Raw genomic sequence first — 144,179 nt, forward strand, 5'->3', positions numbered from 1 at the left:
GCACTGGGGACAGTAATATCTGCTCTTCTGCCGCTTTCCATGCTTCGAGCACACTTTAAAGCGATTACATGGGTGATCCTTTTTGGGTGTTTTAAGAATGCAATCAGCAAAGTGTACCTCCTGCAGCCTTGCCACATCCTTCAGAACATATGAGGTGGAGGCTGCTGCTACTTCTGCTTCTGTAACAGCAGTGAGGCTTGCAATTGCAGACAACTGGAAGTCAAGGAAAGCCATGAGTCTTCCTGTGGTTGTCTGGCAATAAACAACACACACATTGTATGTTGCCATCTGGATCAGGTGAGTAAATAGTTTCTTGTACCAAGTGCGACTTTTACGACATTCATTGTATGATTGAAGAACCTGGTTGTTCTTGTCCACTCCACTCATGTACCTATTGTAATCAAGTATACAGATGGGCTTGTGGCTTTGGCCATCCAACCCCAAACTGTGATGGGGGAAGTGCTCTCATCAAGAATTGTAGTGAGCACGCATACATCACGTCTATCCAAGAACTTAACTGCGAGCAGTTCACTAGAATACAATGCAGTACAGTGGGAGTTCTGAAGCTTCTTGCAAACAAGCTCCTGCGGGAATCCTTTGCGGTTACAACGAACTGTACCACAGGCCACAGTGCCAGCTTTGTAGAGCTCACTCAACAGCTCTACTCCTGTATATAAATTGTCCATATAAAGGTTATAACCTTTGTGAAGGAGTGGTTGGACAAGTTCCCATACAACCCTACATGTGACCCCTAACTCAGGAGGGCACCTACAGGGTTTAGGGTAGAGTCTTTCTCTGTATACACTCTCAAGCTGTACACATAGCCAGAAGAGCTCTCATACAGCATGTACAGCTTTATGCCATAGCGAGCTCTTCTGCTCGCAATGTACTGTCTGAACAGCAGCTGTCATTTGTACAGGATCAAGGACTCATCAACTGCTATATTCTTTCCAAGAGTATAGATCTCTGGAAACCTGGCAGACAACTGTTCCATGGCAGACCAAATTTTGAACAACATGTCATGGTCTGGATGGTCCCAGGGCAATGCAGCAGATTTTTTATTGCAGTGCAGCATGCCCTGCAGTAGCAAAAAACGATCTCTGCTCATGTATGGTACGAAGATGGGGGTTACCCAAACCATGCAAGTTGTCCAGTAGGACTGCATGGTTGGTTTCTGCACTAACCCCATTTTGAGCGTGAGGCACAAAAATATTGTCAACTCCACCAGCGAAGAGGGAGTCCACTGGCGTGCCCTAGAACGGGCCGTACAGTGCCTCCATGCTCCCTCAGAAATTGGTCTGCAAGCAAATTTGTTTGCTGCACAATTTCCTGAAGAAAGACAACATCCAAAAATAGATGGATGTAGTCGATTGGCAAAAAGTTGGCCGTATGTACTTTACATCCAGCGTCACCAGTAAAAGGAGGAATTTGGGGCTGAACTAAATCAGGGGGCTGCCAAGAGAGCACTCCCTCTATGCTTGCCACCACACGCACCTGCTTTCTGGGCTGGGCTAACCTGCTGTTGTCCCTGTTGTGAAGGCACAGCACGACTCTTGTCATTGTCTCCCTCAGTATCACTGGAAGAGGTGTCATCGGATGGGACTCCGCCGACTGAAAAATCACTAGCAGGTTCTGCCCCATTGTCCTCTCCCCAGACGCTGTCTCGGTCTCTGATTCTGCCTCAGAGCTATCCTCCATAACCTGATTTAGGGCTTGGGCAGCAGTCATTTAATGAGATGCCATCTCTGCTACTGGCTAAACTATCCCTCTAAAATTGCTTGTGGGTGTGTGTGATATGTCCAATAGTAAATGTTGTCACCTTACCTTTGCTTCTTCTCTGATTCAGCAGATTCTCTGAATACAATAAAAAAACAAAAAAGTCATACTATTACTTCACCTTACCACATACCCATCATCACAGCCTTTAGGGTTGGTGGCACCCAATGTGTCAGTCATTTTTGGTACTCTGCCTCCCATGACCTCCTCTTCTAATTCCCTCAGTACCACCCAGCAAAAGAGGGCCTGATATCTCCATAGCCCCTGTCCACATACATTTCATTTGTTTTAAAGCTAAGGTAATGCCTGGCTGTAGGAAAGTACCATCTTTCTTGGCATGTTAACCCCATTTTTACATGTATGTCAGTATGTTTTTGCCTGTCTCACTGGGAACCTGCTGGTCAGGACCCCAGTGATCATAGTATATGGCCTAACAAGTGTGTCGGTATAGTGCTTAACTGTGTCACCGAGGCTCTGCTAATCAGAACCTCAGTGCTTATGCTATCTCTGCTTTTAAATTTGTCACTATAGGCTAGTGACTTCATTTACCAATTTCAATTGGCACACAGAACCCCCCAATATAAGTCCCTAGTGTATGGTACTTAGGTGCCCAGGGCATTGGGGTTCCAGGAGATCCTTATGAGCTACAGCATTTCTTTTGCCACCCATCAGGAGCTCAGACAAACCCTTTCACAGGACTGCCACTGCACCCTGCATGAAATAGTGTACACATTATTTCACAGCCTTTTTCACTGCACTTAAGTAACTTACAAGTCACCTCTCTGTCTAAGCTTCATTTAATGAAGGCTAGTTGCAAATTTACTAAGTGTGAGGGCACCCTTGCACTAGCACCGGTGCCCCCATATAGTGCAGGGCCAATTCCCGGAAATTGTGAGTGTGGGGACGCCATTACACGCGTGCACTAAATGTAGGTCAATACCTATATGTAGCTTCACAATGGTAACCCTGAATATGGCCATGTAAGGTGTCTAAGATCATGGAATTGTCCCCCCATTCCAAATCTGGTATTGGGGAGCCAATTCCATGCATCCTGGGGGCTACACCATGGACCCCCAGTACTTCCAAACCAGCTCTCTGAGGCTTGCAATACAGCTGCAGCTGCTGCCACCTCACAGACAGGGTTTTGAGCAGCTCAGTCCCAGGAAGGCAGAACAAAGCATTTCCTTTGGGATCAGCGTGTTACACCCCCTCCCTTTGGAAATAAGTGTTACAGGCTGGGGAGTGGTATCCTCCCCCAGCCTCTGGAAATGTTGTGAAGGGGACAGATGGTGCCCTCCTTCCTTAACACAAGAGGATGAGGGACGGAGTGCTGAACAATGCAAACACTCACCCCCAGTCACAGATTTGGGTTTAATCCATTGTTCTTTTGCTCACCATGCCACCCCAGTTTGGACCCCAAGCCACTGGAGTCAAGCTAGCCTGACTGATGAAGGGTGGTACCCTGAAACCGGTCCTAGGATGCTTGTTTCCAGTCCAGGGAGGACCTGGCTTGGCAGTTCGGGCTGGACTGTTCCCATGGGGAACAGGGTCAATACTGAGTTGCATATGGCTGCGTCCAAAGTGGAATGGCATGGGTGGCAAAAAAACAATGGATTTAGGCCCAGATCTCTGTACTGGGGGTGAATGTTTGACATTGTTCAGCATTCCATCCATCACTTGTTCTTTTTGCATTTGTTGCCCCAAGTGGGAAGGGTATGCCCAGACGTAGGTCCCTTGCTCCCCATGCCACTGGAGTCAAGCTAGCCTGGCTGATGAAGGGTGATACCCTGAAACCGGTCCTAGGATGCTTGTTTCCAGTCAAGGGAGGTCTTGGCTTGGCAGTTCATGCTGGACTGTTCCCATGGGGAACAGGGTCAAGACTGATTTGCATATGTCTGGGTCCAGACTGGAATAGCATTGGTGGCAAAAAAAACTATGGATTTGGGCCCAGATCTCTGTACTGGGGATGAATGTTTGACATTGTTCAGCATTCCGTCCATCACTTGTTCTTTTTGCCCTCCTTGAATAAGCCAGTCTACACTGGTTCAGGGACCCCTTGTCCATGCTGTGGTGCGAAACTAGACAAAGGAAAGGGCAGTGACCACTCCCTGTCCATCACCACCCCAGGGGTGGTGCCCAGAGCTCCTCCAGTGTGTGCCAGACTTCAGCCATCTTGCTTTGCAAGGTGTGGGGGCACTCTGGAGGGCACTGAGTGGCCAGTGCCAGCAGGTGACATCAGAGACCCCTCCTGATAGGTCCATACCTGATAAGGTAACCAATCCCCCTCTCAAGGCTATTTAGGGTCTCTCCTGTGGGTTCTCTTCAGATTCTACTTGCAAGTGTCTAGCAGGAATCCTCTGCAACTACTACTTCATCCTCTGACCTCGGATCAACCACAGCCTGGTCCAGGAACCGCTGTAATAGCAACAAAGCATCCAGAAGAGATACTTTTCCTCTGCAACTTCAGCTCCAGCCAGCAATGCAACAGTTTCCATGGTGTGCACGCTCTGAGGACTCCCTGTCTTCGCCCTGCACCAGAAGGACCGTAGAAATCTGCCGTGGGCTGACGGAGTCACTCCCCTGCTGAATCAGGCACCTTCTAAATCGATGACCGGTTCTCTTGGACTCCTCTCCTGGCGACGAGCGTGCTCCTTGGAACACAGAGGGTGGACCCTATCAACACAGACTATCCTGAGGTCCTGCTGCCCCAAATTGGAGGAGGTAAGACCTTGCCCTCCCACGGAAGGACAGTACCCCTGCACACTGTGTCTTCTTCACCTCCTGAGGCCTCTGTGCACTATTTGCAAAATTCCTTCATGCAGAGCCTGGCCCTTGTCCCCAGCACTCTATCCTTTGATGCTCAACCCGCTGAGTTGTTCTCCGGCAGAGTGGGACCTTCCTTTGTGGTGCTGCACCAACCGCATTTTGACCCTCCTTTGTCCACATGTCCTAGGACTCCCATAGGTGCTATCTGGTGCTTTGAGGGCTCTCTGAAGTGCTGAGAGCACCCTCTTTCCCCTCACAAAGAGTTGAGGCCCCCAGGTCCTTCCGGGGTCCAGATAGCACCTACTTGACACAAAACGCGACTTTGCCAGAACCTAGGCTTGTTGGAGGAATCCTGTGCCAGAACTCACCTCCATCGAACTTCATGACATGGGATATCCAGTGCATCATGCAGGAACCCGCTGACATCTTCCTAGGACAAATGGGCTTGTTTGGCTAATGCAATTGGGGGATCCTCCTCAAACTTCCAACCATAGTGCATGGTCATGGTCATCAGCTGCTAGTATACAAATAATACATACACAATATTGGAGGGTACAAACAATTGCATGACCATGCTCAAAAACACATTTTTTTCCCTTTCTTTATGATTGAGCTGGAGCAAGAAAAAGAAAGCCTTCTCACGAAACGTGTAGAATACCTTACATGGGCACGCAATCTTCAGTACATGTGTTCTCTGAGCCTTATTATCACTCCACAAGATAAGATACATAAGAGGAGAGGGAAAGCTCACTGACAAAGCTGAAGAAAGGTGCTACAGACAGACTAGAGTAGCCGGGGAGCCAGAGAGTTCAAAGTACAAAACACTTTAAGTTTAGAAAATAAGTAAATAGAATAACACAGCATAAAAAGAATTTACTAAACAGATAAATCGAAGTGCATTTGGAAAACAAGTTAGAAGCCAGGCACAGTAAAAAGGTAGAAAATAATTCTAAGTGTGAAGGGGTAAAAGTTAGGGAAATAAATAATAATATTAACAACAACAGGAGGAATTACTGCCCTGACACTTGTGGAGGGGCCACCTTCAGTTGCCTCGCCCGCCTCAACAACAGCCCTCCTCCTGCCCCCAGATGCTGGATGATTTAAGAAAAAAAATTGAAAAGATTGGTGGTACTGTTAATAAATAATCTCTCCAAGAATATTCATTTTTTTAAAGGAAAAGGCAAATGCAGTAACATTCCTACATCAGAGGTTCAGGGGCCCTGTATAATAATGATATTAGTTTCAAGGGCCATCCTATTTCGAATTTCCTAACACTATTGCTAATTTCCTAAACTGCATTTTGGAATTACTAATAAATTGCAATGAATGATTTCTGAAGTTCTCATCTCATCTCTCAATGCATAGATTGGATGCATACACAACTACTACACAGCCCTGGGAAACTGCTTGGCAATTGGCACTGTACGAGCTACAAAAAAGAAAGGGACAGAGAAGTGAGTGAACATGCAAAATCACATATTAATTTATTAACAATGACTATCTTAGACAGGACACAGGAGTCTCTGCATTACTTCTTATTCATCCCAAGCAAGCGCCAAAAAGAAGTACAATTGGGTAAAGCTGAGCACTTGTCTAGAAGAGGATCACATAATATTATGGCCCTCATTACAACCCTTGCGGTAAATGCGCTTACTGCCGTGCTGACGGCCGCCAACATACCATGTCCACGGCAGTATATCGCTATGGGTATTATGACCCACACTGAGAAATCCGCCACTATACAGATACCCACACAAGTCCGCCACACCAAAGGTCAGTGATAAACTGGCGGTACCAAAACCCACACCGTTACGCCAACAGAAATACGCCCACAGTATCACAATCCACGAATCACCGCCAGGGTCTTTCAACAACGGTAAATCATTGGCGATACACACCGCTGCATTCAAAATACACACACATTTACAAAACAACACCACATTGGACAATTCAAAATACACACAACTGACACGCATACACACACCACACCCACACACCCCATACACACCCACAATACCCGCAACCCCTTACAACCATAAAAAGAGACCAAGCACAGAGAGACAAGCAAAGAGCACACACTCACTCAGAGGCACAGAACACCATCATAACATACAACATCCACTCACATCACACTATACATTGCAACACATCACCCCACACATTACCTCACACATATCACTCACAGCACATCCATGGCACCTCAAAGACACCCCAGGTTTTCTGAGGAGGATATATGGGTCATGGTGGTGCGGAGGAAATCATCAGGGTAGAGCCACAACTATTCGGATCACAGGTGCAGCAGACGTCCATTGCTAGGAAGATGGAGCTATGGCAGAGAATCATCGACAGGGTCAACGCCGTGGAACAGCATCCAAGAACCAGGGATGACAACAGGAAGAGGTGGAACGACCTACAGGGGAAGGTGCGTTCCGTGGTTTCAAGACACCAGATTGCTGTACAGAAGACTGGCGGTGGACCCCCACCGCCTACACCACAACTAACAACATGGGAGGGGCAAGTCTTGGCAATCATGCATCCTGAGGGCCTCGCAGGAGTAGCAGGAGGACTGGACTCTGGTAAGGCAAATTTTTTACTACTTTATCCCCCCTACCTGCATGTCCCCACCCCTACCCTCACTCCCATCACTCCATCACCTCACATCTATCCCACCATCACAACCCACCCATCCCAATACCAAGCCCTGCATGCAACCACAATGCATGGACACCCATCACCACAGCATGCCCAGTAGAGCGACTCACCAAGCCCACACAATCAGCAATCACACAAGGCCAATGCAACAGGGAAACCACAATTGCACAAGATGGCACACACAGATACAATAACAATGCATTTGCATCCCAACAGGACCCCTACCCAATGTCACCGGACAGGAGGTGCCAGCTATACCGAGTCCCCCACAGAAGAGGCCCTCAGTGATGACAGCAGCTTTGCACGCCTGGATGACGATGACCAGCCTGGCCCATCTGGACAGTCGGTTCCCCTTCCACAGTCCCAAACCACCACAGAACCTCCCCCCTCAGGAAACACCACCACAGCACCCACCCAGCTGGCCCATGTAACTGTCCCCAGGAAACGTCAGTCAGCAGTGTGTCCACCACTACAGGGACCCCAGGCAACCCCACTAGCACAGGACGAACAGGGCCCTGGGGTCAGTGGCAGTGGGCACACGGTTCAGGGGACAGAGGCACAGGACAACAGGGAAGCTGGGAGGACTGCTGTGTGACAGGGGTAGGACATGCCCAACTCTCCATGAGGCACTCTCCAGCATCATGGGAGCGTACCACCATTCCCAGGAGACCATGGGCACGTTACTGGCTAAGTTGCAGGAGACCCAGCGGCTGCAGGAGGGACAGTACATGGAGATCAGGGTGGACCTCACCAAAATCTGCACAATCCTGGTCATCATAGCAGGGGTGCTGGCTGATATGGGCAAGACAATGAGGGAGGCAGTGGCTCAACAAAGGGCCCCTGTCACTAGCCAAACCGAGGAACAGCCTTCCACCTCCGCCGGCGCTATTGGACAGGAGGCCCCACCACAGGAACAACAGGCCACCAGCACCCCACCCCCGGCAGAAGGAGAACCACCCCGCACACGGTCCCTGCGATCCAGGCAGAAGACAGGGAACATTGCCAAGACCCACACCAGGAATTAGGACACTCCTGAATGTCACCCTTCTGTCCCACTGTGTCACCCTGTCCACCTTGAACTGCCATTGCTCCACTTCCTATGTCCCCTTGGACAATGCACCTGTGATACCAAGAGACTGGACTCTAACTGGACATTCCTCCACCATCAACCCAGCCCCTTGCACATATCCCTATACCCATGAGCACCTAAATAAACACCCTTTAATCATAAACCAATCTGGAGTCAGACTGATCTTTCTCGAATGTATTATCACAACATCAGCAACAAATTGCAATGTAAGTGTCCATTTACTCATACCATTGTATTACAGTTGTTGGGCAGCAGTACACATAGCAGAAGGCAGAATGGGGTACGCAGATCTGCAAAAAGGAAATCCAAAGGGAACAAACAGTCAGTGTCCATAGACAGAGGTGAAGAGGCTGCCATGTACAATGTCCTAAAGTATACTAAAATGTGAAGAATAGTTACCGTCTCTTACCTGTGTGTCACTGGGAGTACTGCATGATGATGTTCGTTTTGTTGTCAATATCTTCTTCCTCTGCCTCCTCTACCTCACTGTCCACAGACTCCACCGCTGCCACAGAACCATCACCAGGCTCATCCTCCTGCAGATAAGGCACCTGGCGTCTCAATGCCAGGTTGTGCAACATACAGCATGCCACGATGATCTGGCACACCTTCTCCGGTGAGTAGTACAGGGACCCACCTGTTAGATGGAGGCAACGGAATCTGGCATTCAGGAGGCTGAACGTCCTCTCAATAATACGCCTAGTTCACCCATGTGCCTCATTGTAGGGTTCCTCTGCCCTTGTCCTGCCATTCCTCACTGGGGTCAGTAGCCATTACAGGTTGGGGTAACCAGAGTCACCTGGAAATTTTGAGGGATACCTGTTAGACACACACTAACCCTTAGGAACTACCCCTTGCCCAGACACCTACTCACACTGTATGGGGACCTTGGGCTCACCTATTAGCCACACCCGGTGCCTCTGGAGTTGGCCCACCACATAAGGGATGCTGCTATTCCTTAAGATATAGGCGTCATGCACAGAGTCAGGATATTTGGCATTCACATGGGAGATGTACTGGTCCGCCAAACACACCATGTGCACATTCATCGAATGGTAGCTTTTCCGATTTCAGGACACTTGTTCATTTTTGCGGGGGGTCCAATGCCACATGTGTCCCATCAATGGCACCAATGATGTTGGGGATATGTCCCAGGGCATAGAAGTCAGCTTTCACTGTGGCCAAATCATCCACCTGGGAGAACACGATGTAGCTGCGAATGTGTTTTATCAGGGCAGACACCAAGCTTGTCAGCATTATTGAAAACATTGGCTGTGACATTCCTGCTGCCAAGCCCACTGTCACTTGGAAAGAACCAGTTGCCATGAAATGGAGCACTGATAGAACTTGCACAAGAGGGTGGATCCTAGTGAGGTAACAGATATCAGATATCAGGTCAGGCTCCAATTGGGCACACAGCTCTGTGATTGTGGCCCTGTCAAGTCTATAGGTGAGGATAATGTGCCTGTCCTCCAGTGTTGCCAAGTCCACCAGGGGTCTGGTCACGGGGGAATGTCTCCATCTACTATACATCCACAGCGATAAGAATCTAAGGGACAAAAAAGTGAGGAGCCAGTCACAAACTGAACAATGGAGCTACAACATAAGTTTGCTTCCTGTAAACTTGTAATGGGTCAATGTGATTTTCCCAGTATGTCCTAATATCACCAGTGACGCAGCAATTTTCCAGGGCCTGCCACGGGAAAATGGCATCCGTCTGTCCTGTGTGGAGGGACAGGTGGAAGTGAGGTAATTCCGCAGACGTTGTGCGCCGTTGCGGGAGGCGGTTGGGAACCACTGTGCAACTCCTCATTGGTTACAATTGGGCCCTGTGGGGTACAGTGGCCAATGGTGATCTACGCCTGTGGTGACGGTATGCACCGCCGTGGACGTGACCGCCATTTTCTATCTGATTCCTCACTTGTTACCTGACCTTCCACAGGAGGGGACCTACACTGCATGTGCTGCTGTGAGCTGTGTCTGGAACCTACTATGGCTCGTGTGACCGGGGAAAGGGCCCCAGCTTTCACTTCAGAGGAGTTGGAGAGACTGGTGGATGGGGTCCTACCCCAGTACAGACTGCTGTATGGCCCTCCAGACCAAATGGTGAGTACACTATGGGCATGATGCATGTGGCATGAATGCATAGAGTGGTGTGTGTGAAGGCCTTGTGTAAGGCGGGGTGGGTGGATGTCCTCTGGGGGCGTATAGGTTGTGTGCTGGGCCATGTGTGTGCAAATGGTGATGGAAACGGGTATGGTGGGCCATATGTGTAACAGGCTGGACTGTTTGTCTAATGGTATTTTTCTATGTATATTTCCTCTGCAGGTCAGCGCCCATCAAAAGAAGGGTATATGGCGTGCCATCACCAAGGAGGTGCGGACCCTGGGGGTCTATGGCAGGTGGAGCACCCACTGTCGGAAAAGGTGGGAGGACCTGAGACACTGGGCACGGAAGATGGCAGAGGCCCATCTGGGGATGGCCCATCAACAAGGAAGGGGTACCCGTTGAACCCTGACCCCCCTGATGGCCTGCATACTGGCGGTGGCCTATCCAGCACTGGATGGGTGCTTGAGTGCATCACAGCAGCCACAAGGGGGTGAGTACAGTGCCCATCATTACAAATTACCCATGGTAGGGTGGTATCCGGGTGGAGGATATGTGTCAGTGTAGGTCCCCTGCTGGCTAGGGTTCAGAAGGGAAAATCTTGCTACCTAGCTCGTAGGCATCCACTACTGGTCAGAGCTGCGTGGGTCCCAGGTGTGCTGCATTTGGTATTGTGTGTCCCTCCCCATGCCTTGGCTACTAACTGTTTCTCTGGTAGTGCTATGGCATATTGCGTAGGCCTGTTCCCTGTGTGTGAGGGTGCTGTGTTCGCCAAAGGTGGTGTTGGTGCAACAACTGACCAAGTGTATCCTTTGTCTTTCCCCCCTTTTTGTTTTGTCACCCTGTCCTTATGTGCATTAGCATCATCTGGTAGAGGAGGAGAGGCACCAGTGACAGAGGGAGCTACATCCCACAGGACCCAGGATGCAGAGTCCACCGACGGTGAGGGCACCAGTGGGACAGAGGGCAAGGGGAGCACCACGGTTGAGACTGGAGGGGACAGTTCTGACACAGATACCTCTTCCAATGGAAGCTCCCTGGTGGTGGCGGACACCTCTGTGACCACCCCAGCAACAGGTACATCCGCCACCCCCGTACCAGCACCACCCTCCCACCAGCCCCTCATCGAGTTTCCTGTGCCCGCTCACCCAGGACGGTGGACATCTCCTTCGTCCCAGGCACCTCAGGCCCTGCCCCAGTTAGCCCTGCTGCCCTGAGTGAGGAGGATATTGACCTCTTGAGATCCATCTCTGAAGGGCAGTCAACCATTGTGAATGTCATCAAGGGGCTGGCAGCCCAGATGCAACAATCTAATGCATTCCTGGAGGGCATTCACACTGGATTGGCAGCCTAATAGAGATCGATTCAGGCTCTGGCCTCCTCTCTGAAGGAAGCCATTGTCCCTGTTTCAACCCTCCTTCCTCCAACTTCCACTGCCCAGTCCCCAACCCATCCCAAGCACACAGGCAGACGAGCATGCACACAAGACGGCAGCCAAGAGTGTCACGGGCAAACAAAAGCACCACACTTCATCCCGGAGGCACTCACACAAACACCATCCAGTTGCAGACACACCAACATCCACTATTTCCACTGTCTTCCCCTCCCCCTCCTCCACCACCTCCCACACAGTTCCATCCACACTCACACCTGCCTGCACTACATCATCATCCACTACCAGCATCACCACACCTCACAAGCAGAACACACACCTCACTGGCAGACATCTCCCCACCAGCCATGCACAGATCCCCTCTGTCCTCTCCCACTGTGTCTGTCCACCCCCTCCCAAAGTACACAAACACAAGCACTCAGACACTCAACAGCATACAGGCCATGCACTTGCACCCAAAAGCAGCAGACAGACACATCCAACCACCACTCCCTCATCCTCCACTCCCATTCCCTCTCCCTCTTCCCGCCCTAATGTCCCTAAAAACTGTTCCTATCCACCATCGACCTCTTCCCTACCCCTCCCCCCCTGTCCTGAGCGTATGGGCAGGGTAGGAAGAACCTAGCCAAGCACCTCAGGCACACAGTCCATGGGCCCCGTCATCACCAAACCCACTTGTGGTGGAAAAGGATCCAGGCCACATGTCCTGAAGGTGAAGCAGGCTGCACCAAGCAGCCTCAAGGGAAAGGAGCCTGCCCCAGCTGCCAGGAAGACCTTGGAGCCTGCCCAATAGGCAAGAAGGGAAAGGAGCCTGCCCCAGCTGCCAAGAAGGCCAAGGAAACTGCCACAGCAGGCAAGAAGGGAAAGGAGCCTGCCTCAGCTCCCAGGAAGACAAAGGAGCATGCACCAGCAGGCAAGAATGGAGAGGAGGCTGTCCCAGCTGCCAGGAAGACGAAGGAGCCTGAACCAGCAGGCAGGAAGACCAAGGGGTCTGGGGCAGGAACTGTGACAGAGCCGCTACCACCAACCATGTTGTGCAACCGTCCGAGGTTGCAGGGATGGGCAGTAGCCTCCCTCCACCAGCTGCATCACCACCACTCTGCAGCCATCTGAGGTTGCAGGGGATGGGCAGGGGCCTCCCCCCACCAGCAGCACCACCACTGTGCAGCCATTACTGCCAGCGGACGGTATGTAATCCTGCCTCCGTTGGCTCTTGTGCAGTCTGCCCCCTCCAAAGCCAGTGGGAATGACACCCACTCGAGAGGCTGTGACCTTGAACTCCCCAGGACCAAGAGCACACAGCATGTTGCCCCCCCAGAACAACGGGGGAAGACACCCACTCAAGAGACTGTGGCCCATCACTCCCCAGGACCAAGAGCACAGGGCATGTTGCCCCCTCCAAAACCAGAGGGCAAGTCACCCACATGACCATCACTCCGCAGGACCAACAGCACAGGGCATGTTGCCCCCTCCAGAACCAGTGGGCAAGACAGCCACTTGACAGACTGTGGCCTATCACTCCCCAGGACCAAGAGCACTTGGCATGTTGCCCTTCCAGAACCAGTGGGGAAGACACCCACTCAACAGACTGTGGCCCATCATTCCCCAGGACCAAGAGCACAGGGCATGTTGCCCCCTCCAGAACCAGTGGGGAAGACACCCACTTCAGAGACTCTGGCCTTGCACTGCCCAGGACCAAGCACAGGGCATGTTGCCCCCTCCAGAACCAGTGGTCTTGTAACATCTCCCGGCTGAGGTGCCCCCAGTCCCCGTCCCCCTGAGGTGCCTGCCTATTTACCAACTGATTCCCCTGCAGAGTTCTCTCCATGTTGAAGCAGGTGACATGTGTGGCCTCGGACTTTGGCCTGTGGCCATGTGGCCTACGAACATTGTGGACTGGGCAGTGTCCCTTTTTCTGTACATATGTATATATATATTATCTTGCCTAACTTATTTTTCATACTTTGTTGATCTCATTACATTCACTTTTTCGAAATCGTTTTTTCCTTGCATTATTCAGCCGAGTTATGTGGTAAAATTGTTTTTATAATGCATGTGGTTGTGTGTATGGTGCGTGTGTGTGTGGGATGTGTGTTGTGCGTGTGTGTGTCACTGTCATTTTCCTCCCCCCCTCCCTTGTGTGCTAGGCGGCTGTACTCACCGTCGTCGTTGTCGACAGCGTTGGTGTTCATGGTGGAGCAGAACGGAGAAGATCATCGGGAAGACATGCAGTTCAGGTTCCATGGCGCTGTGGTTGTTCTCTGTGTCTCCAATGGTGAGTCCTTTCCCTTCTGAGCTCAATTTCCACCAGGCTTTTGATGTCGTTGGTACCGCCTCAGAAAAGGTGGCAGTTTGCAGGGTCATAATGTGGTGGGCGGAACATTGACTTCTGCCTGGCTGTAGGCAGTTACCGCCGTGGTGGCTGTTGTTTCTGCCCTGGCGGTCGGTGTGGTACATTGGCTGTCTTTCAGAGATCTTCCCGCCAGGGTCATAATTTGGCGGTAGATACCGCCAGCCAGTTGTCGGTATTACCGCCACTTTATCACTGACTGCCAGGGTCATAATGAGGGCCTAAGATTTTATCTCTCTCGAATGACATTAAAAAAGGATTTGCAGTCTCAGAGGCAAATCAAGGGGAGATAAGGGAGGCTTGTGAGGTTTTGGAGAAGAAATTTGACTTCTTGACAATTAGAACTCAGGCTCTTGAAGAGTCAATTGGTATCCTGAAGGAGGAATTAAGGATGAATAAAGATGAAATTCAATTAGTAAAAGTGAGTAAGCAGGACTTGCAGAATAAATTGGAACAATTGGAAAACAGCCTCAGAAGGAACAACTTGAGAGTTTTAAATGTACCTGAAAGGGTGGAAGGGGGATAACTGAAAACATATATAGTCTCTCTTATCATAATAGCACTCTCTTTGGAGGAGACTAAGGAAGAGAGTGCAAAACAAATCCAGAGGATTAATTAAGATCCGTTTAGGAGAAATCCCAACAGTAAAAAAAAAAAAAAAAACACGTTTTACTTAGTTTCCAAACGTACGTCTTAAAAGAGAAGATCCTGATGAAGGAAATGAAAACACTTAGGCCCGTATTTATACTTTTTTTTAGCGCTGCATTTGCACCGCTTTTTGACGCAAAACGGCGCAAACCTACAAAATACCATGGTATTTTGCAAGTTTGCGCCGTTTTTGCGTCAAAAAACGACGCAAATGCGGCGCTAAAAAAGTATAAATACGGGCCTTAGAGGACAAGACTTTTTTCCAAGATCAGGGCAGATCTGTCCAGGGTAACCATAAACAAACAATAGGAGTTGGGGAGACATTTGGAAGAATTAAAAAAACTAGGGCCCATATTTATACTTTTTGACGCAAATCAGCGTTAGCGCAGATTTGCGTCAAAAAGTTTAATTTTAATGCCGGCTAATGCAATTCGCACGTGCCAGCCGGACGCCTCATTTATGGAATGATGGTAGCCGGTGCTGCGGCGTGGTTAGCGTCAAAATAAATGACGGTAACCGGGTAGCGGAGGCGAAGGGAAGACTGGGGGTTGGGCACCAAAGAATGATGCAAGTCAGGTTGGAGTCAAAAATATTGGCTCTAACCTGACCAGCGCCGTTTTTTGCACCTATGGAAATTACTCCTGTCTTAGCAAAGACAGGAGTCATGCCCCCCTGCCCAATGGCCATGCCCAGGGGACTTCTGTCCACTGGGCATGGCCATTGGGCACAGTGGCATGTAGGGGGCCCAAGTTAGGCCCCCATATGCCACTTCTACATAAACAAAAATGCTTACCTCTACTTACCGTAGATGGGTCCCCCCATCCATGGGTGTCCTCCAGGGGTGGGCGAGGGTGGCAGGGGGTGTCCCTGGGGGCAGGGAATGGCACATGTGGACTGCTTCCATGGTCTCCCACCTTGTAAATGATCCCACAGGTCCCTTAACGCCTGCCCTGACATAGGCGTTAAAAAATGGCACTAAACCGGTTTAGTAATTTTTTAAGGCCCTCCCCCTCCAGTGTGTCATTTTTGCACAGGAGTATAAATAAGGCGAGAATGCCTTTGAGTCATTTTTTGCCCGGGAACACCTACCTTGCATGCCATTAACGCAAGGTAGGTTTCCACAGTAAAAAAATTACTCTCACTCCATTAATTTGGCGCTAGACGGGTCTAGCGCCAAAGTATAAATATGGAGTTAAGTTTGCACCGAATTTGCATTAAAAAATGACGCAAATTCGGGGCAAACAGAGTATAAATATGCCCCTTGGTGTGTTGTTCCAACTTAAATTTCGGGCCTTCTTTCGAGTAATGTATAACAACAGGATGTATAATGTTAGAGACCAGAGAGCAGCGAATGAGTTGCTGGAGGTTATCAAGAGTGGGGGTGTTGGTCAATGATGGGCAGGTTTATGTGAAAACAGATGGTCGGTAAACCCATAGGCGCTCTAAAATTGGACTAACATCAGTCTGCAAATGAAGTGGGGGTTCTCCAAAGCTTGGGGGGCACAGATGAAGGGAGGAGGGGGCACAGGGTGGGGAGCATGTGAGGAAACTAAAAAAAAACCTCAGACACCTCAGTTAATCGTTTGTCATATGCAATAAATGGATGATAGTGGTGTATGCCAGGGAGCCAGGAATAGAGTAATTCAAATTATGTCATGAAATGTTGAAGGTCTGTGAACTAAAGGGAGAAGGGTTAGGATCTTACAGTATTTGACGTACTCTCTGTCTCATTTACTAATCTTGCAAAAAAATCATTTGACAAGAGGGGAATGTACATAATTGCTTAAAACTCAAAAATAGTTTCAATCTTTTGTCTGTACGGAACATAACTTCAATATGAAAGGGGTTGGAATACTAATTAACAAACAGGTTAATGCCGTGGTGTTGGAAGTATGTGTTGGACAAATTAGGAAGGTGGATTATAGCAAAACTACAGCTATTTGATAGGAGATTCACACTGGTACTATTTTATGGCCTACATTGTGATAACATAGAGCCACTTAGAATGTTTTTTTCTCATCTATTGAATTTTTCTGACCCAGTCATTATGGCTGGTGATTTTAATGTTGTTTTGGACAATAAATTAGATAGGTCAACAAAATGTAGATCAATAGCTACGCCGAAATCATAGCAATATCTGAAGGGAATGATGAGGGAACTCGGGCTGTGGATCTGTGGTGACAGAGAGCCGGTGTGAAACAGGGGTTCTTTTTTGTAATCGAAAGTATGGGCATGTTTCCCGGATTGACTGTTTTGTAGTCAATTGGGTGCTGTGTGATTTAGTTGAAGATTTAACTTATTCAGTGGCTCAGCTATCGGACCATGCAGCTGTAGTGCTAAGAGTCAATCTTTTACAACAAGCAGAAATTAGGAGATGGACTCTAGATCGCTCTTTACTGGTGGTCAGTACAGTTATCTCCCAACTTCGTATAGAGACAGACGAGTTCTTCAAGGTTAACCTGGGACCTGCCCCTAATACTATGGTGTGGGACGCTTTCAAGGCTTACATCAGGGGAAGATAGTGAGTATCTCCAGCCATACGAACAGACTGTATAGGAATGAAATAAGCGCTTTAGAACAAGAACTGCTAAAATGTGAGGGCCAGGAGGATAGGATAAGTCAGGTTAGGCAGCACCTTGAAGAAATATTACAGGCTAGAGTTGCAAAGAGGTGGAAAACAAGCAAATTAGTTCATTTTGAGTACGGGGAGAGTGCAGGGAAACTGTTAGTTTGGAGGACTACGACGGACCAAGTGCTGAATCATATTAAAGAAATTGTGTCTGATTAATCAGTAGAAAGGGTCATTAGTGGTGAAGGTATAGAGGAAGTTTTTAAGAGTTTCTTTTCCTAACTGAGGAGTTTAAGGTGGGGGAGGGAGAAGTCAGAACCTGGTTGGGGATTGATACTCTGCTCAGTCTTCCATAGAAGGAACAGGCCTCTTTGAATAAACCTATTATTCAGGGTGAGATAAGAACAGCTCTGAAAGAAAGCATGGGAGGGAAAGCCACAGGACCAGATGGTATCCCTGTGGAACTTTCTGATATTCTAAGTGAGTCTATAGTACCTGTCCTCTCAGAGCTGTTCTCAGAGATCTTCAAGGAAGGAGAGCCTTTACCATCTTCCTGGAATGAGGCAACTATTTCACTCATTTTGAAGCCTGGAAAGAGTCCGACTCAGTGTGAATCATATAGGCCAATATCATTGCTAAACAGCGATTATAAACTGTTTGGTAGAATATTGGTGGACAGGTTAAGTGGAGTGGTAAATGAGTTGATACATCTAGACCAGAAAGGATTTATTGAAGGTAGATTCCTTCATGAGTTAACTTTCAATTTGATAGGTGCGATAAATTTGGCCACAACTTTTGATGCCCCTCTGGCTGTTATAACTTTGGACGCAATGAAGGCTTTAAACATAGTTAAGTGGGAATATTTAACTACAATTCCTCAATGGAATAATTTGGGTGAGAAATGTTGCAGGATTATTGGTTGGGTCTATCAGGTTCCCTCAGCTAAGGTTTTGGTGAATGGGAATCTACCACACCCGTTAGGATAACCAGAGATACCAGGCAGGGCTGTCCCTTATCTCCTTTACTATTTAATCTGTATATTGAACCTTTTGCCAGAAAGCTCAGGCAGAATTCTGTAATATCCCCTTTCTGCTGTAAGGGGTGGGAGATAAAGGTTGCCCTTCATGCAGACAATCTCCTGGTGTACACTTCTGATTTATCAACTGCTCTTCCGCAGTATCAGATATTGCAGAGAAAATTGGTAAAGTTTATGGATATTATGTGAGCGTTGGGAAATTAGAGATAATGGAATGAAATTAGATGACGGAGTACTGGCAGAGAAAAAGTGAAATTAGATATTTAGGTATAATGATTGGGCAGGAAATTGAACAGATCTCTGTGGTGAATTTAAAGGGACTTTTGGGAGAATGCAGTAACTTAATGCAAGGGAGGGTACACCTTCCCCTGACAATATTGGGAAGAGTAAGTCTGGTAAAAATGATAATCCTGCCCAAGCTGAATTTTATATATAATTCAATCCCATTGCAAATTAAAACAAAGGTGTACCTAGATATGCTCCAACAACCATAAACTCTTTTCTATGGGCATATAAAGGGCCCATGATTTCATGGAAAAAGATGCGCAGAAGGAGAGAGAAGGGGGGCCTGGACGTCCCAGATTTACAATGTGATACATGGGCATCCCAACTTAAATATTCTAGGATGCTCTTTACCTCCCCAGATTCATAAGTGGTAGAAGGCATGCTTAAGGCTATGGTAGGTACTGTAAAAGGGGCAGGAAAGCATTTGTTATACAAATTTGGAGATCCAAATTTAAAAAAAAGGTAAATTTGAAAGTACTACAAGATTTGGCAAAGGTTTGCTATAATTTAAGATAGTCAGTGAAGAGAGATTATTATAGTCAATGCACTCCCATTTGGGAATCCCCAGGTACCCCCGATTGTCTTGTTGATGTATTAGCTGCATCGATTAGGAAGGCAGGCATAGAGTATTGGGGGGATCTTTTTATGGATGAATCCCTACTCTCCTGGGAAGAGCTAACAGAAGTAACGGGGGAATCTATCCAGACTGAAGAGCAACCAACTGAAAGGTTGGTCACAGGGTATTTGTGCAAAGTTGGTATCAACTAGAAGATACATTATTAAGAGCACCCTCTAGCTCTAGGAAGGTATCGGCATGGTATTGGGAAATTTTAGAAGCACTTGATGGGGATTTCAAGTTAGCAGAAGCTCTCTGAAGAGAAAGCATGTCTAGGGAGCTGCTACAAAAATGGTGGCAAGTGTCCGGCAGTCCAGCAGTCTATCTATTCTGGGAAGAAGTGTGCAAACGATTTCAAATATACTGAGATGAGATATTAAGGTAAGCCTTCCATTGATCACATTTGGGCTACACAAGGGATCTGTAGAGAGGATCAGAGATGTGATGACCTTCCTCTTCTACTCTATACTGCTGAGTAGATGGGAAACTTGTCAGCAATGGGTGGCAGAGACACCCCCACTGTACACTGATTGGCTTAATGCTCTTCTCCACACTTAAAAAATGGACATGACGGTGAGAGTTTCTAAAAGGAAGAAAGAAAAATTATGGTCACCATTGGTGGAGTGGAGGGGATGCAAGGGATGCCGGCAGTAAGGTTTGAGAATTACTTCCAGTCCAATGATTACGTACCTTTCTTCTCTGTAGCCGGGGTGGCTGTTTAGCCCCTATACCTTCAACCTCCAAGGGAGCTAAATGAGAGAGTCTGTGCCTCCCTGGCACCGGCCACCTCCTCAAAAGAGAGGGTGTGAATGGTTAAGGCCTGGAGGTGGCTTGGAGTCTGAGGGGAATGAGGACAAAAAAAAAAACAAGATGGTCGAGCCCATGCAAACCACGTGGTGTCATTTTGCACGAGAATCCTAACGCGAGGAACAACTTTTCATTGTCAGTGATGATAAACATCACATGAACGGGAGTGGAAAGAAACTCCGCCTGCTAATGGAACCCCGCGTACCGCAACTGAGTTTTTTCTTGACTCCGTGTAGCACTGCTACGTGAACTCTGCCCAGATGTAGAAATTAGAAGGCTGCTAATGTGGGCCAAACCACCTCCTGTAAACGAGTAGTAGTCTCTATGAGGAGAATGCTGCCCAAGGTCATTTGGCAAATATGGTCCGATCTACAAGGTGCCTATGTGGTGCTCTTGGAGACCTAGGAGGGGGGCATCTTAAACATACCTTCTGTAGATATCCCAATATGACTTTACAACTCGATACTACCAGTCCTGTCCACTCTGCTACACAGTCTTCCAGATAGGGAAGTGATCTTGTGAGGGGACCTCAATGCAACGCTGAGTGGTAGCATTCACTGAAATCCCCCTAGGGCCCTGGGCTTAGTCAGATGACCATTAGCAGACTACCTCACTGCCTAGGGACTGGCAGATGTATTGTTTACCCTTAACCAAGAAACGCAGCACTTCATCTGATTTTTTGGTTGGGGTGCATGATATTCGCTCCTGAAATGATAATTGCTTCATGCCCACTCTCCAGCTGTTAAAAGTCAGTGAGCCCACAAATTTAACCATGGGTAAATCAGACTATTCTTCCCTGTGACTGGTGTATGGTCTGTCAAGACTTCAGTCATGCGTGGGCGTAATGCGCGCAATGTACACAAGATGTCCTATAAAACTGCCAATGTTTCCTTAGCATCATACATGTGGTGTGGTAAAAGCCATTTACCCAAAAGATCAGGCCATTGGTGGTATCATTGCAATAAACATTCCTATAGCATATATAAAAGAGTCTAAAAAGAATCAGGAAATCAGAAGAACTACAATTCCCAGCATTCTCTAGAAACTAATTAGTCTTGGGTGTGGCCATAATTAGTCTTGGGTGTGGCCATACTATAAATACCTGCCACACCCTCGCTACAAACGCCTTCTATTCAGAGCATTTTGCATGGAGTTCGTTTCGGGGCTTGCTGTTTAGATTCCAAGACTTCTTCGTTTGGTCAAAAGCGAGCGGATGGCTCGCGGTGGTGAGCTTTTCATTTTATGTCAGTTTCATGAAACTCCTTCTTGGAGTTTATTTGTAAAGCAATTAAGTTGCTGTGAAACCTTGCTTTCTTTGTTCATTGTGGAAACGATTTAAACCTTGGGTTTGAATTATTGATTTTCTGTCAGTTTCAAGAAACTCCTCTCTTGGAGTTTATTTACAAAGCAATTATCTTAAGTGTTTCTGGTAAAACCTTGCATTCTTTAGTTTATAGTGGAATCGCTATAAACCTTGTAGTCCTGAGTTATTGATTTTGTTTAAAGGAATAGCTAGTGGAAATAATTGAAACTTTTGTCAATGAACAGCCAAATTGTTCTTTCCAGGAACTGTGATAAATAGATGTTCTGTTTTCTGAGTGTTACTAGAGATTAAATCTGTGTGTTTCTTTAAAAGGAAAGTGTTTTAAGATAAATCCTGTTTATTCATGAAAGATAATGATTCTTTTAATATTTAAGAAAAAGACTACTACATTATATTTTATCTTTTAATAACAAAGGAATTCAAAGGATTTATGTTGTTTTAGTGGTTCAGGATAATGAGACAATTTTCTTGTGAAATATTTTTTGTGTAGAATTTAACTGGAGAAATCAACCGTAGGAGAATCCCGTCATTCCAATAAGGAAAAAGATATTAGTGAGATTGTTTTTTGAGCAATGTGGTATTTGTGTAAAAGTTATTATTGGATTAGATATTAACTTTTTCCTTTTCAGATCTCCTTCCTGGCAGTCCCTTTCCATAAACCCCTTCCCCCGGCTGGGCCCCTCCTTAGTTCAGCGCTATAACAGCATCTGACTTTGGTGTTGCCTGGAAGTGGGATCCTTACTCAGCATCGTGCAGATCCCGAGAATTTGGACCTCCTGACAGATCTGACAGAATAGAAGGCCCACGAGTTTTCTTTTCTCTTGATCTGCACGATAGCTGACAAAATGACTACTCTAGACACTGTCATGCAAGCATTAACGCAATTGCAAAAAGAGTTACAAGAGTCTAGGAATGACACTGCAGCTTTAGCTAACAAAGTTACTCAGTTACAAGCTAAAATAGACAGTCCAGGAGGAACACCTTTACCACGATTACCTCCATCTCCCACCAATGTGTCTGTCAATGTTCCCACACAAATACCATTAGCTGCTCCTGAAAGGTTTTCAGGAGATGCTAACAAAGTTCAAATATTCCTTACCCAAGTAGAGTTACATTTCACTTGTCGTCCAGCGGCCTTCCCTGATCCACAGTCTAGGATTGCCTTTTTAATTTCCTATTTATCTGGAGATGCAGCAAATTGGGCAGTTCCCCTAGTGCGACAAGATAGTTCTCTACTATATAATTGGCGTCGATTTGTGGAGGAGTTTGAGAAAGTGTTTGATCGACGAGCAGTTACAATGTCGGCTGATAAAGAATTATTGGAACTACGACAAGGAAACAAGGACCTTATTTCTTATCTTTCCCAGTTTAATCGCTTAGTGGTAGAAACAGCTTGGCCCGAAGAAAAGAGAGCTGCACTCTTTTATCAAGGTCTTAAGGAAGAATTAAAGGATGTATTAGCGCAAATTGATCCTCAGCCCAAATCATGTACGGACCTGATCAACCTAACTTTAAGACTTGATCATAGACTTTCTGAGAGAAAGGGAGAAAGAAAGAGACCAGATCGTAATACATGGCGCCAAGACAGATATCGTCCTTCTCCTTCCTCCACTTTGTCAGATATGGTTAGTGAACCAATGGAAATTGGAACTCTCCGTCAACCTTTAACCAAAGAGGAGAAAGAACAACGACGTTGAAAAGGATTGTGCTTATATTGTGGAAAAAAAGGTCATTTTGTAAGGGATTGCTTAGTAAAACCAAAGAACAAAAGTGACACTTTTACTAATAACAAGAATCAAGTTGCTTCAGTAGGACATGTTGAGGAAAACTAGTGAACCCAAGAGATAGAGGAGGGAATCCCTTGGGAATTCTTGCAATCCCTTCTGTACATTCCTGTTCACATCCGCATAATAGACATTTCCGTATTCCAATACAAATTTTGATTTTAGATAAATGGCAAGAGGCCTTTGCACTAATAGATTCAGGGGCCACTGGGAATTTTGTGGACTCCCAAACAGTATCTCGATTACAACTCACTTGTCAAAAGAAAAAGATTCCAGAAAAGGTACAGGCTGTGGATGGTAGTGAACTTACTGGAGGCCCAATCTCTTCTCATACTTTCCCAATTCAAATGACATGTTGTAATTCCAATGGTCATCAACACCTAGAGCAAATACAATTTGATGTTATCAGAGCACCGCAATATGGTTTTATTCTGGGAATGCCTTGGCTAAGATCGCATAATCCACACATAGATTGGAAAAAAAATACCCTAACATTTTCATCCGCTCATTGTTTAAAACAGTGTCTTTTCACTACACCTATGATTCAACAGATAGCTACCGCAGCAGAAAAGGAGATAACATTACCTTCTCAATATGCCACATTTGCAGATGTATTTAGTGAACAAGCAGCTGGCACGTTACCACCTCATAGACCTTATGACTGTCAAATTGATTTGGTGCCAGGATCTGTGATCCCTAATTGTAGAATTTACGCTCTTTCTGAAAAAGAAAATCAGTACTTACGGGAATATCTGGACCAATGTTTAGCAAACAATTTGATTAGACCCTCACGATCACCAGCAGCTTCTTCTCTGTTCTTCGTTCCCAAAGCGAATGGAGATTTGAGACCCTGTATTGATTATAGAGCTCTAAACAAAATTACTGTAAAAAATAAATATCCTTTACCACTAATTCCAGTATTATTGGACCAAGTCAAGGATGCTGTCATTTACACAAAACTTGATCTCAGAGGAGCTTATCATTTAGTACGCATTCGAGAAGGAGACGAATGGAAGACAGCCTTCAAAACCCGATATGGTTTGTTTGAATATCTAGTAATGCCCTTCGGCCTCTGTAATGCTCCTGCAGCATTTCAATACTTCCTCAATGACGTTTTAAGAGAATACTTAGATTTATTTGTCGTTGTTTATATAGATGACATTTTAATATATTCTAGTACTCGAGAATGTCATGAAGAACATGTTGAGAAAGTACTTTTAACTCTACGAAAACATCATCTTTACTGTAAGCTAAGTAAATGTGAGTTTCATACGGAGGAAGTAGAATTTTTGGGAGTCACTTTGACACCTAAGGGAATGCAAATGACAGATAGAAAAATCCAAGCTGTCTTAAATTGGCCCACACCTAAATCCGTTCGAGATGTTCAATGTTTTTTGGGGTTTGCCAATTTTTATCGGCGTTTTATTGATCATTTTTTGCAAAAGGTGGCTCCCATTACAAGATTACTTCGTAAAAATACTCCGTTTCAATGGACACCACAAACTGAAGAAGCTTTCCAAACGTTGAAACAAGCTTTTACCACTGCTCCTATTTTAGCTCACCCTCGAAATTCAGATCCATTTATTGTAGAAGCAGATGCTTCTGATGTAGCCTTAGGAGCCATCCTTTCACAACGACATCCAGTTACAGGACAGTTACATCCAGTGGCTTATATGTCCAAAAAACTTAACTCAACAGAACAGAATTATACCATTGCGGAAAAAGAACTCTTAGCGATTCGTGAAGCATTCAAGGAATGGAGACATTACTTATCTGGAACTACTCATCGCATCACAGTCTATTCTGATCATAGAAACTTACAATTCATGAGTTCAGCTCGAGTATTAACTCCTAGACAATTGCGATGGATGTTGTTTTTTGCTGAATTTGACTTTGTCGTTACTTTCAGACCAGGCAGCGATAATAGAAAAGCAGATGCATTAACCAGACAAGATTCTACCTTAGTGCATGAAAAACCTCAACCAATGCCAATCATTGATCCCTCCAAAGTTATATGCCTAATAGCTGCTGACGAATTTCTAGATTCCATTCGTTCCCATTTTCACATTACAGAATGGTCAAAATGGCTTAAAAAAGGTGCTGATTACTCAATACAACAAGGCTTACCTTTTTTACGAACAAAAGTTTTTTTATCAACAAGAGAACTACAAGACACAGTTTTTCAATGGTTGCACGCACATCCAGTAGCGGGTCATCCAGGACCTCAGAAAACCTTAGAACTGGTGAGAAGATATTTTTGGTGGCCCACTCTAATTAAAGACGTCAAACAAATGGTAAAAGTATGTGAAACTTGTGCTCAATCCAAAAGTTCTCATGTTAAACCAAAGGGGTTATTAATACCTCTACCAACCCCTGAGTACCCATGGGAACATATTTCAATGGACTTCATTACAGGTCTCCCTGAAGTCAATCAGATAAACTCAATCTTAGTAGTCATTGATAGCCTTACTAAGTACGCGCATTTTATTGCTTGTAAAGGACTCCCCACATCAAGTGCTCTAGTTACTCTTCTTTTACAGAATGTGGTGCGTCTTCATGGCCTTCCCAAGGTTATTCTGTCAGACAGAGGGTCTCAGTTTTCAGCACATTTTTGGCAAAAATGGTGTCAGGCGTTACACATTGATGCTAATTTATCCACAAGCTACCACCCTCAAACTGATGGTCAGACTGAAAGATTAAATCAAACGTTAAAACAATATCTACGTTGTTACGCAGCAGAAGACCCTTCTTCCTGGCCTACATTACTATGGCTTGCTGAATTAGCCTATAATAATTCTTGTCATACTTCTACTAAGAATACTCCATTCTATGGTCTTTATGGTCAGCATCCTCGTGTTTTACCAGTCAATTTACCAAGGGTTACACAACATATGCCCGCAGTACAAGGAATGTTATCACACTTACAAAAGATTCACGTACAACTTCAACAAGATCTTCAACAAGCCAAACTAAAATACAAACAACAATATGATAAAAAACACCAACCTGGTCCAGAATACAAAGTGAAAGACAGGGTTTGGTTATCTACAAAAAATTTAACTTTCAAAGACAAGAATACATTTCATCCAAAATTCATAGGACCCTATGAAATCCTCCGACAGGTTAACCCTGTAACATACAAATTGAAACTTCCGCCATCTTTGAAGATTCATCCTGTCTTTCATACTTCATTACTAAAACCTGCCCATACAAAAAGCAAGACAAAACCATCACCAATCCTTGTTCAAGATCAATGGGAATATGAAGTAAGAGCAATTAAAGACTCTCGATTTCATGGAAATTCCTTATGGTATTTTGTAGCTTGGAAAGGTTATGGTATGGAGGAGGACTCTTGGGAACCTGCTTCACAAATTCATGCTTCACAATTGATACGTCAATTTCATGCTCGTTATCCCAACAAACCAGGTCCACGCCCACGTCTGGGGAGAGGGTGTACTGTCAAGACTTCAGTCATGCGTGGGCGTAATGCGCGCAATGTACACAAGATGTCCTATAAAACTGCCAATGTTTCCTTAGCATCATACATGTGGTGTGGTAAAAGCCATTTACCCAAAAGATCAGGCCATTGGTGGTATCATTGCAATAAACATTCCTATAGCATATATAAAAAAGAATCTAAAAAGAATCAGGAAATCAGAAGAACTACAATTCCCAGCATTCTCTAGAAACTAATTAGTCTTGGGTGTGGCCATAATTAGTCTTGGGTGTGGCCATACTATAAATACCTGCCACACCCTCGCTACAAACGCCTTCTATTCAGAGCATTTTGCATGGAGTTCGTTTCGGGGCTTGCTGTTGAGATTCCAAGACTTCTTCGTTTGGTCAAAAGCGAGCGGACGGCTCGCAGCGGTTAGCTTTTCATTTTATGTCAGTTTCATGAAACTCCGTTCTTGGAGTTTATTTGTAAAGCAATTAAGTTGCTGTGAAACCTTGCTTTCTTTGTTCATTGTGGAAATGATTTAAACCTTGCGATTGAATTATTGATTTTCTGTCAGTTTCATGAAACTCCTCTCTTGGAGTTTATTTACAAAGCAATTATCTTAAGTGTTTCTGGTAAAACCTTGCATTCTTTAGTTTATAGTGGAATCGCTATAAACCTTGTAGTCCTGAGTTATTGATTTTGTTTAAAAGAATAGCTAGTGGAAATAATTGAAACTTTTGTCAATGAACAGCCAAATTGTTCTTTCCAGGAACTGTGATAAATAGATGTTCTGTTTTCTGAGTGTTACTAGAGATTAAATCTGTGTGTTTCTTTAAAAGGAAAGTGTTTTAAGATAAATCCTGTTTATTCATGAAAGATAATGATTCTTTTAATATTTAAGAAAAAGACTACTACATTATATTTTATCTTTTAATAACAAAGGAATTCAAAGGATTTATGTTGTTTTAGTGGTTCAGGATAATGAGACAATTTTCTTGTGAAATATTTTTTGTGTAGAATTTAACTGGAGAAATCAACCGTAGGAGAATCCCGTCATTCCAATAAGGAAAAAGATATTAGTGAGATTGTTTTTTGAGCAATGTGGTATTTGTGTAAAAGTTATTATTGGATTAGATATTAACTTTTTCCTTTTCAGATCTCCTTCCTGGCAGTCCCTTTCCATAAACCCCTTCCCCCGGCTGGGCCCCTCCTTAGTTCAGCGCTATAACAGCATCTGACTTTGGTGTTGCCTGGAAGTGGGATCCTTACTCAGCATCGTGCAGATCCCGAGAATTTGGACCTCCTGACAGATCTGACATGGTCGGACTGAGAGGCCAAACACTACCCGCATCATATTGAACCCCTGCTAGCTTAAAGAGCCATACATTTGAGAATGAATGTTAGCAGCAAAAGACCATTATTTTCAGGGTGACAACACTTCAGTTGAGTATCCACTCAGGTTGTGGGCGGCCTATGAGACAGTAGTCAAGGGGGTTGGTCTCACCATGATGGCACAAGGGAAAAAACTCAGAAGGGCAAAATGGAAGGCTCTTGAACATGAGTGATTGTCCCTTGAGGCCAGCTTACATGATGAGGATGGATCTGAGGGAGCCCACAACCTAGCTCTGAAGCAAAATGTATACTGAGATGTGGCACAGGAAGCTGCGAATATGCACCACAGGGCAACTCAGCACCACATCAATGTAATGGGGGACAAGACAGGAAAAGTTATTGGCCTGGCTGGACAGGTATGAGGCAGTGGCTAGATGGGATCCTGGGATCCTGAAGGAGTAGGGGAAACTCCCTAATAGTGGACAAACCATAGCCCAGATGTTTGCCTACTACTATGGCAAATTAGATTATGCAAGGTATTTCACCACAAAATGCAAAGCAGGCGAGCTCCTGTGTGACATTCCAAAAACCAAGCCTCACTACAGATGATAGGAAAGCCTTAGAAGATGCACTTTCCCTGGAGGAAATAGTAAAATCCATCAGGGATGTGAAGCCCGGCAAAGCATCAGGGCTTAACGGGGTAACAATGGAACCCTTTGATAGGCAGCCACTTAGCTTGCCGCACATCAGAAGCAGATGTATGAGAAGGGTCAGAAGAGGTGAGTACTCCTGTTACTTCAGCACCAGGCTTCCATAGTGGTCCTCCACAAAGAAGGGAAGCCCAGGGAGGATCGGATCTGTACCCTGGGTATACAGACAAGACACAGTTCCACAAACTACCAATGACCTAACCAAGCGTACTAGAAACAACCACACAGATTCATGGCAAATCAAGTGTAACCATGGGAACTGAAGAGACATGTCCTACACAAACCAGCTGACAGTCCCCAGTATATGATGGGCAAGCCTGACATCAAGTACCACAAAGGTAACAACACATACTTGGCCATGGGATCACAAATGTGCAAGTGCATGTCTGCAGGGAACTGTGCATCACAGTGCTGATGATCCATCATGCGGATGACAGATCACCACCCAACCCCCCCTCAAACCCCTGATTAGGCTACAATGACCCTTGACACAGTCAGGGGCCTGCTGATTTTACACAGTGAACTGAGCTGAGGTGACCACAGTCAACTGGTATTCATACATGCAACAAAGGCCCTTAATGGTCATTCAAATTGCCACTGGAGCAATGATAACTATGGTGACATCACTGCATGAGAGCACCCCTGCCATACAGATTGTATTCAATTTCATCTATTTGCCAATAACATCAAGGTTTGCATAAATGAACAATGAAAATGTGTGTTGGCCCTCATTACAACATTGGCGGTAACTACCGCCTACCGCCAAGGAGACGGCCTCCAACATACCACCGCTGTGGCTATCAGCCATCTATGCGTATCATGACCGCCGACGGTATAACACCAGAATGCTGGTGGAACATGGCCGATGGTCATGACGGCGGATGGCGGTAAGGCGGCGCTGCTAACAGCAGCACCGCCACACCAGCAAAACACCGCCGACCGCATCATGACCAATGATTCGGCCTGGTGGTGTTTTGCTGGCGGACACTGCTGCTGGCAGCAGCGCAGCGGACCGTCTCCAGCCGGAGGACCCCTGCAAGCAGGTAAGTCGGGCTTTCCGACCAGAGAGAGAGGTGGGGGGTGTTGTGTGTATGGGGGGGTGTAAGTTTTGGTATGCATGCATGCAGGTGTGAGTTGGGTTGGATGCATGCATGAATGAGTGATTGTGAGTGTTGTGTGTTGTGAATGCATGTGTGTGACAAGGTGTGTTGGTGTGTGTTGCGATGTGTGGGTATGAATGTGTGCATGGGTGGGTGGTGGTGGGTATGCATGTGTGCATGTGTGTATATGGGTGCATGTGCGGGTGTATATATGTGCGGGGGCAGGAGAGGGAGGGGGATGGTGGGGGAGGACTCTGGGGAGGATGTTGGGGTGAGGGAGACCCCTATCAGTGCCATTGAAGCGATTCCCTGGCACTGATAGTGCCTACCGCCATGGTTTTCGTGGAGGTAAGTTTGGCATGAAAACCATGGCGGTAGGCCAGGTCATAATACCGAGGGTGGGATTGTGGCAGCCGCAGGGCTGGCGACTGAAGTATCCAGCCCAGCGGCCTTTACCACCCTGGCGGTTGGTGTGTTAAAGTGGCGGTCTTGGATGGGGGATACCGCCAGGGTCATATTCCCATTTTTTTAACCCCCAGCCTGTTGGCGGTATTAGCGCAGCTTTTACACCAACCGCCAGGGATGTAATGAGGGCCTTAATACCTAAAAGTATCCACAAATGTACCAGCTAGGTGGACCAGGCTTGGTGCTGTCAATTTGCAGATGGACAAATTAGTACAATTCACATGTGTATGTGTCACATGAAAACTGTACAAGTGTCCCACCATTGTAAAACATGTTCTACACAGATCTGAGTACACAGCTTGGAAACAATGGCCTACATGTAAGATAGCCTGAATAGAGATTTGGTATGTGTCCAATCCCTAAACATACCACTGTATTATGCAGCACTTTTCAGACATGATACATATACTTCCACTCAAGAAACATGTCACATAAATACTAACAATGACACATGTCAGCACACCATCTCCAATGTTTTGCATGCATGAGGAAACATACGTTACATGTGTTGCTCTGCATCATTAAGTCTGCTTCTCACAACACACCAGAGTGTGCACATACGTGCACTTACATAGAAATGGCCTACAGGATCTTATCCCAGCCTTAGTCAACAGCATCCTGTGCTAAAGATCTGTTGAGGGCATGATATGCCTGAACATGTATTGCACATGGCCCTTCCCATCTTATGTTGTGTATAGTGATGTACAGTCGGAAGTCAGACATGACAATGTGGTAGTCCCACAACATGAGTAGCACACATATATACACACATCACACGTGTGTAAACATGTAGGTGGCAAAAAGTCTTCATACACAGGCACATTTGCAAACAATATCAGTCCTCGGATGAATCACACACATATAAAAATGTGGTAACACATTCCTATGCTACTGGTACACAATTATATGCACATGCACACATATGTAGCCAACCCATACAAACTACATAGATGCATAGGCCCTGTAACAATGAATGTGAATGTGGGTGCACTGTCAGCCTTTCCACCATAATCCATGCATAGGCGTCAAATGTCAAAACATTTTGATTTTGGTACACCTCCATACATCGAAAATCAATAAAATGACGTCTGGCACCATGCGTGTCTTAACTGTCTTGTGGTATCAGCCTTCCTTCCAGAATCTATGCATCCCCGGTATGTGTCAAAATTTTCGATGCATAACATTGTCCTACAAACATCGCATATGCCAAAAATGATGCCTGGCCCGAGCACGTCATTTGCAAGTCGACAGGCCTTGTCAACCATGATGCATATGCACAGTAAGTGAGGTCAAAGGACCTCGTTGCTGCATACATGGCAAATTGAATTTACTTTCACTTTTACTTTACAGTTTTTTTGTCTGTGGTGGAGAGTGGTTGTGTGGAGCTGGTACTGGTTGAGGAGTGGTGGTTGCTGAGAGTTTTGTGCTGTGTCCTGTTGGTGTTCAGTCCTATTTGTTGTATTTGTAAGTTTTGTGTAGTGTTATTGTTTTGTCATTGTATTTCTATTGTCGGTTGTTTGTCTTGGGGTAGTGTAGTTTGTTGGGGTATTTGGGGTTAGGTGGGGTTAATATAGACTTTTTTGTGGGTTATTGGTTGCTGTGAAGGGGGAGACAGAAGAATGTCTGGCAAGGGAAGGGCACAGCACATGAGTCCTGATGAACTGGGGGTTCATCTGGTTAGTGTGCCACTACCTCCCCAATATGTTGAAAATGGGTGGCTGTGTCGACTACCTTACAGAGGCAAGGAAGCTAAGCTAGGGGAAGGTGCTATTCCAGCTGTGCAAGATCTGCAAGGTGGAGCGCACATATCCCCAGATCAAGCACCGCTGGGCAGACCTCATTGCCAGGGAAGGGGTCTCCTGGATAACCTGGTGGTTCGGGTTGGCAAACCTGATGGTAAGTGAACCTGTAGCATGTGCATGACAGTAGGGCATAAGGATAACTTTGCCATGTCATGAGAATGGTGAGGACATCAAGGGGCAGATTTAAGGAAAGTAGTGCTGCACACCTTAATACCACCTAACACTGCCCTATACAGCACACCATGGTGCAGGTTAGGGGCAATTGCATCATATATTTTGACGCTATTGATGTACATTCAGGGTTATTCCCATAAAGTTACCAAAATCCCTGACCAGTACATAGTGGGCCCTCAAAATATAATGGTGTGCCCCCTTATAAACATGCTTACAACAGGCATCAAAAGGTGCAGAACGAAATGACGCTAAATGTTACTTGGGCCCCTATGTACTGTTCCTATTCAGGCCAAAATCTTGGCACTAACCCTGAACAGTACATCAATAGCGTCACAAATTATGATGCCATTGCCACCTACCCTGCGCCATGGTGCCTCTCATCTTAGATACGGCGCACACAAGGTGGTGATAGGAGGGTGCTAAGGGGCACAAGGAAAGTAACGCTGAACTGGGTGTAGTCTCACTTCCCTATTACCTGCCCCTAAGCTTCAAACTATTAACAGTGTCCTGTTCCCCAGTAAGTGTAACATATGAATTAGAGACATGTATGTATATGTGAGCCAATTTGCCATATATGTTTTTGGGTGCTACCTATGTCTGACTGACATGTTGTAGATGGCAGTGAATCATTCCTAACACTAAGTTGACTAAAGTCACTCAGCTAAAAAAGAGCGATGTGAAACAGTTGTTCATGCTAATCTTTGTTCACAAATCACAAAGCTATGTTTTCCTGTCATGTCTTGCAGGCAGACCTCCACACTACACTATAGGTGAGTTTTCCACTTTTGAAGACCTTGATGCAACCAATAAATGTCACCTTGTATGTCACACTGGTTGGCAGTCAGTTTGCACTCTGTCCAGGCAGGGACCCACACTCTAGTCAGGGCAAAGGAGATACACACTTAAGATGACACCTACTCACCCCCTTGGTAGCTTGGCACAAGCAGTCAGGCTTATCTTAAAGGCAATGTATAAAGCATTTGTACCAACATACACAGTAAGACAGTGAACACACTACAAAATGGACACCACACCAGTTTAGAAAAATAAGCAATATTTATCTAAATCAAACAAGACCAAAACTACAAAAATCCAATATACACAAGTCAAATTATAATTTTTAAAGTAAAAAAAGTCTTATTTCAATATAAAACAATGGAAATGTTGTTGCTACACAAAGTTTGCGTAAAAAATAAAGCCGCAAGGGTGAGCGTGCATCGGAAAAGTCAGCGACGCGTTGATTCCTTACTCGTGAGTGAGGCCGTGCGTAGTTTCATCTCCGGTCGGGTAGGCAATGCATTGTTTTTCTCTCCCGGAGAGAGCAATGCCCCATTTTCCGGACGGGATACCTCTGATCTTTGCAGGTTCAGGCTGATTTTGACACCCAGCGACGATTCGTGAGGAATCCAGCCGCACAGTGATGGAAAATTGCACTGCGTGGGATTTTCATCTATTTTAACAGCGCAAGAGCGTGTTGCATTAAACTTTTCCTCGCACAGCTTTCTGTGCATGGACATCAGTCCTTGTTCTACTAGCTTCACCTTTCAAGATCCAGGGACTGGATAGGGCACCACTTGGGAGGGCAGGAGTCTCAGCAACGAGTCCAGATGCTGGCAGAGGAAGTCTTTGGTGGAACTGAGAGTTCAAAACAGGCGGAAAGCACAGTCCAAGCCCTTGGAGGCACTTCACAAGCAGGAATACATCACAAAGTCCAGCCTTTGTACTCTTTCAGGCAGAAGCAGCAACTGCAGGCCAACCGAGCAAAGCACATTCACAGGCAAAGGGGCAGTACTCCTCCTCCAGCACTTTAGCTCTTCTCCTTGGCAGAGGTTCCTCTTTGTTCCAGCAGTAATCTAAAAATATGGGGTTGTGGGTCCACTACTTATACCCCTTTCTGTCTTTGAAGTAGGCAAACTTCAAAGGAAAGTTTCTGTTGTTCACAAGATCCTGCCTTGACCAGGCCTGGCTCCAGACTCATACCAGGGCGTTGGAGAATGCATTGTGTAAGGGAAAGCACAGCCCATTAAGGGGTAAGTGAACCCTCCTCCCTCCACTCTAGCCCAAATGGCCCATCGGGATATGCAGGCTACACCCAGCTTCCTTTGTGTCACTTTCTAGTGGAGATTCACAAACAGCCCAGCTATCAGTCTGACCCAGACAGGGAATATATTAGCAGGCAGAATCACAGAACGGTTTAAGCAAGAAAATTGCCACTTTCTAAAAGTGGCATTTTCAAATAGACAATTTAAAAAACAACTTTACCAAAAGATGTATTTTTAAATTTTGAGTTTGGAGAACCCAAAACTCCACATCTCTGTCTGCTCTTAAAGGGACATTACACTGATCTGGCAAGTGGGTATACTTGCCAGATCAATTTGGCAGTGTAAAACTTTACACAAAGACACTGCATTGCAAGTAAGAGCCATGTTTATAGGGCTACTCATGTGGGTGGCACAGTCAGTGCTGCAGGCCCACTAGTAGCATTTGATTTACAGGCCCTGGGCACCTCTAGTGCACTTTACTAGGGACTTACTAGTAAACCTAATATGCCATTCATGGAAAAGCCAATTACACATACAATTTACACAGGGAACACTTGCACTTTCGCACTGGTCAGCAGTCGTAAAATGCCCAGAACACCTAAAACAAAGTCTAGCACAGAGTCAAGACATGGGATGCAGAGGCAAAAAAGACAGAGGAGAAAATGCCAAGGATTCCAGGTCTAACAGACATCATCCCTGATGGTATGCTGAGGATGTGGAATAATTTGAATGTGTGCTGTCATGGATGAGTGGGTCTAAGGAAATGATTTTTGACAGGGAATGATCTCACATCAATTGTCATTGCTAAGGTATGTCACAATCATTTTAGAAAAGTGTAGCACATTAAACTGCACCTTATTTGGGGTATGGATACTGGCACACTGGCATCTGCCTGCCACAGTCTTAAATATGCTCTTCAGTTCCTCACATATTTGTTGTCCTGGTACAATCATCAGAGAAAGTTCCTGACACTTGAGTTCTGAAACATTCAAGCAACATATTAACCTGCATGGATGTGTGTTCAATACATGCTTGGGAGTCTCAGTAAGTTGGTACCTTCAACATGTTTCATTCCCAGTGTGTGCCTTTGTGTATGGCAGTAATCCACACATGTCATTTGATTATTTTCTCATTGGCATTGCTTTACACAATGCAGACATTTATATGAGTTGATTTAACACTAAAAAAGTGCATGATATATGTGATTATGGTGATTTATTTACATGTGCACATTTAGTTTCCAATGCAGCACAATGTCCATTTCACTGACCCCATGAGAGATCCTGAGCCATTGCTGTACATGGAGAGTCCAAGGGTGAGGGAAATATCATGATACATGTGTAGGAGAAGTGCGCATTAGTGAGGAGGTCTCCAAATTGACAATAGGCAGGATTTGAGACAATGACAGTCCATAGAAGATAAGTCAACAATGCTAGAGTGAAGAGGGCACATTGCCAGCTGTCACTACACTGGCAGCATGATCTTACGCACAGAACTAAGGAGAAACTGTCAATGTGTGGGGTCAGTAGCCATGAGAGGTTGGGGTAACCAGAGTCACCTGCAAATAGCACACCATACACATACACCAACATCCTCTGGGTGGGAACCAGGGCTCACCCATTAGCCACACACAGTGCCTCTGGAGTTGGGCCATTATATTTGGGATGCTGCTATTCCTCAGGATAAAAGCATCATGCACCGAGCCTGGATACTTAGCATTGACATGGGAGATGTACTGGTCCGCCAAACACACCATCAGCACATTCATAAGCTCATAATTATACTTTTTTAGCGCCGCTTTGGCGTCATTTTTTTACACAAAAGTGGCGCAAACTTACAAATACAATTGTATTTTGGTAAGTTTGCGCCACTTTTGCATCAGAATATGATGCAAATGCGGTGCTAAAAAAGTATAAATATGGGCTGTAGAGTGATAACTTTAAAGGTTTCTGAAGACCTGTTCATTTTGCAAGGGGGGGGGGACAAATGCAATATGTGTCCCATCAATCGAACCAATGATATGTCCCATTGCATAGAAGTCAGCCTTCACTGTGGTCATATCCTCCACTTGGGGAAAACAATGCAGCCAACACTCTGGTTAGCACTATTGATAACATTGGCTGTGACATTCCTGCTGCCAAGCCCACTGTCACTTGGAAAGAACCTGTTGCCAGAAAATGGAGCACTGCTAGAACTTGCACAAGAGGGGGGATCCCAGTGGGATGACGGATAGTTGATATCAGGTCAGGCTCCAATTGGGCACACAGTTTGTGATTATGGCCCTGTCCAGCATATAGGTGAGGATGGTGTGCCTGTCCTCCATTGTTGCCAAGTCCACCATGGGTCTGTACACAGGGGGATGTCTCCATCTCCTATTGATCCGCAATGGCTGCAATCTATGGGGCAAAATAGTGAGCAGCTGGTCATTATCTGTACATTGTAACTACTTCAGTTCAATGCATATTGTGATTGTTACAATATTTTTGTGAAATATGTCCAGATTGTGAAATTGTGAACTGTGACGCAGTTAGGATCCATGGCCCACCACCCTAGAAATAGCGTCCACCTATACAGAATGGAGGGACAGGTGGAAATTAGGTCATTCCGCTGACGTTGTGAGCCGTTGCGGAAGGCAGTTCAGAACCGTCATGCAAATCCTCATTGGTTATCATTGGGCCCCATGGGGTACAGTGGCCAATAGTGATCTATGCCAGCGATGACTGTGCATGGACGTGACCGCCCCTTTCTATCTGTTCACTCACTTGCTACCTGACCTTCAACAGAAGAGGACCTACACTGCATGTGCTGCTGTGACCTGTGTCTGGAACCTACTATGGCGCGTGTGGATGGGGAAAGAGTTCCGGCCTACACATCAGCGGACTTGGAACGATTAGTGGATGGGGTCCTAGTCCAGTACCGACTGCTGTATGGCTCTCCAGACCAACAGGTGAGTACACAGTGAGTATGATGCATGAGGCATGAATGCAGGGAGTGGTGTGTGTGAAGGCCTGGTGAAGGTGGGGTTGGTGGATGGGCCCTGGGCAGCGTGCAGCATGTATGCTGGACCATGTCTGTGCTAATGGAGATGGGAAGAGGCATGATGGGCCATGAGTGTAACAGGCAGGACAGTCTGACTAATACCTTTCCCTGTGTGTATTTTCTCTGCAGGTCAGCGCCCATCATAGAAAGGTATATGGCATGCCATCACCAAGGAGGTGCGGACCCTGGGGGTCTACAGCAGGCAGAGCACCCACTGTCGCAATGGGTCGGAGGACCTGAGACGCTGAGCACACAAGACGGCGGAGGCCCAGCTGGGGATGGCCTCCCAATGAGGAAGGGGTGCCCGTCGAACCCTGACCCCCCTGATGGCCCGCATACTGGCGGTGGCCTATTCGGAGCTGGATGGGCACTTGGGGGCATCACAGCAGCAACAGGGGGTGAGTACAGTGCCCTACATTTCTACTTACATCTGATAGGGTGGTATCTGGGTGGGGGATGTGGGCCTGTGGGTTCCCCTAGGCCAGGCCTGACATTGCAGAGTAGGTCCCATGTTGGCCAGAGTTCTGATGTGAAATTCCTCCAACCTAGCTCGTAGGCATCCACTACTGGGCGGGGGTGTGTGGGTCTCAGGTATGCTGCAGTTGGCAGTATACGTCCCTACCTATGGCCTGGTGACTAGCATTGCAACTGGTAGTGCATTGCCAAGTGCGTAGGGCTGTTCCCTGTGTGTGAGTGTGTTGTGTATGCCAACAGAGGGGTTGGTGCCGCCATTGACCAAGTGTATCTTTTGTCTCTCCCCCCCTTTTTTGTTTTGTCACCCTGTCCTTATGTGTATTAGCATCATCTGGCTGAGGAGCAGAGGCACCAGCAACAGAGGAAGCTGCAAACCACAGGACCCAGGAGGCAGAGTCCACCGACGGTGAGGTCACCAGTGGGACAGAGGGAGAGGGGAGCACCACGGCGGAGACTGGAGGGGACAGTTCGGACACGGATACCTCCTCCGATGGAAGCTCCCTGGTGGTGGCTGACACCTCTGTGACCATCCCAGCTACAGGATATCCGCCACACCCCATAGCAGCACCGCCCTCCCAGCAGCCCCTCATTGAGTTTCCCATGCCAGTTCACCCAGGAGGGTGGGCATTTCCTTTGCCCCAGGCACCTCAGGACCTGCCCCAGTTAGCCCTGCTGCCCTGAGTGAGGAGGCTATTGACCTCCTGTTATCCATCTCTGTTGGGCAGTCAACCATAGTGAATGCCATCCAGGGGCTGGCAGACCAAATGCAACAGTCCAATGCATTTCTGGAGGGCATTCAAACTGGCTTGGAGGCCCAACAGAGATCAATCCAGGCTCTGGCCTCCTCTCTGATGGCAGCCATTGTCGCTGTTTCTACCCTCCACCCTCCAACTTCCTCTACCCAGTCGAATTCCCCTCGAACTCAACCTATTCCAAGCACACAGGCAGATGTGCATGCACACAGGACAACACACAAGAGTTGCACACGCAAACACAAGCACTACAGTTCATCCGACAGGCACTCAAACAAACACCATCCAGATGCAGAAATGCCAACATCGACTGCTTACACTGTGGCCCCCTCCTCCTCGTCCTCCACCTGCCTCCCAGTTGTGTCTACACTCACACCTCATGCACTACATCCTCATCCACTACCCCATCACCAGCACACATATCAGAACACACACCTCACTGCCAGTCACCACCCCCACATCCATGCACACGTCCCCTGTGTCCTCCCCACTGTGTATGTGCCCCCTCCTCCCAAAGTACACAAAGGCAAGCACTCAGACACCCAACAGCCATCCACCTCACAACAGCATCCAGCCCATGCACCCAAACACAGTAGACTGACACCTCTTACAACCACTCCCTCTTCCTCCACTCCAAAACCTTCTCCCTCTTCCCACCCGAATGTCCCTAAGAAGCTTTTCCTCTCCACCATTGACCTCTTCCCTGCCCCTTCCCCCTGTGATTCACATCAGGCCAGGGTGGTCAAAACCCAGGCAAGCACCTCAGCCACCCAGTCCACGGGCACAGTAGTGTCCCCAGCAACTCCAGATGGGAAAGGATCCCAGCCACCAGCAAGCCAGACGGAAAGGGTGCCTGCCCCAAGTGCTGCAGGAAGGAAGGCCAAGGAGCCAGGCCCAAGGAAGGGCAAGGTGCCAGCCCCAGGTTCTGCAGGAAGGAAGGGCAAGGAGCCAGCCCCAGCTGCAGGAAGGAAAGGCGAGGGGCCAGCACCAGCAGGCAGTAAGGACAAGGGGCCTGGTGCAGGGACTCAGTCGGAGACCCCATCACCAGTCATGGTGATGCAGCTGTCCGAGGCTGCAGGGAACGGAATAGAGCCTCCCCCCACCACCACCAGCAGCAGCTGCAGCAGCACCACTGCTACCACTGATCAGCAGTCACCGCTGGTGGACATTCTGTAGACCTGCATCCATGGGCTGTTGTGCAGCCTGCCCCCTCCAAATCCAGTGGGTGTGACACCCACCTTAGAGACTGTGACCTTGCACTCCCCAAGATCTGCATCACAGGGCACAATGTCCTCTCCAGAACCAGTGGAGATGCCATCCACTCACCCCATCCTCCCCAGGATGAAGATCACAGGGCATGATGCCCCCTCTTGAACCAGTGGAGATGCCATCCACTCATCCCATCCTCCCCAGGATGAAGATCACAGGGCACAATGCCCCCTCCAGCACCAGTGGAGATGCCATTCACTCACCCCATCCTCCCCAGGATGAAGATCACAGGGCACGATGCCCCCTCCAGAACCAGTGGAGATGCCATTCACACAATCCATCCTCCCCAGGATGAAGATCAAAGGGCACGATGCCCCCTCCAGAAACAGTGGAGATGCCATCCAGTCACCCCATCCTCCCCAGGATGAAGATCAAAGGGCACGATGCCCCATCCAGAACCAGTGGGCAGGTCACCCACTTGAGAGACTGTGGCCTTGCACTCCCCAGGACAGAGTAATGGGCATGTTTCTCCCTCCAGATCATGTGGGCAAGTCACCCACTTGAGAGACAGTGGCCTTGCACTCCCCAGGACAAAGCACAGGGCATACTGCCCCCTCTAGAGCCAGTGGGCAAGTCACCCACTTGAGAGACTGTGGTCTTGCACTCCCCAGGACAAAGCACAGGGCACAATGCCCCCTCCAGTGCCAGTGGGGAAGTCACCCACTTGAGAGACTGTGGTCTTGCACTCCCCAGGACAAAGCACAGGGCACAATGCCCCCTCAAGTGCCAGTGGGCAAGTCATCCACTTGAGAGACTGTGGTCTTGTACTCCCCAGGACAAAGCACAGGGCATGTTCCCCCTCCAGGACCAGTGGTGTTGTTCCATCTGCCGGCTGAGGTGCCCCCCCAATCCCCATCCCCCTGAGGTGGCTGCCTATTTTTGACCTAATGCCCCTGCAGTGTTCTCTCTGTGTTGTTGCAGGAGTGAAGTGGGGCCTTGGACTTTGTAATGTGGCCCTGTGGCCCACGAACATTAAGGACTGGGCAGTGTCCCTACATTTGTAAATATGTATATACTTTTTGATTTGGATGTACGTATTGCTACTATTTTATGTTATTACACTCTTTTTAATCTATAATAGTTGTCCTTGCATTATTCCTGAGGGGTACGGGTGTATATGCTATGTTACTGCATCTGCTTGTGTGTATGGTGTTGGGGAAGGGGTGTTGCATGTGTGTGTCACTCTCTTTTTCCTTTCCCCCTCCTCTGTGTGCTAAGCGGCTGTTCTCACCGTGGTCGTCTTCGCCATCATATGTGTTCATAGTGGAGCAGCACGTAGAAGAGCATGGGGAAGACATGCAGCAAAGGCTCCATGGAGGCGTGGTTCTTCGCAGAGTCTCCACAGGTGAGTCGTTTCCCTTCTATGCAGTGTTTTCCATTCGGCTTTTGATGCCGTTGGTACCGCTACGGAAAAGGTGGCGGATTGGACTCTCTTACTACAGTGGGCGGAACATTGTCTTCCGCCTGGCTGTAGACGGTTACCTCTGTGGTGCCTGTTGCTTCCATCATGGTGGTCGGTGTGTTAAAGTGGCTGTCTGTCAGAGCTGTTTCCGCCATGGTCATAATTTGGCGGTATTTACCACCAGCCTGTTGGCAGTATTACTGCCACTTTATTACCAACCACCAGGGTTGTAATGAGGGCCTAAGTGTCCTGATGCAACCCTTTTTCATGCATTCAGTGTGTCCTATGTGCCTCTGCCTTCTGCCATTTTAACATTTCCAGCAGTCCCCCTCTGCAACTTAATGTGCATTTGTGGTAGATCTTGTTGGTCAGCGCTGTCCTGTCCAACGATTTCAGTGACCAGCTCCTCTGGGATGACCGCTGCCACCGTCCCCTTTGGCTCATCAAAGGTTCTCCTGGGGTGTGGGACTTTCACCTCCAATCTGCAGTGCTGCCTTTCGGTTCCTGCCCATTTTCTCTTTAGTTCTGTGCTTGCAATCATGCCACTGCTTCTTACAATCAGTGGCAGTCCTCTTCACCTTTGCCACGTGTTGATTTAATCTACTATTGCCTGCCATATAGCCTCTCTCCTAGCTATTGGCAATTTGGAGGTGATGAAGAGCTGGTGTAGGTGCTCCGTCATCTCTCTGATTAAGATGTCACTCTCCTCCTCACTAAAGCAACACTTTCACTTCCTCTTCTCCTTAGCCTAGAACTTTGCTGGTCCCTCCTGGCTCGTACTGGGCTCATTGGAATCTCTCTGGGGTCTCTCTGTATTCTCCATCTTGTCTCCCTTACTGGTTTTTCTTGCTTGCGTGTTTTATTTTTTACACTAATGCTGTTAAATATGGAGCTAACACATTTACTGTAAAAAACGTGGTTCAAAATGTTCTAACACCACTTTTACAGCATGAGCATAATTTTCCTTTCTGGCATGTCGCAATGGTTAGTGTCACTTTTTTTGGCACTAACTTTTTCTTAGCACCATGGTGCGTCATTTTTTAAATACGGTGTTAAGGAATGGCGTTAGCCTGCAGTAATCTTTTTTGAAGAACAACTGTTCTAATGCAGTTGTGCGTCATTTGTCTTAGATCAGGGCCCTTGTATGTTATTTTATAGCTATATGAATATAAGATCATCTGTATATAGCCCTGGGTTCTCTGCTAATTCAGTCTTTATGATGGAAGAATGTAGAATCCTCTTTTGGTTAAATGGTTTATTGGTAAGGTTATTCTTCATGCTTTCAGATGAGAGATATGGGGTGAAAAAGTAAGAGCTCAACTATAATTTTCCGGTGAGGTAGGTGGGATGTATGACACCTCTTTTCCCCTCTGTACTCCAGTTCTGACCTTTCAAAGAAAGCATGACCTTCGACCTTAAATGCATATGACGGTAAAGCCTGCATAAAGTGCTAAAAGATTTGAATACTGAAGATTCCAAGACCAACATTGAACAATAGAATGCTAAACCATGTGGTGTAAGATTTTCAGTGGAAAAGACGCTTCAGTATAACCAATTTGATACTTTGTCACTCTTTTGGAGAATTTTCAGTGGGATTCCTCAGAAGTAGATTGAAATTGTATTTGCCTAGTTATTTTACAGGGAGGATAACTTGTTAAAGGCAAAACTGTCTCATTGTTTATTCATGAACATTTTATATGGCCTATAATAATTAAAATGTCAGAATGTTTGAAATGTTTTTAAGCATTCAGGGGATCAGCTTTAGACATAATGAAAGAGCTGGTTGTAGGTATGTGTTGGCTGGGTGACTAACCACACTAAATAACAATGTATTACTGTTTTTAGGCCGAGCGCACAAGCACTTAACCTGTTGTAAGTACTGTGGGCTTTTAACCATGCCCACCTCACGTGCATCACTTTCATTCAATCATGGGCGTGAATTTAAAAAATCACTTGATGTTATTGGTAAATGCTTTACATTTGTCCTGCCTTTAGGGGGTTTTGTTTCCACCTTTCAGACTGACCCTTTTACATGGATTATTGCACGATAGCCAATATACTTCAGAATGGGCAAACTGCTATTTTGTATGGTCTGCACTCCATGGCTGCCATGGCACCCACAGCGCTCAGAGCGCAAACTTGATCAGTGGTATTAGAGCACTGCTCACATTGATTACACTGTTACCTAATAAGAGTCATTTCATTTTTGCTTTTGGCTTTTATTCGCATGATCTCTAGGCTTACGGATCACCTTCTCGGGTAATGCATGATAAATATTTATGTATTTGTTTTGTATTAGCGCTAGCGCTACCAGGCACATCAGAAAGCAAAAGGTCACCAGGACACATAGCAGAGGCACAAGTGAGTTCATAGTCAAGATTTGACCCAGAGGCGGAACTACAAAGCTGTTCTCTCTCCCTTATCATAAGTCCAAGCTTCCACTAGACAAAAGTATGTTCTCTCTCCAGAAAGATCAGTAATAGCCAGAGTTATTTTGACATTTTTACATCACCTTCACTTTGTGATTTGTCTAGTACACTTTCTTTGCAACAGAAACATTAACCCTCTGTGGTCCCATATAATGACTCCAAGCCTCCACTTGAAAAAAGTATGTTCTCTCCCCAGGTAGAACATAGATCAAAAGAGTTATTTTGACATTTTTACATTACATTCTCTCTAAACAGAAAAACCTCACAAATGGAAAAAAAACAGCTGTAACAGTAAGCTGAAGGGTCCGGGGGTGGCTGGACATGGAATACATAGGCCTGATATAGCTTTAAATTTACGTTGCCTCAGTATTTAGTGCTTTATCATTTATATGTAGCAGCCGTGTTACTGCATAGCACTTTGAAGCTATTTTCGGCTTTGAAGATGTTTGTTTTTTTGGGCCTCCAGGAATAATGAGTTATTTGTTTGAGCACAATATTACAACCTACTGAACTCCTTATTAAATACCTTTGAAATTTTTCCACTGTGGCCGCTTCCAAACTCTGTGCAGGCAGCAAACCCCAGCTCATGAGCTGTAGCTGAAATCTGCGATGAAAACAGTCAGGTAAGGTGCTGCAATCCCGGCTTTGCAGTGTTTTACTATGATACACTACTATTCAAGAGGGCATTCCAACTGTAAAGTTGGATGCCAGCCCTTGAGTTAGTATTTGTGGAGTTGTCCAGCTCAAAATGTGATTCGCTTATTTAGTTTATGTTTCTTCTTTGCATTCTGGGCCTTGTAGTTTTATTATTCTAACGTGGTACAAGCTGAAAACCAGCCCTTGGAATAGTATTTGTAGAGTTATCCAGATCCCTAGTTCAATGCGTGATTTGCTCATTTAGTTTGTGTTTTGCATTCTGGGACTTGTAGTTTTATTTTTATAACGTGATACAAGCTTCAAATACAAAGAAGAAACCTAAACAACACACCTTTGAGTCTGTGAAACTTGAGCTCTGTTTGCGTGTATTTATGAAACTTATCTCAAGGAGAGAATACATTTGATCATGCTGTGCAATAGTTAATAGTTTATCACTAATATTTCAGTTGAAGACTAACTGAGGATCATTAATATCATGTAAGATGGCTCTCTACAAGCGTGTGAAAAATCATGGGTATTTTATTTTGACTCCCCAGAATGCAGTAGAGGAACACTGATCCAGTAAGCACGCATTCTTGAGATGCAATTATTTATTCATTGCCCCACGGGCAATTTCACATGTACCAACTGAAATAATGTTTTGTACCTCTGAGTAGTTTGTGTTTTAAAGGCCTTGTTTAAAAAATATTCCACTAGTCCCTACTAGGGCTTTAGTTGAATGGAGGCTCACTGGAATTATGTGGCAAAACGGACCAAAATATGTGGCAGGGTTGACCAATTAATGTGGCAAAAAAGTCCAATTATGCATTTACAATGCCAGTAGCTCTCTTTGAAAGACCTCATTCAAACCACACCCAAAGAAGGTCAGCTGGTCAGCTGGTTCTCCCCCGCAGTCCAGAACTCCAGGTACACCTGCAGACAGCTAGAGAAAAAGTAGAGAAACAGCAAGTCCTCGGAAGGCTTTGAGGCCTTCAAAGCTGCCACCAAATCCTACCAAATCCTACCACCACCTCATAAGAGTCACCAGGAAAACTGCCATGCAGGAACGTATCAGCGCCACCGCTCCCAACATGAAAGAACTCTTCACCATGGTCTAGGTGTTTGCCAAACCCAAATCAGAAACAGCACACATCCCTCCATCTCAAGACCTCTGCGACAGACTAGCCACCTTCTTCCACCAGAAAATCAAAGACATATATGACAGCATCAGACCCAAGACCTTCCGAGCCCTCCTACAACCCCCCAGCTTTGACACCCTGAACCATTGCAGATCCTGCACCGCTGGGACGCTACACCCCACAAAGGACGATCCTGCACCATTATGAGCAGCATCCACTCTGGAGCCCTACGGATTCCTGTCCTCACCACATTTTAAACAAACAAACATTTCCACCACACCTGAGCTCCATCACACCCTCAACTGCTTCATTGATACAGCCACCTTCCCAGAGGACTGGAAGCACGCCAAGACCCTCTGGACCACAAGAATCATCATCCCATCTCCCTGCTGCCTTTCCCAGCCAAGGTCATCGAAAAGGCCATCAACACTCAGCTCCACAAGCATATTGAGAACAACAACATCCTGGACATCTACCAATCAGGTTTCAGGAGCTACCACATCATGAAGAACACACTCCTTCCCTCCACAGATGACATCTGCTCACTCCTCAATCACAACAACACTGCCGCCCTCATCCTATTGTACCTATCGGGCACCTTCAACATGGTTTCACACCTCACCCTATGTACCAGACTCCACGCAGCCTGTGTCTGTAGAAAGACTCTACAATGGATACATTTCTTCCTTTCTGGCAGAAGCCAGAGAGTCAGACTCCCGCCTTACCTGTCAGAACCTACAGAGATCACTTGTGGAGTGCCACAGGGCTCTTCCCTGAGCCCCCACACTCTTCAACATTTACATGAACCCACTCACATCCATCGTAAGGAACCACAGGCTGAATATCATCTCCTACACCGATGACACCCAGCTGATCATCTCTCTGACCACAAACCCCACAACTACCAAGAAGAATTTCCACAACGGGATGGAAGCAATTGCCGCCTGGATGAAAGAGAGCTGCCTCAAGCTAAACTCTGACAAGACCGAGATCCTCATCCTGAGTCCCTCTACATCACCCTGGAACAATGCCTGGTGACCATCCACCCTCGGTTATCCCCCACCCCTACAGACCATGCATGGAACCTCGGCTTCATCCTGGGCTCATTGCTCACCATGACCCATCAAGTCTACTCAGTTGCATCCTCCTGTTTTTACACCCTCCAACTGTTCCAGAAGATCTACAATTGGATCCCAAAGGACTACTGCAAGACCGTGATCCATGTCCTGGTTACCAGCAGGCTCGACTATGGCAACGCGCTCTACGACATTACCACCCAGAAGAAACTGAAGAAACTTTGGCACATCCAAAACACCTCCACTAGACTCATTCTGGACATTCCCTGCTGCAAACACATTTCCATTCACCTAAGAAACCTCAATGACTTCCTATTGAGAATAGCATTAACTGCAAACTCCTTGTACACGTATACAAGACAATCCATGACTTAGGACCTGCCTTCCTCAAGCACAATATCACCTTCTACTCCCCCACAAGACCTCTCTGCGCTGCTCAACAAGCAACCACTACCCACTGTACCCCATATATAGAAGACCTTGGCTGGTGGAAGATCCTTTGCCTTCCACGCAGCAAAGACATGGAAGACCCTGCCCCTGCAGTCACCATCGGTGCATCAGTTCAGGAAGGGCCTCAAAACGTGGTTCTTCAACTGAAACTCAGAGGACAAACTACCCCACCAGCACCTTGAGACCTTACGGGTCAGTAGCTGCGCTTTTTAAACACAATTTAATTTGATTTGGTTTGATAGCTCAAACTCAAGTAAATGCAAGACCTATTGCAATGCAAATGCTTGTTTGTCTTTACAAAGCTAGGAACTCTACTTTCTACATGACTGCCAGGTATTTAGGGTATTTTATTTTTATGCCATTTATTTAAAAAAACAACGTGTCACTCTGTCAATCAATCAAACAAATTTCTTAAGCGCACTACTCACCCGGTAGGGTCTCAAGGCACAGGAGTGATAGGGGGTTACTGCTCAAAAAGCCATGTTTTGAGGTGCTTTATGAAGGTTAGGAGGTCCTGGGTCTTACGTAGGTTGGTGGGGAGGGAGTTCCAGGTTTTGGCAGCGAGGTGGGAAAAGGATCTGCCGCCGGAGGTGGTGCTTTGGATGCGGGGGACTGTAGCGAGGGCGAGGTCAGCAGAGTGGAGCTGTCGAGTTGCTGGAAGTTGATTTGTTCATTGAGGTAGGCCGGTCCGGTGTCATGGAGGGCTTTGTGAGCGTGGACAAGGATTTTGAAAATGATCCTTTTGTTGATGGGCAGCCAGTGTAGGGATCTGAGGTGGGCGGAGATGTGTTTGTGGCGAGGGAGGTTGAGGATGAGACGTGCGGCTGCGTTCTGGATTCGCTGGAGTTTTCTCTGAAGTTTGGCTGTGGTCACTGCGTAGAGAGTGTTGCCGTAGTCCAGTCTGTTGCTTATGATGGCGTGGGTGACCGTTCTTGTTTCTAAAGGAATCCAGTTGAAAGTCTTGCGTAGCATGTGAAGGGTGTTGAAGCAGGAGGATGATATGGCATTGATTTGCTGAGTCATGGAGAGAGATGAGTCCAGTATGATGCCGAGATTGCGTGCGTGGGTGGTCGGTGTTGGGGGTGGTCCAAGGGTGGTGGGCCACCAAGAGTTGTTCCATCCTGTCTTGTTGGGACCGAAGATGATGATCTCGTTTTTTTCTGAGTTCAATTTGAGGTGGCTTGCTGTCATCCAGTTAGCGATGGCAAGGAGTCCAGAGTGTAGGTTGTTCTTGGCGGTAGATGGGTTCCTCATGAGGGAGATAATGAGCTGGGTGTCATCAGCGTATGAAATGATGGTGAGGCCGTGGGAGCGGATGATGTTGGCGAGAGAAGCCATGTAGATATTGAAAAGGGTGGGGCTGAGGGAGGATCCTTGGGGGACCCCACAGATGATCTTGGTGGCTGTAGACCGTAAAGGAGGGAGACAAACTCTTTGGCTTCTTTCGGAGAGGAAGGAGGTGAGCCAGTCCAGGGCTTTCTGGTGACTTCCGGCATCGAAGAGGCACGTGCGGAGGGTTTGGTGGTATACAGTGTTGAAAGCTGCGGAGAGGTGTAGGAGGATGAGGGTGACGGTTTCGCCCTTGTCCAATCTGGTCCTGATGTCAACTATACAGGCGATAAGGGCGGTCTCGGTGCTGTGGTTTTTGCGGAATCCAGACTGGGAGACGATGAGTATGTTGTTGTCAAACAGTGAAAAAACTTTAGTATGGTGTCTCTTTTAGAACAAGTATTCAAGTCTTTATAGAGAAACCAAGAGGTTGCAAGAATTAAAAATAATCAATTTTTAGCTGTTAGTAATTAGTACAGTGCCGCACTATGTCCATATTCGCCCAACCTTCACACAGGAACTATCTGAGGTAAGATGAGGTCTCTATCTTATAAGTTCAAGACCTCTTCCCTTTGATCTGAAATATGTCCCAATCTTTATCTCCAAATGCTGGCAGTTATGCCTCCATTTTTGAGAAGACATGCAGGGACCTATTTATACTTTGTTTGCATTGAATTTGCATAATTTTGTTTACGCAGATTCAGCACAAACTTAACTCCATATTTAAATTTTGACACTAGACCCGTCTAGCATCAAACAATTGGGGTTAAAGTCATGTTTTGGATGCGTGAAACCACTGTGCGTCAATGAGATCCAAGGTAGGCATTCCCATCCAAAAAATGACTCAAAGTCCCTAGCGCCCTATTTATCCTCCCATGCAAAAATGGTGCACAGGGGGAGATGGGCCCAAATAATGGCACTAAGCCTGTTTAGCACCATTATTTAACGCCTGGGTCAGAGCAGGTGTTAGGGGACCTGTGGACCCATTTCCATAGTCAATCACAATCGAAAGGGCCCACAGGTGCCCACCCCAAGCCCCAGGAACACCCCCTACCCACACCAGAGGGACACCAGAGGATGGTGGGACCCCATCCCAGGTAAGTAGGCTAAGTAGAGGTAAGTATTTAAAAACTTTTTTAAAGTGCCATGGGTGCCCTGAAATGGCCCCCCTACATGGCACTGGGTGCAATGGCTATGCCCAGAGGAAACTTGTCCCCTGTGCTGGTCATTGGGGTGGTAAGCATGACTCCTGTCTTTTATAAGACAGGGGTCATGTGGTGTGGTTGGTTTCGCATCAGAAAATGATGCTAGGCTGGGTAAAGGCATTTTTTCTGCCTCTAACCAGCCTAGCGTAATTTTTTGAGGCAAAATCCCCTTCCCCCGTAACGCCACCCCTACCCGACTAACATCATTTTTTCTGACGCTAGCCCAACCAGTGAGCCAGCTTGCGGGATTCCATAAATCTGATGCCTCGCTGGCGCAAGCATGTTCTATACTTTTTGACGCAAAACTGCGCAAATGCAGTTTTGTATCAAAAAGTGTAAATATGGGCCGCAGTGTAATTTGCCCATATTTTATGAGTGTCAGCTCTTTTCGTTTTGAATTTCTCAATATTCTTTTTGGTATATAATTGAGTTGTAATTGTGTATTTTCTATCCACAATGTAAGACCATTCATTTTTGTCATGTTTTCACTATGCTTTATTTTACAAGGGGACTCCAGAGCTTGCAATTATTTTTACACTCGTTTTCCACCTTCAAATCAAGGTGGTAAATCCACCCCTTTAAAAGTGCAAGTCAATTTTCCTTCAGGGTTAATCCATGTAAAGGATCCGTAAACTTGGTTATACTGATATCAATAGAATATTTATTCATTCAATGCCATGCACGCAAATTCTATGCAAAGTGATTTTAGTTGTTTTGCAACTGGACAGATGAATTTGTCCTTTATATGGGACAGAAAAATAAAACAAAATCACAGAAAACGAGGAACTGGAAGACGATATTTATACCCTGCTTGCACTGAATTAACGTCATATTTTTACTCTAATTCAGCGCAAACCTAACTCCATAGTTATACTTTGGCACTAGACCCGTCTAGTGCCAAAGATATGGAGTCAATATCATTTTCTGGATGTGAAAACCTACCTTGCGTCAATGAGATGCAAGGTAGGCGTTCCCGTCCAGAAAATGATGATATGGCCTTAACGTCATATTCATCCCCCATGCTTAATTCAAGCACAGAGGGATTTGGGCCTTAAATAATGGGGCTAAGCTTGCTTAGTCCCATTATTTAATGCTTGGGTATGGGCAGGCGTTAGGGGACCTGAGGGACTTTTTCCATTGTCAGAGACGATGGAAAGAGCCCACAGGTGCCCTTCCCTGGCCCCAGGGACACCCCCCACCCAAACCAGAGGGACACCACAGCATGGGGGACCCATCCCAGATAAGTCCTGTTAAGTATAAATATATTTTTTCCCGCTCGGGGGTCCTGACTTGGGGCCCCCTGCATGGCGCTGGGCCCAATGGCCATGCCCAGGGGACATTTGTCCCCTGGGCTTGGCCTTTGGGGTGGTGGGAATGGCTCCTGTCTTTACTAAGACAGGAGCCATGTGCATGGGGGTGGTACGTCAGGAAATGGCGTTACACTGCGTAGAGGCATTTTTTTGCCTCCAAACAGTGTAGCGCCTTAATTCGGTGCACAAGCTCCGGTTTCCTCTAAGCCTCTCCCACCGGGTTAGTGTCTTTTACAATGACGCTAACAGGGCATTAGCGCCGGCTAGCACCATACCATAAAAATGGCAACCGGTCGGCATCCAGAAATGGCGCTAGCCGGTGCTATACTTTTACACACAAAACTGCGCTAATGCCCTAAGTGGGTTGTGGGCTGGTCTCCCTAGGTTATCTATGAAATTCAGTAGTGAGAACACTATCAAACCTAATTTAAGAATGAACAATTTCATCTCAAAACATGCTTCAGGAAGTTGTGTCAGTTGGTGAATAAATAATACAGCGCCTAATTACATATGTGTTTTACTAGGCTCTTGCATTTGGATGGATATTTCCTTCAGCAGAGGGACTGTTGGAGAGAGGAAACCTCAGTCATCTGGTGCAATATACAAGGCCAGTATTAGAAGCCAGTATTAGAAGCCAACAGCCATTCGGATTTAAATACAACTGTGTGTCAAGCTTTACAACCCATCAAGTAATCTTTGCTAAATCATGCCTGCGAAAATGTAAATCGCAAAATTGTTAGACGTCATCTATCTACCCAGAGGGACCCGAAGACATTTTGGGATGCATACAATATTTAATGCTTGTATTCTCAACTACTGATATGTCTAAACTCCTTATCACCCCACTCAAATATCAACTCACACTATAATGGTAATAGTACCAGCCAAGAACATGAGCCATGTCTTTGATTATACATCAAGTGGGAACAAAACAATGTCAGACTAGGGCCACTATTTGTAGAAAATATCCATTGCAATCTCCGCCGCTTAAGCCACTTCTACTTGGAATTTAGAGAAACCCATGAGCAAAGATTGAATTATCTAGTCAAAACACAAACTGAAAATCATTGGAGGTTTTTTTTTAAAGACATTAAAGGCTGGATTATGAGTTTGGCAGTCGGACCACTAGTCTGCCCAAGATCCCAAGAAGACCGCTGCACAGGCGGTCTCCTGCCTGTGGCATTACAATGTATGCAGGTTGAACCGCCTACCATGTCAACATCTTGCTGCCCTTCAGCAGCACTGCAGGCTGTAATGTTGGCAGTGTGCACTCCATCGCCATCCTTGCCACGTACAACCGCTGAGTCAATTACAAAAACACAGTTGACATGGCGGCCCCCTTACAGCGGTTAGCTGAAGGCAGTTTGCCTTCTTGGTATGCTCAGAAAAGTGCCCATTGGATGGATTCTAAAACAACACAGCTGCCATCAATTGGCCAAGTGTGCACACCAGCACATCACACTAGAAAACACTCGCTAACCCCACACCAAGACATTTTAGCTCTCCATGCAGCACAACAAACCAGAGACCACACATAATTTTTTCATTTTTGTGACGTAAGGCAGCCCTTTTTCCCCATCCCATTTAACACCTTTCACACACTTCTAATGTTTTTCCCCATTATCACTTGTCTTGTTTAGTTAGTCACTGTCACCCACTTTAATTTACAGTCATGTCAAGGCCCAAAAATCTACGTTTTTCTGAGGATGACTTGAGAGTCATGGTGGATGAAATCATACGAGAAGAGCCACAATTGTTTAGAGCCCAAGTCCAGCATACTCCTCTCAGTAGGAAAATAGAAATGTGGCAAAGGATAGTTGACAGAGTGAATGCTGTAGCACCCCCTTGCACACAATGGAGGATATTACAAAGAGGTGGAATGACCTGAGGGGGAAGGTGTGTTCCCTGGTCTCCTGGCAACAGATGGAGTCCCAGCAGACTGGTGGTGGTCCTCCCAGTGCCCTATTACAATTCTTTCCCTGGGAGGAAAATATTTTGGCCATTCTACATCCTGGGGGCTTGACAGTAATAACTGGGGAAGAGGAGTCTGGTAGGTGGCACCAAAAAAAATGTCATAAAACATCAGTGTCCTGTATGCTCATATCTCAGTTTTTTGCAATTTTGTTGTTCATCTACTTTCCTAAAATGCAATACCCAAATTATCAGAGGCAGTAGATTGTCAATATGTATTGTCCTACATCCCATCACATGTATCAATCTCCATTACATGCCATATGTTGGAATGGGGTTTGTAAGTGTTTTCATGTCAAAATGTCATGCCAGGGCCCATTGTAGATGTCAACATATAAATGCATGGTCCAACCTAACTGCAGTGTGGCAACAGGTATGTCAGACTAAACAATTGTCAAGTGTTGGAAAGTAGAGGGAAAGACATGACTAAAACTATTATGAAGGCCTGTTTCTGTATCTCAAAGCAAGAGGCCATTGAGCTCTTGCACAAAGACCCTTATTAACAATGTCACAAATGATGTTCACTCTCCATGGAGTTTACCATTTGTCTAGTGTTGAGAGTTAGAAAGTAGGCATGTCATACAACTACCATGAGGCACTGTTTCTGTGTGTCAAAACAAGAGGCCATTGTGCTCTTGCCCAAAGACACTAGTTAGCCATGTCACAACTGACGTTCACTCACCATGGAGTTTGCTATTTGTCTAGTGTTAGGAGTTAGAAATTGACTTGACTACAACTACCATGAGGCCCTGTTTCTGTAACTCAAAATAAGAGGCCATTGTGCGCCTGCACAAAGACGCTTGTTTGCCATGTCATAACTGATGTTAACTCATCATAGAGTTATTCATTTGTCTAGAGATGGGAGTTAGAAAGTGACAGGACTACAACTACCACGAGGCCCTGTTTCTGTAACTCAAAACAAGAGGCCATTGTGCTCTAGTCCAAAGACATAAGTTTGTCATGTCACAACTGATGTTCACCCATCATGGACTGAGCAATTTACATATCATGCTTAACACTGTGACATGTCTGCCTACCTAGCTTGATGTTGTCCTGGCAACCCCAAATTGCACTTTTGATGCCAAGAATGATACCTTATCAAATGTTTACATCAAGTAGTTGTAAGTCATTAAGCTCCTTCAGCCGATTGGAAGTGGCAGGTAACCCATTGGCTCTGCACTGCTCACATGATGTCTACTGCTACATATACAACCAAGTTGTGTGTTCGCCTATATCTTACACAACTAGGCCTCGGAATGGTCAAATACACATGATACTTCTCCACGGTGTTGGCTTAACTGTCTGTTAGATGTCATGTTCATTCCTTAATCCATAATGTAACTTATCAGCACATCTCATAAGCTTCTCCATTCTAATAGTTTTTGCAACATCCACAAATGACTTATCAACAGCTTCAATATCATGTGAATATATCACAATAGGAAACCCTACCTATTTTCCTAGGTCTGTACTTACTGTGACACAAAACATGGGGATTTAAATTCCACACTTCCACCAATAACAATGTACTCTATTACTCAACAGGTCGAACTGGCACTGCACCTGACAGACATTGTCCACCGAACAGACTCCCAACCCACCCCTGAATGCAGCTTTCAGGGTTGACAACACTCCTGGACATGTGGACGTGGACGACGAACCAGGCACATCTAGTCAGCCTGGTCAGACAGCAACAGTAAGTCTCACTGTGCACCCACACCAATACCTCCCACCCAGTAGCTATGCTGCTACAACATCTCATCCAACATCATACCCCTAACCCGTGTACCTAGCACAGTTAGTACAATCTTTTACCCCAGTCCTGGATCCTGAAGTGCAAATTACAACCTCTGACATAGAGGGACCAGGACTCAGTTAGAGAGAGGACACCGTGGGCAAAGGGAACAGGCTCCTGGGGCTAAGGTCTGTGTGAGGGATGCTGTGGGCCAGCCAAGTGAGGGTAATGGGGCCACTCACAACCAGGACACCCTCATCCTAGTCTAGGAGTTAGATCTGGAGTTCCAAGGCGTGATGGGCCAGGTAGTTACCGAACTCCTGGAAATCAATCAGCTGCAGAGGGACATGTACCAACAGATGGAGGTCCATAATTCCAACATGGGCACCCTAACAGGGGTGCTGATGGACAGCCATACAAACCTGAGCAGGACTTTTCCACCACCATCTACCTCTTCCTGTGGTGCAACTAAACTACATCAAGTCTAGCCACAAGAAGGGCGGCCCTGCCAGAGGAAGAAACACCGTCAGACACCCCTGCCTCTGCAGCAGCTGAACCCCTGATCTTGCAAGAGGGGACATCCAAATATGCAAATATCCTGGAAGTGCAGATGGCAAGACACCCACTACTGCCAACAAATAACCTCAACCTTAATGTCCCCCTATGCGTATCACGCATTCACTCTGTGGACTAGTTCTGGACATTATTCTAGGGAGGAGTGATCTGGACTTTTGAATTCAAATGATTTTGCATCCACATCTATGGTTTCATTCACCATGACTGACTACTTCACTTTTTATTTGTGTTTGGTTTTGCACCAAGTATGTCTTCACCTTTAACACTTTAATACATTCACAAGTCACAAACACATTGTCTGCTATAGTATATTTCACATTTAGCAATGTTGAAATGCAAGACCATGTGAACTATACAATGACAAAACAAGCTACTTGTGTAAGCATGGCAATGTTGCATGTACACAATGTTTAGCTCAGGAACAAGTGTTTTGTCTAAGAAGATTTGTATTATATTGTTCAAATCATAGGCTGTCAAGATGTCAGAAACAGAGAAAATCAAACATGATTGAATCATACCATGTAATTGATCAAAATTACAGGTACAGATCTCCCAAACATGAAAGGAAGGTATATATCAGATATTGTCCTGTAGAATAGGCAAAAATGAATTTGATTGATGTCATCAACTGGAGCCATATCGCTTACCTCACAAAAGGAATCCGTCATATTATAATGCAAGATTCAGATAAATGGCAGTAAAACAGTTTCTGATCACAGGGTCATTACAATCCAGTGCCTCTGCATCTTGTGGTGTGACACAAACACATTTCAGTGATGTCTCACAGGCACTTTGGGCAAAAAATGATGAAACACATCAACAGCTACATACAGTTTGTACAAAAAGAATGTTTAGCCAATGTGAAGGAAAACTAACATGAATTCAGCTTACAACTACCTATATTCTGACCACATGATGCATCATGGCTACCACACAACAAGGAACAAGTCCAATGGAGTCTTCATAACTTCCATCCTATCACCGTACAAGCTGTCTTGGAACTGTTCTTCTACATACAAAGTCTGTTACATACATTCCCAGGAACAATCCATGTCCACTTTGTGTGTCCCAACAGCATCATATATCTGCTAATGTCACAACTCTGAAATGTCTAAATGAAGATGCCATGGTGAACGTACCTAAACAAAGACAAAAACAAAGAATATAGTTATGAAACTATACATATGACACACTTCACATGGCAAACATCTGGAGAACGCAGTCCATGACAAAAATCTGAAATAAATAAATCAACATTTACTAAATGTGAATGCGTCAAGAGCTTCCTCACCAAACACCCGTTGCCAGACTTTGCCAGAGCTTCAGCATCCTAACAGGTTTAAAAAGATATACTTCTCACATCATCACAACAAAAGTTCATTGTATATTCATGACATCTCATGACATACTTACACTCATGAGAAGAAGCTGTCGATGAGACTTTGTCGCAAGTCAGCTCCTTTCTCTTCAGTACAATAATCATGATTTGGAATTTCAGGATTCTCACTGGTGGCACTGCAGGCTCTTCCTTCTCTGTGATGTAAGAAATGTTCCTTCGCTGGGCGATGTTATAGAGCATGCAGCAGGCCATGGTCATTTGATACACCTTCCCGGGTGAGTAGAGTAGGGCTCCCCAGTCTTGTCCAGACAGCAGAATCTGGCCTTCAGGAGCCCAAAAGCCCATTCAACTGGCTTCCCTGTTTTTCCATGTTTCTCATTGAAGCAGACTTCCCCTGGCGTAGTTGGATTCCTCAGCAGTGTTAACAAGTAAGGACGGTTGGGATATGCTGAGTCTTCTGTTTTGTAATGCAACATAAGTTCTGCAGTGAGTCACACACTTCCCGATTATAGCACCTAACAGTGCACACACAAAGTTAGGACAGATGTTACCTACCAACAATCCAGGCCCGCTCTGTTTGCAGTTTTGACATCAGCTGGGGTATGATGCTGTTCCGCATTACAAAGGAATCATAGGCTGAACCTAGGAACTGGGCACAGACGTTTGATATTTACAAATCTGGCAAGCAGATAGAAAAGTATGTTTTGCCCTATCAAAATACCGTCGCCGGCGGTTTACAGCACGCCACTAGAATGTGGCATTTATGACCAGTAACATACTACACTGATGATTGTGTAAAAGAAATTACATATCAATGAAGTATGGCATATGTTTACATGTTACAACACATTCATAGTGGTATTGGTGCATTTACCAATCAGCAATACTGTAGCTTTAACCGCTGAAATGGCAGATGCCTGCCCTCATATACTGGACTTTTGTAAGCTGCCACCGCCGGAAGAAGTCAATCGCACAGTGGATGATTTCATCCATGGCAGTCACAGCCATAGGCTAACGTTGTTGACTGTGATGGTTTCAGGCCAATGGCCGTGCCCGTCTATGCTGATGATCGTGTAGGTGGTGCACATGTACGGTGTGGTTTGAAAAAAGAACTCCTGACACTGCTACCATCAACACCACTGCCACTTTAGCTGCTGTCTGCTGCCTCTGTGAGCAAGCATACCTGGCCAAGCAGGTGAAAGGGCCCCTGCCTTCTCTCTGGAGGAGTTGGAGAAACTTGTTGAAGAGGTCCTTTCTCTGTATGGTGAGCTCTATGGCTCACCAGGGGAACAGGTAAATATCTCCTATACATATTTGACTGTGTTCAACACCCTCCTTTCCCTTCTCCCTGTGTCTCTGAGTTCCATATTATTTTTTTTGGATGACTGTAGTTACATTTTGTGTTTCATACATGCAGGTAACCACTTACCACTCATCCCACATTCAACCACTACACCCCACCATACCCCAAACACCATACCCACAGACCCATCTACCACCCCACCATACCCCCAGACACCACAGCCACACCCATAGACCAACCCACTACCCAACCATACCCCTGACACCATACCCACACCCACAGACTCAGGTACTGCTCCCACCATACCCCCAGACTACTAGCATACCCAACAAATCCACATCATATACTGCAAAGAAACACAAACTCCCCCACTCACCTACACAACAGACACCTTCCAAACACAAACATTATACTTCAGACACACAGACAGCAGCACCAACAACACACACATTCACACTTGACACTTTCACCACCTCAACCTCCCAACCCCTAATGCCTCCTGGACACCCTACTTAGTTCCCAAAAGAAAGTTTCATATTTGTCCTTGCCCTTACCCCTGTAAAAACCACCCCCCAAGCCAAAGGGACCACATCCACACACCAACCCATCCCTTACACATCCATGCTCTCCTCTGTGCCATCTGATTCCCCCCACTGAACCCAGCCATACCACAAAGAAACACCAAAAAGGGACACCCCTGCCAAAGTGGTGCCCTCTGCACTCAAAACCAAACCCACCCATCCCACAACTGGCCCTACCCCTCCCAAAGTACATAAGTGAGGTGCCTGGACTGGCCACTAGATGCCCCTGCATTAGGTGGTTCCCCTGAGTGTGTTTTGTGGGGCAGGTTTAGTGGCACAGCATTGTGCTGAACCGCATTTGGAGAATGGGACTATCTATTGGCCTTGACTACATGTATTCATTTTTTACTAACAAACATAAGTTGGTAGTGTTCATACACATTAGTCCTGCCATTACTTTTCTGCCATATTGATGTTCATGGTTAATTTGGGATATATGACTACATTTCTGCTTTTTCAACCTGACTGATGATCCATTTGATGTGGTTGGTATGATCTGACTTTGGAACCAGTGCTGGAGTCACCCAGAACAAGGGGAAATGTTCAATGGATGGATAAGTGGGATGTAATGTAATTGGGGCTGATAGTGCAATGGGCGGTGTTTCTTATGGTAAGTATTTATTCGGCTTGGCCATTGTCAACATCTTTTGGGTTACCTTTCTACCTATGATGTTGATTGGACATTTCTTTAATGTTTGCAAGTTAGAGATTTGTATGTCCACATATGTATTTTAATGGACTTGTGTCTATTTTAATGTGTGTTCCTTACACCTATTATAACTAAATGTGTTACCCATGCTGTTACTGCTGTATTCGCTTTTATGATTTCCCACATATGCATGGTACTTGGTTATTCTATTGGTTGTCCCTGATATACATCAACCACAGTTCCTGTGCAAATAGTGGTTCGGAGGCATGTGCAAAGAGGAATGTGGACCAGAGCACCAGGCGTCCATGGGTTCCCATAGTAGAGGCATATCTATGCTGCAGGAATTCTTTACATTGAGACCTTTGAATGTTTCTCACACTGATTATTTTGCGACCCATTTACCTTACATTATCTTGAAATGTGGGTGATATGTAGAAGTCCATTACAGAGATTTAGCAGAGAAGGTTGTTGTAAGTCAGTAGTGATTAGATTAAGCATTAGCAGAAGACATCTTGTATTTAGCAACTATTGTGAACATTTAGCAGAATCCATTTTGTATTTATGGCAGCCATTTTCTCTGCCATGTGCTCGCCATGTGCTCTGTCCTACCTTTCTGTTAACTACTCTCGAAAATCTGTCTAGTGACAAGTTATATTTCGAATCTCCCACTTTCGCATATGCCCCGTAAGATCTGCAGCTGTTAGTAATCAGTAACAGACAGTAATGTGTCAACTAGTCCTTGAAAACTGTTAGCCCCTCCTACCTGTCGACTGTGCATTTCCATATGACCTTATATGTATGTAAGTCTTGCTTCTATAATTGTACCACCTTCTTTTAGCCCCTGCGTGGGTATAAAAGGACCATGCTCTCTTAGTTCAGTGTGCTACTTCAAACATTACCGAAGGGTGCTGTTTGAACTGTAGTACCACCTCATGAGGTCTAATAAACTTTGTCTTTTATTTCAGTTTCTGTGCCAACTTCATCCTATATTGTCTGAGGACCTTATGCAGAGAAAGACGAACCCCTTGCACTAGTAGGCCTTGCTGAGGCTTACTTGGACAAGGTGTGTTTCAGTTCAGTGACACATCCATGCAGACGCAACTTTGATATCACAACAGGCCATGGCATGTGAGCAAAGTGAGGATGTCACTTAGATTTGCAGGTGGGATACTGATGAGGAGCTGTTGTTGTGTGACACAATGTTTAGGACACATCACTATCCCCAAATATTGGTTGTACACATATATACAATTTAGGAGTGTGCCTGTGCAGTGTCAGGGACCTAGCCAAAGAGGGCATCATAGAGGAGTGATTTGGTCATACATTGAGTACAACTCCGAATAGGGGCACACAAAATTTGTTTGGCCCATGGACCACATACCCCATGCCAGGTCCATGACAGGCCATCAATTTACTGTGGAGTTGATGGAAATGGGTAAGTGTTTGGCTTATTGTGGGTTGCATCTACAATAGCATCAGTTTTGGATGTCATCTAGCAGCACAAGCAGTGGAAGAATGTGTATGATTGGCTCCATGGTGGCACAGGATGTGTGGACCTGAGTACACGTGAGTTTCAGTATTATTAGTCTCCCTTTCTGCCAGCTCAGATGTGGTAGTTGGACCGCCACAGTCATGTCAGCGGAAAACCACCTCATAATTGGTCCAGCAGTTACACTTGCGGTTCTATATCCAAAAGATGCATTGGCCTATCAATGCAGCGGTCTAAATTTGCTGGCAGTGTCAGTTGGATCACAGTGGTCTTTCGTCTATGTAACCGTATATATCGTACTATGGCAGTTGGACCGCCAACTCTGTGGCAGGGTGACCGTCACCGCCACCATGGCAGTCCCAACACTGCCAAAATCAGGCCCTAAGTCAAAATTTACGGTCTTTGGTAGGATTGCCTCAGGAAAGCCAGTTAATTGTTAATAGGCCAAAATGCGTCAACATTAAGTAAGGAGGCATGCACCGGACATGTCAGCAAACAAAGTACTATAGACAGCACACAAGGTGGTAAAAAATGATTTAACCTTGTTTTTTTTTTTTTTTTGTAATTCTTCATTGATAAAGCAGAACATTGGTACAAAAATACATACGGGTCGAGTGTACTGGATAATAAGACATTGCAGCATCATATTTTGAACATGAGTAACTAAGGGTGGGGGAGGCTAGTGCACAGGGATGGCGGCGGGGGGAGTTGTGTGTGCACTATGACCGTTAATGAGGATTTGGGGTGTGTGAGGTCTTAATGGCTGATGTGGAGGAGTAGTTGCATCCCAATTGGTGGTAGGAGAGCAGCAAAATAGCATTGCAAGTAAGGAAGAATATGGTACAGTTTGGAAGAATATGGAGTAATAAGAAATGATATGGAATAGTGTGACAGGTCTAATATGTTATGGAGGGCCAGGGTGTACCAGGGTGGATCCAAAGGGGGGTGACAGAGAGGGGAGGCGGAGAGTGGAGCGGTAGAAAAAGGGGGGAGGGAGGAAAGGAGTATCAGAAGTCCACCAGCAGTGTCTAGTTGGCAGCTCCTGTGGCACTGAATGAAGCGTGGCTGGGGTCGTCCTGTAGGAAGAGCATCCATACCTGCAGGAATATTGCAGACTGATTCTGTAGGTTACAGATGACACATTCATGGACCTCTGATCATTGCCATCGTACAGTCATCTGGTGAGGGGGGTGGGGAGAGCCATTGGCGTAGAATGCAAAGTTTGGCTGTGGCTAGAGCTGTGTGCTAGTGGTGCTTTTGTGAGAAATCCAAGGAGACTCCTGTATCATGGAGGAGTATTAGGGTGCGTGAAAGGCGCATTGTCAATGGTAATGCGGTCTCGAGAATGGCACCCACTGCTCGCCAGAAGGGTTGTACCAAGGGGCACTCACAAAGATTGTGGGTTAGGTCACAGCACGTGGCTGTGCATCTCCGGCAGTTTGCATGCTATAGAAGACCTGCTCTATACAGTTTAGCTGGGATCCAGTGCCAGTCATGGAGCTTCTTAAAGAGACAGAATTTCAGTCGAGCTTCTCGTGTGCCCTTATCCAGAACTTCCATGATGTATGGCCAGATCTCCTCTATGTCAATTTGGATTCTGGTCCGCCATTTGGCACTGGGATTGGAGAGGAGGGGTTGTGAGTAAAGATGTTGTGTAAGGAGTTCATAAAAGCCTGACATTACGCCCTTAAAGGTACCCCATGTCCTAAAGTAGGACAGTAGCAGAGAGGCTTGCAGGGTCCACGGCCTTGGTCCCAGGCAAGGCCATAAGCAGTGTTGCAGCTGGAGATGTTGCCATTCCTGGTAGGGCAGTAGGCCAAAGTGTTCCTGCAATTGCCTAAATGGTTTGAGATCGCTGTTGGCCATGACTTGATTCAGACTAATGATCCCCACCGTGCACCACTGATCCCATTGAAGGGTCCTCCAATGCATAGGCTACTATTATCCCACAGTGGAGCGCGCTTATGCAGGGGTGGGGGTACACAAAAAAGTCAGTGTGCTGAGCTCCAGTCTTCATGCATGGCAAGGAGCTCAGGATTTTGGAGGTCTGAGCAGGACAGGTCTTTCTTATATAAAGGCCCAAGGCTGGGTCAGCAGGAAAGTATCAGTCATTCCATAATGACCCACTTGGGTGGATTTGGCGCTTCAGGTAGCATTAATGACAGTTGTGAGAGGTAAAGGGACTGGGCGTAGTGCTTCACCAAAGGGAGACCCAGGCCCCCATATGAATGGCACGCTAAAAGTTTGGAGAGGGCCAGGCATGGATCGTAGAAGCCCCATACAAGGTCAGTATTTGTGTATCAATTTGATGTAGCATCAACAGGGGAATCTGGAGGGAGATCATGCCCAACATGTATGTAAAACATGGAAAGGTGACCATTCTTGTTGCTTGTATCCTGTCTGACATAGAGAGCCCCAGGTGCGACCATCTGTCAAAGCCCATTGCCATGCATGTAATGAAGGGGTCTAGGTTGTCAGAGATCATGTGCTCTAAGCCTTGGATCACAAAGATCTCTAGGTATTTGAGATGGGATGGTGTTGTAGAGCCATTTTAGTGACATCTGTGGGCATGTTATTTTAGCAATTTGGGTGGGCATACTTATACCTGTTTTGCGCCAAATTTGGATCTTTTGTTTTTACGTAAATTCGGTGCAAAACGAACTCCATATTTATACTTTGGCTCCAGACCCGTCTAGCGCCAAAGTTATGGAGTGGATGCAAGGTAGGCCTTCCCGTGCAAAAAATGACTTTATGGCCTTCGCATCTTATTTATCCCCTGTGCTAAATTCACGCACGGCAGGGAGGATGGGTCAAATAATGGGGCAAAGCTTGCTTTGCAACATCATTTAACGCCTGGGTCAGGGCAGGCCTAAGGGGACCTGTGGGCATATTTCCATGGTGGAACACCATGGAATATGTCCACAGGTGTCCTCCCCAGGGACCTCCCCATCCACAACAGAGGGACAGCAGAGGATGGGGGTACCCGTACCAGGTAAGTATAGGTAAGTACAGGTAAGTATTCTACATGGCACTGGTTGCAATGGCAATGCCCAGGGGACCATGGTCCCCTCCGCTGGCCACTGTGGTGTTGGGCATGACTCCTGTCTTTTCTAAGACAGGAGTCAGGTGATATGGATGGTTTTGCATCAGAAAATTAAGTTAGGCTTGTTAAAGTCATTTTTTTACTGTAACCTTCTTAATGTCATTTTTTTGGTGCAAAACCCCCTTCTCCCATACCACCATTCCCACCCGGCTAATGTCTTTTTATTTTTTACGCTAGCCTACCCTTTGCACCGGCTTGCACTATTCCATAAATATGGTGCCTTGCTGGTGCTAAAGAATGGTGCAAGCCGGTGCAAAACTTTTTGATGAATAACTGCATTAGTGCAATTTTGCACCAAAAAGTATAAATATGCCCCTGAGCACATGAAACCGAGGAAGGAGTCACAATGCTTTGTCAGACTTTTCTGTTAAGAAAGAAGAGAAAGTTCCCCAACAAAAACCTCAATTTAGAAAGAAGAAGATGGCAATGATTTCTATACGAAATGCCACTCAGGATGAGAGCTTTACTGAAGAACAGGAAGTGGGCACTGGCCCTGCTAGACAGCGCGTCTGAGATCACAATAGTTCCCTGGAATATTTAAGAGCATCTGGAGGTGAAAGCAACTAATGACTTTTTACAAGTCCAGAACGCAGACATGCACGTCTCCACACCCGATAGGTTGTATAAACTGAGAATGCAAGTTGAAGGAGGCATTAAGCTCACAATTTATGCTATTTTTTTGGATCGTGTATCTTCCATTTATGATAGTTTATTGGCTGAAAAAGATTGCCCACCAGAATTTGTCTGTAATCTCCCATATGGGGAAGAGGTAATTGAGCTCAGGGAGGCTTGCACTACCAATTATGTTCCAACCACAACCTCAACCACAATATCCAATGAAACATGAAGCTAGAGCACCCGTGAGGGAAATCCTCACACAACTACAGCACCACGTTGTAACTGAACCTTGTGTCTCACCAATGAAGAACCCGCTGTTCCCCAAAGCTAAACCAGACAATTCATATAGAATTGTTTTATACTACAGACATTTTAATAGTCACACATGTACATTTGCCATTCAAAATGCACACAATACAGCACTAATTAATATATAGTGGGCAAAACAAATGATATTTCCAACTTTTGTTCCTACCAAATATGGTAAGTAGGAATTTGACAAGTTTTAGCACTTTAGGCCCACATAAAAAAAATTGCTGACTCCTCCAGGGGTAAAAAAAAAACAGTCCAGTATTGTTTTCAGCTCGTGTTACTCCCATTTTACACAACATTGACCTTGAGGCATTGTCCTATGTAGATGACATCTACCTTACAGATGATGATCTCGTTCAACACATAAGGCAGGTGAGTCACATTGTTGTGGGATTTGCCAAATTTGCCTACAAATTTAATTTCAGAAAAATGAAAATAGCCTTCTTTAGTGTCCTATTTTTGGGACACGAATTATCAGATGAAGGCAAGAGCCTAGTGCCCCAAGTTTAAGAAAAATGTGCACAATTTCAACCACCAAACACCATCAAAAAGCTCCAGTCATTGTTGGGCTTTTTAAACTTTTTAAATACTTATATTCAGACTATGCACAACACATTAAGCCATTGTATGACTTAGTACATTCTGACGTGTAAGTAAATATTGGACAGTCCAACACACATGCATTCCCAGAGCATTGCAACAAGACATGCTTGCAGCTAAACAAAAACAAGAGACAACACATTTGGTTATCAGAGTAATTGTGGTGCCATTGGTTTCACCTATGTAATGTTCAATGAGGTTGGTACTACCATCCTTATTGCATTGAAATCACATTTATATTCCATAGTTGAACAATGCTTTGCTCTGACAGAAAAAAGTATGACTGCTGTTCAGATGACTGTCATTAAAGAGAGACCTCTGGCCCAGGGGAAACATATTATTGCCATGTCTTCGAACCCAGCCCTTGAGGCTGTCACAAAAGCCAGCATTCCTAACGCCAGGGCACTACATCCTTTTTGGATTTAATGAGCAATGTCTCTGATAGCCACTGATGTCAATTATGTTTTTAATCCTAAATTATAAACTCAAGAATTTCTCAAATATGAACTAGAATACACAGTTCCAGCAAACACTTTGGTCCTATTGAACAATATCAGATAATTATGTACACTAATGGCTCAGCCCAACAAGCAGTAGGCACCAAACATCCTCTGCTTGTGCGGTTATGTGTGGCTACATGAAGGATGGTGAATTTCATTCACATCAAACCTTTATGCATACCAAAGCTCTGTTGATGACACTGGAACACATGGATCCAGGACAGTTCACATGAATTGTCTGTGATTCATACGACTGTGTCCAGTCCTTCACTGAATACCTGCCTTACTGGTGCCAGAATGAGTTCAGATATTCAAAATGTAACAACATCAAGCACAGACTACTGTGAGAGAAAGTAGCGGGTCTGAAAGAAAGGCTACCCAATATCCATGTAGTTCATACATTGGGACACCAACGCATTCAAATACACTTTACAGTCAATAACTTGGCTGCTGAAGCTGCCACGTCAGCAATAGCTATGGCTTCTGTTGCAACAAAAAGCGTTCATGGACGAGGTTGGATGATGAAACATTGGCTGCTGTGAAAGCTTCAGCTGAAAGCAAGCCCCATTCCAGAGGCATATCCTGCTAAGTATTCCTAGCGCATATCTAGCCTACATACTGCCCTAGTAACAATACCAGGGGTGGGTGATCGTGTGATCTTCAACCAAGATCAAAGACCTGAGTTAATTAAAGCAGTGCATGAGGGAGTTGCTTCTGCCCATGCTTGTGTGGCAGCTACTATTTCACTATTACAAGCATGTTATTGGTGGTCAGGCCTATACAAACAGAGCAGTATTTGATAGCCAGGTCTATACAAACAGACCTAGCAGTATGACCTTAGCTGTGAGATCTGTCAGCAAATATAAGGGTCCACCTTCAAATGCCCACTGCAGACACCGCTCCTAATTTCCAACAAATCTTTATAATGTGTGTACCTGGACCATTGTTGTCCCTTGACACTAATAACATCTACTGGCTGAATTCCAAAAGCTGCAGATCTAGTGGATGAAAATATGGCACCAGTTCAAGTCCTGGGAATACACGGTATCAGAACTGTTATTCTACCAATGCTGCCTGGTTCTAAAGAAAACCGCTTTGTCTCCATCGACAATGTCAAGCTACACCAGATGGCTGATCCTGCACAGCAGACCTATAGGACTCCTGGGTAGTACCTGACTCCATCTCACTACAGACCAGGATGTTCCTCTACAGGTTTTGAGCGGCAATGCTGACACCTCCCCGAGCTTGGGGAGGGTGGACAATTATCTTTCACTAGTCCTGCTAACTTTTTCTGCAACAAGCAATGTAAAAAATATTGAGTGATTTTACTCAAATTCAACTCAAAAGGATGGAATTGTCTGCTATGAATCACCAAGGGAGACTTTTGCCAGTTCTCCTCTTCCAAACACGGCTTCAGTTTTTGCACAAGCTTCTTCTGGATATTTTGTCAACATCAAAGACTCTTTCACCTACTTATCTGCCTCTTCTGCAACAAGACTGTTAAGAGCATGTAAGCTGATAAATTGGCTCAAAATTAACAATTTCCTTCGTCCATGGAACTATCTGTGGCTTTTATTAACTATACTTGCCTTCCTTCTTTCGATTGGGTTTTCATCGCCTTTTTCTTATTAATACATGGTTAGTACCTTCCTGAATGCTCTACAGTTGAACTGGTGGATGAGGTCCTAATACCACTTTTTCCTCCATCATAGGCTTGTCCCTAGTGAACATTTCAGCTATACCAATTCCTGATGGGATTGTTTGGGATAAAGTATCTTTTGATATGCATGGCCCAACCAAAGTTATTCAAATTCCATATGTATTCAAACTTTCAGTGGACAGTATAATAATACCTGGAGCTGTTTCTGATAATTGGGTTGTGAAAACAGTTGATTCTATGTTATCTGAACTACAGTATTTTACTGTATTTGAAAGTAAAATGTTTATCAATCAAAAGAAAATTATGGAGACATGGGCCCTCATTATGACTTTGGCAGTCTCAAAGCTAGACCACCAAGCCACGGGTGCCAGGAGACCGCCAGTGCTCGCTGACTCCTGCCCGCCAAATTATGGATACTACCAGATTTCCGTCACACTTTGAGCAGATATCCGGCAGTAGCCATGCTGGCGGTCAGAGGCACCTGGGCGGTGCTACCACCTGCACTGTCCTGCCAGAAAGATGCTGCCAGCCCTATTAAAACCAATAATATGGCCTGGCAGTGTCCTGCTGGCGGGGCACTGCCAGTGGTAGCAGCGCCTCTTCTCTGCAGGAAGACCTTCTCGCACCAAAAAGGTAAGTCAGGCGTCCGGCAGGGGAGGGGGGTGCGAGGGTGGGGGTGTTGTGTGTGAGTATGTGGTGTCTGCGTGTGTGCATGAATGTGTGTGTATGCGTCTGTGAGTGTTGTATGCGTGATTGTATGCATGTGAACAAATGTGTGTATGAATGTTACAGTGAGTGCATGCCTGCATGTCAGTGTGTATGCGTGCCTGAATGTGTGTGTGGATGCGTGCCTGAATATGTGTGAGTATGTGTGAGTGAATGCATGTGAGTATGTGTGAGTAAATGTGTGTATGGATGAGTGTGAGTGGATGCATGTATGGAAGTGGAGGTGAATGCGTGTATGCGTGGTGCATGTGGGTGTGTGTGTACATGTATGCGTGAAGGGGGTGTAGGGTGCTGTGACCTTAGGGAGGGTCCAAGGTGATTGCTCGGGGGATGGAGGAGCCATCTACCAGTGACAGGGAAGGAATTCCCTGTCACCTGTAGCCCTACCGCCATAGTTTTCATGGCGGCGTTACCACCGCAGAAACCCTGGCGGTAGGCTGGTTCATTATGCCGCCGGCGGTCTTCTGTGGACCGCCGGGTCAGAGATGAACATCTCCGGCTCAGCGGTTCATACCGCTATGGCGATATGAATGGAGATATGGACGGTTGGCAGCGGCCAACCCGCCACGCTCATAATGTGGCGGTATACTCCGCCAGCCTGTTGGTGGTGATAAAACCACATTAACCCTGGCGGTCAAAGGACCACCAGGGACATAATGAGGACCATCTTCTGTTACAATTACTATCGACATCATTACATTCATAGAGCAAGTACCCCAAAGACTACTTTTAAGTATACACAATGGGAACATTGTCCAACCCCGCCAATGAGGAGTTCTAAAATTCTGCATATTTTTCTGGGCACAATGTTAAAAATGCTGAATCGTATTATTTTAAATTGCCAATAATGGAAATGCACCATATTTTATTGACTGATACTAAATTGATTTATTCAGATTCCTTTGTTTTCTGGCTGGCTATAGAAGGCTGTGAATATTGGCTGACATTGATTGACTTAAAGAGTTTATGGGGAACTAAACATTGGCAAATAAGAGGAAAGGAGGCTTTCCTTATAGCAGGTCTGGTACCTGTAAAAATATATTTTTCAACGAAACTGTACAACAGACAAGTTGTTTAGGCTTGGCAAAAAAAATTAAAAAATGAATTGCTGTTGCTGAATTCTATAAATGGCAAAAATACATTAATGCAACTGAAGATCAGCTCGATGGGTGGGTCCAAATTGGAATGTTTAACACATCACTTTCACATCCTGGCGGGTGGTCATTGTGGCCAGTGGACACAAATGGGTGTTATGCCCTTTTTGTAAACTCCACAGGGGGTTTTAGAGTGAATAGACCAGACTCTCACTATGTGTCATCAGAACATTTGGGTATAGTAACAACATACAGTGTCAGGAAATTATGCTAGCAATGGTTAAACAGTTCCTCACTAGATGCTGTCAAAGAACACCTCAGTCTCCTAGCAACACCGACCTGCAGGATTTCGTGTTAGGCCCTAGAAGACAACGTAAAAAGATACTTCTTATATGCTGATGATAAGGAAATTTGGAAACTTTCCCAACAAGAAGCCACTGCCCAGTTAAGACAAAAAGATCAGAAAAATTAGATAGTAGATAGTCCGACCGCATATACACTTTAAAAACATTGTTTCATCTGCAATAGACATTGTGTAGAGTGACATGTCACTTTTACAACATGGAGAGAGCCAGCTCAGATCTATTATGCAGCTGAGTTGGACACTACAAACACTGAAATCTGGTCACGTTCCCTGGCAACCGGTCAGCAGGAGGGACATTTTTTTCATTTAACTTGACACAACAGCAACAAATAATAGTTACGAAGGAATCAACTTATGTTATGTTAAACATTGAGAAATTAGAAAAGTTGCCTCTTACTGTGGCTGAAATGCCATCTGTTGTATGGTTAATACATGAGGTTATCAATCTGCCTAGTTCAACACTGCAATTCACATGCTGCTTAAAACACATTCCAGTAGGCAGATATGAAAGGTAGCAGATAGTTACATTCATGAGATGTGGGAGCTTCCCTTTTTGCACATACGTCTCAATGGCATGAAAGAGGTCTTACTCAACGGCAGTGAATGCTAGACTACTGTGAGCCATTCGATAATTTGTAGGCAGCTGTTCTTGAAAGCTATGTTCTTTTTAACAGTGAGAGCTGTTCTGGAATGTGAGCCAGAATTGCTCATGCTGTTTCGGTCTCCCAAATCGGCAGCTGTTGCGATAATGTCCTTTTTCCCCCTACACAACAGAGGAAAGTAGCAGATATTTAACCCCACATTGCTACTTCAAATGTAAATTTTGACAAGTTAAGCAGACTACAGTCTTTATTGTTGCAAAAACACATGGTGCTGACAACTCCAAGTGGCAAGGTCATCTGCAGAAATACAGTCCCTTTTAAATTTATTGTGGGATGAATTGTTAACACATCTACAGGGATTGTACATTCCTTTAGGGCTGTTGGTTCTGGTTTCGTTAACACCTTCTCCTCTATATTTGGCATAATACCTTCAGCCATACACTCAATATTTTTGAGTATTTTCGGGAGATTTCCAATTACTTTGGCTATAATAGGTGGCATCTTGCTGTTGCTGTTTTTATTCGCAATGGCTGTCCCTCCGCAACAAAGAGGACTGATGGCTCGTTCACCAGCGCAACTGTGTCTTGAATGCATGATGCAGTTTTTCAGATCACTACTCCTGGAAGAACTGGAGTGCAACTGGTTTCTGTCATTCAGACTGGTTTTGGACTGTGTACAGCCTTTGTTTCGATGCCTCTGGTGCCTTTTCAAATGTGCACTAAATGTTTGTCTTTCTACACAGCACTTACTTTCATTGGGTGCTGATGGTTGATGTTCTTGCTTAGGGCTCCACCCAGACATGCGCGTTGAGGGTACATTTGCTGCAGGAAGCCATCTATGAGCTGTCCCTTGTGGATCAGGCAGCTCTTGCTTCAACATTGGGCACAACACAGAATGCTGCTGCCTCAGCTGGAGCTTGGGCTTTGGAACATGAGTGCTCTTTGGTTTTCCTTGACACTGATTTGGTCACATTGCCACCTGCGTAAGTGAAACATTTCCTTGCTTCAATTGTCCTGGCTGTAAATGGGGATTTTCAAATGGAAACTGACTTTTAAATTCGGCTTCATTGGAGCCACTGCTAAACTTCTAAATTGATCATTTCAGTTTTCTTTCTTAGATTCCCTTACTCAAGTGTGTTTTAACTTGTCTCAATTGATGTTTCTATATATCCTTTTTAAAGCATTGCATTTTAATTACTTTTAATTTAGGAACTAGGCTGCTTTACCACTTCTGAACCGACAAGTTGAGGGTGTTGTAGAGCCATTTTAGTGATGTCTGTGTGCATGTTGCTTGTGCCCTTTAGTCTGGTAACGTTTCATTTCATTTCATTATATTTCATTTTATTCTTTTAGAATCGGCCACATTCCTGTTTGTGTTTTATTTTCCTTTATCTTGTCCTTTCGCTTAGGAAAGTATTACATTTCTTAGCACAACATTCTTTCATTCTGTGCTTTCTTGAAGGGTGCAAGGAGAAAGGATTGTCTGCACAAGTGGTACACTGATTCTATAGCATTTACAGAAACACACACATTGTTTCATGGGGACACTTTCTCAGAACATCGGTTGTTTCATTTTAAAAACATTTCCCTGTCCCATGCATGTTAGAGGGAGGTTCTAGCCAGAAAACCACGACCTCATGCTGTCCAACTTTGTTACAGCTGCTAGCTCAGACCACCCTGGCTTACATAGAGATGGTATCTCTATAGATAACAGGCTTTTCCACTACTGTCACACTAAGGTATGGGGGATGATGTCTTCCCATGGGGAAATCCTGAAGGGCAGATTAGGGCTTATCCTGCGGAGCTCTAACATAATTTAGGTAGGAATTACACATATTGTGCCTAGTGACAGTGTGGTGGGACTTTTCTTGTGTTTCACTTTCCTTGTCACCATTTTGCTTCTTGTATGTATTATTGCATTTCATGTTATTTTATCTAAGATTAAGCTCATTAAATAAATCATATTGAACCATTTCCTGCCTCTGTTTGTCTTTGCATGTGTGAGACTAATGTAACTGAGAAAAAAGGATGAGATCTAATCCAGTGGTTCCTAACCTGTGGTCCAGGGACCCCTGGGGGTCCGTGAATCCTTCTCAGGGGGTCCGCAAGAGCCTAGAAAATGAAAAAATATTTAAACATATTGACAACTTAGGTACCCAGCTTCCAGTAATGACTCAGGCGGGGGTCCCCGGATTCCAATGATGATTCAGTGGGGGTCCCTGGGTTCCATTAATGTTAAAGTGGGGGTCCACAGAAATCAAAAGGTTGGGAACCACTGATCTAATCCACCATGATTTCCCTGAGAAGTCACAATGTCATGCGCCTGGTTGCCACAAATCGTCCCTGCTCTTAGGCAGGGATGAGGCACTGCTAGCTGGCTGGAAACTGATTAGGCTAACAGTTGTCACATGGTGTGGGAATGGACTCAGTTCTGCACAATTCAGGTGATGTTGCCGCCCAAATCCAGCAGCCTCATTGATACAATGAGAACAAATGTGACAATGGTACCCACTGGAAGAGGGAGTCCTTAATAGTAGCTCTAGTGGTAACATCAGAGAGGGGCAGAGCTTCATTCTTGCCCCAATTCACCTTGTAGCCGGACAGGACTGCAAAATTGTCAATGATCTCCATTAAAGCTGGGAGGGAGTGTATCAGGTCTGTTAAGAGGATATTGTCTGCATACAAATATATCTTGGACTCTCCTCCCTTAAGGGTTATCCCTGTAAGATTGGGTGATGGGCAAATTATTGCCACTAGGGATTCCAGCGCTAGTAGGAAAAGTACAGGCAAGCGTAGGCAACCATGTTGGGTCCCCCTTTGGATTGGAAAGGAATCAGATAGGAAGACTCCGCAGTTGATCCAAGCTGTGGGGTTGTCATACAACAGGCAGACCTTGGCAATAAACTGCTCTCCCAGTCTACATATGTGTAAGGCTGCGAAGAGATAACCCTTTTTGGCATCAAGGGACAGGGCCAAGGCTTCTTCCAGCATCTTCTTGGTTGTTCATAGAGCATGGGATAGGGTTCTGAGATGGTTTCTAGAGGTGCGCCCTGGTACAAACCGCACTTGAGTATTGTGTATCAGGGAGGGGATGACTTTGCGCAGGTGAGCTGCCAGTAAACTGGTGAGGATCTTAAAATCCACATTAAGGAGCAAGATGGGCCTGTAATTACCACACTGGAGGGGGTCTCTCCCCGGTATGGGGATAACCACAATCACCGCCCTGTTGGAGATTGAGTCTAAGGAGCCTGACCGCTCGGCCTCCTGAAATGCAGAATGAAGGGCATCCAATATCTCCTCCCCTGTCCATGTATACATCTCTGCAGGGAAGCCATCCTCCCCAGGTGTCTTTTGGTATGGGAGTCTAGAAATTGCCTGAGCTATTTTGGTCTCGCTAATGACACCCTCTCGGAGCTTCGTCCCTCATCCATCAGACGGGGGAGTCATACGCCATCCAGAAGGCTTCTACACTGACAGTGTCAGCTATCGCTTCTGGTGTGTATAATGTCCAATAGAAAGATGCAAATTAATTCACTATGTCTTGCGGCCTGGTCAGGACCTTGCTATCCGAGGAATAGATGGATGGGACCGTCCTTGCAGTTTAAAGCTGTTGTAGTTGCGCTGCCAAGAGATGCCTGGCCTTTTCACTTTGCTCATAGTGGCTTCAATGAGGCACTGCAATGCATATTCCGCTTTGGGTGTTTATAAATGTGCTGAGGGCCATATGTGCCCATTCTAGTCAGTATTGTGCCGGGGGATAGGTGTGTGCTGTATATTGCTGAGTAAGGGAGGCAATGATACTTTTTAATTCTTTATGGCAGGCTGCCCTCTGTTGCTGCACATTGCTGTGTCACACATCATTTGCCACGGGATGGTTGCTTTCGCAGGTGCCCACAGAACTCTTTGGGATGCCACTGAGCCCTTGTTGTCCTCCAAATATGTTGAGGCATGGGAGCACAGGAGTGATTTGCTCTGACGAGTATGATAGTGATGCTATGGTTTGTGGCCTGGGGAGACAGGGACCACCTTTGCAGTCAATAGGACAGGGGCATGGTTAGAGAGTGCAGCTTCCAGAATTTTAGAATCTTGAACCTGTGAGACTTCCCCCCTGAGAAACCAGGAAGTAATCTAATCATGACTGAGTGCCATGGGCCTGTGAGAGGAAGGTGTATTCTCTATCCGTGGGATGGGAGAGCCTCTAACTGTTCACTAGTCCATGGTCTTCTATCATGTTCCTGAGTATTGCCCTGTCTGAGTTGTTGCCTGTGTCTTGGGGTCCAATCCTATGTAAGATGCTATCTCGAGTGAGGTTCCAGTTGCCCCCTATCAAGTAGCATGAGGCCCCTATCTCCATCATGAGCCAGTTGAGACGAAGGAGGAAGGTGAGTTTAGAGCCCGTGGGAACATACAGTGAGCCCACACATAGTGGGCGATCTCTGAATTTCATTTTAGCAAATGCATACCTGCCATCTGCGTCTGACCATGTTTTAACTAAGGTGGCGGGTACCATGTAACATATCAGAATTGCTACTCCACACTTACTGGACGTCCCACTGCCAACCTTGGATTGGTCTGGGCAGCCACTGAGTAACACTTTTCCCACCCAGTCCCGAAGCAGCTTGTTGCATTCAGGCTCATCAAGGTGGGTCTCCTGCAATAAGGCCACATCTGCTCTTTTTGATTTCAGATAGGAGAGCATCTTCTTGAGCTTCACATAACGTGTCAGTTCACAAAAGAATGGGGAGGGGGTGGGGAGGTTAAGGATGATGGGTCAGTCGACATTATGTTGCGGTGATGTAACCGGGCGTGCTGCAAAGCCCCCTTGAGGGGGGGATTGAGAGTGGCAGTTGGGCGGATTCTAAAACATTGGGGGGATGATGAAAATAAAGGAAATGAGGGTATCAGTGAGATGGGAACATTTGGATCAAGTCTGGACTGAACTGTATGGCAGTCACTGAGAAAGCAAGAAGACAGGAAAGCAGAGAGACAAGGGAGGAAGGAAGAAGGGGGGTAAGAAGGGGAACAGAACAAAGTAAGATGAGGTAAGGTTCAAATAGGCAGAGAGTGAAGAAACTGGATGTGGAATGGACCAGGTTGGTGGGAAAATCAGTCTAGGCCAGAGCAGACCTCAAGGGTCTAGATCTGTGAACCATGGGTCTAAGCCTGTGGGTCCAGGGCTTTGGAAGGGCCTTTTCAGGGAGGCAGGGCAGGCGGTGAAAATGGTCAAATTGCGTGACTACTGAACACAAGCTGGGGGGAGAGGAGAATAGGGGGAGACAGAGCCCCGGGGATCAACAATGATCCAGATGGTGGTGCTGTTATTATAGGAGACCATGGAGAGGGGAGGAAATAAAGAAAGGCACCTCCTTTGGGACAGTACAGTTTGGTCAGACAGGTGTCCAGGCAGGCCATCTTAGGGGTGCGAAATTGCAAAGAAAAATCAAAGGGATAGTAATCATAATGACAATAAGAATAGTAAGGACAAGATGAACAATAGGAGCGGACTCCTAGCGGTCAGTAGAAGTAGAGTTGTGTGGGGGCAGGTTCCTCAGGAGGGGAAGTTCATGGTGGGTATAGGGGGAAGGAGCAGGGCAGCGCTTATAGTCCAAAGGGAATGGCCGCAAAGTGTTCTCCTTTATATTGCAAAGAAAACATAACAGAGGCAACCATTACAGTTAACATTTAGCACATAGCATAAAACGCAGCTAAGCATAACAGCACAATGCACAACATTAGTAAATTAGCTGTCTAGTAGCTGAAGGGGGGTAGGGAAGGGAGGGGTGCCACAAGAACACAGGAGAGGGGAGAGTATTCCATTCCTTAGTATTGTTTGAGAGTGTATCATTTCCATACGGGTCCATATGTTGGTTCAGTGAGTCGGGCCAGGGAAGAGGTCTCAGTTGCTGAGGCTGGAAAATCACGTCCCCCCTTGTTGTGGGCACAGCGGAAGTCCAACTCACACAGTTCTCATCTGGATTGGGGGGGCAGCAGCAATTTATGGTAAGCCATCAATGGGAGGAAGGTAGGTTGTGTTCTAACATATCCCTAGTGCTACTGTGAGGCGAGAGACCCTGGTCTGCCTATCATCACGGTGGCCTGACCCATTAAAGGCGAGCAGTAGCACTGATATTGCGGGCCCACACATTGGGGGGGACCAGAGTTTCCAGACTTTTTCCTGTTGTGAGTGGGGGAGAAGTTAGATGCAGACAAAGTGACTGTCAAGTTAAAGCAGGATTTATTCTGCAGGTCTGGACTGCTTGACTCTGGTCTGTTGCCTGTACACTTGTCAGAGCTGGCAGTGTTGGTGCACCAGTGATACATGACCTGCCTGCTTCAAATGAGCATGACACTTCTGGTCCTTGTACACTTACATCCCTATTGCATTGTATGTCCTCTCACGTGTCTGCACTGTGTGCCCAGTCAGCTGCTTGTATGAGGCATGCACAGAGTTTGCAGCGCTGTTTGTGCTGGTCTGGTTGGTGTGCCCATTCAAAAATCTGTTCTAATGGCAAGTGAGTAATCACCCCTGACTTAGCACTTAGGGAGTAAACACACACATGCAACAGAGTGACTCCCGTTTAAAATCTCACATGAGGAAAGAGTCCAATAGGCAGCATGTCCATGTTTGTGCCGGGGGCACGGTCTTCATGCTGGGGCAGGCCACAACATCATGGAGTCCCACACTAATGAACCGTCCGTGGACAGTACCACTTCGGTAGGCCTATATTTTGTGTGGCGCGTGTAGTGCTTGTGGCACTGAAGGGATGATAGGGGGCCCTCTGTCCATGGCTTCAGACAGTAGAGGACCTCCGGAGTGCTGATGGTGGTTTCTCTCCGTGTGCTGCACACCAGCATCGACCCGTCAGCGCCCCGGGTAAGGTCGATATGTGGCCCCCTCCCAGACTTTCTTAGACCTTTAGGCCCGTACCTGGGGGTCCTGGCGAGTATCAGACGAGTGCCGGTGTACAGCCTGTAGTGAGATCGAGGTGGGGAGTGGTCCGTTGTGCTGCCGCGGAGTCCTGTCTACAGTCTTGGCTCATGTCGTACATCGCAGTTCCGTGCGGCCTCTCCGATTCAGCACTGCCAAGCAGGACTGCGGGGAGAGCAGGGGGTTTGACGGGGCCATCGATAGGCGCGCTGGTGATATCCCCAGTCAAGAGGGAGCCCCTGATGCTACTATGGGAGTCCCCCACTGTGTGTGGAAGGCGTTGCCACCATTCAGGGCCCCTCGGTGAGCGGAGCTCGGACTCAGGTGGCCATCTTTATCCGTGGCCAGACAACGCCACCTATCCTTGTTTTTAAATATACTTTCGGTTGCCAGTTGATGAACACATCAAAGGGATGTGACCAAAAAACACTTATACAAAAACGATACCATTTTAATACAGAATTATTTGTAAAATACAATTAAGCAGATAAAAAGGTTTAACTGCATACAATTATCTCAGATTTGTATTGTTTTTTTATATATTTGATACAGTTTGGTCCTACTTATGTTATTTCTTTCTCAAAGTAAGTGGTGTAAATAATATTCATATTAATGAATGACTGGGAATGGGAGCTATGTGTATAGCTCTGCACACTAAAAGAAATTCTGAATGTTTTCCTTGTTGAGAAACGACCCATTACATACTATAATGAGGGATGGTCATGTAATGTCCTGTTTATTCTTCTGCAATCATATGTAAAGTAATTCAAACTTCATACTAAAAACAAATTCCAAGTGAGCTCTAACATATATAAATCAGTCTATGCATTCCAATGAAATCATCATTCATCTACAGAGGTTCCAGTTTGTAAGTGGTGAGAGAACAACACTTTCCATTGTTATCCTTCAATCCCAGCAACACAACTCTAGTCTTTAGTATTGGTAACTACTGCTGAGGGTGCGGGCAGTCCTGTGTGCATGGCCCAGAACGTACTGTCATTCCTGTACCAATGGTCACCACAGGCGGAAGGAGGTGAACGCTACCTTTTCTCTGTGTAGGGCCTCTGCTATTGCTTCTTCTGTGCTTTTCAGAGATTCGTCGTATCCTCTGATTCTGTCTCCTAGGATGAGGGTGAGGCAGGAGCTAAGGAGCTGCTTTGATTAGACGGAGACACGTGGGCTGACGTGCTGCGCAGCAGAAGAACATTAACATATTCTTGCAAGTGGTGCATTTGAACATACCATACCTGTTTTCCCTACTGTTTTAGGGGACGCATGGACATTTCTGCTTAGTTCACTATGATAGGTGGAGCGCTGATTACCACCCCAGTGAACAAGCTGCCACTGGCTACGTTGGTTACCTGAATTGTTTAAGCGGTCAGATTATTTAGAAACGCTGTTGAAGTAAATGTGAGGTGGCTTTACTTTTGTCTCACATTCACAAGCTCATTTTGAGCCTGAAAGCAAAGGGTAACTGCAATTACATTCGTTTGCTCAGTACTGGGGGCACTGAATATTTTTGCCTTGTATGCTGCCTGGAGTCCACTTAAGTACCCAGGTTTCCACTGTATCCCTGCACTGACTGGGATTTTATTTACTGTCAACGATGGAGGAGGCAGAGAGTAAAACCAACCATTTGTTTGTCCCAGGTATTGACTGTGCTTAAATGCCCCTTCTACTGCCTTCAGATCTGATATGTATTCCAGCAAATACAGTTTCCTTTCCTTCTTTAAAGCCATGCCCCAGATTTTGGAATGGGATTGCAAGAAAGTGACGGGAAGCACGCCAGGAGTAACTCTTTTGGTAATGCAGTTTGCTGAGCTTCAGTAGAGGAACTGGTGATAAGATGAGTGGTGTCATGGCATTGTGGATTTATTTTCTGATCCACCAAATTGAATTGAAATGCCACTTCCTGCTTCTGGGCCATTTGAGGGGAATCTATGAAATAAGAAGGATGCCTGGTATATGATGTCAATAGTTGTAATATGCCATGATCCATGCGAATACATAATATCAAAGATTTTTCCAAAAGACTCCTTTAAAAAAAACCTAATAATTTTTTCTGTTATTTACAATCTATTCATTGACCTGAGTCATTTGATATATTTATTTTAAATAACACAGGGTTGCTACCCCTAATGTCTTTGAACACATCCCGATGAGCACTCTGCATAAACCATTCTTTTGATCAGAACATTAGCATTTCACCAACTTTGATTTCTCTTATTGTCTCCCTTTGGGACAATTTTTAGGATCCAAAGCATGAAAAATATGCTGGGTCTTTGATCATAAAAGGTCACTACAACCATCAAGTTTGTATTTTACTTGCGCTTTACATTTCCCACCTTCTTTGCATGCTTGAACACTGTATTACAGCATCACTTCCCAGTTATCTGTATCAACTAGTATAACTCTATACTGAAATAACTCCTGATGGCAATATAAACTTTGTCTAATATTTTTAATGAGGTCAGCATACTTTATTATTGCATTAATTGTCCAAATTTCTATAATTGTGTTACCTGACAAGATTAGCCTAGGCATAATTGTGCTGTTGCCCCCTGAAGGGTTGTCCTAGCCAAGTGTTTGAAACAAAACCGTAGGAACCACTTTGTTTTGTGTATGAATTTTATCCAGGTTCTTAGAGATATTATGTCAATCCATGACGTTTATATATACTCTGGTTAGTTATAGCAGTAGTTGGCAAAGTCTGGAAATCACAGATACATGCTGTGAATACTTGTCAACAGATGGATCACTTAAAATACAGTAGTGAGACATAATAAGAGGCATACTCGGCATGCACACACTCAAGCTGCCATTTTGTAGTAGTAATTTAGGAAAGGTGTAAAAGTCAACCTGTGATCAAACGAGTTTCTTTCGGCTTGGCACCTCATTTTGCGTGTTTTAGTTTTCATGCTGAGAAATCATCCGCTCACTGGTTACCAATACTAAAGGTTTGAAATGTGCTGTCGGGAGTGACAGCTAACCATGGATATTTCTCTTCTTGCACCAGTTTCTCCAGAGCTTCACAATTCTGTGCATTTTTACTGTACAATATCACAGGATTTGTCCTGGCAAAAATGTAGTGGAGCATTTTTTCTGGCTGTACTATTCCCAAAGATAGGTGGTCCTTATGAACATGGTGGTAAACACCTCCCCCCCAGCTGTGGAGGTAACTACTGCCAACATGCTGGCGATCCGGACCGCCAAATAACGAAGCACATGAGAGACAAGTAGCGGTCCATCCACACCCTGCCATCTTTGTAGTCCCGACGAGGACGGAGGAGGATGCCCACAGTTTTGGGACAGGAACCACCACCAGGCAAAGCGCAGCAGAAACAAACAATATAAAAGGAAACACTTACTGGAGGCACACACAACACACTGATGCAGAAATGGAGAGAGAGTTGGAAATAATGCCTGTGCTGCTCCTTGCCACATACCTCCACGACCATGACCGCTGATGAAGACAACAACAGTAAGTACTGCAACCTAGTATACATGGGAAGAAAGGGCACAGCTACACACCCACCCCACCCACACCGCAACGCACTCCCAACCCCTCCCACTATCCCAAGCCATACATACCATAACAAGATGTACTTACCAGACACAAGGCAACAAAGACCTGCACCAAAGTACACACATGTGAACACCACACCCCCACAGTGAAACGCTGAACAGCATCACTATATTGTGCCAACAGCACTACTGGGCACTCAAAGTTTATTTGAACCAAAAAACATTACTGTCCAAATAAGGCCATTAGCCAGTCCATTTGGAAATCCTTGAAGGGCCAATATAGGCAGAACTTGACTCCGGCATGTGCAAAGGGTTCTTCACTTGAAAGGGGCATCAATGGTTCAGCCAGACCTGAGGTAACACGGGGGCTTGGGCTTAGGTTTGGGAGGTGGAGGGGGTTTGGGCTTGCCCTTGGAAGGAGGGGGAGTGGGCTTGGACTGGGGGTGGCGAGGGACCTGGGGCAACACCGGGCTTCTTCCTCCCTGGTGAAGGGGCACAGGAATGGGAAGGGTGGACTAGGGCAGACTTGGATGTGGAAGGAGTGGACAGGGCAAGGAGATGGACACGTTTAGGGACGAGGCGGGGTGGGCCAGTGGGTTCTAACAGGTCAATACAGGAGAGGAAAAGCTTCTTAGAGGCAGTTGGGGGGTATTTGGAGGCAGGTCTGGGAGTGGAGGTTGAGGGAGCGCTTGTACCAGGTATAGATGTGCAGGACATGGATGCAGGTGCCTGTAAAGTATGCTGATGTGTGTGGTGTGGATGTCTGTGAATGTTTGAGTGTTTTGGGAGAAGGGGGGTGGACATGGTGGGACAAGACAGGCTGCCAGTGTACATGGATGTTGTATGGGTGTCTGCAGGTCTGGTGAGTGTGCTGCAAGTGTCTGTCAATGTAGTTGTGGTGAGTGCAGGTGTGGTGTCTGGGGTGCATGTCTGGATGTCAGATGTTGTGGTGACTGCATGAATGGGGCAGCAGCAGTGACTGAGGGTGCAGTGTGTGTGGGTGTGCAAGGTGAGGTGACAGACAGGGTGGCGGGGAGGATGACACACTGGGGGAAGTGGATGTTGTTGTGTGTGCTTTTGTATGTTGGGTGTGTGCATGCCTGTGGTGGGAAGTGTGGTGCTTGTGTTTGTCTGTGTGCTTCTTGTGTGTTGACGTGGTTGCATGGCTGTCTGTTCCTGTGCTTGGAATGGTTGAAGGGAGTGCGGTGCTGGAAGGGGTAGAGGTGGTGGGAAGGAAAGACCAGGGACACTGGCTACCGTCAAAGAGGAGGTCAAAGCTTGAAAAGATCTCTGTAGGCCAGTCGTGGCACTGTGCATGCCCTCCAGGTATGCATTGCATTGCTGCATCTGGGATGCTAGCCCCTGGATGGCATTCACAATGGTTGTCTGCCCTACAGAGATGGTTGTCAGGAGGTCAATAGCCTCCTCCGTGAGGGCAGCAGGGCTGACTGGGGCAGGGGATGAGGCACCTGGGGCAAAGGAGACACCCACCCTCCTGGGTGTGCAGGCACGGGCAACTGGGTGGGGAGCAACTTGGAGGGTGGTGATGGCATGGGGGGTGGTGGAAGATGGCATAGAATGGGTGTGCCCAGTAGAGTCTGCCACCACCAGGGAGCTCCCATCAGAGGAGGTATCAGAGTCACTACCTCAGTGGTAGTTGCCTCCCCCATGGTACTCCCCTCGCCCTCCAACCCACTGGTTGCTTTGGTGTCCGCCTCCTTGGAAGCGCGGGCTGCCGCAACCCCCCCTATTGCAGTTGCCACTGCTCCCTCGCCAGATGATGCTGATGTACACAAAGGACACAAGAGCACAGGGGGTGGAGAGACAAAACATGGGGGAACTTTGTAAAAACCTGAATATATGTACATCTCTGGCTCACACACACTCCCATCCAGGTCACACACCTACACGCAGCACTTACAACATACATCATGACAGTGCCCCTGACTAGTGGCCATTACCCCAGAATACACAACATTAACCCACAGGAAACACAGACCTGATCAACTGTGTGGAGCACACCAATGGGAGACCATACCCAGCCAATGCACTTACTAGTCAATGAGGCCACAAAGCATACCAGATGACAGGAAGGGGATCTCCCATGGGCCTATTGGGACTGCCCAAACTTGCCCTCACCCCATCCCAGGGACTTTGAGGGGGCAGGACTGCAGGAACACACCTGTCCAAGTGCCTGGCACTAGAAAGCATACATACCACAGCACTAACATACATCCATCAAAGCAATATTACAACAGTGTTGGTACTCACCCCCTTGTGGCTGCTGTGCTGCCTTCAAGCGCCCATCCAAATCCGGATTGGCCACCACCAGAATGCAGGCCATTAGGGGGGTCAGGGTCTGACAGGCATCCCTTCCTCGTTGGGAGGCCTTCCCCAGCTGGGTCTCTCCGGACTTCCTGGCCCAGCGCCTCAGGTCCTCCCACTGCTTCCTGCAGTGGGTGCTATTCCAGTTGTAGACCCCCAGGGTCCACACCTCCTTGGCGATGGCTTGCCACAGACCTTTCTTTTGATGGGCGCTGACCTGCATGGTACAAACAGAGCAAAAAAACAGACGTCAATATGTGTGCATCGAATACAGATGACATGTTGTTCCCTACGGAACGGGCATTGGTGAAAGCCATGTTATCAACTCACATACAGTACATGCCAGGCAGTCTACGGCTGGGCAGTCACAAATCGAACCCACATGCATACAGGCATCCGCCACAATCACACACATCTAAGGATGACAGATGCAAACTCACCTGCTCCTCTGATCGCCCATCCTACTTCGCATACAGGGGTAGGACCCCGTCCACCAGCTTCTCCAGCTCCTCTGTGGTGAAGGCCTGGGCCCGTTCCCCTGTGACCCGCGCCATCTCGGGGACCAGAGACAGGACACAGCAGCACACGCAGTGGAGTACTACCCTTCATGGGAATCAGGAGTCAAGTATCAAGGGTCTGACGACATGGCATAGGTACTGGAGTGATGTGCTCCGTCACTGCCAGCGGCGATCATGATTGGCCCAGGTTCCCCATTGACAACCATGTCATCCAATGATGGGGGGCACGGCGGTGAACACCGCCTTTCGCCATGATGAATAATGCCAGCGCAATGAAGTCACTTCCACTCCCTCATATGTGGATGGCAGGAGGCTGCCATTTTGCTACCACCACGTCACCATAGCCTGGCCAGGGGCCTCATCCAGGCCCTCAAAATCTCCAACTTTAGTTGCTTGCTGACATGAGTTTCGGATCCTTACATGCACCCATCTTTGGAAGTGTGTCCACACTTGGATGCCATTATAACAGAGTTGACTCAGCACACATATGCCTGACAGTGTACTTCATACTTTGTGTCTGTGTGTGTTACCTATGTGTTGCACTTACATTGATACAGTGACATCATGTGATGCAGGTGCATATTTACACTCAATATGTGTTCTTTCCTCCACCATAGGTACAGACCCATGAGGCGAGGGAGGACTCCATCTGTTTACAGACCTCTGGTTGATTTGGAAACTTTAGAGGAACGTCACATCATTGTCACCTACAGACTCAATAGAGCTACTGTTCATAATCTCTGTACTTTAATGGATCATGTACTGAAACTGGCTTATCAAAATCAGCATGTCATCCCTACAACTGTGCAAGTGCTATCTGTACTCAATTTTTGGCTACATGCTAATTTCAGGTGACAGTGGGCATGGGTGCAGGGGTTTCACTGCCAATGTTCAGCCTCATCCTGTCAAAATTCCTGGATGCATTCGTCCAACACCTGCAAACATATGTCCAGTTTCCCCAAAGGGCTGAATTTCCTGCCATCAAATCTGGATTTTATGCCTTTGCCAAAATCCCACTTGTGATTGGTGCCATTGACGGAACCCACATAGCTCTCATACCCCCAAGAGTGAATGAACAGGTGTACAGGAATCAAAAGTACTATCACTCCATGAATATACAATTGGTGTGTACTGCTGACCAGTACATTTCACATGCCAATGCCAGGTTCCCAGGCTCAGTCCATGATTCCTATGTCCTGAGAAACAGCAGTGTAACACACTTGAAGGGACAACTACAAGGGGACAGAGGATGGCTCATAGGTGAGTGTGTATGACACTGGATCTGTACATAGCTGACAGCCAGCCAATATGCATGTGAAGTCATTTTCTTAAGGTCCTGTTTCACCCACGTTTGCAGGTGATTCTGGCTACCCCAACTGGCAATGGCTCCTGACACCTGTTAGGAATCCCAGAACAGATGCAGAGAGGAATTTTAATGAGGCCCATGGACGTACTAGGAGGGTGATTGAGCACACTATAGGTCTCCTGAAGGCTAGATTTCATTGCCTCCAGCTCTCTGGGGGATCCCTGTGCTATGTCCCTGACAAGGTGTAAGATAGTGGTGGCCTACTGCATGGTGCACAACTTGGCTGTGAGGAAAGCTATATCCCTTCTGGAAGAGGAGGGTGCTGTCCAACCAGCCCTGCAACCTCAGAGAGGGGATGAGAGTGATGGTGAGGAAGAAGAGGGGGAGGATCTTAACTCCAGGAACCAGCTGATCTGCCTATACTTCCAGTGACTATGAGGTACTGTTCACTGATGCTTATGTCTTCACTGCATAGTTTCAGCCTGACTCAAGTAATTGGTAATGTGGCATCTATAGTCATTGACAATGTTAACTGATGACTGAAGTGGCATGTGCCAGGGAACCCAATAATAGGTACAGTGTGACATACTTCAGGCACTACAGTGCGTTGGATCCCCTCCTGCAATAAAGGTATGATTATGAAATTGACTGGCTAATGCATACATACTCACAATTGATATATTGACGAGGGACATATGATTTGAGTGCATAGGTGTTTTTATTAAGTGACGAAAAATACTTATTTCGTGGAACAGTGATGTGGAGTGGGCACATTGTGCATCTCCATACTCAGGTACATATCCTCAGCTGTTGATAGCACTGGGTTTTGTTCCATGTGGCCACTGGTAGATGGTGTGATGGCAGTGGCAAGTCAACAAGGGAGCACAGTGGCACATAAGGGAAACAGTTCAGGACAGAGTCCCTTCCTAGTGGTGGGCTTGGTCTTGGCTGGTGTTTCAGTGGCATGTCTGGGTCTGAGGGCACGTTTGAGTGACTGGAGCTGGGCTGCAGGGATAGGGGTGCTGGTTTCCTGGGTGTCCTCTGGCAGTTTCACTAGTCCAGTAGCTGCTGCAGATGTAGATAGCAGGGCAGTGTCCTGGCTAGTGGTAGGGGCTTACAGGTGGGTGGAGGTCCCAGACTGGCTGTGGTACTGGTGCTGCAGCACCACTGTAATGGTGGCCATGGTGGCTTTGAGTGTTTACATTGCTCCATGGCCTCCTGGTGCTGTGCTATCTGCAGCCTCTGATTCTGCTCCAAGGTCGGCAGGATCTGGCCCATCCTATCCTGGGTTTGGTGGTATGCTCCCAGGACCTCAGATATAACCTGCTGGGCTGCTGCACCCATCATTGGGCTTCCCCCCTGTGCCACTGATGTCCTCCCACTGGCCCTCACCCCCTGTGCCTGTGTCCTCTGCACAGGTCTGGCAGTCCCACTTGCACTGTGCCCTTCATCACCCTGCCTGTTGGTGGGTGAAGACTGTGGCCTCTGTGAATGTGGGCCACCAGTCTGTGGCCAGGAGACACTGGTGTGAGGTCGTTTGGCCACAGCTGATGATGGTGGATGGGTGGTAGGGCTGTCAGTGGTATCCTAGTTGGGGCTGCTGTAGGGTGACAGTCCAGGACTGTGTGATGGGCCAGGGTATTCCTCAATGTCCATACATCCCTCTCCACTCTCCTGAGTGGGGCCTCCGGGTGGCATTGGTGGTGGTGCCTATTGGGGGGAATGGACATGTGGGTGTCAGGTACTTCTTTGACAATTGATGCACAGCTCTGTCCTATTTTGTGTTTATATTCCCCTGTTGTGGCTTGCAAGGTCCCTTCTTTGCATTTTATGTGGGGGTGGAGGTGTATTGTGGGTGCTGTAGTGCCACTGGAATCCATGCAGGGGTAGGTGGCTGTGCACATGGGACAGGATGGAGGTCTGTTTGTGGGACTGTGGGCATGCAGGGTAGTTGGATGTGGGTGTTGTGGACTGGCTTGGGATGGGGTCCTGGTGGTAGTGAGAGTGGTGGGGTGATGCATGCATTATAGGTGTGGCGACTGTTAAGGTAATGTAGTTGACTTACCCGAGTCAGTCCTCCAGTGAGGTCCTCCAAGTGCAGGATAGCCAGGACCTTCTCCTCCCAGTTGGTGGAATTGGGGGTGTAGGTGGGGGACCTCCACCAGTCTTTTGTACAGCGATGTTATGCCTGGATGCCATTGACCGAACCTTCATGCGCAGGTCGTTCCATCTCTTTCGGATGTCCTCCCTTGTGCATAGATGGCTTCCCACTGTGTTGAACTTGTTGACAATGGTCTGCCATAGCTCCATCTTCCTGGCCATGGAGCTCGACCATGAGTGTTTCGTCCACCATGGTCCTTAGCTCCCTATCTGTGAAGCGGGGGTGCTTAGGGGGTGCCATGTTGTGTGTTGTGGGTGTATTGGTGATGGTGCTGTCGTGTGGTTATGTGTGTGGCCTATAAATAGTGTTTGTATGTGTTTTGGTGTTGTATTTGTGCGTGTGACTTGTGTTATGTTGTGTTCAGTGTATGCGTGTTGTGTGGTCAATCTCAGTTGTGCTATTGGCGATGCAAAGGATTGTGGGGTGTGTATGTGTGTGTTTTATAGTGTTGTGGATGTGTGTCAGGTGTGTGGGTTTCAAACTTGCCAATGTGTGAATTTATTGTTGGTGGGTCCCAACGTTGACCGTGGCGGTCCTTACCGCCAATGGTCGTTCGGCATCCACTATCCACCACGCTGATTTGTGCTTCATTATTTGGTGGGTGGAGAATTTGTCTGCATGGCGGTAACGGGGTGGGGTGTACTGCCTTTTTGCCATCATAGGCCCTGGTGGTGGGTGGAGGTTGCAGGATTTTTGGAGGTTTGGCTTTTTGGCATCATAATTCGGCAGTGTCCAGTCTTCTGCCACTGGTGGTCTTCTGTTCACCGTCGCCATTCCCGTCAGCGGTGACTGCCGCCAAGTTGATAATGAGAGCCATAGTGTAAACTTCTCTGTGGTCAAGATTCAGTTAAGAACAGAAATTGGAAAAATTTACTCAGTGTATGGTCTGCTGATGTTCTCAACACCAGGAACTGTAGATCATAGCATGTGTTGTGAATAAATGATTTAAATAACATATTGGTAATTCACATCATTTGGTGAGAGTGCATGAGCAAATCAGGCTACACTTGGGTAAGGGAGGTTGAACATGGCCCTATGGATATTCCACCAAAAATGTGTGTAAAATATATTGTGATGCAAGATTATTGTCAACCGAAAAATATTGTTGGATAAAATAGAGAAGGTGAGAAAATCAAACTTTTTAGATACATATTTTTTAATTACTGTTTATATAATATTGTTTTATTTAATAAACATGTATAAAATATTGTGCTTAATTATTTTAATATATATTAGTTATTGTAATATTGTAATGTACTACTATTATACTAACATTTGTTACTATGGTTTGTAATTTTCAATATGAAATGTATTTTTTATTAGACTTTAAGCCCTGTGGTGGCTTATTGGATGTGTAGGAGATTAGGGCGGGAAGCTAGTTAAACTATAGATTTTTGTTTTTAATGAATATTTTGTGTGAAGATGATTATTAACCCCTTCGCTGCCAGGCCTTTTCCCCTCAGGTGCCAGGCCTTTTTCTGGCAATTTGGGGCAGTTGACGCTTAGGCCCTCATAACTTTTTGTCCACATAAGCTACCCACGCCAAATTTGTGTCCTTTTTTTCTAACATCCTAGGGATTCTAGAGGTACCCAGACTTTGTGGTTTCCCCTGAAGGAGACTAACAAATTAGCCAAAATATAGCTAAAACTTTGTTTTTTTTCTCCAAAAAATGGGAAAGAGGGCTGCAGAAGAAGGCTTGTGTTTTTCCCTGAAAATGGCATCAACAAAGGATTTGCGGTGCTAAAAAAACCATCTTCCCAGCTCTTTCGGGATCAGGCAGACTTGAATCAGAAAACCATAGTTTCCAACACAATTTTGGCATTTTACTGGGACATACCCCATGATTCCTATTTGTTGTGCTTTCAGCCTCCTTCCAGTTAGTGACAGAAATGGGTATAAAACCAATGCTGGATCCCAGAAAGCTAAACCTTTCTGAAAAGTAGACAAAATTCTGAATTCAGGGAGGGGTAATTTGTGTAGATCCTCCAAGGTTTTCCTACAGAAAATAACAGCTGAAATAAAAAAATATTGAAATTGAAGTGAATAAAACAGTCATTTTTCTCATAGTTTTACTCTGTAACTTTTTCCTGCGATGTCAGATTTCTGAAAGCAATATACCGTTATGTGTGCTGGACTCTTCTGGTCACAGGGATATATAGGGCTTGAAGGTTCATCAGGAACCCTACGTACCCAGGGCCAATAAATGAGCTGCACCTTGCAATGAGATTACATTCTATACCGGGAATACAGCAATTCATTTGCTGAAATATAAAGAGTGAAAAATAATATCAAGAAATCCTTTGTATTTCCTAAATGGGCACAAGATAAGGTGTTGAGAAGCAATGGTTATTTTCAAATCTCTGAGTTCCGGGGAGCCCATACTAGCTATTGTGAATTACAGTGCATTTCTCAAATCTTTTTTACACACTGTCTTACATTTGGAATGAAAAAATGTAGAGAAAGACAAGCGGCAATAACACTTGTTTTGCTATTCTGTGTTCCCCCAGGTATCCCGATAAAAATGGTACCTCACTTGCGTGGGTAGGCCTAATGCTCCCAACAGGAAACACAACATGGGCACATCACATTTTTACATTGAAATCTGACGTGTTTTTTACAAAGTGCCTAGCTGTAGATTTTGGCCTCTGGCTCAGCCGGCACCTAGGGAAACCTACCAAGCCTGTGTATTTTTTAAAACTAGACACCTAGGGGATTCCAAAATAAGGTGACTTGTGAGGCTCTCACCAGGTTCTGTTACCCAGAATCCTTTGCAAGCCTCAAAACTTGGCAAAAAAACATGTTTTCCTCACATTTCAGTGACAGAAAGTTCTGGAATCTGAGAGGAACCACACATTTTCTTGCATCCAGCGTTCCCCCAAGTCTTCCAATAAAAATGGTCCCTCACTTGTAGGGGTAGGCCTAGTGCCCGCAAAAGGAAATGCCCCAAAACACTATCTGGACACATCAAAATTGAAAAATACAAAACTGCCGGTTTTTGCAGAGGCGGCACCTGCATTTTTGGTGCCCCCCCTGCCCAGCAGCCATCTAGGGAAGCCTACCAAACACAGACATTTCTGAAAACTAGACATCCGAGGGAGTCCAGGGAGGTGTGAGTTGTGTGGATCCCCCAGTGTTTTCTTACCGAGAATCCTCTGCAACCTCAAATTTAGCTAAAAAGTAAAAAAAATCCACATTTCTGTGTGGGATCACCGCACCACAACAAATTTTCTTACCACTCAACATTCCCCTCAGTCTCACGGTAAAAATGATACATCAATTGTGTAGGTGGTCCAAGTGCTTGTGACAGGGAAGAGCCAAAAACATGTTGAAATTGGGGGGGAACCAAAGCTGGTCCAAAAGAGCAGTTTGGAAAAAGTATTTTTAGGCTGACAAGTGGGGCAGAATTTTTATCGGGATACATGAGACAATGCTGGGTGGCAGGAATTTTGTGGATTCCTGTAGATCCTGGAAGATTTAACCCCTTCCCCGCCACGGACGTAATGGTTACGTCCATGGCAGCGCCCGTGTGGCGCCATGGACGTAACCATTACGTCCTGGGACTGGCAGTCGGGGGAAGCGCAAGCGCTTCCCCCGAGGGCTGCCCCCCAACCCCCCCAGGCCAGGGCTGAAAGGGGAATCCCTTCCCCTTTCACCCCCACCACCCCCCATGACGTCAGCGCGCGATTGCGCGCTGATTTCATGGAAAGGGGGAAAGACGCGCTGGAAGCCATTTGCTTCCAGCGCGTCTAAGGGAGAAGGTGAGTTTTTCACCTTCGTGCGGGGGGGGTGCTCTGAGAGAGGCACCGAGGGAAAGGAAAGGGTTTTCCTTTCCCTCGATGTCTCTTTGAGCATTCCTGCTGCCCGATCGCGATGCGATCGGGCAGCAGGAATGCCCACTAGACACCAGGGATTTCTCTATGTGTGTGTGTTTGTGTGTTTATTAGTGTGGGGGAGCGACCCCTTGCGCAAGGGTCGCTCCCCTTTGGGGGCAAATGTATTTTGCGTCGTTTCTGCCCCCCCTGGGGGCAGATTGGCCCTATTTTTAGGCCGATCTGCCCCCAAGGGGGGCAGAAAGCCACTAGACACCAGGAATTTTATTGTTGATTTTTTGTGTTGGGGGGCGGCCCCTTGGGCAAGGGTCGCCCCCAGGGGCCCTCATGTATTTTTGGGCAGTTCTGCCCCCCTTGCGGGCAGAGAGGCCTATTTTTTTTTAGGCCTTTCTGCCCCCAAGGGGGGCAGAATCCCAATAGCGCCAGAAAGATATGTGTGTATGTGTGCTTTGTGTTGGGGGGTGGCCCCTTGGGCAAGGGTCGCTCCCCCGGGGGGCGCAATGTATTTATTGTCATTTCTACCCCCCTTGGGGGCATATTGGCCCTATTTTTAGGCCGATCTGCCCCCAAGGGGGGCAGAAAGCCACTAGACACCAGGGATTTTATTGTTGGTTTTTATTTTTTGTGTTGGGGGGTGGCCCCTTGGGCAAGGGTCGCCCCCAGGGGCCCACATTTATTTTTGGGCAGTTCTGCCCCCCTTGGGGACAGATAGGCCTATTTTTTTTAGGCCTTTCTGCCCCCAAGGGGGGCAGAATCCCAATAGCGCCAGAAATATTATGTTTTGTATGTGTGCTTTGTGTTGGGGGTTGGCCCCTTGGGCAAGGGTCGCTCCCCCTGGGGGGGCAATGTATTTATCGTCGTTTCTGCCCCCCTTGGGGGCAGATTGGCCTTATTTTTAGGCCAATCTGGCCCCAAGGGGGGCAGAAAGCCACTAGACACCAGGGATTTTATTGTTGGTTTTTATTTTTTGTGTTGGGGGGCGGCCTCTTGGGCAAGGATCGACCCCAGGGGCCCACATGTATTTTTGGGCAGTTCTGCCCCCCTTGGGGACAGATAGGCCTATTTTTTTTTAGGCCTTATTATGTTTTGTATGTGTGCTTTGTGTTGGGGGTTGGCCCCTTGGGCAAGGGTCGCTCCCACTGGGGGGGCAATGTATTTATCGTCGTTTCTGCCCCCCTTGGGGCAGATTGGCCTTATTTTTATGCCAATCTGTCCCCAAGGGGGGCAGAAAGCCACTAGACACCAGGGATTTTATTGTTTTTTTTTTTTTTATTTGTGTTGGGGGGCGGCCCCTTGGGCAAGGGTCGGCCCCAGGGGCCCATATGTATTATTGGGCAGTTCTGCCCCCCTTGGGGGCAGATATGCCTATTTTTTAGGCCTTTCTGTCCCCAAGGGGGGCAGAATCCCCATAGCGTCAGGGATACTATATGTGTGTGTGTGTGTGTGCTTTGTGTGGGGGTGTGGCCCCTTGGGCAAGGGTCGCCCCCCCCAAAGAGTGCAATGTAATCTGGGCGATATCTGACCCCTCCCCTTGGGGGTAGATTGGCCTATTTTTTTTAGGCCCATCTTCCCCCAAGCAGAGAACACTAGACACAAGGGAAAATTAAAAAATGGTTAGTGGCGGAGTGTTTGTCAACTGGCGAAGTATTTGCTTTTATGATAATAACAGTTTTTCTCCTTTTTGTTCTAGTTCAAAGCTTTTGCTGACTTTGCTGTGGCTTGTTGCAGTTTTGGCAGTAGTTGTCCTGCGGTTTGCGTAGTTGCATGTTTTAGGTAAGCAAATAAATTTACTCCAAGTGAGTATTGTTGCAATGCATGAATGACATGTTTGTGGGTGGTGTACTGAATGCAGGATTGTGTGTGAAATTGTCCTTAGATTTATGCACAATGATTATTGTGTTGTCTTATGTCTAATTTGCTTTTTTTTTTCTCTTTTTAGTGGGATATCGTTGGTGATTGCTGTGGCTGTGCAGAGTAGTTGCTGGAGAGTCAAGCTTTTTCAGGCAAGTGAGCAGTATAGTTTTTGAGTTTATAATTCTTAGTGATAAACCTATACTTTGTTACTTATCTTACACAGTGCTGGTTGTTGGTGGTGTATTTGTCCAGTTAATTTTTGTAGGAAGGATCATGGCTAGCCGTAGGATGACCGCTCAGCTTGTTGTTAGTGTGCTTTTTGAGTCATCTTCTGACCATGAATATGAGACTGACTCTGCATCTGAGGCAGAGGAGGAAGTGCAGGATTCTGGAAGTGAATTTTCTGTCAGAGATCAATCATCTGATGATGAAGCCACTCTCAGTGCTGATAAAGGGCCTGTTTTAGAGGAGGACAGTGATGTGCCAATGGTGCAGGAGCCAGCGGCTGAAAGGCTTCCCATTGGAAGACCTGACACATGGGTTGCACCAAACATGGAGCAGCCACAGTTGCCTGCGTTTACTGGTTTTCCAGGGTGTCGAGTTAATACGGAAAACTTTTTGCCCGTCAACTTTTTTGAGTTGTTTATGGACGATATATTTTTGGAAGAGATTGTTGAGCAGACTAATTTGTATGCAGAGCAGTTTTTGAGGGACAACGCTGCCAGACTTAGGCCACACTCTAGAGCTAGCCGGTGGATTCCCACAAATCTGGAAGAGTTGAAAAAGTTCTTGGGTTTAACTTTTTTGATGGGGCTGATAAGGAAGCCATCGCTGTCTTCATATTGGTCTACTAGTCCCTTGATGGCAACTGCTATATTTCCTGCCATCATGAGTCGTAACCGGTATGAGCTTCTTCTTCGGATGTTGCATTTTGTAGATAATGCTTTAGCCTTGCCACGAGATCATCCTGATTCTGACCGTCTTTTTAAGATTAGACCTGTCCTTGATCATTTGGTAGATCGGTTTTCAGAGATCTATGTTCCAGGGAAAGAAATATCTGTAGATGAGTCTTTGGTCCTGTTCAAGGGTCGTTTGTTTTTTAGGCAGTACATTCCTAGCAAGAGGGCACGGTATGGAATTAAATTGTATATGCTGTCAGAAAGTAGTACAGGATATGTTTATAATTTCCGGGTCTACACTGGTAGGGATTCCAATATTGACCCCCCTGGTTGTCCTCCCACTTTTGGAGTTAGTGAGAAAATTGTGTGGGAACTTGGTAGACGACTGTTTAACAAAGGTCACCATTTATATGTAGATAACTTCTACACTGGAGTTCGGTTGTTCAAGGAGTTGTTCAGAGTGGACACTGTTGCTTGTGGCACAATCCGCTCTAATCGGAAAGGCTATCCAAAAGTGCTTGTCTGTAAAAAACTTGAGAAGGGACAGTGCAGTGCCTTGCGGAATGATGAGCTGCTAGCTCTGAAATTTGTAGACAAGAGGGATGTATACATGCTAAGCACCATCCATGATGAGAGTACTTCACCTGTGGCTGTTTGGGGTCAGGTTACCGAAAGTGCGCAAACCTGTGTGCATCTTAGACTATAATAAGCACATGGGTGGTGTTGATAGAGTAGATCAGAGGTTAGAACCTTACACTGCTGCTCGTAAGTCTTATGTGTGCTATAAGAAATTAGCGCTTCACTTGTTCCACTTGGCAAATTTTAATGCTTTTGTTGTGTTTAAGGATAGTTCTCCAGAGTCAAGGATGACATTTGTGAAATTTCAGGAGTCTATCATAGCTAGCCTTGTTGTGCTGGAACAGGCAAGAGTTCCTAGAGAAGCAGTGGTGGAGGATGTGGCTAGATTGAAAGATCGTCACTTTGCTGAGCACATTCCTCCCACGGCCAAAAAAACTTTCCTGCTAAGAGATGTAGAGTCTGTGCTCGAAGAGGTATCAGGAAGGAGACTAGGATGTACTGCCCAGATTGTCCTTCAAAGCCTGGGCTGTGTGCGGGTGGCTGTTTCGGGAGCTACCACACACAGAAGAATTATTGGGAAATTCCGTGAGCGTAAACTGGTGTTTTATATTTTTATATGTTCGGTTTCACGGTTGGCATTAGTCATGTATTCAGTTAGAGCTTTTGTGTTTGTAGTTTTGTACTAATTTATGATTAGTGGTTTCTTTGTTGTTTAAAAACAAAAAAAAGGGGATGGCATGTGTAGGGTGGCGCTTGGCTGGCGGTGTGGGTGGGGTGGCGCTTGGCTGGCGGTGTGGGTGGGGTGGCGCTTGGCTGGCGGTGTGGGTGGGGTGGCGCTTGGCTGGCGGTGTGGGTGGGGTGGTGCTGGGCTGGCGGTGTGGGTGTGGTGGTGCTTGGCTGGCGGTGTGGGTGGGGTGGCGCTTGGCTGGTGGTGTGTGTGGGGTGGCGCTTGGCTGGCAGTGTGTGGGGGTGGCGCTTGGCTGGCGGTGTGGGTGGGGTGGCGCTGGGCTGGCGGTGTGGGTGTGGTAGCGCTTGGCTGGCGGTGTGGGTGGGGTGGCGCTTGGCTGGCGGTGTGGGTGGGGTGGCGCTTGGCTGGCGGTGTGGGTGGGGTGGTGCTGGGCTGGCGGTGTGGGTGTGGTGGTGCTTGGCTGGCGGTGTGGGTGGGGTGGCGCTTGGCTGGTGGTGTGTGTGGGGTGGCGCTTGGCTGGCAGTGTGTGTGGGGTGGCGCTTGGCTGGCGGTGTGGGTGGGGTGGCGCTGGGCTGGCGGTGTGGGTGTGTTAGCGCTTGGCTGGCGGTGTGGGTGGGGTGGCGCTTGGCTGGCGGTGTGTGTGGGGTGGCGCTTGGCTGGCGGTGTGGGTGGGGTGGCGCTGGGCTGGCGGTGTGGGTGTGGTGGCGCTTGGCTGATGGTGTGGGTGGGGTGGCGCTTGGCTGGCAGTGCCAGCCAAACGCCAGTCCACACACTCATCAGCTGGTGTGATTGCTGTATCAGGCATGTGGGCGTATGAAAGTGATGGGCCCTTGACTGGCGCTGTCTGTGGATGCGAGTCTTGTAATGTGCTGGGCCCGTGGCTGGCGGCGTGAATGGTCTAGTGCATGTCATGTATGAAAGGTGTGTGAATGGACTGTAAAGCGGTTGGTGCCTTGTCGTGGCTTTACAGCTCACGAGCTGTGAGTCAATGGTTCAGTTTTTTGGCCTTTCAGTTATTACCAGTGCATTTCACTTTTGTGAAATCTCTTGTTAATAAAATTTGATCTACTGAACCATCACTCACCCTCGTGCCAAACCCAACCAGTATGCGTGGTACAAATGACAAAACCTGCTCCGCTGTAATCAGGCGTCGCAGCACACTTGAGACACGCTAGGTGTCTCAGGTGGGACCCCGATGATGAAGCATGCCACCAACTTGGTTGGTGGGTGAGGGGTCTTTTTCACATAACCTAAGTGCGTTTCTTTTCACAATTTTAGTGCTTGGCACATCACAGACGTATGTGGACACATCAAAATGATATATTACAAAACTACCTGTGTTTGGGGGGGGAGTGGACACCTGTGTTTTTGGTCCTGGGTGCGGCCTTCATCTAGGGAAACCTACCAAACCCAGACATCTCCATTGCAGGGAGATGTGGCTTGCGTGGATCCCCCAACATTTTCTTACCCAGATGGCTCTGCAAACCGCAAAATTTGCATAAAAAAGCATATTTTCCTGAGTTTTGTTTGTACGATCACCACTCCAGCACAAAATTCCTACTCCCCAGTGTTCCCCTCAGTCTCCCAAGTAAAATGACACCTCACTTATGTGGGTCCCCAAAGCAGAGTCAGTCTAAAGATGTATAAAAGAATATGTCCTTATAAACTCCCTGTGCTATCCCCTCTATCTCTACAAGTTCTGGGCCTTATTCTGTTGCAGGCACCTGGCCTACCCACACAAGTAAGGTATCATTTTTATTGGGAGACTTGGGGGAACGCTGGGCGGAAGGAAATTTGTGGCTCCTCTCAGATTCCAGAACTTTCTGTCACCGAAATGGGAGGAAAATGTGTTTTTTTAGCCATATTTTGAAGTTTGCAAAGGATTCTGGGTAACAGAACCTGGTCAGAGCCCCACAAGTCACCCCATCTTGGATTCCCCTAGGTCTCTAGTTTTCAACAATGCACAGGATTGGTAGGTTTCCCTAGGTGCCAGCTGAGCTAGAGGCCAAAATCCACAGGTAGGCACTGTTTTCTATGAAAAAAATGTGATGTGTCCACGTTGTGTTTTGGGGCCGTTTCCTGTCGCGGGCGCTAGGCCTACCCACACAAGTGAGGTATCATTTTTATCGTGAGACTTGGGGTAACGCTGGGTGGAAGGACATTTGTGGCTCCTCTCAGATTCCAGAACTTTCTGCCACAGAAATGTGAGGAACATGTGTTTTTTTAGCCAAATTTTGAGGTTTGCAAAGGATTCTGGGTAACAGAACCTGGTCCGAGCCCCGCAAGTCACCCCTCCTTAGATTCCCCTAGGTCTCTAGTTTTCAGAAATGCACAGGTTTGGTAGGTTTCCCTAAGTGCCGGCTGAGCTAGAGGCCAAAATCTACAGGTAGGCACTTCGCAAAAAACACCTCTGTTTTCTTCCAAAAATTTGGATGTGTCCACGTTGCGCTTTGGGGCATTTCCTGTCGCGGGCGCTAGGCCTACCCACACAAATGAGGTATCATTTTTATCGGGAGACTTGGGGGAACGCTGGGTGGAAGGAAATTTGTGGCTCCTCTCAGATTCCAGAACTTTCTGCCACAGAAATGTGAGGAACATGTGTTTTTTTTGCCAAATTTTGAGGTTTGCAAAGGATTCTGGGTAACAGAACCTGGTCAGAGCCCCGCAAGTCACCCCTCCTTAGATTCCCCTAGGTCTCTAGTTTTCAGAAATGCACAGGTTTGGTAGGTTTCCCTAGGTGCCGGCTGAGCTACAGGCCAAAATCTACAGGTAGGCACTTCGCAAAAAACACCTCTGTTTTCTTCCAAAAATTTGGATGTGTTCACGTTGCGCTTTGGGGCGTTTCCTGTCGCGGGCGCTAGGCCTACCCACACAAGTGAGGTATCATTTTTATCTGCAGACTTGGGGGAACGCTGGGTGGAAGGAAATTTGTGACTCCTCTCAGATTCCAGAACTTTCTGCCACAGAAATGTGAGGAACATGTGTTTTTTTAGCCAAATTTTGAGGTTTGCAAAGGATTCTGGGTAACAGAACCTGCTCCGAGCCCCGCAAGTCACCCCATCTTGGATTCCCCTAGGTCTCTAGTTTTTAGAAATGCCCAAGTTTGGTAGGTTTCCCTAGGTGCCGGCAGAGCTAGAGGCCAAAATCTACAGGTAGGCACTTTGCAAAAAACACCTCTGTTTTCTTCAAAAATTTGGATGTGTACACATTGCGCTTTGGGGCGTTTCCTGTCGCAGGCGCTAGGCCTACCCACACATGTGAGGTATCATTTTTATGGGGAGACTTGGGGGATCGCTGGGTGGAAGGAAATTTGTGGCTCCTCTCAGATTCCAGAACTTTCTGCCACAGAAATGTGAGGAACATGTGTTTTTTTAGCCAGATTTTGAGGTTTGCAAAGGATTCTGGGTAACAGAACCTGGTCCGAGCCCCGCAAGTCACCCCTCCTTAGATTCCCCTAGGTCTCTAGTTTTCAGAAATGCACAGGTTTGGTAGGTTTCCCTAGGTGCCGGCTGACCTATAGGCCAAAATCTACAGGTAGGCACTTCGCAAAAAACACCTCTGTTTTCTTCCAAAAATTTGGATGTGTCCACGTTGCGCTTTGGGGCGTTTCCTGTCGCGGGCGCTAGGCCTACCCACACAAGTGAGGTATCATTTTTATCGGGAGACTTGGGGGAACGCTGGGTGGAAGGAACTTTGTGGCTCCTCTCAGATTCCAGAACTTTCTGCCACAGAAATGTGAGGAACAAATTTTGAGGTTTGCAAAGGATTCTGGGTAACAGAACCTGGTCCGAGCCCCGCAAGTCACCCCATCTTGGATTCCCCTAGGTCTCTAGTTTTCAGAAATGCACAAGTTTGGTAGGTTTCCCTAGGTGCCGGCTGAGCTAGAGGCCAAAATCTACAGGTAGGCACTTTGCAAAAAACACCTCTGTTTTCTTCCAAAAATTTGGATGTGTCCACATTGCGCTTTGGGGCGTTTCCTGTCGCAGGCGCTAGGCCTACCCACACAAGTGAGGTATCATTTTTATGGGGAGACTTGGGGGAACGCTGGGTGGAAGGAAATTTGTGGCTCCTCTCAGATTCCAGAACTTTCTGCCACAGAAATGTGAGGAACATGTGTTTTTTTAGCCAAATTTTGAGGTTTGCAAAGGATTCTGGGTAACAGAACCTGGTCCGAGCCGCGCAAGTCACCCCTCCTTAGATTCCCCTAGGTCTCTAGTTTTCAGAAATGACAGGTTTGGTAGGTTTCCCTAGGTGCCGGCTGACCTAGAGGCCAAAATCTACAGGTAGGCACTTCGCAAAAAACACCTCTGTTTTCTTCCAAAAATTTGGATGTGTCCACGTTGCGCTTTGGGGCGTTTCCTGTAGCGGGCGCTAGGCCTACCCACACAAATGAGGTATCATTTTTATCGGGAGACTTGGGGGAACGCTGGGTGGAAGGAAATTTGTGGCTCCTCTCAGATTCCAGAACTTTCTACCACAGAAATGTAAGGAACATGTGTTTTTTTAGCCAAAGTTTGAGGTTTGCAAAGGATTCTGGGTAACAGAACCTGGTCCGAGCCCCGCAAGTCACCCCTCCTTAGATTCCCCTAGGTCTCTAGTTTTCAGAAATGCACAGGTTTGGTAAGGTTCCCTAGGTGCCGGCTGAGCTAGAGGCCAAAATCTACAGGTAGGCACTTCGCAAAAAACACCTCTGTTTTCTTCCAAAAATTTGGATGTGTCCACGTTGCGCTTTGGGGCGTCTCCTGTCGCGGGCGCTAGGCCTACCCACACAAGTGAGGTATCATTTTTATCGGGAGACTTGGGGGAACGCTGGGTGGAAGGACATTTGTGTCTCATCTCAGATTCCAGAACTTCCTGCCACAGAAATGTGAGGAACATGTGTTTTTTTAGCCAAATTTTGAGGTTTGCAAAGGATTCTGGGTAACAGAACCTGGTCTGAGCCCCGCAAGTCACCCCTCCTTAGATTCCCCTAGGTCTCTAGTTTTCAGAAATGCACAGGTTTGGTAGGTTACCCGAGGTGCCGGCTGAGCTAGAGGCCAAAATCTACAGGTAGGCACTTCGCAAAAAACACCTCTGTTTTCTTCCAAAAATTTGGATGTGTCCACGTTGCGCTTTGGGGCGTTTCCTGTCGCGGGCGCTAGGCCTACCCACACAAGTGAGGTATCATTTTTATCGGGAGACTTGGGGGAACGCTGGGTGGAAGGAAATTTGTGGCTCCTCTCAGATTCCAGAACTTTCTGCCACAGAAATGTGAGGAACAAATTTTGAGGTTTGCAAAGGATTCTGGGTAACAGAACCTGGTCCGAGCCCCGCAAGTCACCCCATCTTGGATTCCCCTATGTCTCTAGTTTTCAGAAATGCACAAGTTTGGTAGGTTTCCCTAGGTGCCGGCTGAGCTAGAGGCCAAAATCTACAGGTAGGCACTTTGCAAAAAACACCTCTGTTTTCTTCCAAAAATATGGATGTGTCCACATTGCGCTTTGGGGCGTTTCCTGTCGCAGGCGCTAGGCCTACCCACACAAGTGAGGTATCATTTTTATGGGGAGACTTGGGGGAACGCTGGGTGGAAGGAAATTTGTGGCTCCTCTCAGATTCCAGAACTTTCTGCCACAGAAATGTGAGGAACATGTATTTTTTTAGCCAAATTTTGAGGTTTGCAAAGGATTCTGGGTAACAGAACCTGGTCCGAGCCCCGCAATTCACCCCTCCGTAGATTCCCCTAGGTCTCTAGTTTTCAGAAATGGACAGGTTTGGTAGGTTTCCCTAGGTGCCGGCTGACCTAGAGGCCAAAATCTACAGGTAGGCACTTCGCAAAAAACACCTCTGTTTTCTTCAAAAAATTTGGATGTGTCCACGTTGTGCTTTGGGGCGTTTCCTGTAGCGGGCGCTAGGCCTACCCACACAAATGAGGTATAATTTTTATCGGGAGACTTGGGGGAACGCTGGGTGGAAGGAAATTTGTGGCTCCTCTCAGATTCCAGAACTTTCTGCCACAGAAATGTGAGGAACATGTGTTTTTTTAGCCAAATTTTGAGGTTTGCAAAGGATTCTGGGTAACAGAACCTGGTCCGAGCCCCGCAAGTCACCCCTCCTTAGATTCCCCTAGGTCTCTAGTTTTCAGAAATGCACAGGTTTGGTAAGGTTCCCTAGGTGCCGGCTGAGCTAGAGGCCAAAATCTACAGGTAGGCACTTCGCAAAAAACACCTCTGTTTTCTTCCAAAAATTTGGATGTGTCCACGTTGCGCTTTGGGGCGTCTCCTGTCGCGGGCGCTAGACCTACCCACACAAGTGAGGTATAATTTTTATCGGGAGACTTGGGGGAACATAGATTAGCAAAACAAGTGTTATTGCCCCTTGTCTTTCTCTACATTTTTTCTTCCAAATATAGGAGAGTGTGTAAAAAAGACATCTATTTGAGAAATGCCCTGTAATTCACATGCTAGTATGGTCACCCCGGAATTCAGAGATGTGCAAATAACCACTGCTCCTCAACACCTTATCTTGTGCCCTTTTTGGAAATACTAAGGTTTTCTTGATAGCAATTTTTTACTCTTTATATTTCAGCAAATGAATTGCTGTATACCCGGTATAGAATGAAAACGCACTGCAGGGTGCAGCTCATTTATTGGCTCTGGGTACCTAGGGTTCTTGATGAACCTACAAGCCCTATATATCCCCGCAACCAGAGGAGTCCAGCAGACGTAACGGTATATTGCTTTCGATAATCTGACATTGCAGGGAAAAGTTACAGAGTAAAACGTAGAGAAACATTTATGTTTTTTTCACCTCAATTTGAATATTTTTCTTTTTCAGTTGTTATTTTCTGTAGGAAACCCTTGTAGGACCTACACAAATGACCCCTTCTGAATTCTGAATTTTGTCTACTTTTCAGAAATGTTTAGGTTTCTGGGATCCAGCATTGGTTTCATGCCCATTTCTGTCACTGACTGGAAGGAGGCTGAAAGCACAAAAAATTGCAAAAATGGGGTATGTCCCAGTAAAATGTCAAAATTGTGTTGAAAAATTGGGTTTTCTGATTCAAGTCTGCCTGTTCCTGAAAGCTGGGAAGCTGCTGAGTTTAGCACCACAAACCCTTTGTTGATGCCATTTTCAGGGGAAAAACCACAAGCCTTCTTCTGCAGCCACTTTTTCCAAATTTTTTGAAAAAAACGAAATTTTCCCTGTATTTTGGCCAATTTCTTGGCCTCCTTCAGGAGACCCCACAAAGTCTGGGTACCTCTAGAATCCCTAGGATGTTGGAAAAAAAGGACGCAAATTTGGCTTGGTTAGCTTATGCGGACAAAAAGTTATGAGGGCCTATGCGCGAACTGCCCGAAATAGGCAAAAAAAGGCCTGGCACAGGAGGGGGAAAAGGCCTGGCAGCGAAGGGGTTAATCACACAAATGTGGAAACATGTGTGATTTCCAGCAAAGTTGGAGGTTTGCAGGGCATTGTAGGTAAGAAAATGGTGTGGGGGTGGATGTGAAGCACACCACCCCGGAATCTCCCCAATGTTTAGTTTTCAGATGTGTCTAGGTCTTATGGGTTTTTCTACATAGCAGCGTCCTAAAGTCCAAAAAGTGCAGCCCTCACCATTCCAAGTGGGACGATTTTGAGAGTTAGCCAAGCTCTCATGGCCAAAATGTAAAATTAAAACCCAACATAATCAAATATCCTCTTGCTTGCCATGGGATAAGATATTTTAGTGTGTGGGGAGAGAGCTGAAATACTGTTACCCTCTTCAGTTGGGGGTAGAGGCATTACCATGCCCATACTGGTTGGTAGCCACCACCACACTATTTTTCTTTGTAATTCCCTGGCATCTAGTAGACTTTTTAACACCCCCCCGGGTGTGGATCGGGGGTAATTGCCCCATCTGCTCACTCGTGGGCAGAACAACTTTGGCCCCATGTATTTAGGGTGGGGGTATGGCCATACCCCCTACCTCTTAGTTTGAAAAACAAATCTTCCCTGGTCTCTGGTGTGCTTCTGCCCCCTTGGGGGCAGATGAGCCTTCCAAAAATAGGCCAATATACCCCTAAGCGGGTCAGAAATGGCCTAAATAAATTTGCATCCACAGGGGAATGACCATTGCCTAAGAAGTCGCTCCCATCGCGTGAAATTGACGCAAAAAAATGAAAATCCTTGGTGGCAGTGGTTTCTGCCCCCCTTAGGGGCAGGTTGGCCTAATATAAATAGGCTGATCTGCCCCCAAGGGGGGCAGAAATGGCCTAAATACAATTTCCTCTCCAGGGGAGCGACCCTTGCCTAAGGGGTCGCTCCCCATATATAAAAAATAAAGTAAACAAAAAATATATATATCCCTGGTGTCCAGGGATTTCTGCCCCCGCAGGGGCAGATTGGCCTAATTATAATTGGCCGTTCTGCCTCCATGGAGGCAGAAAAGGCCTAAAAATATTTTGACCCCTGGGGAGCGGCCCTTGCCCAAGGGGCCGCTCCCCTTATGTATAAATGTAAATAATACAAAAATCCCTGGTGTCTAGTGGTTTCTACCCCCTTGGGGACAGATTGGCCTGATAAAAATAGGCCGATCTGCCCCCAACGGGGGCAGAAACGGCCTAGAATTAATTTTGCCCTCAGGGGAGCGACCCTTGCCTAGGGGGGCGCTCCCCACATATAAAACAAAACAAACACAAAAAAGATCCCTGGTGTCTAGGGGTTTCGGGGCAGAAATAGCCTTAAAAAAATTCCTCCCCTGGGGAGCGGCCCTTGCCCAAGTGCCCGCTCCCCTAATGCATTAAAAAAAGCTCCCTGGTGTCTAGTGGGCATTACTGCTGCCCAATCGCATCGCGATTGAGCAGCAGGCATGCTGAGAAAGACATCAGAGGAAAGGAAATGCCTTTCCTTTCCTTTGATGCCTCTCTAGGCCCCTCCCTATGATCGGAGGTGAAATGCAAAAGCATTTCTCCTCTGATCGGCGCTGAAAGCTGAGGGGCAGGCCTCTGATGAGGTCGTCATCAGAAGCCATGGGAGGATCCGGGGGTGGGGTGGAAAGGGAAGTGACTCCCCTTCCTTCCGTTCCCAGAGGAGGGGGTTGCACTTCCCCCGAGGGCCCCTACTTGGACCTAATGGGTAAGTCCTGGGCACCCAAGCGGTGCTGTCCAGGACGTAGCCATTGCGTCCAGGGCACCCAAGCGGTTAACTGACAATAATGTAAATATTTCATTGGTTACTGGTTAGTTTAATAGTTTGTTGCTTTTTACATAATTGATAATTGCCTGATCAGTGTATTTAATTATAAAACATTACAAACACATGTTCTATTTATTGTTTTAAATTTCATCGTTGTATTTAATAATTTATTATAAATATTTTTTTATGTTAATTTTTTTAATTAATTTCAATTGTGTTTTGGTGATATTTTTTTTTTGTAGGGAAGACATTGGGCCTCTTTACGACCTCGGCGGATTGGATTCTCCGTCACAAATGTGACAGATATCCCACCTGCCATATTACAAGTTCCATTATATCCTAGGGAACTTGTAAAACGTTGAGCGGGATATCTAGCACGTTTGTGACCAGGTATATAAACCTCCAAGGTCATAATCAGGCCCTTTATATCTATTTTAAACATTATAGTTTTATTTTTCGAATTTATTTGCAATATAAAATGTGTATTTGTTATTAATTTATTTTACTTCTTTTCAATCAATATAGGTTTAATGTTAGCTTTGTTTAAATAGTTTTATTTTGTTTATTAAACATTTGGGGAATTAGAATAATAAATTTAACCCCTCCAAAGCCCATCACTTTCCCTAATTTTGCTAATATTGTGCTGGAAATAAAAAATGTCACATCTCCAAAGGTCAACACGTTCCCTACTGTTGCTTTGATTGGACAGGAAATAGCACATCTAATCCCTCCAACGTACACTGCTAAGATTATTGGAGTGCGAATAGTAAATCTACTCCCTCTAAAGTCTAGCAATTTTCTCGCTTTTGCTTACTTTATGAGTCAGAATAGTAAATTTGACACCTTCAAAGTCCAACACTTTCCCTACTGTTGCTCACATTTCAATGGGAATAGTATATGTAACCCCTCCAAAGTCCAACACTTACCCAAGTTTTGCTGATGTTGTATTGTAAATAGAAAATCATACTTCTCCAAAGTCCAACGCTTGCCCTGCTTTTGCTTAAATTTGAGTGGGAATATTAAATCTGTTCCCTTCAGGTCGAAACACTGTCCATGCTTCTTTGGTTTGCTTTGGACTGAGAATAGTAAACCTATCCTTTCTAAAGTCCAACACTTTCCCTGTTTTTTGTTTATGTTGGATTGAGTATAGTTAACTTGACCCCTCTAAACAGCAACACTTGCTATTCTGTTCTTCAGGTCAGAATGGGAATAGTAAATATAAAACCTCCACAGTCCAATAATTCCCCTACTATTACTCAGATTGTAGTGGGAACAGGATATCTAACCCCTCCAAAGTTCAACACTTTCCCTGCTTTTGCTTACATGGAGTGGAAGTAGTAAATTTGACTCCTCCAAAGTCTAACATTTTCCTTACTGTTGCTCCAATAGGAGAAGGAATAGTAAATCTAACCTGTCCAAAATCCAGCACTTCCCCTGCTTCTTCTTACATTGGCGTGAGAATAGTAAATTTTACCCCTCCATAGTCAAGTACTTTCGCTATTGTTTCTAGGATTGTAATAGAAACAATATATTGAATCCCACCATAGACCAACTTGTTCCCTACTGTTGAACACTGAAGTGGGAGCAGTATATATATAACAACATCACAGTGCATCTCTTTCAGTTATTTTGCTTATGTTAGATTTGGAATAGTACATTTTACCCCCTCCAACGTCTAACACTTCCTATAATGTGGAAGTAGTATATCTAACCCCTCCAAAGCTCAGCACTTTTCCTAAGGTTGCTGGATTGGAGTGGGAATATTATAGATAGTCCCTCCAAAGTCCAACATTTTCCCTGTTTTTTGCTTACGTTAGAGTGAGAATAATAAATCTGACCCCCTTAATTCCAACACTTTCCATACTGTTGCTCAGATTGGAGTGGTAAGAGTCAATCTAATCCCTCCATGTTTCAACACTTTCCGTGCTTTTGCTTACACTGGAGTGGGAACAGTAAATTTCATCACTCCAAAGTCCAACACTTTTCTTAATGTTGTTCAGATTGGAGTAGGAGTAGTATACCTAACCCTCCACAGCCCACCTCTTTCCTTGGTGTTGCTACAGCTGGAGTGGTAGCAGTAAACCTAACCCCTGCACAATCCAACACTTTCTATACTGTTCTCAGTTTGGAGTGTTAATAGTAAATCTAACTGCTCCACTGGCCAACACTTTCCCACTTTTGCTTATGTTGGAGTGGGAATATTTGATTATTTCGCCCATCCAAAGTCCAACATTTCCCTATGGTTATTAAAATTGGGATAGAAAAAGTAAAGCTAACACCTCCACAGTACAATAATTTCCTTGCTTTTCCTCATGTTGGACATTTGCGGGTTGTGCTGAAAAGAAGGGGTGGGGTGGCACGCACACGGGGGTTAATTTAAATAAAAAATAATTGAAAAAAAACCAAACACTTACCTCCTCCGCTGCGCACCGCTCCTCTGTCCCTTGTTGACTGCAGGCAGAGGCTCCCAGCCTGCCCAGCGGCCAAACCTGACACTGCTCAAAGACCTGCATCCACAACTCCGACAACTCAATATAAAAATTGGCCTAGTCGAACCTGCCCGCGTGTGGATCACCCAAGGGGTCCACTCCAGAGACTTTTTTGATCCTTCTGCACTGAACAGTTTCCTGGATTATCTCCTTTCACAACCAATGGATCATTCCACTTCGAGGCACCAGGGCAACCCACACCTGCTGCAGAGTGCTCCCTCCACATCTACATCTGATGACCAATGGACCACTGGTGGGTGCCAGAAATGGGGTAGGCATATGGACAGACAGCATAGATCGCAGAAGGACAAAGTGACTGCCATGCAGGCTGCTGTCCGTCAACTGGATGAGTAGTCTATTACTTATTGTTTGATGTTACTGCATCATGTTTGTTCACTTTGGGTGGGTCTGTTCTACTTACTTTATCATTTTTGGGAGACTAGGGGGACACGATTGGACCTCTTTCTTTGGTATGACCATAAGGCCCTCGCATAATACTGATGGCTGGGAAAACCCTTCTGGCCTTACACTCCTCCACGAATCATGGACGCCCTGTTTATAGGGGCATGCTTCATTGTTCTGGAGCATAACAATGTTGGGATGGTTTAGTCATTTTGTAATAATGTTGGGGTTTCCCCTGTTACTCTGTTGGTGTTTAAACTCATGTGACCCCACTCGTCTGACAGATCTTCCATACGGTCTTCCCCCCTCTGGGCTAAGCGGATGTCCCTCTGCAAGGACCTTAGGATGCTTCTTATATTCTCTGTGCCCTTAACAGCAGTTCTACTTCTGCATAGTCTACCCTTCTCCCAAGTTCAGATGCTATGGATTGGACATTACATCTCATACACACTCCCCAGGCTCTGGCCATGTGCCTGTAGATGGGTATGTCTTTTTGATCATTATGGTTCCCGTCTGCCCCACTCGTCCTGTTCCTCACATGCAGGTTGCAGGTAAGTACCACTCCTCCCCTGCTGCAAATCCATCATAGCTCGTTTATACAATTAAAAGCCATCTGTCAACTCCTTCACCCCTCCTAAGTCAATGGTGGGGACCTCCAGTGAGCAAGCAGAGCGAGTTTAGACCTGCAGTTAGAAGTTTTTTTACTTGTGTCAGGGCTTTCCCTCCCTGCCTCTGAGTCACTTTTTTTCTCCTTTTGACCCTTATTCCCTTTTCCTCCCTTTCCTTTTCAGCTTCCTCTCCTTTCCTTTTCAGCTGCTAGCCATGTCATCCCCCCATCTCACACTCAACCTCAGTAGATGTTGGTACTCTCCCCCTGTGACCGGGGGCCTCCCACATAGCCTACCCTCCCATACTTTCCTCCCCCTCTCCCACCACCTTTTTGCTTGGACATTGCCCATTGTTGTTTCCGGTTCACACGCATCTACCACTAAAGGCATACTCATAAGGGGTACGACCATGTCCATGTTATCTCTGATATATTGGAAAGTTAATGGCCTCACTTACTACACTAAAAGGAAAAAGGTACTTAATTACTTACAGTCCCAGAAGGTAGACATAGATCTTCTACAGGAAACCTGCCTTTCCTCTTCCGAATCAGAAACGTTGTGACGTGACTGGGTAGGACGAGTAGTCGATAGCGTTTGCCCAACACCGCTAACCCCAAATACAGACGCATCCTGGAAATGTGCCATAGCGATCCTCATACGCAGATCCCTATCATTTACCATCCTTAAAACTTGGATGGATCTGGATGGTCGTTACGCACTTGTTGAACTAAAGATCGGTAATTATGTGCTGTGTGTAGGATATGTCTATTCCCCAGTTGGGGCCAAACGGTCCTTCTTCCTACAGTTCAATCATCTCCTTACAGAAAATGGGGCACTATACCTTAAGCTGGGAGGTGACTGTAATGTGGTGCATGACCCATTCATGGATTGAATGGGTCCATTAGAATGTTGTAATGCAGTTGATAGAGCCCTAATGAATGATATCATGAATACACCTTTCTGTCTTTGCTGCATAATACGCATTCCCAACTTGACTACTTTTTGATAACCCAAGGGACAGTCGCCAAAGTTACGGACTCCCGTATTTTGGCGGCTACACTATCCGACCACTCACCCGTGCTCCTCACCCTCAACCTAGGGCTAGCTAACCCGGGTTGCAAGCTGTGGTGTCTTCATATCTCACGCTACTGCACACCACAGGGCAAAGAACAACTTGAAACCCATGTTGCCACCTCTTTGGAATACAATAGGGGCTCAGTCACCTCAGAGAGGGTTCTGTGGGCTGCAGCCAAGTCGACTATTCAAGGTCAGCTGAGAAAAGATGCGGCTGGAGCAAATGCTAAACAGAGTTAGAGAAGGCAATACTGACTCTCATACTTCAAAATGCCATGACTGCCTCCCCTGCTCTACAATGTCGACTAGAAAAGGCCAAAATGGAACTTAACCCTCTGTTTACCACAAAGGCGGAATATGCTCTCAGCAGGATGAAGGGCAGTCACTATGAGCAAGAGGAGAAGGCAGGCTGTCTGCTGGAGGCTCAGCTGTGGCAGCAGGAAGCTGACTTAGCCATACTGGCCATATGCTCTGTGACTGGTGATACCCTCATGCACCCCCAGGAAATTGATAACAAACTTGCAGCCTTCTACCACTCTCTAAATATGCCAGAAACTGCAGTAGAGTCTGCACGCTTATCTGCCTTTTTAATAGATGTCCCCATACCCCATAAGTCCACCTATCTTAACAATGATGGCAGGAACCTCCTAAAGGGTGAAATAAGCAAGGACAAGATTGCCCAGGTGATCTCTAGACCATCCTACCAGAAAGCCCCAGGCGAAGATAGATTCCCCCCAGAATTTTATAAGTGGATGGGAGAGGATGTAATTACATCCCTGTATGGAGCATTCAGGAAACTACACATACTGGTACCTTGGGTCCAATTTCTAACAAGGCCTGCATAACCGTCCTTCCGAAACAGGGGAAAGACCCCCTGCTCTGCAGAAGCTATCGGACCATTTCCTTCCTCAATAGAGACATCAAGATCCTGGCTGGAGTACTGGCGGATTGATTACGTGAAGTCATCCCCTCTCTTATCTATCGCACCCAAGTGGGATTTGTACCCGGTTGCTCCCCCCACAACCACCCCCGCACATTGGCGCGTACCTTATGCTCAGCCAAAGAGCTTCAGGAAGAGGCCCTTACCCTATCTTTGGACACCGAAAAAGTTGTAGGATAGGATTGAATGGAGGTATCTGTTTGAAGTCCTTAAACTCCTTAAACGCTTCAGTTTGGGAGATGATTTTATTGACAAGGTCTGATGGCTCTACGACTCACCCACTGCACAGGTGAACTGCTGGGGCTTCCTGTCAGAGTCGTGTCCCATCAACCGTGGGACCCATCAAGTCTGCCCACTGTCGCCCCTATTGTTCCTCCTGGCCATCGAACCCTTAGCCACCAAGATTGCATCAAAATATGGAGGTATCATGAATCCCGGTCCCAGGCTGTACTTCCACGCTATATCTACATGCTGACGACATCCTCCTCACACTTACAGAACTTCCACACTCTCTCATGCCCACAAGGCATTGTCACTGAATTTGAAGCCCTAGCGGGCTTTAAAGTAAACTGGTCCAAAAGCGAGGCATTGACAATCTCTCGGGTCACCGCCAAGTTGATTATCGCAGGTCTACCAATCCGCTGGACACTCTCTCGTCTTAAGTATTTGGGGATTCTTATCAGCAGGACCCTGTAACATATGGTCTCAGAAAATATTGAGCCATTGAGTGCACAAACACGATTAGACTTTGCTAAGTGGTCCAATCTTGGCCTCCCACTGTGGGGAGGTTTAAGGTGATACGTATGGTAACACTACCCGCTTTACCTATGTTCTGGGTATGCTGCCCTTGCTGACACCCCTGCCTTTATTGCACTCGGTAGACAAGATCATGTGCTCTTTCATCTGGGGATCTGCCCACCCCGTTTTACCAAAACCAAATTACTGGTCCATCCCTCTTGTGGGGGATTAGGCTTACCCTCAGTAGAGATGTACGTACTTTGGCTGCACTTCACCCAACTGGTGTACATTCTTCCACCAAGGAAAGACTCACCTTAATGGGTGCAAACGGAACAGGCCTTGGTGCACTGCCCGAGCACAAGGAGCCCTCTCTCTGGAGATGGGGCAACTGGAACACGTTCCTGAAACCCCATGGTGCAAGCCATGATATGCTCTTGGAAACGCGCCCACTACTTGGGGTGGATGATTATCTCCATGAACATGCTCCATTATGGGGTAACACAAAACTGAGGATTGGAGGGAAGATGCTGGACTGGAGTCTATGGCGGACGGCTGGCATCACATGCATAGGACAGGCCCTGACAGATGGAGACCTGAAGGCCTTTACTACGCTGCAAGAGGAATTAAATCTCCCTGCCCAACAAGCTTGGAGCTATACTCAACTACAACACTGCCTTACTGGTAGTCTGGGTCCTCTCCCTGGTCCTTGACATCCTCCCCTTTGGCTTCTTACCTTCGCTCGTGGGGATGCTACCGTGGGGTGATGTCCGACATACATGCTCTCTTGATCCAGCACTTCTAGTCCACACCCCGTCTCCACAACCTCCGCACCTCCTAGCAGTTGAAGCTCCAAATGGTATTTTACCAGGAAGATTCGGCAGATATGATAGAAGCCCGCAATCGAAGAGAGAGGGAAACCCGGATGAAGTTCTGCCTCTTTAAAACACTCCACGATTGGCATTGGACACCTGTTAGTTTAAAGTCGGCAGGCCTCCTGCCTCATTCACAATGCTGGCGCTGTCCCCATGCCCACTGCATTCTCCTCAACATCCTCTGTGATTGCTCATCGATTACCACCTATTGGGATGTGGTAGGACGCACACTGTGAGAAACACTGCCAATACCGAACCTGCTACCGTGTTCCCTACTACTTCTCCGTGACTTTGCAGGTTCTCCGGATCTGACGCACCCCCAAACGCATCTCCTCCACACTGCACTTGCCATGGCCAAACTCTGCATCCTCCAACATTGGAGATCGACACCACTCCCCATGCATGGAGAAGGGCTGTGGGCAAGAATCAAACAGAATCATATGAGTGGGTCATTTAAAATATGCAGGATTAGGCAGACATATTCTCCCACACTTGGGCTACCTTTCTCCAGGCTGAGGTGGACACCCACTAGTTCTTGCATCAATAGTTGCTTCTTCCTTGCCTTCACCTGTGGCTCTCCCCCACCTTGATACCTCTTCCCGGTCCTACCCATCCCCCCACCACTTCACAACCTCAGTCACTCTCCAACCCAATCTATATAAGTTCTTTACCGATTCCCCTCTCCTTGCGGTTTCAACTGCTACTCTCCATTCCTTAGGCATATGTATTCCCTCAAACGTTATTCTCATCCTTGTCTAATCCTGCCTCCAGACCCTTTTTCATTTCCCTCATCTTTGTCATTATGGCACTCTTTTCTTCTCTTTTCCCCAATCACAATTTTGAAATGTCTATGATGCCAGAGCTTTGTATTTCTCACAGGAGGGTTCAGCTATCTGTAGCCTTCTATACTATCTTCTTACCTCCTCTACATTCACTGTTTTTGGGAAATCGTGAAGACAATGCAGTAAATTGGATAAATTACACACTGTAGATATCAAGCACACCAGCAAACCCTCAAATGGTGACAGCTTGCGATAACATGACCTATCCCCCTGCCCCTTCCTCCGCTGCGCATGTCCTTTTCCCAGCACCTCAGTTTTGAAGTTTTATCTCTTTACTGTTGGGACTCAGTGCCCTTTGACCCATATTGCACTTGAACCGCTCTGAGCTGGTGGGGCGCACACCCTCTAAGCATGTGGGCTCTTTCGACTTATACAGGTGGTGTATTATCCCCTTCTTCTTATATAATCCCTCTCACATCAGCCCGACTCTCCCGGGTTCCCACGCCAGGGAGGAGTAGCTTGCCTTTCAGTGCACAAAGGGTTGGGTGCTCGCCTGCACACCAGAGAACCATGTATATATTATGTAGCTGATGTTCCTCCAACAGCTGTAAAGAATGCCAGTCTCTTGGCATCAGTGGTATTATGTATTGTGTCATTTGTGATTTATTCCAATAAACTATTGTGAAACAAAAAAAGAAACTCTCTACCTTCTATATTTTACATGTACTTCCCAAAAGAAAACCCTATAACTTGGAAAAGTGATAAACTGCTAGAAGAAACCAGCTATCACAAACCAGCAAAAATATATAACCAAGTAAGCATACATAAATTATTTAGAAAAATTTAAATCACCCCAATAGGTAGTAAAAATAAACCTAATCGCCTCAACCTGTACAAACAACCGATAAATTAACATTTAAAACAAACTGACACTTTTTTACCTCCCACAGAAAGAAAGCACCTGCTCCACATTGAACACACCCAAAAGAAAAACTGCAAAGCTGTGTGAAACAGCTAAAAACCACATATGTTAGTATCGAAAATAAAAGTAGTTGCATGATTTTACATGTAAATAAAAAACATGCAAATTTTAAAATATTGTAAATATTTCTACTGTTACACTACTTTCAGATACAATGACAGAGAGAGCCAAACACATAACACAGCAGAAAGGAAAGCAGTTACTAAGTCATATACGTTACATCTACAACCAAGAAAGTGCATCAATAGAAAATCTAAGAGCCATCTATGATGCTTGCGTGGAGTTAGATGGCAGAGACACTGCGGCTTCGACTCTAAGGAAGAGCCGAGGCCACTGCTGCGGCACTGTCAGTGCTGCCATCACAGTTGGAATGTGCACTTTTGCCATTGTAGACAGTGCGCGTTCGGACTGTGCTGACGGGGGGGGGCCTCTGCACTGCCAATACATGGGCATGAGAGGTATCTAAGTCTAAGCCATTGTGAAACCTGGATGATGACTGGACCTTCAAAATGTGTTCCAAACCATTAACTCAGATACACAGCATACCCTTTTATATATGCCTTATTACCAAATGAACAAAGCAGCACCTACTATGAACCACTAAACCATATTAAATATAAAAGAAATAGCTACTCCCCACCCAAAATAATCATAGATTATGAGCAAGTCATAATCCACACTATTTTAAAATTTACCCCGAAACAGCCATACAAGGTTGTTTCTATCATTTCAATCAAAGCGTATGTTGACCCCTCCAACAATCTGCACTAAGAGCAGAATATTCTAGGAACAGCCAATTTCCCTTTGAAATATAAAAATGGTAGTGCTAACCTATGCCCCTGTCACAAAGACAACTAATCACTACAATTTACTTATAGAAATCCCTTCCTACCAACAAAACAAAGACAAACTGAGCCTCAAATGAATTACTTCAGACATTTGTGTTGGCACACTGATCGCTCTATACATAAACACCAATCCAAATTCCAAATACCATGGTGGAATGTCTATGGGCCTTATTACAAGTTTGGCGGTTCCCTGACCACCATGGCCGTGGCAGAGTACAGACCACTGTGGCCCAGACTGTCAGACTGCCATATTATGATACCATTACTTGCATACAAGATAGGCCACTGCAGTCCCACCATCACCGCCAGGAAAATCTAGACCACGGCGGTACGAACAATGCCTAAAGTGCTTGTCTGAGGGTTGTCTGCCACGGTTTCCCGCCCAGACATATTATGAAGATGCCTTCTGCTGACATGTCCGTGGCTGTCCAACCACCACATCTCAGCAGCCTGAAAAGGAAGGCATAAAGGCACAAAGTCATCTGTAGGCAGCTTCACATGTGCTGACATGGAGCCGATACTATACATCATGCCACCGCTCCTGCTGTTGAATGCACTCTAAAATAGACGCTGTCATGGACGCAACAAATGGTAAAACTAATATTTACATAGGACCACCGAATACAATATAAATAGACTGACTGTCATTGAAAACACATGAAGGATGTGCTCTGTGGTGAAATTACATATAGTGTACACCTCCATGGAGTCCTATACAATGCAAAAAACATTCACATTCACAGTCACCCAACAGAAATCTTTGCTCTCTCAGCACACACAGCAGTGTAACACACTACACACCTACATATGGGTACACATCCTAGTGGCAGGGATAGTGAGCAATCCACAACACTGGAACACACAACAGCAAATCAAATGCAACAACACACACACAAATCACAGTCACACACTCAAATTGGGTACATGACATGACTAGTGTGACATCACAATTACACATATGTAGATTTGTGTTTTTAAAAATATAAATCCCTCAGAAGTCCGTGAAAGGGAGTCATATATCACCCACGTTGTCAGAGAATGCCAGCCAATTGGGATGAAGATCAATTTGTCTGACAAACAGGCAGTACATATATTGTAAACAAGCCCTGCAGAATACCCATGGAGGCACAGGGGGAACCCAGGTAGCCAGCTACACTGGGTCACTCCTCACCTCGCAGATGCATGAACAAATGATACAACTACAGGAAGCATGCCCTCAGGAGTATCAGGGTCAATGTACAGTATATCAAAACACAAGTCCATGTGGTAGATGTGTAAGTGCCAGACCAGAAAGTATAGACAAATATTGAACAGGTAGGTGTAAGGGACACAGACTAAATGGGACACATGTCCACACAAATGGACAAGTAGATAGCACCATTGAATATCCCCATGTGTGGACAAACAAACTGCTGGTTGGCACACAGGAACACATTGTCAAAATACCTGCATTGTCATAAACATAACAAAATAGATGTGTACATTGGGAAAGGCAAGATGATATACGCTCCACATGACCCAAAACCCAATGCAATGTCAAACACCTGAAAGTGAAGACACATATATACATACCCAGAACCTTTAACCTTTGTCTGGCATGAAACACCACTGCTACTAAAGTCTGATCTCAATAATCATACGAAGCAGCAATCAGGATGAAATAAACACAACTGAAGTCATACATCACATGCCACGCAGGTACAGCAGAATGCTGCAAAAGGAAGGGAAGGAATGTGTCAGCAGAGAACCGGGAACCATTTATTAGGTAAAAGCTTTATATAGTGCAAAGGCTCATGGCCAGTCCAAAATTTGTGCGAGTCCAAGCACAGTACTGTGCCAAGCAACTTGCCTCAAAACACACTGCTGTAGGTGCCTCCATAGACAAGGGGATCCAGGGGCAAACCAGGCATCTGCTGGGACAGCCCTGTTGGACTTTGGGTTGGGGTGGTTTATGTTTGTGAGGGTTTTTGTCTTGTACTCAGGCTTCGGAAGGATGGTTTTAGGTTTCGTAGGGAGGGTTTAGGGCTCAGGCTTGGGAGGGATGGTTTTAGGTTTTGTAGGGAGGGTCTTGGGCTGAGCTTTTGAGGTTGGGACTTGACTTGGGTAGTGGTGCATGTATGGTGGTTTTTGGAAGGGGTAAGGCTAGGATCAAGAGTGGGTTAAACTGGGGAGGGACTTGGAAGGAGTGGGGGCTTTGTGGCTTTTGGGGGAGTGTTGGATCTTCACGGGTAAGGGCAAGGGCAAGGAGGAAATCCTCCTTTGGAACATGGGTAGAGCTTTTGGGAGGGGGGAGGTGTTGAGAGGTTGAGGAAGTGAATTCTGTATATGTGGATGTTGTGCCTGGTGTGTGTGTATGTTTGACTGGTGAGTACAATGTGGGGCATGCAGGTTTCTTCATTTTTTGGATGGGACTCAACTCTCATGACTGGCACGTGTGACTGTAGCAGTAGTGGTTGTGGATATTGTTGTGCTGTCAGCGTGTGTGCTGGGTATGCTGCATGTGTCTTTAAATGTTTGGATGGAGTCTCTGGGTGTGCCTGTATTTGTAGTTGAGTCTGTGGATGTTGTGGGTATGTCTGCCGGTCTGCTGGGTGTGTGCTCTTCTCTGTGGGTGGTGGATCGGTATATGAGTGGTATAGTGCCAGTCCCTGTGGGTGTTGCTGTGGTGAATGCAAGCGTGGTGTATGTGCTGGTGGGTGGAACTGTGGTGGGTGGCTGTTGTGTGCTTGCATGTTTGTGTGTCTTGTATTGTTTGTGTCTGTGTGGGGCTTGTATCTGATGATGTGTGTTAGTATGAAGGTGAGTGTGCCTTGGATGGGTCTGTGAGGAGGGATTTAGGAGTGGGAAGTAGAAGGTGGTGTGGTGGAGAATTGAGGGGGTGGAAGGCTTACGTCAGGGAGGAGGCCAAAACCTGAAAAGATCTCTGTAGCTCAGACATTGCACTCTGAATGCCCTCTAGGTATGCAAGCATTTGCTGTATTTGGGTGCCCTGTACCTGGATGGCTTTCAGAATGGCGGTCTGGCCCACAGAGATACTCCTCTGAAGGTCAGTAGCCTCGTCACTGAGGGCAGCAGGGGAAACTGGGGCGGGAATGAGGTGCCTGGGACAAAGGAGACAGCTCCCCCATGGGGGAGCGGGCAAGGCCACCTGGGTGGGTAGCTAATGGGAGGGTGGAGATGGAACTGGGGGTGGTGAACGCAAATAGAATAGATGCTGATCCTGATGGGTCCATCACCACTAGGGAGTGGCCACTGAAGGAAGATTTGAAAGATGATGTTGCGGAATCAGTGTCCTCGATGCCACCCCCTCTCACCCTCCGGGCCACTGGCTCCCACTGTGTCAGATGTCTTATGACTTGAGGTCTTGTGGCCAACTGCTTCTCCACTTTGCGCCGCCTGCCTCCCCAGCTGATCTGCAAGGATGCTGAAATGACAAATACAAATGCAATCAGTACACGTACAACAGCTGTGAAACAAAAACTGTATCCCTAAGTACAAGTTGCCCCCAAACACCAGACACTACATAATTTCCGCAAAAAGGGGAACATCCCAAGAATGCTTGATACATGGTTTGTCAACTGTAGCACACAATCATCTAAACATCATACAACATATACACAACATGATTGGTTTGGGCAAACACTAGACATATTGACCATGATTGATAACTGGTCACATCCAAGTGTCTTGTACATTTTTTAAGCAACCAAGTTGCATGTTAACAGCACATCCAAGGGCACTGCCAAGGACACCCTCAAAGTTACACACAAGGAATTATAATCGGCAAGTGCACCTATAAAATGACATGATGGGCAAATTAGCCAGCTAAGATGCAGTATGCTGTACTACAGTTTGAAGATGGTCAAATACTAACCAGCATGTCACACTGTGCCAACACACCACTGACACATGCACATCATTTCCCATGTTGTGTTGCTCTCATATGAATTGCAGTGACATAAAATTGCTATATACCTCAACTCCACAGAAAGGTAACCTGGAGAGTATTTTCCGACATTTATGGGACATATGTATACACCTGACCATGGTACAAGGAATATCTTTGGCCCATGGATGTCAACTATCTTCAGTGCAACTGCTATCTACCTCCTGCAAACAATGCTGCACTAAAATGCTTCATTACAATGGATGTCTTAGTGGCTCAGGAAATTTGCAGTGCAGAACAATGGAACATAACACTAATCACACCCGAAAGGCACAGCACTGTATCATGTTGTAATGCAAGAACATATCCCAGTGACTTACTGAGTGTACACACTCACATGTGTTTTTAATTTTTCCACGTCACTCCTTGATGCATATCAACATGCAGGTGAAGTACCTTCAGCAATGGTCATGTGCAAATCACCGACAGGAAAATATAATCTGAATGGCATTGAGTCACACATTGGGATGATTTACCATAGGTCTCACAGTCATGTCCTACAATGCATCAACAAATGAACATGACTCAGAATATGTTCTGTTGTGTCTAGAAAGGTTGAACTCACATATCTAAGTGGACAGAACCATGCCTGTGTACATACTTGACCCCAACATCAATTCCATTGTCACACATATACAATGTGATGTTTTGGCACAGACCACTGTAGGACTCCCACAATATCCCATGTACCTACCTTCGCCATATATGGAATTGTAACACATACATACTTGGAAGATACAATACCTACCTGGAAAATATTTCTCATGATCCTACAGTGAAGTTACCCAAACATGTCACTGTGGTATAACTACATGACAAGGGAAGGTAATGATTAGTAAAATTAACATTGACACAGTATGCCATATAAGATGTATGTGGTCAGGATCACATGAGAGACAGCAGTGACTCATAAGCACTCTTGGCACACCAAAGACAAGTAGACTGTTGGACACAGATGATGTAGGATTCCCCTTAACACACACATGGTGCTGTCCAGCAGTCAAGCATCTCCAGTTGTCTCATGTTTTGTTTGACATTTGTACCCCCACTTTGTATATCTATGGAGTGTCAATCCCAACATGAAGCCATCAGTAACATAAGATCAATGTCCACAGCTGTGATTGTCATCTGTATCCAACTGCCAATGTGTAACAAGTGAGACAAGAGTACTGATGAGTCATAGCTGAGCCTCATGTCATGCTGAGCACATACATGTGGCATGACACACATGCTTAATTGTGAACAGGATCTGATCAGTCACCTTGCACATTGTAGGTAGTGAATGTACAGTAGCAAGCTTGGCATCACATCACTGTAGTAAATCGGAACCCAAAAGAGATGCTAGCAGTGGTACCTTGACTCTTCCAACATGGAAAATGCATGCTATGTCACAATTATGTGGCCACCATCACATGAGAGATAGCAGTGATGCAATACCGCCCTTGGCATACTGTAGACAAGAGGAATTTTCACCACAGGTGAGACTACACTAACATGAGCAGACAGATGGCTGACCAGAGTGTTCCACACTTCCAGGTTTTTTGTTGTTTGGACTGACACACTGAAGACCAGTAGAATGCTGGATTCACATGTCAGCAAAAACAACATACAACATAAGGTGCTTAGTCAGTGGACTCAGTCATATGTATGCCCAAGATAGTGTATTGGTAGTGGGTGTACACTATTGTGAACTGGTTCCATGAACACTAGGCATTTGAGATCCATTGGGCACAATATTTCTCATGAAACAAACCTGGAAACATCTTGTGTATTTCACAAGGACCTACACAACATGTTTTGTGGAAAATGCTGTCTCAAAGAAACCTACATAGCCTTGTAATGTGAGATGATTCTGTCTGAAACTCACCCCCCTGGTAGTTGCTGTGATGCCCTCGAATGCCCATCAATTTCCGGGTAGGCCACTGCCAGAATGTGGGCCACTGGGGGGGAGGGGGAGGGGTCTGGCGTGTGCACGCCCAAGTTGGGAGGACATCCCCAGCTGGACCTCCGCGATCTTCTGGTCCCAGCGTCTCAGGTCCTCCCACCTCTTTCTGCAATGGATGTTCCACCAGCGATGCACCCCCATGGTCTGCACCTTCCAGGTGATGGCTTTCCATATCCCATGCTTCTGATGTCCATTGGCCTGTATGGATGCAAAAGACAAATGAGGTGGACAAATTAGATCATCATTTGGAAAAATGACTGTGCACATATTTAGTACAAACCTAGAACATGCAGGTATGCATTTCCTACACAGTACTTGAGGACCACATTTTGTGTAAAAGATTCAGAGACAATTTCGCATTTTTATGGAGTGACCAGCAGTCTGCCTCCCAACACTGGTCATGGCTAATAGTGATTGTTTCAACAGAGTGTCACAGTTTAGCGTAAAACAATGCAACTTGCCCAGTAATGTTGCCCACCACCACCCTCACATCACCATCTGTCCCTGCAGCCAAGTAATCTACTTGTGCATGACTGCACAGACACCCCATATCCAGGGGCAATATCCTGCTGTATACTGTGCAAATAGGTATTACCAATGAGAAATGCATCAACCTAAAGATTTCATGGCAATCGAATGGCAGTTATGTGTGTAAATTGAAGCTACATCTCTGGGGATTAGCGTTCATGTCTACAATCTATTGTGTCAATAAACCATTACATGTGGTAATGTGGTTAAACCACAAGCAACATGTGATACATAGTAGGACATATGTGGTAACTGAACAGGGATATCTGCAATCAGGTCAGTGTTTGTTACTTGAGATCTGGCAAATGTCATCAAGATATTGTGTCACATGAGCTTTCATGATTTGGGCATCCATTAGCACTGTGGGACAGTCACTTGCTCTATTGCCGTGCACTGGACATACATGGCTCAGGGACATGTGTCATCAGACTGCTATGAATGAGGGACATGTGTCAGCCCATATTTGCCCAATGAAATGTGTGGACCATAGACAAATGTAATAGGACAATTTGACATTGCAGTCCTCATCCCTAATGTAGTTTATGAAGGTGTATCCAGGCCATAGATAAGACCTGTACAAACAGTGTAAGAGCTAGCCAAGCACATGCATGTGTGAAGGGTGTTGCCATAATGTCTCATTTACCTAGTCCACAGCCATTGTCTTGCCACTTGGGCTGTGGCATACACTGTGAGTATGCATTGTAAGGCCTTGAGGCCTGCATGCTGTGTATGAAGGGCATACATGAGCATTGTAGAACCATCGCTGGAATGCCTGACAGTATATCAAATGAGCACCATTTTGGGCAAACCTGGATTCATGGCCACTCTGAAGGGATGAGTGAGCTACAACTTTGGTGCATGAAAAGGTCTCAAGGCCTGAAGTGCCTTGAGGGCCCTATGTTGACTGACACACAGCTGCCCACCACACAGATATTGCACAGCAGTTCAGATGAAATGCACATCATCTTAGACAATGTGAGTTGAACTCAATGACTTGAGTGGGGGGATGTGCGTGTTTGCAATGTTGCATTGCATCTGCACAATCATGTAACACAGGGGGGACTTTGTGCTTCTGACAGAACATACTGCATAACGGTCACGTATTCTACACTTGGCACATTGTTCTACATACCCACCCTGGACATCAAGAGCATGTATCACAGATTTTTTGGACAGGTACCATACTGAGTCACAATCACACATATGCACAAAAGTTACCTGTGTGGAGACAAATGATGGTAATTAATAGACTATGACCCTCATTATGACATTGGCGGCAAATGCCACTTACTGCCATGCTGACTGGCGCCAACATACTGCCGCCGCGGTGGATATCCGTTCAACATATTATGACTCACACACACCAATCCGTCACTATACAGCCACAGACACAACTCCGCCACACCAAAGCACCCAAGAACAAGGGATGACATAAGGAAGAGGTGGAATGACCAGTGGATGAAGGTGCGTTTAATTGCAGCAAGACACCAACTAGCTGCACAGAGGACTGGCGGTGGATCTCCACCTCCTCCCTCATAACTAACAACATGGGAGAAGCAAGTCTTGGCAATCATGCATCCTGAGGACCTGGCAGCAGTAGCAGGAGGACTGGACTCTGGTAAATCAACTCTTTACTACTATCACCCCCCTACCTGCATGCCATCACATACCCCCACCCTCACTCCCATCACTCCACTCCATCCCATACACCCCACCATCACAACAGACTCATCCCAATGCCAAGCCCTGCATACACCACCAATTTATGGACACCACTCACAGCCCTGCATGGACACCTATCAATAAAGCGTGAACACTGGAGAGAATCAGCTAGCCTACCACATACCAACTCGCACAAGTTAAAGCTGCCAGGGCAAATACAAACAAAGAGGGCAAGCCATCCATGCACAATATGTCACACACAGAAACAATAACACTATATTACATCCCCACAGGTATCCCAGCCAATGTCACTGGAGAAGAGGTGCCAGCACTAACCAGTCCCCCCATAGAATAGGCCCACTTTGATGACAGCGACTCTGCTAGCCTGGATCTGGATGACCAACCTGGCCCATCAGGGACCTCCGGACAGACCCAGGCACAGTCACACACCACCACAGAGCCTTCCCCATCAGGAAACACCACCACAGCACCCACCCAGCATACCCATACCTCTGTCCCTAGGACACAACAGTCAGCAGTGTTTCCACCACTATAGGGACCCCAGGGCACACCTCGCACCCAAGACAATCAGGGACCTGGTGTCAGTGGCAGTGGGCACACGGTTCAGGGAACAGAGGCACAGATCAACCGGGAAGCTGGGAGGACTGCTGTGCATCAAGAGGAGGACAGGCCGAGGGAACCGACTCTCCTGGAGGCACTCACTGAGATCCTGGAAGCATACCAACATTCCCAGGATACCCTGGACCAGATCCTGGACAGCGTGCAGTAGAACAGGCGGCTGCAGGAGGGGCAGTACCAGGGGATCAGGGAGTACTTGAAGGCCATTAACACCACCCTGGTCTCCATTGCAGGGCTGCTGGCATACATGGCCAACATTATGAAGGAGGCAGTCTTACAACAGCAGGCCCCTGACACTCGCCAGACATCTGAACAAAGTTCCACCTCCGCTGCCACTAGCGGACAGGAGGCCCCGCCAGAGGACTCACAGGCCACCAGCACCCCTCCCCCTACAGAAGAAGAACCACCCCGCAAACGTTCCCTGTGATCCAGGCAGAAGCCAGAGACTATTGCCAAGACCCCGCCAGGAAATAAGACTCTCCTGATTTTCACCCGTGTGTCCCACTCAGTCACCCTGTCCACCTTGATCTGCCATTGCTCTCCTTCCTATGCCCCTTGGACAATGCACCTGTGGTACAAATAGACTGGAACAATACCCTGGACTTTCCTCCATCATCACTCCAGCCCATTGCACTTCCCCCTTTTCTTCTTAGCACTGCAATAAACACACTTTGAAAAAATACAAGTATGGAATATATCAAATGATTTGAGTATGTATTTGTTTAACAAGGTTCAAACATTGCAAATCAACTGTACAGTAAGGTGCACATAGGACAGACCTGTATTTGACTGCAGTGAACACACCAGGAGCGATAGTGGGGCACCAACATCTGCAAAAAGAGTTGCCAAAGGGTACAGTGAGTGGGCATAGAAGTGGGTAATAACAGACTGCCAGTGACAATGTTAAACAAAAAAATGACAATGAAATGTGAAGTACCACTGTCTTTCCTGTGTGTAATTGGAAATACTGTCAAATCACTGCTGTTCTGTTGTCCTCATCCTCATCCTCTGCCTGCTCATCTTCACTGTCCACAGGGTCCACTGCTGCCACATGGCCATCTCCAGTCTCCTCTTCCTACAGAAAAGGCACATGGAGTCTCAAGGCAAGGTTATGCAACATGCAGCATGTCACGATTTTCTAGCAGACCTTCTTGGGTGAGTGGCACAGGGATCCACCTGTTAGATGGAGGCACCAAAACCTGGCCTTCAGGAAGCCAAAGGTACGTTCAATGATCCTTCTTGTTCGCCCATGTGCCCCATTGTAACATTCCTCTGCCCTTGTCCTGGGATTCCTCACAGGGGTCCATATCCATGATAGGTTGGGTAACCAGAGTCACCTGCAAATATCGAGGGACAACATCTAGCCACACACCATCCCATATGGCCCACACCATACCCATACACCAACATCCACCGGGTGGGAACCAGAGCTCACCTATTAGCCACACCCTGTGCCTCTATAGTTGGCCCATCACATTTGGGATGCTGCTATTCTAGGAGGATAAAGGTATCATGCACAGACCCAGGATTCTTCACATTGACGTTGGAGATGTACTGGTCCGCCAGGCACACCATCTAGACATTCATGGAATGAAAACTCTTTCCTGTGAAGACCTGTTTATTTTGCCGGGTGGGGGGGACAAATGCAATATGTGTTCAATCAATCGCCCCAATTATGTTGGGGATTTGTCCCATTGCATAAAAGTCAGCCTTCCCTGTGGCCAAATCTTCCACCTGGGGAAATACAATGTAGCTGCACATGTGTTTTATCAGGGCAGACAACACTCCTGTCAGCACTATTGAGAACATTGGCTGTGACATTCCTGCTGCCAAGCCCACTGTCACTTGGAAAGAACCAGTTGCCAATAAATGGAGCACAGATAGCACTTGCACAAGCGGAGGGATCCCAGTGGGGTGACAGATAGCAGATATCAGGTCAGGCTCCAGTTGGGCACACAGCTCCGTGATAGTGGCCCTGTCAAGTCTGTAGATGAGGATAATGTGTCTGTCCTCCATTGTGCCAAGTCTACCAGGAGTCTGTACACGGGGTATGTCTCCATCTCCTATTCATCCACAGCGGCTGCAATCTAAGGGACAAAAGAGTGAGGAGCCGGTCATAAACTGTGTATGTTGTTATTTTAAATTTACATTTTAAATTTACATGTGTCATTTGTCCTGTATGCACAATTGTGAACTGTGACGCAGTTATAAACCAGGGCCTGCCCCCCCAAAATGGAGGAAGTGTGGTAATTCCTTTGACGTTGTGCGCCATTGCAGGAGGCGGTCGGGAACCACTGTGCAACTCTTCATTGGATAATATTAGGCCCTCTTGGTACAGTGGCCAATGGTGATGTACGCTGGCAGTGACGGTATGCAACACCGCAGACGTCACTGCCATTTTCTATCTGTTCACTCACTTCCTACCTGAACTTTAACAGGAGAGGACCTACACTGCATGTGCTGCTGTGACCTGTGTCTGGAACCTACCATGGCTCGTGTGAATGGGGAAAGGGCCCCTGCAGAGTTGGAGAGACTGGTGGATGGGTTCCTATCCCAGTAGGGACTGCTGTATGGGCCTCCAGACCAACAGGTGAGTACACTGTGAGCATGATGCATGGGGCATGAATGCATGGAGTGGTGTCTGTGAAGGCCTCATGTAAGGGGGGGTTGGTGGATGTCCCCTGGGTGACGTGCAGCTTGTGTGCTGGGCCGTGTCTGTTCAAATGGGGATGGGAAGTGGTATGGTGGACCATGAGTGTAACAGGCAGGACGGTTTGACTAATACCTTTTCCAGTGTGTATTTTCTCTGCAGGTCAGCGGCCATCAAAGAAGGGTAAAAGGTGTGGCATCGCCAGGAACATGTGGACCCTCGGGGTCTGCGGCAGGCAGAGCACCCATTGTTTGAAACGGTAGGAGGACCTGAGATGCTGGGCACGGAAGATGGTGGAGGCCCAGCTGGGGATGGCCTCCCAACGAGGAAGGGATGCCCATCAAACCCTGCCCCCCCCGATGGCCCGCACACTGGCGGTGGCCTATCCAGAGTTGGATGGACACTTGAGGGCATCACAGCAGCCACAAGGGGGTGAGTACAGTTCCCATCATTACAACTTACGCATGGTAGGGTGGTATCCGGGTGGGGGACGTGTGTCTGTGAGTGCCCCTAGGCCAGGCCTGACATCGCAGAGTAGGTTCCATGTTGGACAGGGTTCTGATGCGATATTCCTCCTACCTAGCTAGTAGGCATTCACTACTGGGCAGGGCTGTGTGGGTCCTAGGTATGCTGCAGTTGGCAGTATGTGTCCCTCCCCATGCCCTGGTGACTAGCATTGTTACTGGTAGTGCACTGAATAGTGCGTAAGGCTGTTCCCTGTGTGTGAGGGTGCTGTGTACGCTAACGGGGGTGTTGGTGCAGCCATTAACCAAGTGTTTCCTTTGTCTCTTCCCCCCTTTTTGTTTTGTCATCCTGTCCTTATGTGCATTAGCATCATCTGGTGGAGGAGCAGAGGCACTGGTGACGGAGGAAGCTGCATCCCCCAGGAGGCAGAGTCCACCGACGGTGAGGGCACCAGTTGGACCTAGGTCGAGGGGAGCACCACGGTAGAGAATGGAGGGGACAGTTTGGACACATATACCTCCTCCGAAGGAAGCTCCCTGGTGATGGCGGACACCTCTGTGCCCACCCCAGCTACAGGTACAGCCGCCACCCCCCATACCAGCACCGCCCTCCCAGCAGCCCCTCAGTGAGTTGCCCATGCACACTCACCCAGGAGGGTGGGCATCTCCTTCACCCCAGGCACTTCAGGCCCTGCCCCATATTGCCCTGCTGCCCTGAGTGAGGAGGCTATTGACCTCCTGAGATCCATCTCTGTTGGGCAGTCAACCTTTGTGAATGCTATCCAGGGGCTGGCAGCCCAAATGCAACAAACCAATGCATTTCTGGAGGGCATTCACATTGGCTTGGCGGTCCAACAGAGATCAATCTTGGGTCTCGCCTCCTCTCTGATGGCAGTAATTGTCCCTGTTTCCACACTCCCCCCTCCAACTTCCTCTACCCAATCCCATTCCCCTCAACCCCAACCTATCCCAAGCACACAGGCAGACCTGCATGCACACAAGACAACACACAAGAGTGGTTCAGGCAAACACAAGCACCACACTTCATCCCACGGGCACTCACACAAACACCATCCAGATGCAGACATACCAACATCCACAATTTCCACTGTCTCCCCCTCCTATTCCTCCACCTCCCTCCCAGTTGCGTCTACACTCACAGCTGCATGCAATACATCCTCATCCACTACCGCCATCACCAGCATACCTAGCCGAACACACACCTCACTGGCAGACACCACCCCAACAGCTATGCACACGTCCCCTGTGTCCTTTCCCACTGTGTCTGTGCCCCCTCCGAAGGTAGACAAACGCAAGCACTTAGACACCCAACAGCCATCCATCTCAGAACAGCATCCAGCCCATGCACCTGCACCTAAACACAGCAGACAGACACCTCCTACAACCACTCCCTCTTCCTCCTCTCCCAAACCTTCTCCCTCTTCCTTTTTCCAATGTCCCTAAGAAGTTATTCCTCTCCACCATTGACCTCTTCCCTACCCCTCCCCCGTCCTTCACATCTGGCCAGGGTGGCTAAAACCCAGGCAAGCACCTCAGCTACCCAGTCCACAGGCCCAGTAGTGTCCATAGCAACTCGCAGTGGGAAAGGATCCAGGGCACCAGGTGGCCTCACAGAAAGGGTGCCAGCCCCAAGTGCTGCCCGGAAGGGAAAGGAATCATACCCAGCTGCTGCCAGGAAGGGCAAGGAGCCATCCCCAGCTGATGACAGGAAGAGCAAGAGGCCTGCACCAGCTGCTGCCCTGAAGAGCAAGGAGCCATCCCCAGATGCTTCTAGGATGGGCAAGGGGCCTGCACCAGCTGCTGCACTGAAGAGCAAGGAACCATCCCCAGCTGCAGCCAGGAAGGGCAAGGGGCCTTCACCAGCAGGCAGGTAGGACAAAGGTCCTGGTTGTGCAGCCACCCGAGGCTGCAGGAGATGGGCTGGAGCTCCCCCCCCAACACCAGCAGCAGCACCAGTGGGCAGCCATCTGAGGCTGCAGGAGATGGCCTGGAGCTTCCCCCCACCACCACCGGCAGCAGCACTAGTGGGCAGCCGTCTGAGGCTGCAGTGAATGGGCTAGAGCTTCCCCCACCACCACCAGCAGCAGCCCTGCTACCACCAGTAGGCAGCTGTCCAAGGCTGCAGGGGATGGGCTAGAGCTTCCCCGCACCACCACCAGTGGGCAGCTGTCTGAGGTGGCAGGGGATGGGCTGGAGCTTCCCCCCACCACCACCACCACTACCACCAGCAGCAGCACCAGTGAACAGCGGTCCAAGGCTGCAGGGGATGAGCTGGAGCTTCCCCAGCACAACCAGCACCACCACCAGCAGCAGCATCTCCAGTGGACAGACGTCCGAGGATGCAGGGGATGGGCTGGAGCTTCCCCCCACCAGCACCAGCAGCACCACCACCACTGAGCAGCTGTCACCGCCAGCGGACAGTCTGTAGCCCTGTCCATGGGCTGTTGTGCAGCCTGCACCCTGCTAATCCTGTGGGTATGACACCCAGCTAAGAGACTGTGACCATGCACTCCCAAGATCTGCATCACGGGGCACAAGGTCCCCTCCAGAACCAGTGGATATGGCACCCACTCACCCCATCCTCAGCAGGATGAAGATCATAGGGCACAATGCCCCCTCCAGAACCAGTGGGTATGGCACCCACTCACCCGAACCTCAGCAGGATCAGAAGCACAGGGCACGATACCCCCTCCAGAACCAGTGAGTATGCCACTCACTCACCCCATCCTCAGCAGAATCAGAAGCACAGGGCACGATGCCCCCTCCAGAAACAGTGAGTATGGCACCCACTCACCCCATCCTCAGCAGGATGAAGTTCACAGGGCACAATGCCCCCTCCAGAACCAGTGGGTATGGCACTAACTCACCCCATCCTCAGTTGGACTTTCAAACTATCCTTAACCTCTGCCGTCAATTGGAGCCAGATCTCATGCCACAGAACAAAAACCCATACTGTATACCACCTATAAATAGACTCATGGAAGTATTGCACTTCTTGGCTACAGGATCATTCCCGGAAGAATGCAAAGACAAAAGGAAATGATTATAAACAGTCGAATATATTGTATCACTGGCTTATAAATATATCACATATCTAAAACTATTATATACATAAATATTAAAGTCCGAAAATTTTAGCAGGCATTGTCCGTGGACCACTGGGCCCCAATCACATGGGCAAAGCCCACACAGGATACCTGACTCCAACGGAGAGAACACTGCAGGGGCATCAGATAGCAAAACTACAGGCACCTCAGGGGGAAGGGAAGGGGGGGCACCTCAGCCAGATGAGTCCACGACGCCAGATCCACGAGGGGCCTCCATGGCCACTGTTCCATCCTGGGGAGTGCAAAGCCACAGTCACTCAAGTCTCTACAGTGGCTGGCTTGCCCACTGTGCCATCCTGGGGAGTGCAAAGCCACAGTCTCTCAAGTCTCTACAGTGGCTGGCTTGCCCACTGTTCCATCCTGGGGAGTGCAAAGCCACAGTCTCTCAAGTCTCTAGAGTGGGTGGCTTGCCCACTGTGCCATCCTGGGGAGTGCAAAGCCACAGTCTCTCAAGTCTCTACAGTGGGTGAGTTGCCCACTGTGCCATCCTGGGGAGTGCAAAGCCACAGTCTCTCAAGTCTCTACAGTGGCTGGCTTGCCCACTGTGCCATCCTGGGGAGTGCAAAGCCACAGTCTCTCAAGTCAATATCAGTCTCCACTGGTACTGGAGGGGGACTAGTGCCCAGAGTGCTTCGTGCAGCCCTGCCCGACAAAGATGCGGGCCTGCCCCTTCCACCAATGGGCCAGCGGTGCTTGAGATGAAGTTCAGCGGTGCTTGAGATGAAGGGCCCAGTTCAGCGGTGCTTGAGATGAAGGGCCCAGTTCAGCGGTGCTTGAGATGAAGGGCCCAGTGCAGCGGTGCTTGAGACGGCGGTGCCCAGCGGAGCGGTGCTTGAGATGAAGGGCCCAGCGCAGCGGTGCTTGAGACGGCGGTGCCCAGCGGAGCGGTGCTTGAGATGAAGGGCCCAGTTCAGCGGTGCTTGAGATGAAGGGCCCAGCGCAGCGTTGCTTGAGACGGCGGTGAACAGGTGAGCGGTGCTTGAGATGAAGGGCCCAGCGCAGCGGTGCTTGAGACGGCGGTGCCCAGCAGAGCGGTGCTTGAGATGAAGGGCCCAGTTCAGCGGTGCTTGAGATGAAGGGCCCAGCGGAGCGGTGCTTGATACGGCGGTGCCCAGCGGAGCGGTGCTTGAGATGAAGGGCCCAGCACAGCGGTGCTTGAGACGGCGGTGCCCAGCGGAGCGGTGCTTGAGATGAAGGGCCCAGCGCAGCGGTGCTTGAGACGGCGGTGCCCAGCGGAGCGGTGTTTGAGATGAAGGGCCTAGTTCAGCGGTGCTTGAGATGAAGGGCCCAGCAGAGCGGTGCTTGAGACGGCGGTGCCTAGCGGAGCGGTGCTTGAGATGAAGGGCCCAGCGCAGCGGTGCTTGAGACGGCGGTGCCCAGCGGAGTGGTGTTTGAGATGAAGGGCCCAGCGCAGCGGTGCTTGAGACGGCGGTGCCCAGAGGAGCGGTGCTTGAGATGAAGAGCCCAGTTCAGCGGTGCTTGAGATGAAGGGCCCAGCGGAGCGGTGCTTGAGACGGCGGTGCCCAGCGGAGCGGTGCTTGAGATGAAGGGCCCAGTGCAGCGGTGCTTGAGACGGCGGTGCCCAGCAGAGCGGTGCTTGAGATGAAGGGCCCAGTGCAGCGGTGCTTGAGACGGCGGTGCCCAGCGGAGCGGTGCTTGAGATGAAGGGCCCAGTTCAGCGGTGCTTGAGATGAAGGGCCCAGCGGAGCAGTGCTTGAGATGAAGGGCCCAGCGCAGCGGTGCTTGAGACGGCAGTGCCCAGCGGAGCGGTGCTTGAGATGAAGGGCCCAGTTCAGTGGTGCTTGAGATGAAGGGCCCAGTTCAGCAGTGCTTCGGATGAGTGCCCAGTTCAGCGGATCAGCCCATGGCGTGGAGGTCATTCGCCACCTGACCTGTGGCTGGCTGTGCCTTCCTGCCCACCTGAGATGGGCCTGGTGGGGCCCTCCTGGGCTACAGTACCGGGCCTGTTGGCATCCTCCTGCCTACCTGGGATGGGGCATGCGGGGCCCTCCTGCACAGCTGGGCTGCTGGCGGTCTTCTCGGGCGTGCTGCACTTCCCAGCCTTCCCTGGTCGCCTGTGGCCCTTCCCCACCTTTGGCGGTGTGCCAGGTGGCACCACACTCCCTGCCGGAGCCATGGTAGGGATTTTGGTCCCAGGTGTTTTAGGCCTCTTGCGCCGGGCACTGACAATCTTCGCATGTTTTTGCGGCGGTGGGCTGCCCGTGCCTTGGCTCCCTATTGAGCTGTCTGCCCTTGAGGGTGGGGGACTCCACAGTCCATGGCAGACTGTCTTCACTGGACCCGCTGTTGTGGTGGCTGATGTGCTGACTGGAGTCTTTTTAGATGGACGGGGTGGGGGAGTTGTTGGGAAGAGGTCAAGTTTGGAAAGGAAAAGAAGTTTAGGAAGAGAGGGACGGGTAGGTGTAGTAGGTATGGGAGTGGAGGAAGAGGTTGTGGTTGTAGGAGGTTTCAGTCTGGTGTCTTTGGGTGGAGGTGCTTGGGCTGGAGGCTGTCGTGAGGTGGATGGCTGTTGGGTGGGTGGCTGCCTGCGTTTGTGTAGCTTGGAAGAGGGGGTGACAGACACACTGGGAGAGGACACAGGGGACGTGTGAATGGTAGTGGGGGTGGTGACTGCACGTGTGTGGGTGGTTCTGGTGGGTGTGCTGGTGATGGACGTAGTGGCTGAAGATGTTGTGCATGCAGGTGTGAGTGGAGACGTGACAGGGAGGGAGGAGGGAGACGAGGAGGAGGGGGACACAGTGGAGGCAGTGGGTGTTGGTATGTCTGCATGTGGATGTTGCTTGTGTGAATGCTGTGTGATGTGTGGTGCTTATGTCTGGATGAGCTTCCCTTGGGTGTTGAGGTGTATGCAGGCTGGTCTGATGGTGTGTCTGGGATAGGCAGAGGTACAGGGGATTGGGTATGGGTGGAGGAAGTTGGAGGGGGGAGGCTAGAGACAGGGACAATTGCTGCCATCAGTGCTGAGGCCAGAGTGTTGAACGATCGCTGATGGGCAGCCTGACCCGAATGAATGCCCTCCAGGTATGCATTACTCTGGTGCACCTCCCTTTCTACACCCTGGATGGCATTCAAAAGGGTAGACTGCCCAACAATGATCGTCCTCAGGAGGTCAATGACCTCCTCACTGAGGGCAGCAGGGGTGACAGGGGCAGGGCCTGAGGTGCCTGGGGCGAAGGAGATGACCACCTTCCGGGGTGAGTGGGCACGGGGCAAACGCTGAGGGGCTGCTGGGGCGGCGGTGCTGGTGCGCTGGGTGGCAGCTGTACCTGTTGTAGCGGGGGGCACGGATGGTGCCGCCACCACAAGGGAGCTCCCTTCAGAGGACGAGTCGCTGTCACTGACATCCGCACGAGTCCCCGCTGTGGAGCTCCCCTCGCCCTCCGTCTCACTGGTGAAACCCGAGTCAGTTGCATGGCTCGCCATGGCCATGTGAGATGCAGCTCCCTCGTGCTCCGATGCCACTTCTCCTACGCCTGATGATGCTAATGCACAAATGAACAGGAAGACAACAAAAAAAGGGGGGTGGGGAAAAATAAAGACATGTTGAGTGCATGCATTGGTGACACCGTTGGCGGACAGGACAGACACAGAAGCCCCCTGCACTACGCCGCGCACTTGGGGTCGACTACGCAATCCGTGGGTCATGGCCTACAAGCCTATGGGGGACCTCTGCTCACATACATGACACAGGGCAATGAATAGCTGCACTTGGCACCCTACAGAGGTGGGGGGTGGGGGCACAGGGCCATGCCTTACGGAGGGGCCTACCCTACAGATATCGCCCTGGCCTAGGGATACCCACAGCCCTCCTCCCCCACCCAGAAACCTCCACTGCGCGCAAAGTCTCCAGGATTTGAGTGTACTCACCCCCTTGTGTCTGCTGTGATGTCCTCGCGCGCCCATCCAAATCGGGGTAGGCCACCGCCAGGATCCGGGACATCAGGGGGGTCAAAGTACGACTGGCACCCCTCCCACGTTGGGAGGCCATCCCCAGCTGAGCCTCCGCCGTCTTCCTGCTCCAGCGTCGGATGTCCTCCTATCTCTTCCTGCAGTGGGTGCCCCGTCTCTGGTGGACCCCCAGGGTCCGGACGTCCTTGGCGATGGCACGCCAAATAGCGATTTTCTGGTGGACGCTGACCTATGTGACATGTACAGGGAGAGAAGAATAATCATCACCTTCTGCATGCTCGATGTGAGTGGTCCCCCCATCCCCACCCTTGCCATGTGGCACATGCTCTCATCCGTCGTTTGATGCATGCCTCACTCGCTCCCCTCCACCCCATCTTTCATCCACCCCACTCAACACAGGCATTGGCCACAAAGCATGGTCCCAGTGTACTTACCTGTTGGTCTGGAGGACGGTAGAGTAGCGCGTACTGGGGGAGGACCCCATCCACGAGTTTCTCCAACTCCTGAGCAGTGAAGGCAGGGGCCCTTTCCCCAGTCGCATGAGCCATTGTCTCTTCCAGACCGTGGTCACAGCAGCACTTGCAGTGTAGGTCCTCTCCTGTGGAAGATCAGGTATCGAGTGATTAAGCAGATAGAAAATGGCGGTCACGCCCACAGCGGTGCGTACCGCGGCGGTGCGTACCGCGACGGTGCGTACCGCGACCGCCGGCGCACATCGTCATTGGCTCCTGAGACCCATAGGGTTCAATGTTCACCAATGCAGCTTTGCGCCGCGGTCTTCGACCGCCTACCGCCACGGTGTCCCACGCCAGCGCATTGACCTCACATCCCATTGTCGCACTTCACAGGTCAGGCAGCCGCCATTTCAAGGGCCCACATGCCTTATTTTCTACTGCGTCACCCATACCTATGCCTTGCATCGACACTCATACAAGCCATTCAATGCATTGGGAATCGTGTTATGTGCAATCTGTGGTTACGTACCTGTGGGTTGTTTGACTCTGTGCTCGCTGTTGTCCTTCATAGGCACCGTCTGCTGGGACATGCGAGGAGATGGAGAAATCTTCCCGTGTACAGACCGCTGGTGGACCTGTCGACAATGGAGGAAAGACATGTCATACTGACATACAGGCTTGACCGAGCCACTATACAGGAACTATGTACCCAGTTGGAGCCAGACCTGATGTCACCAATCCGCCAACCCACAGGGATCCCCCCTCTAGTGCAGGTGCTGTCAGTACTCCATTTCCTAGCAAGTGGGTCATTTCAAACAACAGTGGCCATATCATCAGGGATGTCCCAGCCCATGTTTTCCAAGGTGTTGTCCAGAGTGTTGTCTGCCCTGCTCAAACGCATGCGGAGCTACATCGTGTTCCCTGAGGTGGGGGATTTGCCTACAGTGAAGGGTGATTTCTATGCCCTTCGACATATTCCCAACATCATTGGTGCCATTGATGGGACACATGTTGCTTTGGTGCCCCCCAGTGCTGGGCCCAGCGGGGATCTCCTGATGGCCGCGGCGGGAGTGCAGTCACATTGGCGGCCGCCCGGCGGTCAGACCATAAGGTCGTAATGAGGGCCTTAATGTTTAGTTTCCTGCAAAGCTCTTGATGGTCTCACATTACATTTCCAACACTGGAAATATGTGGCTGGACAAATTTTGTGTTCAAATATGGTATGATAAAATGTCTAAAGCACATCACATACTTTTCATGGGGATATAACCTTTGCAGCAGAAACACTTGAAAGTGTTCTTGTGATGAATCAGAGTCATGTTGCCAATTGATATGTTCCTGTTTGATATGTGTTGTGATCATGGTCTGGGTTGGGGTGTGTTTTATAGTGTGCTGAGTAGGTGGGTCTACTGCCCGAATATGTACTGTGTTGTTTTTAAAACTATTCAATGGCCTGTTGTCTTCTGCTTTACTAGCTGCGTATAGCAGCAGTTGACCGCCATTAGCTAAATGCAGCTGGGAGTTCATCGCAAGGCCAGTGTCATTGTAATATTGTTGGACATTCTACCAAGTGAGTAGCGGTGCCGGAGTGCCGACTGCCATAGTTTTCAACCTCAGCGGTGCTGACTATTGCCTTGACGGATGGCCTTTTAGGCTGTTTACATTGTAATACAGTAGTATATTGGTGGCAACGCGACTGTATTTTTGGACATCCACCACAGTTCTTTGACAGTCCGACTGTGAAACTTGTGATGAGGCCCTACGACAGCACCTTAGCACAGGAAGCCAACACAAACAAGGCTGTGAAAGGATGGCTGTAGGAGGCTGGCCTGCCTTGTAGTGGGTATCTTGGGTACTTACACCTTATACCAGGAACAGTTATCCCTTATTAGAGAAATGTAGTAGTATTCTAGTAGCTTAGGCTGATAGAGGTAGCTGTAGCAGAGAAGATTAGGGTGAACTAGGAGACATGCAAAGCTCCTGCAATACCACTACAGTTTACACAGTACTTATACACAATAAAAGACAATACTCAGTGTTACAAAAAATAAAGGTACTTTATTTTAGTGACACAAGGCCAAAAATATCTTAGAGGCAATACTCCTTCTGGAGGTAATAATTATACACAATATATACACTAGGCACCAAAATCAGGTAAGTACATAGTCATAGGATAGTGCAAACAATAGAAAATACCATGGAGGAATGCAGTAGGAAAAAATAGGCCTGGGGGTAACACAAACCATACACTAAGAAAGTGGAATGCAAATCACAAATTCCCCCTAGGCAAGTCTAGTGTGTAGAGGGTCACTGGGAGTGTCAGAAAACCACAAAGGTGAGTAAAATACCTCATCCCACAGTCCAGGAAAGTAGGAGTAAAGTATTGCAAGTTTCCTCAGGACACACTACAAGTCTTGATTAGAGGTATTGCAAGAACCAAGCAAGACTACAAACAACAAATGGTGTATTCCTGGACCTGAAGACCTGTAAAGAGAGGAGACCAAGTCCAGAAGTCGCAGAAGATTCCAGGAAGGACAGGAGCCCCTGCCAACCTAGAAGATGGTGTAAAAGAGGATTCTCCGGTTGGATGAAGTCTGCAGAAGAGCACCAAAGAAGATGGCTGCGGGTTCCTGCATGATGCATAGGATGTCCCACGTGGAGATGTTGGATGCAGGTGAGTTGCAACGCTGGATTCGTCCAACAAGCCTTAGTTCAAGCAATGTCCTGGATTGCATCAAAATGGCACAGCCTGGATCCAGGAGGGACCAGGGGACCTCAACTAGGACTGAGGAGGCAGTGGGGGCACTGGAGGGAACCCACAGATGACCAGGCAGCACCCACGGAGGACCCATGACAAAGGGACAAAGAAGGTGCAAATTGTGGTTGCTGGAGCACTACAAACGAAGGTCCCATACCGCCAGAGAACAACTCAGCGAGTTCAGCGTCACAGGACAGAGTGCTGGGGACCTGGGCCAGGCTGTGCATGAAGAATTCTTGCACAGAGGCCTAAGGAGGTGAAGATGATGTGGTGCACAGGGGTACTGTCACAAACGGGGAAGGCAAGCTCTTACCTCCTCCAAATTTGGACAGCTGGACCATGGCACAGTCTGTGTCAAAGGGGTCTACCATCTGTTTTCCAAGGAAAAAGCTTGTCACCAGGAAAGGAGTCAAAGAGAACCGGTTGTCATCTTAGAAGGTGCCTGCTGGAGCAGGGAAGTGACTCCGTCACTCTACGGGAGATTTCTTCGGTCCTTCTGGTGCAGGGTGAAGACAGGGAGTCCCCAGAGTGTGCACATAGTGGAAACTGTTGCAGTTGCTGGCTGGAGCTGAAGTTGCAGAGTCGATGTTGCTCTTCTGGATACTTTGTTGCAGTTACAGCGGTTCCTGGAGCAGTCTGCAGTTGATTCGAGATCAGAGGATGAAGCAGGAGTTGCAGAGGATTCCTGATGGAAACTTGCAATCTGAATCTGAAGACCCACAGGAGAGACCCTAAATAGCCCTGAGAGGGGGATTGGCTACCTAGCTTATAGTTTGTGCACTATTTCATGCAGGCTGCAAGGGCAGTCCTGTGGAAGGGTTTGTCTGAGCTCCTTAAGGGCGGCAAAAGAAATGTTGCAGCCCATAAGAATTTCCTGGAACCCCAATGCCCTGGGTATCTAGGTACTATATACTATGGACTTGTAAGGGGGGTTGGTAAATGAAGTCACTAAACTATAGTGACTAATTTGGAAGCAGAGAGAGCATAAACACTGAAGTTCTGGTTAGCAGAACTCTAGTGACACAGTTAAGCACTACTGACAACACACACATTAGGCCACAAACTATGAGCACTGGGGTCATGACCAGCAGGATCCTAGTGAGACAGGCACAACACACTGGCATATAGGGTTATCACTATGAGCACTGGGGTCCTGGCTGGCTGGATACCAGTGACACAGTAAAAACACACTGACTCACACTCACAAAATGCCAAAAGTGGGGTAACCATGCTAGAAAGAGGCTACTTTCTCACAATGTACAATAGTTATGCATGCCAACTTTGGTCTTATTTTGATCCGCTGTATTGTACACCCATTGTTATGAACATCAAATGGGGACTCCATCAGCAGGAGACTCATTTCAACAGAAATGTAACAGGGCAGATTTCCAATAAGTTGAAATCTAGTTCTTCACACATTTATAGGTAGAATTGCAAACAACCCATAGAACATGACTGAGAGAAGCACCAGGATGCATGCTAAGGTGTCACACAATGCAAGAAAAACAGGGTGCAAAGTCAGGTTCATGGTAAACTTCCTATAAGGCAGGAGTCACACTGATAGGTCCTCTATCACCAGGTATAGCCTCATCACATACCCATACCATAGCTTCAAATTCACATTCACCATCAAACATACAAAGATTTTTTACTGAAGTACCCAGTCCTGAAACTTTTCACTTACATTGGTCTCATACCTGTAGGATTGTCACTCAACTATGTCAGTGTACAGTGACATGCACATTGGTCTGCAAAGTATGAACACAATGACATCTAGCTCCAATGTAGCTCACAAACAAAACCCATTGTGATGGGCAAGCCTATGACCCAACATTTACAAATGAGCCAGACACATTTCCAGACACAAAATACCTACCTCCTGTACCCAACTTGTGAAATATATGGGAAAACACTTTTCCACCCAAGTGTCCAGACGGTATAACAAATTTGGTTACAACACACTTGAACAACACCAATATCACCTGGTTTCAGTCACGTCCACTTATCATGTCTGTCAGCAGTTCCCATCTGCTTCTGACACTGTCTTCCATTAGCCAAGGTTGCTGAGCCAAAGAGGATCTAGGGCAATCTGTGAATGGAAGGCAAAAGGGACAGAACCTAGCAGAATAGAATCCTAACATCAGAGAAAGCATGCCTAGAAGTGTAATTTTGAATCTGCTGTTACAATACATGATACTGCAGAGCACTCTGGCCTTTCAAACTTTCAGTCTGCATTCACAACTCACTCATAGGCATTGGAGCTCACTAATACGATGCAAGAAAGGAAGTGACAGGCTAGCCATTAACATCTGGTTTCACAATTACATCACAATAATAGGTCAACTTCACATACCTATTAGTCAGTTGAAGTAATGCTTGATGAGATCTACCCTAGAGTCTCCTTCTTCATCTTCCTCTGGCTCTTCATCACTTGGCATGTCTGCATTTCTACCCACAGATTCTGGCTCCTCACCCTCACCTGGTATAAATGGTATGTGACATCTCGGGGTAAGATTGTGGAGCATGCAGCAGGCAACTATTATTTGACTTACATAGGTGGGTGAGTAGAGGAGGGCTCCACCTGATAAATTCAAGCTCCTAAATCTTGCCTTCAGGAGCCCAAATGTCCGCTCACTACACACCTTGTCTTCCTGTGGGCCTCATTGTAGAAGATTTCCCCTGGCATGATTTGGTACCTCATTGGTGTCAACTGATCCAACAGCCAAAGATGTTAGCCAGAGTAAACTGTGAACAAAATGATAGAACAACACAAACATGTATGTGGGACATGCAACATTGTGATGACAGTAGACAAACATGGCAAACACACATTTCAATTGTAACTTTACAACCAGACAGACCCTCTCTGTGTAGAGTCATGTCAATAGCAGTGGGACATTGCTGTTCCACATGATGAAGGTATCATGGACTGATCAAGGATACTTTGCTGTGACTTGTGAAATGTACTGGTCTGAAGACACAACACTTGAACGTCTATTGAGTGGTAGTTTTTCCTGTTTCTATATACCTGTTCATTGGCACTGGGGGGGGAACCAAGGCTACATGGGTGCCATCAATGGCTCCAACCACATGTGGAATGTGTCCCATTGCATAAACGTCTGCTTTCATTAATGCCAAATTAGCTCCTTGGGGAAACCAGATGTCACTGTCCAGATGTTTCACCAATGCACACAGTGCATCCTTCAAAACCAGACTGAACATAGGACATCCCTGTAGTTAGAGCGACTGTATCCTGAAAGGAGCTAGTGGCCAGGAAGCGTAGCACTGACAGGACTTGAGCGATGGGAGGTATGCTATAGGGATTGCGAATGTCAGCCATCAGATCTGGCTCCAACTGTTTACAAATATCCATGATGGTATGACAATTCAGACAATATGTCTCAATAAAATGTCTTTCCTCCATAGTGTGCAGGGGTACTAGTGGACAGTACACTGGTGGTCATCTTCCTCCCCCATGGCAGGGTGTAGGATAGTATCATCTTCCTTGTTATGTTACCCCCATTTTTACCTGTATGTCAGTATGTTTTCGCCTGTCTCACTAGGATCCTGCTGGTCAGGACCCCAGTGCTCATAGTTTATGGCCTAATGTGTGTGTCAGTATAGTGCTTAACTGTCACTGAGGCTCTGCTGATCAGAACCTCAGTGCTTATGCTCTCTCTGCTTTTAAATTTGTCACTGTAGGCTAGTGACTTAAATTACCAATTTCAATTGTCACACTAGACCCCCTTATAAGTCCCTAGTATATGGTACCTAGGTACCCAGGGCATTGGGGTTCCAGGAGATCCTTATGGGCTGCAGTATTTATTTTGCCACCCATAAGGAGCTCAGACAACCCCTTTCACAGGACTGCCACTGCATCCTGCTTGAGAAGTGCACACAGTACTTCACAGCCATTTTCACTGCACTTAAGTAATATATAAGCACCTATATGTCTTACCTTCACTTGCTGAAGGTTAGATGAAGGTTAGATGCAACGTTACTAAGTGCACTAGCAAAGGTGCCCCCAAATAGTTTAGGGCCATTTCCTGGGACTTTGTGAGTGCAGGAAGGCCATTACACATATGCACTACATATAGGTCAATATCTATATGCAGCTTCACAATGGTAACTCCGAATATGGCCATGTAACATGTCTAAGGTCATAGAGTTGTCCCCCCATTCCTGGTCAGGTATTTGGGAGCCAATTCCATGCATCCTGGGGGCTCCACTATGGACCCCCAGTACTGCCAAACCAGCTCTCTGAGGCTTGCACTGCAGCTACAGCTGCTGCCACCTCACAGACAGGGTTCTGCCCTCCTGGAGTCTGAGCAGCTCAGTCCCAGGAAGGCAGAACAAAGCATTTCCTCTGGGAGCAGGGTGTTACACCCTCTCAGGGCTATTTAGGGTCACTCCTGTGGGTTCTCTTCAGATTCTTCTTGCACGTTTCCTTCAGGAAAAGTGGAGACTGTCCTGTGGTCCTGCTGACACAATTTGGAGGACGTAAGACCTTGCCTTCCCTGAGAGCAAGAGTACCCCTGTGCATCCCATCTTCCTCACCTCCTGTGACCTCTGTGCACTATATGCAAAATTCCTTCATGCACAGCCTGGCCCAGGTCCCCAGCACTCTATCCTGTGACACTAAGCTCACTGAGTTGACCTCCGGCAGCTTGGGACCCTTCTTTGTAGTGCTGCACCAACTGCATTTTGCACCTCCTTTGTCCCCATTTCCTGGGACTCCTGTGGGTGCTGTCTGGTATCCTGAGGGATCTCTGAAGTGCTGAGAGCCCCCTCTTCCTCCTCACACAGAGTTGAGGCCCCGAGATCCCTCCTGGGTCCAGCCAGCGCCATTTTGATGCAAAACGCATATTTGTCATAACCAAGGCTTGTTGGCAATTTCAAACACAAAATCATGTCTGCATCCATCTTCACGATGTAGGAAATCTTTTGCATCATGCAGGAACCTGCGGGCATCTTCCTAGGGTGCATTCCTGCAGTCTTCATCCAACAGGGACTCTTCTTTGGCACCCTCTTCTGGGTTGGCAGGGGCTCCTGTCCTCCCTGGAACTTCTTTTGACTTCTGGACTTGGTCCCCTTCTTTTGCAGGTCTTCAGGTCCAGGAATCCAGCAGTTGTTGTTTGTAGACTTGGTTGGTTACTACAATAATCCATATCACGAGGTGTAGTGTGTTCTAAAGAAACTTGCAGTACTTTACTCCTGCTTTTCTGGGCTCTGGGGTGGGGTAATTTACTTACCTTTCCTGTATTCTTACACTCCCAGCGATTCTGCACACACTACACTTGTCTAGGGGGGAATTCATGATTTGCATTCCACTTTCTTAGTATATGGTGTGTGTTGCCCCTAGACCTATTTTCTCCCATTGCATTCTATTGTATTTCCTATTGTTTGCACTATCCTATGTCTAATTACTTGCCTTATTTTAGTGTTTAGTGTATATATAGTGTGTAAGTAGTCATGGCAGTAGGCAGTCACAACTGCAGTGTTATTTGCCATTGGAACACAATGCTGCCTTTGGCGGACTTGGGCCAATGGGGATGTCTGCCAGCGGTGTCGGTCATGTATGTGGATGTATGTGGATGGCGTGACCGCCATCTTCTACAGTATTGCTCACTTGACTCCTGACACTGCTGCCAGCAAGACCTCAATGACCTGAGCTGCTGTGTACTGCCTCTGGGAGTTATCGTGCCACATCCTGCACGTTATAGGGCCCCTGCCTTCACCCCTGAAGAGCTGTAGAAGCTAGTGGAGGAGGTCCTACCCCTGTATGAACAGCTATATGGTGCACCAGAGGACCAGGTGAGTCCAATGTCATACCAATGTGTGATAGGTGTGGTATATAAAGGTGTGCCGTTATTGTAAACTTTAGAAGGTGTTGATGCATGCAGATGGTACTCTGTGTGGGAGTGTGAGGTGAGAGGATGGGGATGTGTGCCTACTTGGTGCTACTGATGTGTTCTGTCCACTACTATTGGTATGGTGCATGTTGACATGACTTTCTCCTTTTGTCTGTGTCATCCATGAAGGTCAACGTCCATCAGAAGAAGAGAATTGGATGGCCATTGCCAAGGAAGTGCAGACCCTGGGGGTCCACAGCCAGTGCAGCACTCACTGTAGGAAGCAGTGGGAGGACCTGAGACACTGGTCCTAGAAGACCGCAGAGGCCCAGCTGGGGATTTCCTCCCAAAGAAGGAGGGGTGCCAGTCGGACCTTAAGCCCCTAATGGCCTGCATTTTGGCGGCGACCTACCCTGAGGTGGATGGGCATTTGAGGGCAGCACAGCAGCCACAAGGGGGTAAGTACTGAAAGAAGCCATGTATTTCCCTTTGATAGTTTAATGTATGCTGTCTAAGTACTGCAGCTGTGTTGATGTTGTAGGTGCTACAGGTATGCTGACTTCTGGGAATACATGTTACTCCAGTTGGCAATATGCAGACAACGATGTGGCCATTGTAATGGCCATGAAAGCGTATTTATCACATGTATATAGGAAATAGTATGACTGAAGATGTACATGTGGGTGAGTAATACGTGTGACTCTACTCAGCCATACATTTCTTACCTGCTGTGTCATCCTGCCCACCTAGTGTGCTCAAGGCCATTCATCCAAATGGTGAGTCATGTAGCTCTAAGGTGTCTGACCACTCATATTTTACAGGTTCTGCTCTATGTGCAACATTGGGTCTGATGGATGAGTTACAGGGCCAAGTAATCCTGTGACCTGAAATAATTGTACACTTGTGAAGCTGTCATCCAAATCTGTCTTTTTGTTATGGCCAGCTTAGTACTGTCCCTATGAGGTTTGAGGAACTGCCCCCATTTTCATGTAATATTCATAGAATGGGAAATGTGAAGCTTGATAACAGTGGACATCCTAGAATGTGGAACTCATGTAGTCTATTACACCTTCATATTTCATGGTATTACATTGACATGTGTAAAAAAACAACTTGTAGCAATGTGTGTTTGTTGTAGAGAAGGACAGTGGGTAGGTTGCTTAAACCTAGGCTCATGTATATTGTCCATGCTATACAGGCCAATGCCATACCTACATGAGTGCTACATATGCTATTTGCTGCCTACATCATGTGTCATTTGATACCTCATGTTTGATTATATATTGTTGCCTAATTTTTCCCAGACTTGCCTTAGCTCACGTGAGGCTGCTTGGACAGCTATGGTTCTACTCATTCCTGCCTGACTTAATGTTGTAGCAGATGTTCCATATCACATACACCTGTTGGTGTTGTGGGATACGTTGTTAGTAAATTAGCTTTCCTCTAGGTGCATATGTTATTCATGTGTACACAGGTAATCAGTTGTGTAAGTGTGAAGTCTGGACTTAGCTAGTGAGAATCATATCAGTACAGTTGTTAGTCATGAAGGTGTTCTTATGTTGTCATGTAAAGGTTTCTATTCAGCATGTCTGGTGGAATGATATAAGTCATTCATGCACAATGTATGGTGTCCATAGTTTTGTTGGTGTAACTATGCTCCCTGTGGTTGTCCATGGATGTATCTTGTGTGCTATATAGCCCCCAACTGCAGTAAGTAGAGTTGTCTATGTGACAATGTATCTGATTAGTGGGTAAGAAACTCCTGATGAATCTAGTACTAGTGAATAGATAGATGTTGTTTCCCAGACATGTACTGTGAAATAGTGAGCTGAGTCCACTGTATGGGAATGGCACACGTAGCGTATTCATCAAAGGTTTTTGCCATGGTGTAAATAATGTACAGAATGATCAGTTAGGCATGTGATTAGAAGGCAAGATGCTGAGTTGTATGTGAAGTGGGATGACTTACCTTTTCTGGAACATGATTTTTGGTGGTGGACTGGGCAGGTGTGGAATTCGAGTAGGCATAATATTGTGTCAGTCACCTGCATTTCCTTGGATTGATGTTATGATGGACAGTGATGAGCTGTATGGGGATTAAAGTTTTGATTTAGCCAAGTCATATAGTGCATGATGCTTTTCAGTAACAGGTGATTTGATGGGATGGTCAAGTAGTAGTCAAATGGTTGGCTCATGTTTCCCATGAGAATATTGTCAAATGAGAAAGTTGGAAGTGTCTTCTTGTGACATGATGTAGGCTATGAAGGGTTTTTGACTGGGCCTTTCCAAGCAGATGTATAGCTACTGTAGTGCATGCTGTAAACTTTGTAGGTGTGAAGAATGTGATGACCCTCTCTCTCTCGCTCTCCCTCCCTCTCTGTTCATGTACATCAGCATCGGCAGGTGAAGGAGACGGGGCACAGGCAAGTGGGGAAGCTGCCGGCCATGGGACCCGGAGTGCTGAGGCCACCGACAGCGAGGGACCTGGTGGCCAGGAAGGCGAGGTGAGTGCCACAGGGGAGACAGGATCCACGTCATCATCCTCGGAATCCTCCTCCAATGGACACTCCCTGGTGGTGGTGGACCCATCTGAGACCACCCCAGCACCATCTTTGTCCACCACCCCCATTTCTACCACTGTGCTCCCCGTAGCTCCCCACTCTGAGGCTGATCTCTGTGGGTCAGTCGACCATCAGGAATGCCATTCAAGGACTTGCAAC

This window comes from Pleurodeles waltl, chromosome 3_1 (assembly GCF_031143425.1).
Source record: "Pleurodeles waltl isolate 20211129_DDA chromosome 3_1, aPleWal1.hap1.20221129, whole genome shotgun sequence".
NCBI classification, from domain to species: Eukaryota; Metazoa; Chordata; class Amphibia; order Caudata; family Salamandridae; genus Pleurodeles; species Pleurodeles waltl.